The sequence below is a fragment of the Argopecten irradians genome, chromosome 3 (genome assembly GCF_041381155.1).
Source record: "Argopecten irradians isolate NY chromosome 3, Ai_NY, whole genome shotgun sequence".
NCBI classification, from domain to species: domain Eukaryota; kingdom Metazoa; phylum Mollusca; class Bivalvia; order Pectinida; family Pectinidae; genus Argopecten; species Argopecten irradians.
In genome coordinates, this window is record NC_091136.1 from 20728567 (window position 1) to 20854054 (window position 125488).

General features: G+C 35.0%; 5 protein-coding genes across 10 annotated transcripts; 3 read left to right on the forward strand and 2 right to left on the reverse strand.

The window, feature by feature from the left end:
- Positions 1-2628: 2628 nt before the first annotated feature.
- Positions 2629-27855, reverse strand: LOC138317807 (POU domain protein 2-like). Of its 4 annotated transcripts, XM_069259714.1 has the most exons (9): positions 27699-27819; positions 25453-25630; positions 12171-12268; positions 9902-10045; positions 8947-9300; positions 8291-8608; positions 7873-8058; positions 6944-7013; positions 2629-4147 (listed from the first exon to the last, which is right to left on the reverse strand). In XM_069259714.1, the coding sequence occupies exons 3-9, from the start codon at positions 12258-12260 to the stop codon at positions 3429-3431; spliced, it is 1881 nt and encodes a 626-aa protein (XP_069115815.1). In that variant the 5' UTR covers positions 12261-12268; positions 25453-25630; positions 27699-27819; the 3' UTR covers positions 2629-3428. The 4 variants fall into 4 exon arrangements, with proteins under 4 accessions (XP_069115815.1, XP_069115814.1, XP_069115812.1 ...); XM_069259713.1 differs by lacking the exon at positions 25453-25630 and having other exon boundaries at positions 27699-27855; XM_069259711.1 differs by lacking the exons at positions 25453-25630; positions 27699-27819 and adding an exon at positions 16948-17094.
- Positions 18502-19683, forward strand: LOC138319546 (S-antigen protein-like). Its single transcript, XM_069262698.1, has one exon. It carries the CDS (start codon positions 18502-18504, stop codon positions 19681-19683), a length of 1182 nt encoding a protein of 393 aa, XP_069118799.1.
- On the forward strand, positions 19834-21196 carry LOC138319547 (protein argonaute-2-like). Its single transcript, XM_069262699.1, has 2 exons — positions 19834-19961; positions 20215-21196. Exons 1-2 carry the CDS (start codon positions 19834-19836, stop codon positions 21194-21196), a joined length of 1110 nt encoding a protein of 369 aa, XP_069118800.1.
- A 9113-nt stretch (positions 27856-36968) lies between the features above and the next one.
- On the reverse strand, positions 36969-76516 carry LOC138317808 (protein Aster-B-like). Its single transcript, XM_069259716.1, has 16 exons — positions 76155-76516; positions 67207-67311; positions 65879-66431; positions 65518-65602; positions 54902-55005; positions 53520-53696; positions 48213-48344; positions 46910-47084; positions 46548-46694; positions 45817-46031; positions 45307-45409; positions 44318-44599; positions 41478-41550; positions 40879-40992; positions 40237-40354; positions 36969-39719 (listed from the first exon to the last, which is right to left on the reverse strand). The coding sequence occupies exons 1-16, from the start codon at positions 76403-76405 to the stop codon at positions 39636-39638; spliced, it is 2718 nt and encodes a 905-aa protein (XP_069115817.1). The 5' UTR covers positions 76406-76516; the 3' UTR covers positions 36969-39635.
- Positions 76517-101755: 25239 nt separating this feature from the next.
- Positions 101756-118364, forward strand: LOC138317809 (intraflagellar transport protein 46 homolog). Of its 3 annotated transcripts, XM_069259717.1 has the most exons (14): positions 101756-101842; positions 104340-104442; positions 105350-105388; positions 108325-108339; positions 111035-111216; positions 112092-112246; positions 112872-112946; positions 114287-114380; positions 114645-114779; positions 115264-115376; positions 115736-115802; positions 116146-116206; positions 116804-116907; positions 117723-118364. In XM_069259717.1, the coding sequence occupies exons 1-14, from the start codon at positions 101810-101812 to the stop codon at positions 117825-117827; spliced, it is 1281 nt and encodes a 426-aa protein (XP_069115818.1). In that variant the 5' UTR covers positions 101756-101809; the 3' UTR covers positions 117828-118364. The 3 variants fall into 3 exon arrangements, with proteins under 3 accessions (XP_069115818.1, XP_069115819.1, XP_069115820.1); XM_069259718.1 differs by lacking the exon at positions 108325-108339; XM_069259719.1 differs by lacking the exons at positions 105350-105388; positions 108325-108339.
- The last annotated feature ends 7124 nt before the right edge of the window (positions 118365-125488 follow it).

Consider the following 125488-nt stretch of genomic DNA (forward strand, 5'->3'; position numbering starts at 1 on the left):
AGGAAAGGATTTCATTTCAAGAAAAGTATAGTAGACCGTTTATATTAAGATCTGGGTATGATTTGGTTTTTCATTTACAAGTCTAACGAACACTGAAGGTATTAGAATGATGAGTTCTGTCTCTGTTTTATGTTATCTTTTCTCCTCTACCAAACTTACTTGGTCTCCCTCGACACCACCTCACTTTCGGTTTAGAGTTGAGCGATCGCCCCTGTGAGGAAGGCTCTGATTTGTGTCCCCTGGCCAAGTGGTAGTTTCTGCCCACTTGTTGGTGTCTTTGGCGGTATGCTTCAGCGACAACATTAAATATACGTAAGGGTTTTCATGACACTATTATTTGTTTCAATCTTTTCATTGTTTACGCACACACTTACTGCGGGAGAAATCCTGACAGAAGGAGTACACGGGATCTGTCGAAATGTGGCATATATATACATCTTTAGTCCTCGTTCTTCGCCCACCGTCCAAGATACCTATAATGGGTCTGTAGCATGATGGGATGAAGGGCTAAACGTTTGTTCAAATGAATGACATTGACCTTCCTTCAAGGCCACAGGGGTCCAAACGGCTAAAATCTTTAAACGCGACTATAATAGAGACCTTATGACTGAATGAGCTTCAACAAAGGTCACAAAGGTCAAATAGGTTAACATTTTAAACAACTTCTTTGCAATAACTAAGAGTCCTAGAAAGCTTATCTTGAACCTATCACCATGCTTGGATGAAGGGCTACGTGAATTTGACTTTCATTTGTGTGGTCACATATTTTGACTTTCATTTTTAGTCACAGGATTCAAATATGTGAAGACCTTCAAGTAATTTCTCAAATATTAAGGCCTAAATATTTCAGAGATTTCACTTATAGCATGTTGGATGAAGCACACTTTCAATTTCATATTGGTGTATCAACGATGTAATAGTTATATCCCCTTGCCTATAAATCTACTACGGCATTCTTGTTTAAAAATGACTCATCCTAATGACATTACTGTTAGAAGGAATATACATTTACCACGTGCTCGGTAAGGTTGTTTTTAGCACACATCAAATAATTGTCATGTGACTGTTAAGACCATTTGGGCCCCTTATTGTATCTGGATCTGTTAAAAGAGTGATTTTGAAGATTTTTTTTTTCTGATTCCACCACTGACTACCTGTGCCAGAATCGAAGGTGCAAGTACAGTTCTAATTATACGCTTTAAATGTTTTCTCCCTCGAATATATGTGTACAATACACTGTAATATACATTATTTAATGATGACACAATGCATGTGATAATGTTCATCATGACAAATTATTTGTTTCAGTGTATAAACATAGGTAAGACTTATGTTGTTGAAATAGAATGTTACACAACAAACTGAGTAAATGGGTATTTTACAAAGGGAATTACCAGTGGGACATGGTCATTCAACAATCAATATAAAACTATATCTTTAATAACCATATTTGTGTCAATAGCAATGGTTTGGTGAAAATTCAAGGCAACTGGATGAACATTAGATAAAATGAAGTGGAATCAAGAAATGATTCAAATGTCACAGGACAAAGTGAAAAAAGTTCAAGGTCACGGGACAAATGTGTATATCCATTCTACTTCTGCATATTTTTCTCAAAGTATGAAGCTACTATTCAGGAATGTAAAAAGTCAATTGACACTTACTTGAAAAATGTAGTCAATTGAATATTACCTGGTCAAAACTTAAGGTAAAGAACATTTTTTGTTGTAAAAACATGCTTCTCTTCTGGAAATTTTGTCATAACAAATGATGCAAATAGTTAGGGATAAGTTGTGTGAGGACTTTTTCTTATGTGACATTTCAATGCTGTACTTTATTAATGCATGACAATGTATACATCACCTTCAGTACACAAAGGTGTAAAACGTGTACAAGTTCTCTTCAAAATCTAAGTTGAAATTGATGGTCAGTATATCAATTTCAGAAATGACTTGATCTCACAACTCTATCCACAAATGGACTTATACTGAATCTGAACTTGTTCACTGATGAATAATGATGCATTTCATTAACCCTTCTATGAGGTGCCCATGTTAGGCAAAATCAAAGAAAAGTTTGCAAAGTCAATGGACAAAAAGATTACATTTTGTAAAAGGTAATATTGTTGGTGTTAAGTCCAAATCAATTTTCAATACATTTTCAAACAACATCATTTATTACGTTCAAAGAATCAATTCTGATTCAATGTAAATTATTAGCCAAATAGCGGAAGATCAAAGACAATTGGACATTACGTCGAACTAAATTTTTTCATCTTTTACAGAAAAGCGTTTTTGTGTGACATATAATAAGTCCGATGACAGGATCACTGGGTCAAAGGTCAAGTTTTGCAACTGCATCTTATTATTGTATATTATCAAAGGTAAATTTGCAGAACTAATATAAGGTAAGTTCAAAATAGACAAAGGTGGCTGTTAAAGTATTACAACTAATAAGAGTTCACTCCAATCTAAATCTATTTGATGAGTAACTATGGAGGTTTAAGGGCACACTGTGACATACCTTGGTGTAAAATCCAATGTGTTACTCCATTAATGACTGTCAGAGACATGATGACACTATTTATTGGTATCATTTATTGAAAATAAAACAATAGGTATGAGTTCCTTAGGATGTTCGTTTTCTGTTTTATTTACTTTGAATAAAATTCATCATCAACATGTACAGAAGTGGAACAATATTAATCTTGCTCTGTGTTTTCAGCCTTTAAAATTCATCAAATCCTTGATCTCGATAAAAACTGTTGAAAAATAATAAACACAATCTCTTTCTGACATATCGTATTCAATTTAATAAGCACCCTGACCACTTAAATGTTTCTTAAACCAGGGGGCACTTTATAGAACCAAATTTGGACTAGCCTTTCATCAAATTATTGCAATGACATTGAAGTAACTTACCAAACACAGAAGGCCTTGCTCATTGCATGACTGCTAGCCAGTTATTTTAATGTCATTATCATTATGATTTAACAGTTGTCGAGTCAGAGATCCTAGAAGTTGAATGTTAAAATGGCTGTCCTTCCTTGACGATAATGACATTCATAATAGGTTCAAAATCTTACAAGACTTAATTACAAAATCATTATCAAATGTAAATATAAGCACTGAACTGCAGTCAGTTGAAAATAATTATAAGACGAATGCCAACGGGACAATGTTAAGCTCAACATAAAGCACTAATGTGCTTCATTAAATTTGTCATTTTTCAGGTAGCATTCATCCTTCCATAACTGCCAACTGAAAGGCTGAATGCAGTTCAATGTTTAAATATACGAGGTAGTAGAACAAGAGTAGCCGACTCTGTTATGATACACCGCTGTGTGTATAAGGAAGAACACGTTACAGAAGACAGGAATGCACCGTACATTTAATGATCTATAGTTTAGTACCTCACACCACAGAAGATCACGTATCCAAGGAAACCACACCTGAACTGGAAATGTTTAGTGATGTTTGGTCCATGTTATTGACAGCACTTGATGGTATGACCATTTGTTGATTGGAAGCGTTTGCCTGTATTAACTTTGTCATGATAAGGTTTTGGTTGCCAAGGGAGATGCTCACAGGAATATTTCCTGTAACTGTTGATAAGGACACCTGAGCATTGTTAGATGGAGTAGAGGTTGGAGTAACGAGACTTGAGCCCGCCGTAGGGGACACAGACAAGCCCTTCACTAGCTGTACAGAGTTAGTGGAGGAGACATAGGATGATGGCGGATTAATACGTTTCTCCTTTTGTCTACGATTACAGAACCACACTCTCACAACCTCCTTCTCCATGTTGAGTCCATTAGCTAGCATGCTGATCTCCTCTGAGGAAGGTTTAGGTGTGTTCAGAAAACTTTTCTCTAGAGCAACTCGAATCGTTGTTTCAATACTGGTACGTTTTTTCCGTCGCCGTGACACTGACTCGGGGGTGATGACACCACTAGGACTTCCAGGACATGGTGCAGCATTGGCCGACATTGAGTCAGCATCCTTTAGCCAGGTTTGTAGAAGAGGCTTCAATTTACACATGTTCTTAAAACTCAGGTTTAATGCCTCAAATCTAGAGATGGTTGTCTGGCTGAAGTCGTTGCCATACAACTTGCCCATGGCGAGACCCACATCACCCTGTGTGAATCCTGAAAGTAAAAAGGAAACACACTACAAAGTCATGAAAAGTGAAACCCAAATTACAAAGTAATGAAAAGGGAACTCGCATTACAAAGTAATGAAATGGAAACTCGCATTACAAGGTGATGAAAAGGACACTCAAATTACAAAATAATGAAAAGGAAACTCGCATTACAATGTCATGAAAAGAGAAGCTCAAATCACAAAGTTATGAAAAGGAAACTTACAAAGTCATGAAATGGAAACTAAAATTACAAAATAATGAAAAGGTAACTCGCATTACAAAGTAATGAAAAGGAAACTCAAATTACAATGTAACAAGCAAATTCATGGAATATCCATCCCCCGCTTTCAGGCCATATTGTCTGTAAACATTATTGAGGTTAGGTTTAACCTTGGTTGAAACATGAACAAGAGGCCCAGAGGGCCTGTATCGCTCACCTGGTTTGTAATGCCAAGTAATGTTCTGAATACAGGTTCATTGTTTCTTTTCTAATTTTAATATTAACCTCTAAATCCCCTATTGGGCCCCACCCCTACTGCCCCCAGGGGGTCAGAGCCAAAATTTATACAAGTTCTGTTCCCCTTCCCCCAAGGATGTTTATGGCCAAATTTGGTCACAATCCAAGCAAAACTCTAGGACAAGTAGCGATTTATAGGATTTACCTCTATTCCCCCTATTGGGCCCCACCCGTCCTGCCCCCGGGGGGCAAGAGCCAAAATTTATACAAGTTCTGTTCCCCTTCCAAAAAGGATTTTTGTGGCCAAATTTGGTTACATTCCATGCAGAACTCTATGACTAGTAGCGATTTAAAGGATTTACCTCTATTTCCCCTATTGGGCCCCGCCCCTCCTGCCCCCGGGGGACCAGAGCCAAAATTTATACAAGGTCTGTTCCCCTTCTCCCAAGGATGTTTGTGGCCAAATTTGGTTATAATTCATGTAGAACTCTATGACTAGTAGCGATTTAAAGGATTTACCTCTATTTCCCCTATTGGGCCCCGCCCCTCCTGCCCCCGGGGGGTCAGAGCCAAAATTTATACAAGTTCTGTTCCCCTTCCCCCAAGGATGTTTGTGGCCAAATTTGGTTACATTCCATTCAGAACTCTATGACTAGTAGCGATTTAAAGGATTTACCTCTATTTCCCCTATTGGGCCCCGCCCCTCCTGCCCCCGGGGGACCAGAGCCAAAATTTATACAAGTTCTGTTCCCCTTCCCCCAAGGATGTTTGTGGCCAAATTTGGTTACAATTCATGTACAACTCTATGACTAGTAGCGATTTAAAGGATTTACCTCTATTTCCCCTATTGGGCCCCGCCCCTCCTGCCCCCGGGGAACCAGAGCCAAAATTTATACAAGTTCTGTTCCCCCTCCCCCAAGGATGTTTGTGGCTAATTTTGGTTACAATTCATGCAGAACTCTAGGACAAGTAGTGTTTTAAAGGATTTACCTCTATTTCCCCTATTGGGCCCCGCCCCTCCTGCCCCCGGGGGGTCAGAGCCAAAATTTATACAAGTTCTGTTCCCCCTCCCCCAAGGATGCTTGTGGCCAAATTTGGTTACAATCCATGCAGAACTCTATGACTAGTAGCGATTTAAAGGAAATGTTGACGGACAGACGGACGGACGGGACGGACGGACGACGGACGCCGCGCCATGACATAAGCTCACCGGCCCTTCGGGCCAGGTGAGCTAAAAAATAAACCGAAGTCTTATTCGGAAGTAATATGTGTAAAATAATGTCAGTTGAAAGTGACTATTAAACTTGGCTTAGCTCTTAAGGCATTTAACTTCAATACTTACTTTGTGAGAAAATCGGTTTACATTTGTTACAATTATGTCACAGGGAATGGCAGAAAATGACGTTTTTAATACATCAAAGGGCCATAACTCCACTACATAATGTCGGCCAAAAGTGGCAATCAAATTTGGCCAAGCCCTTAAGGCATTTGACCTTGTAACCAAGTTTGAAGAAAATTGGTTAATATTTATTACAGTTATTGTACGGAAGTGGCAGAAAATGACATTTTTTTTATTAAATCAAAGGGCCATAACTCTAATTAAGATCTGCCAAAAGTGGCGATCAAACTTGGCTGATCCCTTAAGGCATTTAACTTTGTTACCAAGTTTTAACAATATAAGTTTTAACATTTGTTAGTTATTACACAGAAACTGCAGAAAAATCATATTTGTAGTAAATTAAAGGGCCATAACTCTGATAAATAACATCCGCTGAAAGATTTGATCGAACCTGGCCAAGCACTAAAGGCATTCAACCTTGTTGCCAAGTTTGAAGAAAATGGGTTAATATCTATTACAGTTATTGTACGGAAGTGGCAGAAACTGACTTTTTTTTTTAAATTTAAGCAAAGGGCCATAAATAAGGTCTTTTGAAAGTCGCGATAAACCTTAGCCAAGTCCTTAAGGCATTTAACTTTGTTACTAAGTTTGAAGAAAATTGGTTTACATTTGTTACACTTATTGCGGAAATGGCAGAAAATGACGTTTTTAGTAATTCAAAGGGCCAAAACTCCGCTAAATAAGGTCCATCGACAGTCGCGATCGAACTTGGCCGAGCCCTTAAGGAATTTAAGTTTGAAGAAAATCGGTTTACATTTGTTACAGTTATTGCACGGAAACGAAGTGTTATAGACAGACGAACAGACAGACAGACAGACAGACTGACAAACTCAAATTAATATCCCCTGTTTCGGAGAAAGCGGGGGATAATGAAAAGGAAACTCACATTACAAAGTAATGAAAAGGAAACTCGCATTACAAACTAATGAAAAGGAATATCTTACCCAGTTCAATCCTTCGTCTTTTAAAGGTTTTTGCAAATTGTTCTAATTCTTCTAAATCAATGTTTTCCTCCTGTAGAAGAAAAAAATAACATACTAGACATGTTGCCAGAACAGGCAGCTGTACATGTGTATTGATACTAGAACATGATCACCAAGAACGAAAATGTAAAACATCATTGAAGGATAAGTCAGAGTTTGGTTCTCAGACACCTAAACTACTTTTAAAAGTAGTCATCATAATCCATAGTCTTATATTTTCAAACAAGAGTCACACAGATAGCGTCAAGTATTGGTCGGTTGGGTGGGGCTAGGGTAGACGGTCAGTGTCAGAGATGTTGGACTGAGTGGTGGTGAGACTGTCGGTTAGACTGGATGTTTACAAGGAGACAGTATCAGACTTGCCGTCTGTAGTGTGGGAGATGTCAGAATGAGTGGTGGTGATACTGTCATTCAGACTGGATGTGTACAAGGAGACAGTATCAGACTTACCGGCTGTAGTGTGAGAGATGTCAGACTGAGTGGTGGTGATATTGCCAGTCAGACTGGATGTTTACAAGGAGACATTATAAGACTTACCGGCTGTAGCATGAGAGATGTCGGACTGAGTGTTGGTGATATTGCCAGTCAAAGTGGATGTTTACAAGGAGACAGTGTAAGACTTACAGGCTGTAGCATGAGAGATGTCGGACTGAGTGTTGGTGATATTGCCAGTCAAAGTGGATGTTTACAAGGAGACAGTGTAAGACTTACAGGCTGTAGTGTGAGAGATGTCGGACTGAGAGTTGGTGATATTGCCAGTCAAAGTCAATGTTTACAAGGAGACAGTTTAAGACTTACAGGCTGTAGCGTGAGAGATGTTGGACAGAGTGGCGGTGATAATGCTGGGTCAGACTGGATGCTTACAAGGAGACAGTGTATGTAAGACTTACCGGCTGTAGTGTGAGAGATGTCGGACTGAGTGGCGGTGATATTGCCGGGTCAGACTTGACGTTAACACTGAGACTGACTGTTGGACTGACATGGTTACCAAGAGCTGTATTGTTATTGGGAAGTGTTTCTATTTTCTTTATCGTCTTCACAGAAGTAGGAGACAAGAACTGGCTCTGTGAGTTAATCTGCAATTAAATTCAAAGAAAATAGATTTTCTCAATTTAACTCTTATAATTTTGCATGGTCACATTGTATACACAGGAGTAGACCTCAGCAGGCAAGGGTACTACCTCTACAGGAGATAAAAATAAATCTTGAATCCTTCCATTTCTTAAAGTGACATGATAACATTTTCTAATATTTCTTACAAGTTCATTTTTTTCATAATTGATAGACGACAGAGTACTATCTATTCACCTGTTTCACAATCTGTAGAGACTGGGCGACATCTGAGGTCTGTATCACTGGCTGTTGTATCGCTGTGTTGATCTGTTGCTGAAGCGACGGCTGTATCTGACTGATGGCAGGCTGTTGTTGTTGTTGCTGCTGTTGTTGTGGCGGTGCCTGCTGCTGCTGTGGCTGCTGTTGGGAAATCTGCTGAGTCTGTTGTTGTTGTGGCTGTTGTAGCTGTTGAGGTTGTTGCTGTTGCTGTTGTTGTGGCTGTGTCTGTTGCTGTTGTTGCTGGGCGAGCGTTGCTAAGGTTGTTGCTGTCAGGCCTGGCAGTAAAGGAATGCCCTGGTACAAAGGAAACAAACACTCAGTAGTTTAAAATATATTTCAATGAATTCAGAAGGAAATGAAACAGACCAGGAGTATTACTTAATATTTTTACGTACAACCTTTTTACATAATTTGGTACTAAATTTGTACATGAACATATATTTTAGAAAGAAATTGGAGAAAATTTCAACTGGGAAGCAAAAAGAGAATCTGGCAAAAATGTTCAAGTAATTTAAAATTACAATTAAGGCTCATCACAAAAACCCTCCAAACAAGCCCCAATTTCGATAAAAATTTGTGATCATGTGACCAATACCACCTGATTCTGAATAACCACATAATCTATGACTCACCTGAGTCAAACCACCCACCTGGTTCTGAATAACCAATGGTTGTAACCCTGCTGCTAAGTGAGCAGGGTTCACAAAGACAATCTGTTGTGTGCCTGATAATCCCTGTATGGCTCCGGCGACACTAGCAGTGAGCATGGGTGTAGCTTGTATCTGTGGGGTGGCTGCGGCGATGGTTGTGGCTGGCTGCTGGGGCGGTGCGGCCTGGGCCTGGGTCACGACAGCAGATGCCTGACTTGTCTGTATCTGCTGTAACTGAAGCTGCTGCTGCTGTAACTGTTGCTGAAGCTGTTGAAGTTGCTGTAAGTCCTGGGTACCAAACTGTAGCCCAGGGTGCAGTGACGCCGACACAGGGATCTGTTACAGAGTTAAACCAAACCCATTTAATCCAAATAATTAGTCTTTTCCCTAAAATGGATTATTTTTTATTATAGGTTCTACCATGGTCCTGATTCTAGTTAACAAAGCTTGCTGTATATGTAACAGGAGAGGAGAAAATCTAGCGGCTAGACCGGGATTCGAACCCCGGGACTCTCTGAACACTATCCATGTGCTCTACTGACGCTACCTGGCCCCGATTTCTTGAAACAAAAGTGCAGACTTGAGTCAAAACTTAAGTTTTTCTCCTTATGTAACTTATATTGCAATTTATGACTTTAAGTCAGTTTTTGACTTAAGTTTGTTCCGAGAAATCAGGGCCTGGTCACCGATGATCGACCCAGTCCAATCCCGCTACACTATATATATATTATGCTTCATTTGAATTGAAGCATTGCAAGATTGAAAACAAATTCATTTTGATGAATTATGGGACATATAATTTGGCAAAAATCATTTTTCAAACAAATGTCTGACCGGAAATTGAAACAGAGACTCAGAAATCAATAAGGTATGGAGTCTGTCGAAAGGATAGTCAAATAAAACAGTCGCTGAAGCCCTTCACAGATTGGCTACATACCACAGCTGGCTGTCCGAACTGGTTCTGGATGAAGAATCCCTGGGGTGCCGCTGTGGCAAGCTGTGGTGTTGCTGTGGCAAACTGTGGCAGTTGTTGTAGCAACTGGAGCTGTTGGGCAATCGTGGTGGCTGCCGTTGTGGTGGCCTAATAACCAGGAAATATATCTCACTATGAGTACAATAGTTAATGTAGAATTTCACAGGCTCACTATACAGCATAGAAATGAAAACATCAATGCCCCATTTAGAGCTATGGAAATGATTACTGTCCAGCCCTCCTACAGAAAGTTTTCAATGTGTGACATAATTCTCCCAAAATAATATGAAATTTTATTATATAAATGATATACATGACAACATCAATTATTTATACAAATTTCCATAAGTGTTTCTAAAGGCATAAAGTATAAACAAAATTAATTTTGCAATTGCTTTTAAAGTGTAAAAAATTCTGTCCGATGGAAAATCATATTTCAATATGAGTGTCAATGTGTAAGAGTTCTGCATGCAGTACTAGTCATGATCGTTTATTTCATGGGATATATCAAAACCCTTTGTGGAAATCTTGTTTGGCTAGTATCAAACTCTTAGAATTGGATTAAAGATGTCATTGTGACAGGTAATTCTCTATCACTCCCCTCCTTGCATTGGTTCATCCTTCATTTTAGAGTTAAACGTCTGAATCTGATTAAACTTTCAAGTTAAGAGCTTTTATAAATATACACTCCTAACTGTCATGACAATGACTTCAATCCTTCCTTCAACAGTAAAATGCACATAATTTTTTGGACTTGTGAAACATGGAAATTAGTCTCCCAAAAGCGTTTGAATTTTTCCACCCATCTTTTTAATACCAATTACTGTATTTATGGCATAATGCATTATGCATGAACAATTGTAAAACTGTAGCAAATGATATCAAATTACCAGTATCACAAGCAAGTTAGGCCGAAACTTTGAATATGCCAAGTAACTAATTTTAATATTCATATATTGAACCGATGACATTGCTAGAGGTGAAATATTCTATCTGAATACATTTACATAAAACCACACTATATTTGCATTTAGAGTAGATTAATACGTAAATGTGATATTGCACATGACTAATTAGCATATACAGCTTCTAGGATGTTAGAACCTATGAATATTCATAAGGTATCAGTTTCAATATTCAGACAACATGCCACTGCAACGTGACAAAATTAATGGAAAAAAACAATTCTCTCACATTTTTGATGACAGAGTATTTGTTGTGATGGAAAAGAGCTTTGTACATTTCACCCAGTGTGTTTATATAAAAGCTTAAGACTACATGGTAAACGATGGTTAACACTTTTGTGGGATTTTCTATTAAGTCTAGCTAGAGATCTTAACCTAACAAGCTAGTGCTAAATGGAATTTCCTTTGAACCTATAGCTAGCTACATGTTGTTTATTATTTGGATAAAGGAAAATATATACCACATTACTAGTTTAGGTCCTTAAAACTTATAAGTTGGGTAAAAGTAGCCAAAGGTGTGACTAAATTACTACATATAGGACTAGAGGGGATTTCCCTTAATTAGCTATATATTGCTTTTGTAGTACATTGTAGTCTATTCTCCTTAATTAGCAATACATTGTATAGCTACAGTAGTATACATTGTAGTCTAAACTATAAGTGACTAAGGCTCATGATGATAAGAATATCTTCAACACGAGATGTTTAATTCGTCAGTAAAAAGAGGTTGCCAGTTTAACTGAGCCCTTTACATAAAGAAGTGACTGATTCTCTAGCTAGTCCTAAGACAGACTTCAACATTTTTAAAGCTTCACTAAAGCATCTATATCAGTTAGTATGTCTGACTCCAATGATGTCACTATATAACAGCCACATTATATAGGAGTACATCTGGATATTGTAGGGGTGGTGTGTTATATATATATACTGTAACAGGAGTCCAGGGCCGTTTTCGTTTATTCGGAACAACCGGTTCGACCATTTGTTAAAGTTGTGATTTCAAGTATAAATCCTGACGGACCTTTAGTTTTTGATACAGGCATGTGAGGGCTTTGTCAAGGCTCGTCTGAAAACAATATAAAATCACCAGGTCCGTCTTTCATTTATAAACGAACAACTTGGTCCAACCAGTCAAACCGTATAGTCGAAAATGGCCCTGGATGATGATGAGTTTTATCTGGTTACTGATGATGGATCATATCCAGCCTATATCAGTATTATTATTGACACAATGCTGTCAGTGTATATAGATGAGCCGGTATACTTACCAGATTAAGAGGTTTAGGATCGTTGTCCTCTCCATTAGTCTGAGCATTGTTGACCACAGACAGCTCACCAGAGGTGGCTTCCCCATTCATTCTCACGCCTGAAAAACAAAACCGTCGCTAATTAGTAATATCAGATATTAATCAATCAAGAACCAAATCAGACACTTATTAGTCAGGAAACAAAGTAAGACACTAATTAGTCAGGAACCAATTTCAGAAACTAATTAGTCAGGAACCAAAATCAGAAACTAATTAGTCTAGAACCAAAGTAAGACACTAATTAGTCTAGAACCAAAGTAAGACACTAATTAGTCTAGAACCAAAGTAAGACACTAATTAGTCTAGAACCAAAGTAAGACACTAATTAGTCTAGAACCAAAGTAAGACACTAATTAGTCTAGAACCAAAGTAAGACACTAATTAGTCTAGAACAAAGTAGACACTAATAGTCAGACACTATTAGTCTAGAACTAAATCAGACACTAATTAGTCTAGAACCAAAGTAAGACACTAATTAGTCTAGAACTAAATCAGACACTAATTAGTCTAGAACTAAATCAGACACTATTTAGTCTAGAACCAAAGTAAGACACTAATTAGTCTAGAACTAAATCAGACACTATTTAGTCTAGAACAAAATCAGACACTAATTAGTCTAGAACCAAAGTAAGACACTAATTAGTCTAGAACCAAATCAGACACTATTTAGTCTAGAACCAAAGTAAGACACTAATTAGTCTAGAACTAAATCAGACACTATTTAGTCTAGAACCAAATTAAGACACTAATTAGTCAGGAACCAAAGAAAGACACTAATTAGTCAGGAACCAAAGAAAGACACTAATTGGTCTGGAACTTAACTCAGGAACTTAAGTCAGAGGACCAAGTCAGAAACCATCAATTTAAACTTTTAAAGTAATTATTTGTTTTGTGTATACTGCACTGGTATTTCATTTCCCTCTAAAGTCTTCTTGAGATGCAATATGGGTACAATTATATAAATTAGAACTCCTTGATTTGGCAAATAAGATGACAAGAGTTAATGCTACTTTCCATTGATTGCAGCAAATTAGACATTTCTAAATGAGGATCTAGCTAATATAAGAATAATAATCAATGATGGCCTAATTAATTCCGGGTTGGTTATACATGTATACCTATACACTTAGGAGGGCTATAATAGTAGAATGGGACGACGGCTACACTTGCATTGGCTGACACAAACTTCTTTTAGAATATTATGCTATATAGAAGCTTCCAAAGAATGGTCACGATATATAGGTACATGTGACTGTCAATTTGTTAACATGACACATACATGAAATGTACCTCTCCCTTACATTACATCCAAACAAGCATTGGTTTAACATTCATAGAGATATTGCTATAACGCTTCTCAATTAGAAATTAGCATTTATGATGAAATATTTGAATGGCTTTACAACTACGTAATAAATCACCGATGGTCCATCAGGTCTAAATGCCTCACTGCGTCAATGCATTTTCCAAAGCTTAAGACGGTACCGATATAATTAATAGGTCTGATTTACATATACGGTTAAAGTATTGTATCTATTATCAAGTACCTAGATTCTAAAAAAAGAACAAAATTAATTTACTCCTCAAAATACTAGTACTAATACAAATTTGTCCTGAAATGTATTCATGTACTTTAAGTTCTGAAAAATGTTAAATTAACACAACTTCTATATATAGATTTCATCAATCAAGTGTCAAATGTACAGGTGCCGAGGGATACCTGATAATGGAAACTAAGAAATGTATAGGGAGGAAGGATGTGTGAAGGATGAAAAAGTAGTTAAGACTTTAGATATGCTTATTTTGGAGAACAGGTAAAATTATTGCAGCTGCAACCATGCAAAAATACAACGTTAACTGCAGTAATTACGTACTAGTTTATCATAGGTTCCATTGGATAACTATATCCATTATAATAGAAAGATGCTGATTTTATTGTGTCACTGTGGCACTAGAGTAAAATTTGATATACAAGATATATATTCATGATAAAGAATATCTTTGAATGCTTTATTTTCTAGTTATTTGTGCATGTTATATGTACATATTTAACCACATTACAGAATCCTTCGCAATCTTAGACTTAACTATACTACCAAGGCAGTATTTTTCGTAAAATCATCTGTCCATGATAATTGAAAGGCAAAACTGAAAAAAAGATGATTTTAGAAAAATTTGATTTCAGGGAAATGGATTCATGAGTACAAACGAATATCTGAGCCAGCTGACAATTTTAGCTCATGGAAATGTTGGAAAGGTATCCAAATCAAAGCTTAAAATAAGTTTTATCATTAAATATACAATCAAATATATATCAATTTAAACGTGATAACAATACATAATTACTGAGTTTTGTTGAGAATGGTTAAAAAGTTACAGACAAATGACATCACCCTGACCTAAACCTAATATGGTGAATTACACATGCTGACCTCATGACTTCAAGTTGGTCATATGCATCATGGTTAACGCAATAAAATGTTTATTAATTTACCAATTGCTAACAACATTTGAGAGAAATTTTTAATATTTTATTATTCAATACAGTTGACAACTGTTGGATCCAGCTGGTGAAACTTATTTAGTTAAATGTTCAGATTTATTAGTGAATAAGAAAAATTCAGATAAAGTTTTGTACTGTATCAAAGGCACAACACTAATACACATATACCAGTATATACATAACATTGATCATTTAATTGTATCCTAAGTGCTTCATCACAGCCAGTTGAACAAGATCATGATTAATTAAATTAAATAATTCAGTCTTCTTCAATTCCAATAAAATATTCAGTACATGTACACTAAAGATATTTGAGTTTTTTGTTCATTAAAATACACCAGTAGGAGGGTTCGTTGATGCTGGATTTTCCAAAAATGGAACTCAAGTCCTCCTCATGACAGATTATAAAATGGGGTCCCCTAATGTAATGGATTTTCTGAAAAAAATGTTGTCCTTTTTTTTTTTTTAATCTTTAATGATTAAAAAGGTATGCAAGCCATTCATGTCTAACTATAAAGCTAAAAGGATTACATAATTAAAAAGATAACACATTGTTTATTATGCATAATACATGACAGCCCCTAGCTTTAATTAGGTACACAAGCTCTTACAGTCATTTCACTCAAGATAGACATCAAGATGTCGTCCCTACCAAAGCCTACAGAAGTAAGTTCCACTATTTGAGCAATGGAACAAGATGTTATAGTCCTTTTATAAGACACAATTGAATTCTTAATTCTTTAATGTCGTATTTTGCTTTGTTACAAATTTTCAAAATTATATTATATAGCTATATCTCTACAAAGATTAGTTAAAATCATACCAATTAAACATAATTCATATGCCAAAATAAGATATATATACATGTATATGGATTTCTGTACTTGTATAATATTATTATTAAATATGTTTTACATATAAATCTATACTCTCTGTAGAATCAGAAATATCTATTAATTAATTTTTCTTCCATTTTGAATGGCAAGTTAAATGCTGACAAAATCCCTTAAAGTGGGTTGGGGATTCATTGAAAGAAGACAAAAGTAAGAAAAAAGTTGTTTGGAAGGAACAATAAGAACTAACTCCACTTGATGTCAATATGAAGAGTAGCGACTGTGACCTATACCTGTAGCGACTTACAAGTAAACAATGAACTCACCACATCAATTATACGGTGTTTACTGATAACTTGAGAGAGAAAAAACCCACCAAACTCATAATATATTGTAGAAATTACCTAGAGTTTCATTAATTATAAATATAACAATAATTTCCTAAATATTTTGTTCTTATTCTAGTCCTGTAATGTTTTAAGGTTAATCATGCATTATTTGTTGTAAGTCATGATCACTTACTTTTCTAGTTTTATTGCCAGCCATGAAATGTTATTCAAATGTATACATTAGTATAAATTTTATATGCCATTGGTTTTACCTCTACAAGAATTGTTGCCTGGTATTGCCTAGTGTCAGAATGGCAACAACACATCTGTGTAGCCATGGTTCAATTCCCCATTCAGACAATGTATGACCCCAATGATTTGTGTCCAGCTTCCCATATATGACAAAAATACAACCTCTCACACCAGTTTCATAAACTCATCTGATGGAAATTGTGTATCAATAAAATGGCAAATATTACATTATTATTTTATATCATATTGCCAAACATAACTATGAATTAAACTTGTTATTATATAATGCAGATGCAAAATGTTCATTGAAAACAAATTCTTTTAGCAATTAACGCTATGTATGCATGTATATGTAATTTAAATATACAAATTACAATTATAATAAAGACATATTATCACTTTAGTAATAAATTTGTATTTTTCCTTTTAAACAAGATGTTTTATAATATTTCACATTAATAAGTATGATATAAATATGCTGATGAAATTGGGGCCTAAAAAGTCACTTTTTTAAGCTATGAAAAGACTTGCATGTTATGAAAGAAGTTATTATTTCTTTCTCTTTTTCTTTTTACATTTTTCTGTACAAGTTTTTCTTATAAAAATATTACAATAAGTCGTAAATCTGTTTCCTAAAGTAAAATTGATATGACTTACAATTATTTCTGAACATAGAAATAAAAAAGTAAATATAATGTTTATCATATACAAATAAATATGAAAAAGTACACTTAAAAGTTAATTGTAAAATCACAGCAGTTATAAAACAATTTAAAGTTTCAAGAAAGCTTATAAAGTAAGTAAATAATAAATAAAATTACCGCAAAGTTTTCTTCTCATGATGTTCGCTGTCTCCGGAATTAACAGATAAAAGTGAAAGCATATTTAGGGCTGCTATATAAATATGTATGGATGAAAATATCCTCTTTATGCAAATAAGTTGTGTAGTCAATAGTTTCAGTTGTACTATTGTGGATCTTGACCTCCTTTCTTAATATGCAAGTGTACTTTTAAGAAGGTAAAATAAGTGTCACAATCTCACGCTTGACTATACTCCACTCTGACAAACTCACGGCATGCCAGGGGCTAATTTCGTATGCGCTCGGCAATAAATATTTAAATGAGGCCTTTTGTCAGGCTGTAAGAAGTCATATCGTAAATGTTAAAACAGCGCCCCGACAGAGGTGATTTGTATAGGAGGCCTCCCTATGAATAATGACTAGAAAACACAGCCATGTACTTTTCAGGTTACCTGTTACACATTTATATGCACATAAATTAATGCTATTTAGAAACTCAACAACGTATATCTTAAAACTTTTTAAAGTTTATCTTGAAGATCTTCAAGTTTAACATTAATGAATCAATTATGTACATACCTAAACACTGTATCAACTTTAGAAAAAAAGAGTTTGAAACCTAAAGTTTTACTTGTAAAAAAAGAGGCAACAATTTGAAACTCATTTATTTAGGGATACACTAGCAACAGATTTATCTTCCCCTGTTAATTTGTTTAATTAGTATTTGAAAAAAAACTTTATTCATTACACTTTTGTTTCTGAATCTTATAAAGTTAATAAAAATCAGACCAAACACAAACTTCAGTAGATTTTTTTCTTTTGATTATCTCCACAATCACCAGACAAACATGAAAACTGTTGAATATTTTCCGTTAATTCAAAGCGACAGATCCCCAATATGATAAAATTATTCTGAAGGCCTGAGGTACGGTGGGAGGCACTTAGGGGGTTTCCTCTATATATTTTTTTTTTCAAAATATCTTTAAAACAAAAGAAACAGTAAGAGAAAAAAAAACAACACCTGTGCACACATGAACAATCAATGAAATAAAAAAGCACATGCAGCTTTTGTTTTATATAGGAACAAAATGAATTTGTGGTCAACTGTGTATAATCAAATACTTAATATTCCCTTTAGATGCCACAATTCATTTTATTTATGCAAATTGAATAAATCTGAATTTCGACAGTCATATATACAATTATTCAGGATTTGCGCTGGGATGAACCTACTTTGTACTTTAACAGAATACAACAGATTTATAAATATTTATGAAGGTCTGCACAGGAATAAAGCGTGAAGGGGAGTGGTATTAGTAAAAGTATCATGTATATTATCAATCTGAAGATGTAAATGAAGGCCAGAAAGGAGAAAGTAAGTAGGGAAAAAAGCTCAGGATATAGTATGAAAGATTACCAGCTCAAGCTGAAGGGTTTACAATAGACAAAAGGGGGACAAGGAGGGTATACAGGAGGGTATACAGGAGGGTGACACAGAGGGTATACAGGAGGGTGACAGGGAGGGTGTGCAGGAGGGTGACAGGGAGGGTATGCAGGAGGGTGACAGGGAGGAGTATGCAGGAGGGTGATAGGGAGGGTATACAGGAGGGTATGCAGGAGGGTGACAGGGAGGGTATGCAGGAGGGTATGCAGGAGGGTGACAGGGAGGGTATGCAGGAGGGTAACAGGGAGGGTATGCAGGAGGGTGACACAGAGGGTATGCAGGAGGGTGACAGGGAGGGTATGCAGGAGGGTGACACAGAGGGTATACATGAGGGTGACAGGGAGGGTATGCAGGAGGGTAACAGGGAGGGTATGCAGGAGGGTATGCAGGAGGGTGACAGGGAGGGTATGCAGGAGGGTGACAGGGAGGGTATGCAGGAGGGTGACACAGAGGGTATGCAGGAGGGTGACAGGGAGGGTATGCAGGAGGGTGACACAGAGGGTATACATGAGGGTGACAGGGAGGGTATGCAGGAGGGTGACAGGGAGGGTATGCAGGAGGGTGACACAGAGGGTATACATGAGGGTGACAGGGAGGGTATGCAGGAGGGTGACACAGAGGGTATACATGAGGGTGACAGGGAGGGTATGCAGGAGGGTGACAGGGAGGGTATGCAGGAGGGTGACAGGGAGGGTATACATAGGGAGGGTGACAGGGAGGGTATGCAGGAGGGTGACACAGAGGGTATGCAGGAGGGTGACACAGAGGGTATACAGGAGGGTGACAGGGAGGGTATACATGAGGGTGACAGGGAGGGTATACAGGAGGGTGACATGGAGGGTATACAGGAGGGTGACAGGGAGGGTATGCAGGAGGGTGACAGGGAGGGTATGCAGGAGGGTGACAGGGAGGGTATACAGGAGGGTGACAGAGAGGATATACAGGAGGGTGACAGGGAGGATATACAGGAGGGTGATAGAGAGGATATACAGGAGGGTGACAGGGAGGGTATGCAGGAGGGTGACAGGGAGGGTATACAGGAGGGTGATAGGGAGGGTATACAGGAGGGTGATAGAGAGGATATACAGGAGGGTGATAGAGAGGGTAAACAGGAGGGTGATAGGGAGGGTATACAGGAGGGTGATAGAGAGGGTAAACAGGAGGGTGATAGGGAGGGTATACAGGAGGGTGATAGAGAGGGTAAACAGGAGGGTGATAGAGAGGATATACAGGAGGGTGATAGGGAGGGTAAACAGGAGGGTGATAGAGAGGGTAACCAGGAGGGTGATAGAGAGGGTAATACAGGAGGGTGACAGGGAGGGTATAAAGGAGGGTGATAGAGAGGGTAACCAGGAGGGTGATAGGAGGGGAGGAAAGTGATAGAGAGGGTAAACAGGAGGGTGATAGAGAGGATATACAGGAGGTGTGATAGAGAGGGTAAACAGGGGGGTGATAGGGAGGGTATGCAGGAGGGTGACACAGAGGGTATACAGGAGGGTGATAGGGAGGGTATACAGGAGGGTGACAGGGAGGGTAAACAGGAGGGTGATAGAGAGGGTAAACAGGAGGGTGAAGGAGGGTATACAGGAGGGTGAGGGGTGATAGGGAGGGTACAGGAGGGTGACAGGGAGGGTATACAGGAGGGTGATAGGGAGGGTATACAGGAGGGTGACAGGGAGGGTAACAGGAGGGTGATAGGAGGGTAACAGGGGGAAGGGAGGGTAAAAGGGAGGGTATACAGGAGGGTGACAGGGAGGTATACAGGAGGGTGACAGAGGGTATACAGGAGGGTGATAGGGAGGGTATACAGGAGGGTGAAGGGAGGGTATACAGGAGGGTGACAGGGAGGGTATACAGGAGGGTGATAGAGAGGGTAAACAGGAGGGTGATAGGGAGGGTATACAGGAGGGTGATAGGGAGGGTAAACAGGAGGGTGATAGGGAGGGTATACAGGAGGGTGATAGGGAGGGTATACAGGAGGGTGATAGGGAGGGTATACAGGAGGGTGATAGAGAGGGTATACAGGAGGGTGATAGGGAGGGTATACAGGAGGGTGATAGGGAGGGTATACAGGAGGGTGATAGGGAGGGTATACAGGAGGGTGATAGGGAGGGTATACAGGAGGGTGATAGAGAGGGTATACAGGAGGGTGATAGGGAGGGTATACAGGAGGGTGACACAGAGGGTATACAGGAGGGTGATAGGGAGGGTATACAGGAGGGTGATAGGGAGGGTATACAGGAGGGTGATAGGGAGGGTATACAGGAGGGTGATAGGGAGGGTATACAGGAGGGTGATAGAGAGGGTATACAGGAGGGTGATAGGGAGGGTATACAGGAGGGTGATAGGGAGGGTATACAGGAGGGTGATAGGGAGGGTATACAGGAGGGTGATAGGGAGGGTATACAGGAGGGTGATAGGGAGGGTATACAGGAGGGTGATAGGGAGGGTATACAGGAGGGTGATAGGGAGGGTATACAGGAGGGTGACAGGGAGGGTATACAGGAGGGTGATAGGGAGGGTATACAGGAGGGTGATAGGGAGGGTATACAGGAGGGTGACAGGGAGGGTATACAGGAGGGTGATAGGGAGGGTAACAGGAGGGTGATAGGAGAGGGTATACAGGAGGGTGACAGGGAGGGTATACAGGAGGGTGATAGGGAGGGTATACAGGAGGGTGATAGGGAGGGTATACAGGAGGGTGACAGGGAGGGTATACAGGAGGGTGATAGGGAGGGTATACAGGAGGGTGACAGGGAGGGTATACAGGAGGGTGACAGGGAGGGTATACAGGAGGGTGATAGGGAGGGTATAACAGGAGGGTGATAGGAGGGTATACAGGAGGGTGAAGGAGGGTATACAGAGGGTGAAGGAGGGTATACAGGAGGGTGATAGGGAGGGTATACAGGAGGGTGATAGGGAGGGTATACAGGAGGGTGATAGGAGGGTATACAGGAGGGTGATAGGGAGGGTATACAGGAGGGTGATAGGAGGGTATACAGGAGGGTGATAGGGAGGGTAAACAGGAGGGTGATAGAGAGGAGGGTGAAGGAGGGTAACAGGAGGGTGACAGGGAGGGTATACAGGAGGGTGATAGAGAGGGTATCAGGAGGGTGAGGGTACAGGAGGGTGAAGGAGGGTATACAGGAGGGTGATAGGAGGGTAACAGGAGGGTGATAGGGAGGGTATCAGGAGGGTGATAGGGAGGGTATACAGGAGGGTGATAGGGAGGGTATACAGGAGGGTGATAGGGAGGGTATACAGGAGGGTGATAGGAGGGTATACAGGAGGGTGATAGAGGGGTATACAGGAGGGTGACAGGGAGGGTATACAGGAGGGTGACAGGGAGGGTATACAGGAGGGTGATAGGGAGGGTATACAGGAGGGTGATAGGGAGGGTATACAGGAGGGTGACAGGGAGGGGTAAACAGGAGGGTGATAGAGAGGGTATACAGGAGGGTGACAGGGAGGGTAAACAGGAGGGATAAAAGGAGGGTGATAGGGAGGGTATACAGGAGGGTGACAGGGAGGGTATACAGGAGGGTGATAGGGAGGGTGACACAGAGGGTATGCAGGAGGGTGACACAGAGGGTATGCAGGAGGGTGATAGGGAGGGTATACAGGAGGGTGATAGGGAGGGTATACAGGAGGGTGATAGGGAGGGTATACAGGAGGGTGACAGGGAGGGTATACAGGAGGGTGATAGGGAGGGTATACAGGAGGGTGATAGGGAGGGTATACAGGAGGGTGATAGGGAGGGTATACAGGAGGGTGACAGGGAGGGTATACAGGAGGGTGATAGGGAGGGTATACAGGAGGGTGACAGGGAGGGTATACAGGAGGGTGATAAATAAAACATTTATTTTATAAAATTTAATTTTTGAAACAATGCTATGGAAATGTGTTATACTCCTATATAAAGTCCATATAGTTTGTGGATATTCTAACTTGAGGAAACCCACTGTAGATATTTTACACCAGTAGATGTGTAAGGGACATCCTTGATGTGTGTAGAACCTCCTCTAAGGTGACACATAACGATCCAAATTCATTAATATTCATGTCATCAGACTGTATTGCAGCAACTCCTCAAGCAGAAAGCATGCTGAATTGGTTTTCCTGCGGAATATTTTTGAGGCAAATCATTTCATGAATATTTATGATAAATTTTCTCGTGAATGGTCATAGAATACAAATATCAGACTTAGAACTAAGGTCAGAGAAAGTCTCACTCAAACCCAGTATCTTACGTTACCACAAACACACCCTGATGTCTTATACAACACCAGATGCACTTTCTTAATGTTGTTGAAAAAATGATGTTGAGAGTTAGCTCCTGTCATTCCATATTGTCTGATATTGTGTACATGTTATCATTATGGACTGTACATGATCAAGTGAAATACTATAGTCTTCAATACTTCATCAAAACTAACAAACTCTCCATAGATTACTCATCATTCCTAAATTATAAAAAATACAATCTAGGCTTGTTTTAAGTAATTATAACAGACTTACTAAATACAGCTGGTGGGATACAGACTTACTAAATACAGCTGGTGGGATATTGATGTGATGTGTTTGAGATATCCAAAATGACATTGCTGGTTGGTATTTCTAGGTAGTTTTTTTTATTTGGTGATGATTGATGAAGGGGGTATATATATTTGATATCTGACTAGATAGGACTGGTAGGACATATTGCTTCTACATGCATTGGTGATGGAAGGGTATATTTGATATCTAGCTAGATAGGGTTGGGGATATTGCTTGATGATAAAGGGATATATTTGATATCAATTCAAGCTAGATATGGTTGGTGGGATATTGCTTTGTGATAAAGGGATATATTTGATATCAATTCAAGCTAGATATGGTTGGTGGGATATTGCTTTGTGATTGAGGAATATATCTGATATCTAGCTAAATAGGGCTAATATCTTGGATATAAATTAAATTGCTTGGTGATGGAGGAATATATTTGATATCTAGCTAAATAGGACTGGTAGCTATATAGGATGTTGCTTGGTCAATGGTGACGGAGGAATATAATTGATATCTTCCTAAGAACGAGTAGGAAACTGCTTGGTGATCGATGGAGAAATATATTTGATATCAAGCTAAATAGGACTGGTAGCTTTAGCTATATAGGACATTGCTTGGTCAATGGTGACGGAAGAATAAAATTGATATCTTCCTATGGACGAGAAGAAAACTGCTTGGTGATGGAGAAATATATTTGATATCAAGTTAGATAGGTTTAACGTTGGTGGGATATTGCTTTGTGATTGAGGAATATATTTTATATGTACCTAAATACAAATTTATATGGTTTGATACATAGAGGATCTTGCATGAGTGACTGTGATATTGAATTTATCAAACGAGTTCAATAATTGATATACCATAATTATCACAATTATCTTGAATGAATAAGTATCAAATATATCAAACTTTTCTCAATACACAAATACCTCTAGCATGGGTATTAGTGGGTAGTACTAATGTAGGTAACGATAGTTTATGTTTTTGGTGGAATACACAACAAGAGACATCTTATGATGGTGGGCTAAAATTGTATAGAGGATACAAAAGTTTTGTCCTATAACTTACAATAATCATAAAATTTTGTTGATAGGGAAAATAATCAATTTTATAAAGGTGCCATTTAAATTGACATAAACAGAGACATTTTCAAATATCTTTTATTTATGAAAACCTTTCAATCTATGACATTGTAACAATTTGTTAATAAAATAAATACTAGGAACAGTACATATATCTATAGATAAGATGTAAGATGAAAACATCTTGACTGATAAAATCTTTTTTAATTTTTTTTATATATTTTATTATATTTCACTCCAAAAAGCAGTACAATAATGTGTTGATTATTTCTACACATGCTCAGGATTGCCTATATGCTTTGGGCATGAATATTAATATCAAATTTGTAAAGTAATTTACAAAACATGAACTAGTATTAAAGTTGATTATGCTGTCTTGTTTTTTCCAGATTTGATATACATGTACAAGAACCAGCTGCCTTACACGACATGAAAAGTCGACCACAAATTGCTGACAAATGATTATACATGTATTATATACACTTTTGTATACTTAATGCATAATGATATGCACATTCTAGCAACAGATCTCTAAGCATTTTGGTGTTGGCCGGATATCATTAGGACTCAAGAGTGATAAAATAATATATGAATTAAAATTCTCAAAATAAAGAATTTGCATTACTAATACTGAAGGATTGTTTGCTTTGAAAATGGTGGGTTGTTTTTTTCTTCGGGTACTCAGACTTTTCTCCAGCATCCCATCCACAAACCTGGAACTTTCTTATATGTTTTGGTTGCTATACTTATAATAGGATGTTACAACAATAGACCAAAAGGCCTTTACTAGTCACCTAATCATGACATAAGATACGTACAATGCTGACATCAGGATGTCTCATCAAACTTTTTGTAAGCTACTGACAATTTCCAATTTCAAACTCTTCCAAGACATATAGAATAGATTTTAAGACCAGGTCCCACTGAAGAGCAGATTTATTACGAATGAAATGATGAGTGTACAAATTTTAGCTGGTTATTGTCATCCACTACAAAATTGGCCAAAAATGACAATTTTTTCAGTATGAATTAATTACTGATATATAACTATCTAATGTAAAGCAAATTGGTGATGAAAAAAGGCGGATATTTCACGAATAAAAGTGAATGTGACAACTGATGCTCTCCCGTAAGGAGTACAACAGGTAAAACTATCCAAAATTGCAGATATGTAACAAACAATTACGAATGTATAACACATGTATTGAGGAACAGATTGGAAGCATTGTGAATGTTACGGATGTATTGAGGGTGCATTGTGCATGTGAAGTGGAACAACGGTTGTGTTGTGCATGTGGGGCATCTGCTTTGCTGGCATAAAATTAAGAAGTGCGTTCGAACCTTTTGGTATCTCTATATTAACACCACAAACATGCCAAAGATTAGCAGGGGAAAGAGGTAGCTGGGTAGAGGGTGCTGTTGATGCAAAAGAATGGGCTGCATCTCCCAGCCTACCTCCTCCAGATACAGGGGCCCAGTCTACTGCCAACTCAAATCAACAGCACCACACCTGATCCAGGTTTGTCATCTGATCACTCATTCCACCATCTAAAGATATTGCTGCCAATGAATGAGGAAATGGGGGTCACTTCTGGTCCTATTGATGCCCATGATGGACCGGATACACTTTCTGCTATTGGGAAAGGAAGAGGTGCAAGGAGAATGCAATGTACCAGCATTGTCATTTTCCTTCAGTCACTCAAAGCAGCGTTCTCCTTGTCTCCTAATACAAACGCTTTGCTCAGTGTGAATTTGCTCCAAATTACTATAATTCCTGATGTCGACCGTTAGACGTGAGCCATGGTATATATTCATTTTACACACTGTATCAGTTCGTTATCAAGCCGCAGTTCCCTGTCAGTTGTTGATATATATAAGATATACAATGCATATAATATGTCTTTACTGAGTATACAATTGCATATTACAAATAGCCTGTCTAAGGCTGATGTTTTCAGCAATCAAAATTTTGTGTTTTCCTGAGAACGGAAAAACATGCCTTTGTGGATAACTGTGGATGGATGTACATGTGGATACTGCTCATCCGATACAAGTACAAGTATTCATGAATATTGTTGATGTTAAGAGAATATCATCCAGTTTTGTGGGCAACACATTCACAAGCACGTACATGCACTGTCCCATTAATTAACTGAATTCAAGCATTAGTAAATATAAATAAATTTCTACTAGAGCTGTCATTGTTACAAACGATATTGATGAATTGACTATTCTCATCTTCCGATATATCAATTCCTTTTTTTACGAAATTGATACAATGACTGATATTGGTAGTGGTTAATATTAATTTAGCCATATGGTCTTGTAAATCTTTGAGGGCGAATTCGAAGACCTTAGAAAAGGAGGGAGGAATGCAGCCAGTGGGATTGGACTGGGTTCGATCATCAGCAGTAGAGCTTTTGGCTAGTGTGCGGAGGTCATGAGTTCGAATCCTGGCCCCAATTTTTCGAAAGTCAAAAACTGACTTAAGTCAATTTAATTGGCATGATTAACACCAGGAGAAAAACTTAAGTTAAGACTGTACTTTTGTTTCGAGAAATTGAAGCCCGGTCTCGTCACCACATTTTCTCCACAGGCCTCACAGTATCCGTCTTTGCATATTACAGAGTTAGCTCCCTTGCAGGTAGGTATTGATTGTTACGCGATTATTTTGTTAGCGCAATTCATGTCCTTTTCTCCGAAAAGTATGACGTTACGCTCGTAAAAACATGACCTCACAATCAGTACCTACCCGCAAGTGCAGATAACTCTGTAATATGCAAATCCGGAATTCTCTTCGGCCATTACTAATATTTGAACCGATCATTCTTGTTCACGAAGTTATATAGTAACACGTCTTTAATTCTAACCTAACGGTTCTAAAGCTACAAGGCCTATAGTTTATTGTCTACCGGTCTTTTGTAGACTATGAACTTTTTACTATTTTAGGGAATTATTATTGTGTAGCATTTTTCATTTCATTATTGTCTTCAGAAATTACCAAATTAGGTACAAGTCGACAAGGAGTTCCAATATTAATGCTAAATCTGGTCTAGTGTGTCCGATTTTTAAGTGCAGCTGTGTGTGGGTGTCTCGCGCCTTCTGTCGCTCTAGAACGGTCGCCTTATTTTTTGGCATAATGGCCGTCACGCGCTCGCCACGAGAAAGGAAAATCGGTCAATATTTCTGCCGGGCTAGTACTGTGTTAACAGTGTGTGTAACGCAAGACATTAAGATATCATGAAAACGTAGTTTTAACCAGTTTCCACGAAACCAAACCTATGTAAATACTGAACACGTGTTTGTAGACGAAATACATATTCGTATGTACATTATAAAGCTATGACCCTCATATTTGCATGAAGAGACGTCGCTTTCAAAACAAGCTTCCGTAATTAATATTTACCAGCGAAAAGAATGCCACAGTTTAGCATGACTTTAATGGGATATCGTTAGTTTAATCTCTTGATATATCACGAAAATGTCACAGGAAAAGATTTGTTACATATAAGACCGAATACATTATGCTAAAACTAGAATTATGAATATGTAAAAATGGTAATTATACACACTCTTTCATTAGGAGAAATCGTCGCCGCCATTTTGAATAATAATATCTTGCGATTATTTTTCGTAAGGTCACGCGCTAGAAGTCTACAAGTCATACAACATTAATTTTGAAATAATAACACAATACTTACAATTATCTATTTCAATAACCGCTGTCTGTGATACCGCAGGAACCACGACAAAACACTGGTGCAAACTGTAAGCGAACTGTCTCGCAATATACAACACAGTAAACAAACCGAATCTAGTACTTCACGAACAATGCCGAAGTCTCCGCCAAGTGCGAGCTCTCGCCTTTTGATTGGTCGACTGGCCTATCCGATATGCGTCGACACATTCTTCGTCAGTCGGGGTAATTTATATGTAAATAGACCTCTTGACATTGATATTCAATCAAGTAGCATGCTTGCACTTTTTACACTTGGACTGCATTAAACTGTAACAATCTGAATTTTAAATAGATTCGAGATTAGTATTCATATAATTTGCAATGCATTCACATTTGCTCACAAGATGAATACCAATAATGTGACAAGTTGGCGTTATACAAAGTGCAGACATACATGTATGCGTATAAAATAATATACACTGAAATATTCTGATCGTTTTTGTTTTTGCCTAGTTATATGAATAATATATCAAAAGATTTATATTTTGAAACAAGCTAAAATGTATTTTAAATTAATATGAGAGGTATAAGAATATTTGAAAAAGTAATGTAAGGTCTTCTTGTACTAACCATACACCAAACTGGTTAGCTTCCTTGTAAACTCACCATTTACATATTCATACATATTTAATACTTCGTTAGGTGACATGATGCTGATCTATTTCTGCATATATTATATATACATGTACATGAATGTATACCGTGATACTACATATTAATACGATTTTATGCATTGAATCACCTGAGCTGTATATTTGAAATTTACATCACTAAAACTGAAATCGGCAAGCATACTGCATATATTTTAAATGCAAACTACAGGCCTACCTCTCATTAAATGTACACAGCCAGCGAGTATAAAATTTATATGATGTACGTACAAATAAAGATACATATAGTAAGATAAAATAAATCTCACATGCGAATATATAAAATCAGAAATATGTGATAATATATTTTATTTCTGTTGAAATGAAATAATTTCTTATATTTTTAAATCCATAGTTCGTACAAGTATCGGGTGCTTGTAATTAGTTTTTTGGTAAATGTTAACCTTATTTGGATGATAATCGATCCTTCATATAGACAGACATCCTCGATACTCCAGGGGTTCCGATCACTTACGATCTCTACACCCCTGGACTATTTAAAAGTAAAACTGGAGACGACAGAACAAGCAATTTAGTCCTTTTGATGCACAACAAAAGAGCCGTATAACGATACACTGTGGTTGACTGTGTGGCCTTGAAGTTGGGCGTCGCTCTTTCTGAAGTCTTCAAAGGAAATTTTTGCTGGCCCGTGATTGGTTCAGATTTTTTTCTCTGAACTGCCTTCAGTTTTTCTATGAAATAATCCAGGGTTGTAGAGATCATAAGTGATCGGAACCCCTGGAGTATCGAGGATGATAGACAGAAAGATCATATTAGATATGAATATATGTGTCTGATTTGTAGGCCAATAAATGTTTTATCTGATAGAACACCGTAATGCTGTATAAATTACAATAATATACAAAAGAATGTGAATATGATGCACTACCAAACGCTTTAAAACAAACGACAAAATAGGAAAAAAATCACGACTTAAAATACGCCACAAAACAAGTTTCGTGTGTATTAAAATTAAACGTGCCGTAGTTTGCATACTCGTGAATCAAGAAGAGCTTTTCATATGTTACTGTATTCACCATCAAAGGAAACCTACTTTTTTGAGAATTACAATACTTACAATGCATAGATTTTAATTTTACATGTACACGACACTACAAATAAGAACTGAAAAAGATTTTTGGCAGTATTGCCTAAAATGATTATATTATATGTTTATTTAGGTCGAAGCAACCCACGCGCAATGGTCATGAAGGCCATTGCGCGTGGGTTGCTTCGACATCATTCCACGTGTCATTCCACGTGGGTTTCGAAGTCGTAACCGAATCCAAGAGATGTGGAGGGGATGGGGGCTGAGCTAGATATGGATCAAAGGCCATGGTCGGCACCTTAATCAACTAAACCTGCCTATATATTAGGTTCTATTAGTTTTTCTTTAAAATCAATCATTGGAAAATTGTAAATATCACTGGCGCGAAAAAAAGTCATATCCACCAGGTGCGTAGCTACAATGCATAGACTCTCGTGTTTCCGTTCATCAACACCATTTTATGTTAAAACTGAATCAGATAACGTTTATACATAAAATCTATGAGCAATAATCTTTTTAAATGCATCGAAAATATATTGCCGTTGCATTGAGAATTCTTTACATATAAAAGCAAATGCAGTTATAAAGAACAAATTGAATTCACCCGCTAAAAATTGTAAGTCGAACGCCAAATTGTCTCCAAAGGATGGGTACAGGATGCACACTTCCCCGCTGATTCATTTCTTGACTTCATTATAGAAATGTCAATATGCTATTGCATACCAATACCATACGTTAGCGTTATTGTGACATTATATTGTTGTAAACCCAACTGTAGTATATTGAAATAATACATGTTGAAATCAATAATATACAACTGTTTATGCAACATTCGAGAGTTATGGATTTTTCTACATTATTACATATATATAGACCTTATGTATAATAACCATGTTACAAGTGCTAATTAAAATGGTTAAGAAATGGAATTGTAATGATCCAACCTCATACGTATTACAGTTTAAATACGTAATTTGCTTGTGTGGGGAAGGGGGTACCTGGGTTGGACAGGGAATCGGCAAGGAAGACAATGTGGTACCGATTGCACATTTAATTAAATTTAATTGAAAAAAATATGGACGTTTGTTTGAGTTTTACGGCCCATCGACAACTATAAGGTCATTTGGGGCAAACATAGACGTAGGCTGACAGCCTGTATGACCATATCATAAGGCATATTACATATATTTCAGTCGTATGATGTGTAATTTATCTAGATTATTTTGAAAATTTATGTAAGGCACGCCGATTAAATCATATTCTGAATACACGTACAATACTAAAAGCGTCCAAGAATGCTGCAATCTGATTAAAATACAGATCCTTATTATCACTACGTTTAATAAGAGGATCTGAGAAAATCCCATTGGGGGTCATGTCCAGGTGACCTTGGAAAAGGCCAATCAAATTGCTACTTGCAAAATTTTGACAGAGAATTTCAGGGACGAAATACTTAAGTTTTGAAAAAACTGTCAGAATTATTTTGGTTTACGTAGTCATCTCGCCCAAAGAGCACAATAAAGCTAGTTGTATATGTATACTGGGACGAAATATCGTTTTCAATGGATGTGACAAGGTGTTGAAAATGTAACTTATATGAAGACCACGTGGTATAAAGGTCATCTGAACGTGACCCTCTATAGGGTATTGTCAGATCCTTTATATAACGGAGTGGTTATAAGGATCTGTATTTTAATCAGATTGAAAATGCAGGAACGGGAATCCTGATTTTCAGTTTTTATTTGGATTCTATACTGTCTCATTTATCAAAAGCTGAGTCGTAGAAATTTGATGCGGTTTCCTGGATTGTCTGAATTGTTCCAGGACAAGTTGCTTTGGGGATTCGGAAGTGAAAAAGGGATCCCGGTGACCACAGACCACTAAAATTCAGACACAATCTATTCAACGGATATACGTTAATTTATGGAGTAGATAATGAATATAGAATTTTGATTAAATTGATTCAGACAAAAGCAGGGAGGAAATAATATCCTACATGTATACGAACACCAATAACGTTTAAACCAGAAATGGAAAACTGGAACATCGACATCTACTCAGGGAAACACGTAGATCTATGGCATCTGAGCTCAGATATCCTATTTAATATCATTTGTATCAATAATGTAAAAGATAGATTTCTATAATAAGGAGCTACATCTGGTTCCGATTCCTCAAATCAAAAGTACAGACAGACTTTAAGTCAAATATATGAAAAACATTGACGTAAGACAACAAATCAGTCTTTTACTTAAAAGTTTGTTTCGAGCGAGAAATCGAGGCAAGAGCCCAAAAGTCAGAAGCGGAGTACCACAAGAGTGTGTGTTATGGCCATCTCTCTTTCTGAATTATGTTTACGATCAAAGTAAGACACAGTTGTATTCAAAAATAAATTCCAACGACGATAGATGGTATTGGGCAGGATGACATTGCATCACAAATATGGTAAGGATTCGTTTTGTCAACGCTTAGCATTGGAATATTTGAGTGGACGTCTACATCAAGTACAATGTGAAAGATATATGTTATTTATAAAATCACAAGAAATACTCTGTAAATTGAGAAGTGATCATGTTTTTACATCAATTAGTTCTACTGCCATCGAATTTTATCTAGCGTCGTTTGTATTCTGTCGTGTATCAAAACAAATTTTCATCTTCTCAGTAACAACATAACTCAGATATTTCACATATACTTTGGAGGTATCGTTGTACATATGAGCGAACTTGACTTTCGTCACCGGTGCCAAATATGCTTTAAATCCTTAAACATAATTACACCTTATACTAATCCGCTAAACCTGCATATATCATTAGGCTTTTTATTATCATTTTTTTGCGATATATATGAGACAAAAAAAAAAAAAAAAAAAAAAAAATAAATAAAAGGCCTAATAATATGGGCAAATTTAGCGGACTAACCTTATACATATAATGCCGCCAGGATTTAAATGATTATTTTAACAAGCGGTCGAGCCGGTTGTTCCGAATTTATGAGTCCCATAAACTGAAAAAAAACCCACCCGTTTTATTCCCCAAGAATAATTTTGATGACGTACTATTTTGTGTAATTTTGTCCGGTTGCAACTTTTCATATTATATTTTATTCAGAATTTTGTTGATTGCCAATTACTGCAACTGACTGATTATATACCCACGTGTGTTTTGAAATGATTTTTGTCGATATATATGGCTGTTTCATTGAATCCTGGCAAGTTTTTATTCTTTACATCTCAGTAAATTTGTTATACATAATACACGTATCTCAAAAAAAATACGGTAAATTAGAACCTATATGTTGCAGTCAGAAAAAAATATACAGAAAATCACAGTTTTTGTCCCAAAAATTCTTTGTGAAGAAATAATACATTTTAGGTTGCTTTGTTGATATCTGAAAAGGTGTGCTACAGGGTTCATTTGTCATTACACAGTAAATCCACGCCAATTTGGATAGTTCCAATACAGATAATTATTCTCAATAAATGATGATGGAACAAAGTGGTGATAGGATCTGGATTTTAATCATATTGGAATAGCTAACTTTTACCAGCGACAACTGTAACTCTGCTTTAAACTTAGATCAAGTCAGCTGCATAATTAAGGGATAAATGAATACCAAGTTTGATAAAATGAATGGCCTTGACATTCATTCAGGTCACAGAAGCCACACAAGTTAATGCCTCTAAATGACTGTCATTGAGTAAAAATCCCAATGACCAGATATTGGGTCTGCAGCGTGCCGGGGTGAAGAGTTACAAAGTTTGTTCATATGAATAACCTCAACCTTCACTTTAAGTTACTGGAGTCAAATAAAATAAAATAAACCTGGACAGAGAACTTCTATATCTCAAAAGTAGTCCCAAACTTAAGGCCTGTGTAGGATGGCCATGTTGGGATGAGGGGCTACAAATTTGTTCAAATGTCGAAGGCATTAAAGATTCTAAAACCTTTAAACAAGGCCTTCTCGACAATTAAGAAAACCTTTAATTTAGGTCTTCCCGACAATGAAGAGTCTACAATACATACATGTACAGTACCTGACATTTTGTCTGTAACTTGTCGCCATGAGGTCTATGATGTTGACAAAACTTATTGATTGATTTTTTTTATCAATTTAAGTAGTCTGTTATGCCAAATGACTACTTTGCAATTAACAATATACCCAGAGAACTTTGCAGTATGTACAAACATATGCTGGCTAATTCAGCTAAAACATATTGATGGATAGTAATGCGTTGACAAAAAAAGGACATTTTGTTTTTGATATTTCAGAGTAACTGTATAGTTGTTAAACATTGCGTGTGTAAAATGTCACCATTTACTGTTTTGATTCGCGGGAGTTTATATTTGCGGCTTTATCTGAGTAGTCTTTAAAAGTGTCATTTAGATGACAAGCTATAATATGTAAAACCATGATTTTGATAAATTCTGCAAGGTATTAAACTTGACAAATTTGGATGGATCCGCCAATTTAGCGAAATTAAAACCCCTGCAAACTATACAGTAAGCTGACCATGAAAGCCCACAGCCTTCTTTTTTTAACAACTTCTGTAAATGGTACATAATATTTTCTATCTACTAATTCATTAGGGAATGTAATGCATCAATAATGATTCAACAATTGTTTTAATTTATTTTTTTCTTTTAATTTAAAATCTGATGCTACAGCACATTATAACAAATAATTTAACAAAGAAATCTGCAATGGATGACAAAGGATGATTCACAAATGAGTCCATGGCTACCCACCTTATTTTACAAACATCTGGCAAATGCTCAAACATAAGATCTCAAATTTATCTGTGAATCTATCATATGAATAATATATCCTCCAGTCAGACAAAGTTTTAAAAATATAGAATGTCATTTAAATGATGTGAATATCTAATCTGATTAACAAGGATAAATTAATTATAAAGACAAAGAAAATCTCCAGTAAATCCTTCTGGTCCTTATGAACTGGTACAATGACCGACTGAAATATATACAAACAGCAACACAAAGCTAGTGAGGTACTTGTACGAGATATTGTCCTGATACAATCTCAGAATAAAAGTTTCCTTTCCCAAGTATTAATGCCCTATCTCTTCATAATGCAATCTGTGGATGAATTAAACATGGACACCTTTTTGACTAATGACTGTTTCACAATTCTAAGCTAAGTTTATTCCACCTTTATGGAGTAAAAAACCTATTTGTAATATCATCAACAAAGACAATACCAGTGAAATTACAGGTTTAAGAGATTCTAAAAATATTTGTCCAACACTTGTAAAGAGGAAACTTGAAGGCTATAAACAATGTAAATAATAGCAAACGAATATAGCCTTTCAAAATTTTCACAAAAAATATCTGAAAATCAAACCCTGGTAAAATAAAGTTTAAACCCTGGTAAAATAAAGTTTAAGTCAGTCTTTGAGTAATAATATCCACTGTCAGGTTATAACAGTTATCATTCTGATATATCGGAGTTACTTCCCTTTTTTTATAGTACTGACTGTACTGAAACAAAGGGAAATAACTCAGAGGAATTATCAGCAGAGATGGCTTTGGTATCACACATGGTACATCTGAGCACTCAAAGGTACAAGTCAATAAACATGGTGGAGTATTACAGCCGCCTACCAACAGTTAAATTACAGAAACATAACAAATCGGTCACTATGAACATGGATACCTTTACATGCATGTGAATATTTTCGCTGAAGAGGGCTTTTAGAGTGTTGGCAGTGTGACAATTTCCGTGTTTTACATCTATTCTGCCACTGTAGGCTAAATATTTACATATCAAGGTCTGATCAATACAAATCTGTGGAGACTTAAAAATGACAGGGAATTAAAATTTACAAATTTCTACACCACAAACAATTACCCCAATACAGTATCTATCAAGATGTTTTTGCTGTTGACAATACTGTCAGTTCTAAGCTATGTGTGATGTCATGCCATCAGATCTTCTGACAACTGATACACTTTGCATTTAAAGAATGAAATGAAGGGAAGTAACTCCGATCAGAATGATAATAGGCAAACACTGATTAATTGTTGACACTACAGAAACCTTACGGTATCAATTAATGATGAAAACCATTAAATTACCTAGAAATCTATATGACAATTTCCAGCTCAATAAAACCCATCAGAAGCCATTTTACTTATATAATAATGGTACTATGTAGAAGTGTTTTGAATATTACATTTGATTTCATAAAATACCACATGAATGGTAGCATTTGCAACAAAATTTGAAATAATTTTCACACTCAAATTACATTAAAAAAGTGTGTAACACAGATATGGCTAATGGTTTAGTTTAATATAATTGGTTCTTTAGGACATTCATTGAAGAGATGTAGTTAGATTTTCCTGGAGGTGTATTAATGTATACCTGGTCCAGTACATACATGTAACATATGTAAGACAAAGTTAACGATATTGTGCACTTGTTAGTAGCGTAATTATTTCATATTAAACAACAATATTATAGCACATTTTACATAGGACAACTACAAATATAGCAATGCAAACATATTCACTCAATAATATATGTATACAACTCTACCACATATGGAGATGCACATTTGGTTTTGGCAAATAAAACACAGTAATACAAAGTTAACTATCCAGTCGAATTTTACCTTTCATTTTACCCAAGAGGTATGAATTACTAAAATAAACACCTGCCCTATAAGCATTTGTTCCCTTTCTGGAGGCATACAATTCTATATGGTTAATGGACACAACATTTCTTGTTTAGAAAATGTCGAATTTTACCTTTCATTTTACCCAAGAGGTATGAATTACTAAAATAAACACCTGCCCTATAAGCATTTGTTCCCTTTCTGGAGGCATACAATTCTATATGGTTAATGGACACAACATTTCTTGTTTAGAAAATCACAAGCTGTACAGTTGTACTAATAGGAAAGATATGAAAGACATCATAAAACTGATTTCTGTGTGCAATGTGTGCTTTCAAATCTACAAAAAGTACAGTTATATAAACTGACTAATCAGGGATACTTTACAGTAAGAAGGCATAATTACATAATTTTGTATTTCCGTAAACAGATTACAAATGATTTCTGTAAAGGTGAAATGAATACCGATCTCTTTTCAACAAATAATCAAAAAAGAAATTTGAGCTGCATTCTAAAGCCTGGCCAAAACACGCACCATACCTGATATCTGACCATGGAAACCAGATTTCATCAATAGTATTGAAAAATCGGCTAAAATGCTGATTTTGGTAACATATTCTCAAGTTGACTCTATTACTAAATATAGCTTGATAGATAAAAATATTGCACCCCTTCTAATTAATACAGAATATCTACTAAAGGCAGACAGCATGTCAGTCTTATAAACTGCATACCATAGTACCCTTTTGGACCCAATCAAAGAACATGCATTAAAAAAACCACAATAAAAAAAATGAAGATTTATAGTATTAAGTACCAGTTTCTTTTCTCTTTTATTGCCTTTACAATAAAAAAATGGTTTTAGTATTAAGTACCAGTTGCTTTTAGTAAGTATTGTATCACAAAGAGGTTGATTCTTATGTGATGGAAAGTAAAAAATGAAGAATGGCCATACCATTGCTTTAGTTCTGAAAATATAATTCTAATATCATAACTATTCTTTAATTTGTGACAAAAACTCGGTGTATGTAAATTAATTGGTCAATGAGAGTACATCCGGTAATTAGTCGCCTTAAGGATTTAAAACTCAACAAGTATTCATATCTCTATGATCCCTACAAATTCCTCACATTTTACCATTTCCGATTTAATCAATTTATAAACACTCCAAGTCTACTACTTCTTATTTGTGTAGATCATTAATGGGCAAGTATATGGTCAAATAGATTCAGTGGACTTCTGTAATATATATATTACAGAAGACATATAAGTTTTAACATCAAATTAAGTAGGATCCATGAGCATCACAGTTTGTCTGTATATTAAAGTAATGGCCTAATGGAACACTATAATAATGTATACATTGTCATAGCAAAATAGCTTCCTACTTTATTGTCAATTCCAAATTTATCCAAGTTTATATTGCTCAACATCAAAGGTAAAATCATAGTCAAGTATGCAACAAATATATAATATGCTTACTGTTGAGAAGGCAAATTATTCTCTTTTAACATTAAGTAAAGCACCAACACAAATTAAAATTACTTTTTGAGGTATTAGTACTGGTAATGAACAGTCCTTTGACATTGATACAATGTTTCATGACCTTGACACAAGATAATATGACCTTGACATTAGGTGTTATGATCCACATGATGTATAAAACAAGAGATTGAGATTTTTACTTGGTTTTGTGTGCATGTTTAGAAATGCTGAGAGTATGTAGTTTGAGTTTTATTCTAAGTGGTATGATCTTGAAACAGTGTGATGTTATCATATAATTTGTCTTGTAATGACAATAATTTTGTATATAAATGCATTTTCACATCATCATAAAGGTTTGTTAGGATTTCACTTGTCTGGTAAAAAAATAATCACAACAGTTAAACTCATCAACCAATTCAAAATTGTAAGTACATATAACGCTAAGGTACAGCAGCCAAGTGTTGGGCTGCTAGTTTTGTGATCAGTCTATGGTAGTGCTTGAAATAGCTTGGTTTGTGGCATTTAATATTAAGTATTGCTTACAAAAATGTTGCAATGTTGTTAAATTTGGAAAAATAAGATACAAATATATAATATAATGTTTCATGGTATTAGAGTTAAAACTGCTTTGAATTTATGAGCTTCAAAAAAAACTTAAAATCATCTATAAGTAGAATTACCTGGGGGTATATACACACAAAAGTCAAAAGTGAAATTATTACCAAATTACTGTCATCAAGAGCACATAGAATGCTGGAAGGAATGAAATCCAAGAGATATATGTATAATGTAAGGTCATGAAAGGCATCTTATTAAAAAATTCACAAGTTTTATTATGTATTTTATAAATACCTTGATAAATGGACCGGCAAATAATAAATACATGTAGTTAATATTTTTTTGAAAGCTTGATTCCAGAGTTGTGAAGCTCACAACATAAAAACATACAATTATCAGTTGAAACAGTTTCTGACACCACAATCTACCCAGCTTGATAGTTTAGCGATACCATATAGCCAGACATGTTTGGGGGAATATAGTTTTTCACGGGTCATTTACTTAAACACGAAAATTTGATCCATGAAACAAATGTGCGATGAAAACTGACATTCTATTGTAATATCATTTACTGACTCGCTGCTCATCCAAGGTAATTTTGTAAACTGTTCTGAACAGTTTGTCTGATATGTGTACAGAATCTTTTTTACAATATTGGATTGATTCTAACAGAATACTTACATTCGAAATGATAGCGAAAATACACAACATCTTCCAGATTGATCCAAAATAAGAATTCTTTCATGCTACTTAAGAATCGCAAAATATTCAACCTCCAATGATGCATGACTATATGGCATTTTGTTTTTATGAAGAGTCCAGATACATGTGTTTGTATCCTTTTTAATTTTGCAGTATAAGTTCTATTGCACAGAAAGACATGATATGCTAGTTTGTGGTGAACTTAATCTGATATCATCTTCATCACAGTATAACAGTTATCAACAGAACTGGAATGGTTACTACATATACATGAAAATAACATTGGGTTTGAAAACATATCCAGATAATACAAGTTAATAATCATGTCGTCAGGTGATCACATGACTGTAATCACATGACCACAATCACCTGTATGTTTGATGAGGTTGGAAGAATTAACTTTAAACCTGCCACAATTAAGCTAGGGGTTAAATCTGCTTAAAATTAATACATTTCCGTAACCAATAATATGGCACAACACAGATGTTGACTTCGATGTCCTATTTCCATTGGCAAGTTCATGCTATATCAGAGCAGGGTATTCAATCACACATCACAGTCATCCTACAAACCCCGACAATGGACTCAACTCCAATCTAGTCTAGAGACAATCCACAAGGTAGAGACCAGTCCATCAGTATTGCAGGGGTAGACAATCTACATGAGATATGAAGTGGGCAGTTGTTTAACTTAGGAACACAGATTTGTACAAGCAGCCCTCCCTATAAAACAGTCTATTTCTGTTGGTTGAGGTTCATTGCACATTTATCCTTCCCTATATAATGGTAATAACTGGTTTTAGAGATATTGATGAAATCACCCGTCATGCATCTGATATATGTCCTTTGTAGAAAGTCGGTTTTCTAGGCTGTTCCTTAATTCAACTAAAGTCATCTTCATCTGTGAAAGAAAAAACATTCATGTCAACGCAAAAATTGTCATTTTAAAAACCTTGTGTGAACTATTGGTTCTAATGTTGAGTCTGTGTAAGACTGCAGACTCCTACATCAGAAATCTGAGGTCAATGAGGTGTATAGAAGCAAAAGTAATAACTACTTAGTCTTATAGATTATAGATCACATATGCCAAGGAGGAAAACTAAGGGGGATGGGTTTTATTGGTTTAATGTCCTATCAAAATTCAGGGTCATGTCAGAATGTGCACGGTTTGTTGGTGGAGGAAAGCCGGAGTTACCGCAGCAAAACTACTGAACAGCAGTCAAAATTCAAACCCTCACGTTCTTATCGTGTGCAATTTTGAAACAATAGGCCTACTGGTTTTTGAGGAAATCTCTGTAAAACTAATTGTGAACAGATGGACAGACAGATGGACAAGGTGATTACTATAGGACTCTATAACTACCTCTTAGAATTAGATAAGAAATCTAATATTATTTCAAGCATTAAAATTCTTTTACCTGATCAATGAGAGTGATGGAAGAAGAAAGGATTTCCTTCCATTTGTCTATCTCTCTCTCGTATAAATACTGTTGTTGTTTCAGTACATTGGCCCACTCCTCCTGTGACTTTGGACTTCTGTAATTATAAAACCTTTTTTTAGACAGGGTTGTATCTAATTACTTGATGTGATTTTGAAGTATGATAAAAATCTTCAGAACCTCACTACATCTAACTCATGAGACTTTTAGACTTTTGAAAACATAAACTTAAAGGTTCTTTTAACATGATTTTAACTCAATCATGTGACATTTGGCTCATGAAAATATGGTGGTTTTTCAACCCATCAGTATATTTTGGAAATAACTTCAGTGAGTAAGACCTCATGTGAAGCTGTAAACCATACAACTGTGAAGATGTAAATAGTAAAGTCAATGTGTAATTATACAGAGACATATCATCGGAGGTGTTAATGGAAACAGATAAAAGTGACTCTCTTCAGTGTCTTTGCCTTGAGAGTACTGTTAAACAACCAAGTATATCACTTTTCTGGTTGGTTACATTTCTCTTTGGTATCATCAACAACAAGATTTTAGTTTGACAGCCATTAATTATAACTGTGTGACTGGGTGATTTAGTCTCATTACAGAGTACAGACTTACGTGGCATCATCGATGTGGGCTTGAGAATGAGGCGAGTACAACATGGATGCGAATCCTTCCAGGGACCAGAGTTTGTAGAACAGTATAGCATTAAATATCACTAGTAAAACCAGCCTGGAATTAGAGAAATAGACATTTACAGAACTCTGCATAGCAAATTCTGAGAATAAGGATTTGGTTACATGTATAAAATTTAAAATACACTGTACATACCGTAATAAAGGTTTTTATGTAGATAATAAGCCCCTCACAGCCTTTATTAATTTGGTGGTTAAAGATCTGGTGTTGAAAATTTTAAGATATTATGATTGTCAGAACTTTGTAAATACAAACCTGTCTACAAAGACCACTTAAGGGACAGGAAAATTGGTCTTTATATTCAGATGGAATTATGCATAGGTTAAATTATGTTGAAATTTGTCATTGGGGACCCTTGAAAAGTTATCTTATTGAACAGGTAGCCTTTATACAGAGGTCGTCACAATGGCAGGTTTTACTGCACTTAAAAATCAAATAGCCTATCTGATGGTATAAAGTTACAGGAGATTGAGATGGGGAGGTTTATCACAGTTTGTGTATGATTATGTCAATTTACTTACACAACAAGTATAACTCGGACTAAAGTGTCTGCGTTTAATTTTGTCAATTTCTCTTCCCTATGAGATGAAACCGCTGTAAAACAGAAAGGCATACATCAAAAGAGGCTCATCATAAGTGTATTACTCTCCATTCTCTAAAAACATTCTAGTAACTGGAAAAACAAGAGCTGTTGGAGAACAGCAAAGCTCGCCTATTCAGAAGAAGTTGATGTTCAAGTATTTACAATTTAAAAATATCAAGCAGTGCCCTCAGTCAAAAAACCCCTAAAGGGCCCCAAATTGGTTGTATTATCACGTTCAGCATCCATACACATTAGCAAAATAAAATCATAAACATTTATGATGACTTAAGCTTAAACAATAGACAAAATAGAAACTTGCTCAAAAACTTGAACATGGAAATATGACAAATTCACAGACGCAAAAAACCCCTAAAGGGCCCCAATTTGGTTGTATTATCACGTTCAGCATCCACAGCTCATCCATACACATTAGCAAAATAAAATCATAAACATTTATCATAAACATTTATGATGATTTAAGCTTAAACAATAGACAAAATAGAAACTTGCTCAAAAACTTGAACATGGAAATATGACAAATTCACAGACGCAAAAAACCCCTAAAGGGCCCCAAATTGGTTGTATTATCACGTTCAGCATCCATACACATTAGGGAAATAAAATCATAAACATTTATGATGACTTAAGCTTAAACAATAGACAAAATAGAAACTTGCTCAAAAACTTTAACATATGGAAATATGACAAATTCACAGACTCAACAAGAGGCCCATGGGCCTTAACGGTCACCTGATTTCAGATACAGAATGAAACAAAGACATGCATATAAACACTATATATTGGCCCATCAGGTCCTTGAAGTCAGTCAGTGATTTTATAAATTTGACTTTTTAATCTATGAAGATTATGTGAATTCAGAAGAAAGATTTTTGAAATGTTATCCATTTTGACCCCTTTTGGCCCCGCCCCTCTGGTCCCTGGGGGTCGGCCAAGACCAATATGGATATGATGTTAAAATGCTATCTCAGGCTAATAATTCTAACCCAGATTGACTAATTTCCTATGAAAAATAGGCAAATAATGTTCATAAAAGTGTTTTTCCTTTAAAAACTATAGTAAATTTGACCCCCTCCCCAGGGGAAAATTCTGAGACCCCAGGGTCATATAATTCACAATTTTTGTAAAGGACTTTAAGACCTTTCCATCTATGCATTTGATTCATGAGTATTTGATTCAACCAGTTCCAGTATTTCAGAAGAAGATTTTTAAAGTTTTAGCCTATTTGACCCGTTTTGGCCCCATCCCTAAGGCCCCTGGGGATCAGTCATGGAAAATTTATTGATAAGATTCAATGGCCATCACATAGGGATAATTCTGACAACAATTGACTAATTTCCTATTTAAATGACTAAATAATGTTCATAAATGTGTTTTTCCTATATAAACTAAAGTAAACTTAACCCCATCCCCAGGGGGAAACATGAGACCCAAGGGTCATATAATTCACAATTTTCATAAAACACCTTAAGACCTGTCCATCTATGAAGAGTATTAGATTCTACCATTTCCAGTATTTAAGAAGAAGATTTTTAAAGTTTGAGCCTATTTGCCCCTTTTGGCCCCACCCCTCTGCCCCGAGGGGGTGGACAGGACCAATATAGATATATGATAATAAAATGTTATCTCAGGCTAATAATTCTAAACAAGTTTCACACATTTTCTAAGAAAATTGAGCAAAATATGCTCATAAATGTGTTTTCCCTATATAAACTATAGTAAACTTGACCCCCTCCCCAGGGGGAAACATGAGACCCCAGGGGCATATAATTCACAATTTTCATAAAACACCTTAAGACCTGTCCATCTATGAAGAGTATGTGATTCTACCATTTCCAGTATTTAAGAAGAAGATTTTTAAAGTTTGAGCCTATTTGACCCCTTTTGACCCCGCCCCTAAGGCCCCTGGGGGTCAGTCATGGAAAACTGGTTAATAGGATTCAATAGCCATCTCATACTGATAATTCCTTATGCCTTAGAAGGTTTGTGCAAAATTTCATTGAAATTGCTTCAGCAGTTTGAGAAGAAGTTGAAAATGTAAATTGTTTACGGACATACGACGGACGACGGACGACGACGGACAAAAGGCGATTAGAATAGGTCACCTGAGACTTCGTCTCAGGTGACCTAAAAAACCCCTAAAGGGCCCCAAATTGGTTGTATTATCACGTTCAGCATCCATACACATTAGGAAAATAAAATCATAAACATTTATGATGACTTAAGCTTAAACAATTGACGAAACAGAAACTTGCTCAAAAACTTTAACGTGAAATGGGACGCCAACGCGGACGCCGACGCCGGGGTGACAACATTAGCTCCCCCTATTCTTCGAATAGGCGAGCTTATAAGATATACATATTTAGGCACTTATGAACATGAATAATGATCATGGTGAATCTTTAGAGAAACCTGACATTACTATATATACTACAGAATACTACAACTACAATATAAAATACCTCTACATGTTGGTTATCAATTCAAAATACATCATAAAATCTATACCATTTAAATATTAAAGGAATGAAATATCCTGCAGCCAACCATTTTTCTTGGGTTGACACTTTCACAAGGTCGCAAAAAATAATCTGTGATATAATAATGTTGCTTGAAAAATATAGTCCTGTAGCAAATCTTGAAATATTAATTCATTAAAATTTTATTTTACTCATTTATCACAATAATTTTGACCTGCGGCAATAACTTTCTATTATAATAGGATATAGTTCAGGTCAATAATTACTTTACAGGACTTACAGCGTATAGGAGAGGGCGGAGCTGCCTGTGGTGTATGTCGGGATTGTTTGTTCTCCATTAGAGACATATGTCGCGACATTCCGGGTTTTGTCTGTTTCATATTGACATTCTCCATGTTCGTCGTGTTGGTTCGTGTTCGTCGTTTGCGGAGCTTGCGCTTCAGTGACTGTGTCTGAGATCCTTTCGTAGACTCTTGTAACTTTTCAACCTCTCGTTTCAAGTGTGCGTCTAGAGTTTTGAAGAAGTCCTCTGATCCCTGATAGCCATTCTTCTCTATCATACCTACAATAATATTACAATTATCAAATTATTTTCTTCCTTTTATCCATTACCATGACAACTATAACAATCCTAAAACCCAACATTATGCTTGGGACACATGAAAGTTGTAATGATACAGTTCTATTGTGTCTGCAAAACATAAATGTTAGCATTTCCATATGAAATAGGGCTGCAACAGGAATGCCATTTGCCAAAGATAACTAAGAGTTTATGCCCCTTTCCCATTTCATAGCCAGGGTACAAAAAGGGATAGATACTAGCAACCATGTATACCCTAAGTTGTTGATAAAAAAATTCTCTGCAGCTGAATTTTACCTCTGCAGCTGAATTTTACTACTAGGTTTTCTGCCCCTAGTTTGAAATTTACAATCAGACACATCTTGAAACAAAAATAATAACGCAAAATTTAAGTGACAATTTTAATATTCGTCTAGAGACTGATGGCCAGTCAAACAAAATTATTTAAAGAGTCTATATCTAGCTCTATACCCGAGAAACATCCTTTTGGAACTACTTTTTCTCTGTTAACAATATAGAACGTTTCTATTTGAGTAGAACACCTGTTTAAGATTCAGCCACTAGTAAAGTCTCCTAACACAGTACCTGGATGGTAAGGGACAGATATGGGGTAAAACTATTTGCCCCTCCTTCAATTTCAAGGCCAGGGTATTTATATGATAACATAAAAAGATAAACCAATTACTCACTTTTGGCGAGTCCCCACACAGACTTTTTGTATCGCATCTCTGTTGTGATTCTCAGACGAGATTTCTGATGAGTGACACGCGATATACAGAATCTGTTGACGACCTGGAAATTATATCACATGGAACGACAATGTGAGAAAAAATCATTCTACCATACACCTTTATGTTCAAAATCTGTCTGACTACATTCCTTTTTTGACACAGTTCTAAAGAATTCTACAATAATCTTAGCCACTAAAAATTCTTAATATGATCCTACAAAAAGCTTTGATGGTACTTGTACTAGGTGATTTGGAAGAAGCTAATAATGGAATTATGTCAAATCATATGGTCTTAATAGCCAGTCAAATTGTGTTAAAACCAGTCATTTAGGACCCCGATAAAGTGGTCTTATTAAGCAGATGGTCTTTATACAGAGGTAGCCACAAAGGCAGTTTTATCTTAATGCCATTTTCTAATACTTTGAGTTCTGATAACTGTAAAAATAACCTCCCATTCTGAGACTCTTACCAGGAAGGCATCAGCATAAGGAATACCAGCCATGGAGCACTCTGTATCTACCACATACAGGGAGCCAGGCTTGGACAACTTGTACAGAGTCTGCTTCTCAAATGTGTGCGATGATTTTGGTCCAATGGAATAATTAAGTGCCACTGTATAACTAAGTGTTCGATGCCTGTTTCCTGAGCCGTTTGTGTCATCTTGCCACGGAGATACAGTTAGATCTGAAATAAATGTTCTTATTAACAACAGCTGCCATGGGAAATCCTGTTGATACTTCTTTGACCCTTATAGCATTTACATAGATGTACACAGTACTTACTTGAACTGAGTTTAGACAGATGCACACGGGTAGTGAGGTAGTATTTAGATAGATGTACACGACTTACTTGTATAGGATAGATGTACACAGTACTTACTTGTATAGTATTTAGATAGATGTACACAATACTTACTTGTATAGTATTTAGATAGATGTACACAGTACTTACTTGTATAGTATTTAGATAGATGACACAGTACTTACTTGTATAGTATTTATGATAGATGTACACAATACTTACTTGTATAGTATTTAGATAGATGTACACAGTACTTACTATTTTATAGTATTTAGATAGATTGTACTTTTATAGTATTTAGATAGATGTTAGATAGATGTACACAGTACTCACTTGATGATTTGAAATTTACATAGTAGATGTTACTTGATAGTTTAGATAGATGTACACAGTACTTACTTGTATTGCGTTTAGACAGATGTACACTTTGTATAAAGGCTGTGTCATTGTATAAGAGATCAAACAGTTTCTCCACAGGGATATAGTAGACAGCAAACAGCATCTGTTTACTCAAATGGTCATGGTCCGTCGCACAAACTACCTCACCTACAACACAAAGTGATGGGTTCATACTGAGCATCTATAAAAACATCACAATAAACATTGAGGTTTTTTAACCTGGTACAAACATCACAATAAACATTGAGGTTTTTTAACCTGGTACATCTGTAACAAAAACATCATAGTATCAAATATACAGGGGTGCTTTATACAATTTATGATTGATACGAGTTTCGTATAGAATATGAGAGATACTGTACCTTCACTGTCATCTGTGGTATCACTCTGGTCTGTAGGCAGCTCAATAGAATTAGCCATTTTAGGAGATTTGTCCATAGGTGTAAAGTCGAGTACCTCTGGGGACCCCTCCTCCTCAATTTCTCCGTCTACTATGTCTCCGATAGGTACGGCTTCTGACGAGTCAGTGTTGTCACACTGTAATGTACAGCGCAGTATATGTAGGACTAAACATAGGTCCCTTATCACAGTGAACTGTATAAGGCAGATAATCATGGTTAACACTGAATGGGAATAACTCCATGAAATATTAGCATTAACATATTGATAATGTTGGAAGATGTTCCAACGGCGACAGAGCATAAACGATACCCATCATTTGAACAATAATTGATGTTTAATCTCATATGTGTCTAATTCATACAACAATACATATACATTAATTTATTTTGCTTTTGGTACATGCACATGCAGTACTTCATTCCATAAAGGGTACCTAGTGCCGTAGATTTTTTTCCAGGATGCAATTAATTATTCTTAATATTTTTATCTTGAAGTAAATAAGAAGCTTAAACTTTTCAGTTATGGTAATTGTGTAAAGTAAGTAATTTTTATAACTCAAGAAAAATTCTAGTTGGTCTGCTCTTGTTTTTGATAGAGAACAAATACCCTTTGTCAGCGGTGGATCAACTTTAAACATTTACAAAATCATGTTTTTTTCCAATTCAGTTACAGCTGAACTCAGTTAATGCGAACTCGAAAGTACCAAGATAAAACTTCGAGTTATCCGAGTGTTAGAATTAGGTAGTTCTCATGTCTATTGACTATCTCTTTACTTAGTATATATAGACTAGTTCCATGTCGTAAAACGATGTGAACAAGAGAGATGTCAAATTTGCCGATGGTAGTTGCAAAATTATAACAAGAAAACCTAGATATATATTTTGAAATGCCATTCTACGGCAGATTTATGAAAAAGATATCAGCATTTTTAGCGATCTCGTTGTCCACAAAATCTCATTTCGAGTTAAAAGAACATTTGATGTATGATTTTTGTAATTCGGACCCAAAATTTACTTCGTATTATCCAAGTTCTTCTAGTTTTTTCGAATTCGATTTATCCGAGTTCTTTAAACAAAGATAAAGGGGGAATTTGGTCAGGACCGTCAAAGTACTTCGTATTAAGCCGGGTTGTCGAATTATCCGAGTTCGTATCAACCAAGTTCCACTGTATCTTGTATTTTTGATAACATGTTTAATCTGATGAGTATACACAGATACTAACTGTAAAGTTATGTAAATCCCTATGAGGATTTGATCACTGACCTTACTATTTTCCTCCACAGCCTCTTCAACCCCTGACGGTGGCGCCACGTAGTCGTCATCGCTGGACGTCAGACCAAGCTCCTCCCCATAGCTGTAGTGGACCCACTGCCATAGCTCCTTAGGGGACATAGGCTGTAACACCAGGACAAACAATTACAACATCCCTGTCGTAATGTCATTGTTGTCGGGGAGTAAGTTATGTCAATTATAAACAAAACAGCAACTAACACCTGGTATAACATCTAGGAGTTTACAGTGTAATGAACAGGTTCCATTACATCATTTAAAGGATGCATTTTAATGACAAACATCATTACAGAGATTATAATTAATAAATCTCATTAACTCTTTCCATACCTTGTGTTCATCCCGGATTTCATACCGGAAGTAGTCTTGCCCTCGGTTTTTTGAGAAAATGCTGGACAAAATGTCCAGTTGTGCTAATTCAGTTAATTCAAACATTCTTTAGTGGAATCATTTAAACTTACTTGGAAATTGTCTTATGAATTATCTAAAACCTGCATCAAGATTTTGATACTGCAATCTGGAGAGAAGGTGCAACAAACCACCATTTTGTGTATGATGATAACTTCTGTTAGATTTATCTCGTTCCTCTGCCATTAAAACGATATACATGGTCAAAATAAATAATTCTTTAGCATTCAGAAGGTTAATTTGGAATTTAAAATACTTTTCACTGTATGAACATTTTAATATAACAGGAAATTTATTGTTAAGAATGAATATCAATATTAAGTGTTGACTATAGCCTATGTCAACAACCGGGAAGAGGGAGGGTAAAATACTGCCGACTACAGTCGACAATGAAAAGGTATGGAAAGAGTTAAGAAGAAATTTTTATGTACATGTATAGTAAAAAAGTTGACAGAACCATTGTAGCACTTATCAGAGTATATAAACATGGTTTTCGATTCAAGTTCCATTTAATGAGGTATGACTGTAGAACAGATTTATTTGATATTTGTGATACATATGTGTAACTATTTGTATTACAAATTTAATGTAAAAATGTAGATAAACTAAATACGCCTTCCGCGATCACAACTAATTATAGCGACTGACCGAAGGGATCATTCAGACAATACGCATAGATATTGTCCCTTTAGTTTATCTGTATATTCTATATGTGTCCATTATTTATGTTTTTGTGTACGTCTGTGACCGTCCTTAACATGTAATTTTATTTGTTCTTCTTGTGTCTTGACAAAGGGGCAGATCGCCTCGAAAATTTGACAATCTTTTGTCCACACTTTTAGAATTACCCTATATGACAAATTTAATACGTACTTTATATAAACTATTTTTGTTGGTATATAACAAACACATTCTTGCCTCTTCTGATGTTCACTTTTGAGTGATAAACAAATCATACCAAAACATTGTACATGTAACATACTTGTCGATAGCAAGAAACACTTATCTTGTTTAACTGAGGGCTCTTAGTACAATTCTGTCAGCTCCTCAATAAGTGACCTAAAGCGCCCGTATCTGTCATATGGATATTTCATTGACAATAACATTACTATAATTATACTATGAAATCTTTTGTTGACTTGTAATTCAATCAATTCTGTTCATGCAAATTAAAGGTATAGCTTTCTATTCCATGAGAAGATAAAAGGAAAATGAGGTCAGATATTAAATCCACTGCTCATAGAAGCCTTTCTGAGCAATGTATACAACTGATCGGAAAGAAATAGGAAGGCAGTTATTGTTTAAATGATCTGATAGACCTGAACAATGTGTGACTGTTCAGTGAAAATACAAGGCTGTGTAAGGGGACTTTGTCGTTAGTACACTGTACCAATAGCTAGCCAGGACACGTACTGAACCTGTGTTGACTCCCACTACACACATAAACCAGGTCAATTATTAGGCCTCCATATCACTGACAGTATACATGTTAAATACTTACGAACTTCTCCATTTACTCCAATATCAAATGACAACTTTTGAACAATGTCTCTCAATAGTTAATGTTTTTAAATGATGATTTATTTGTATAAAACATTTGAGTTGTTTGATAATTACTCAGCATGTTAAATAACGGCAATTCTTCCCGAACTTCTCACTTTACACGGATTTTCAGACAATTTATCTCTGGATAAAGAATAAGCGACCAGTATGTATATATTACATACATGTTTGATTCACTATAATTCAATATTAAACATTTCTGAACTAAACACTAATTTTGAATGGAGCTGTGAGTATAAACAGTTTAACCTTCATACTGACACAGTACTCACACAGAAATTACACCTATAGAAACAGGACAGTGTAATTAATACCCAAAACAATACAATGATATCACCATGGTAATTACTTACCTACACAGCCATGGTTTGATACTTATGCCTTTACCAAACCTGTTGGTGCCACCACTACCACTACTACGGCCTTATAATGTTATATTCAGGTTAACGACAGGCAGACAATGGCCAATATACAGTACACATGGAATCAATTGATCTGTTCCCACTATAGATTTTACATTAAATTTTGAAGAACTCTGGCTAAGCATACAACTTAAGTGCTAAAGCATTGGCAGCTTACCATAACAAGATTATATCATAAACATTTAAATACCACGGTACACATAATTCTTTTTTATCTCTGCTGGAACAACAATAAGTCATATGTATAGTCAAGTCAATGCTGGATTTTTATCCTTTTACTGGATATTCCAAATGGAAATTTCTAATAACTAATTTTAAGGCTGACAATGCAAAATGTAGTTCAGCACACAATTAAACTTGTCAAGCATGGATAGCTTAGTAATTGACCACACTTTTTTTGATAAACATATTTCTAAACCTTACATCTCATGCTCAATCATTTTGTGTATTCTGCAATATATCTAGCTAGACTAAAATCTCATTGTTTTGTGTAAATTTCACAGCTGAATTAAGTTTCAAGTGTTAGATATTAAGCTGACCATTCCCAGCACTATACGCCATGTTTGTAAAATACACATGGACTGAGGTGGTCAAGGTTTGCTGGCTTCTTGAAAATTAATATAAACGATAAAAAATTTAAACATTTTAATTCTGATGTTTAAGTTTTTAAAGGTTTGCTTATAGTTGTTACACATCAGCAGGTTTTTTTTATTCGATAGGAGAAAAGACACACAGTCATAAACATGTAATTATACACCTTGCTTGTTCCAATTTGTCAGTACATTAATATGTGTTGCCTGTTTTTCTTTGTCTGTGACTTTGAAATTAGACACAATACACAGGATAAAAGTGTTGTTCCATTGGAATGGTGTGACAATTCATAACATGTACAATATAATATGTAATATGAGATCATGAAATTTGTAAAAGTAAATAGCACACATAAGAAATTTAATTTACAGTATCTAGTGTACCAGGTATATACAAGTGTAATTGTTCATGTCTACAAATATGATTTTTTTTTACACTGTATGTATCACTCGCCTGGTTTATTTACCGTATTTTCCGGAGTATAAGCCACGACTTTTTTCCCCTGAATACCCCACAATTCGTACATTTTTGAATCCCTACCCCATACGGATGCTACCAATGCAATATGAGTGTCATCAAATGCAAAGTTTCAAAGTCGTTTATATGGAAATAGCCAAATTGACCCTTTAGGCCCCATTTCTCAGGTCTCTAGGGGTCAGCCCCACCATATGTACAATTTTGAATCCTTAGCCCATAAGGTATAGTAATACCAGTTAATATTTTGAATTGCTCTAACCTTTGTACTTAGTCAGAATCTGACCTGTATGCAAAACCTTAAAATTGAGATTTTCATTTATGCAAAACTTTAAATGTTTCTTTGCTGAAAAATACACAAAACCTTATAAGTACGTAACTGTTTTTATTCATGAAAGATTTTATGTAATACTTATGTTAAAGGTGATTTTCCACAAATTAAAATGTCAGCACAAAATGAAACAATGAAATGACATGTTGTAACAATGACTTTATCTGCTAATGCATGGAAACATCTCCCCACAATTGTAAAACTCTCCTCATTGTTACGAATCTTGGATGCCCGAATTTACAACATAATCACATGATTAGCTGACAGGAAATGAATAAATGTTATGCTGGAGAAGATCGTAGATAATTAACTGACATTTCCATGACAAAGATGATCGCCATATTGACGAGTCTCACGTCTAGTTTACACAGGCATAAAATGACTCGGGATTTTAAAATGACATGTAAAAATGGTTAACCGGGAATATTAACGTTATGAATAGTTACCGGAGTCTTGAAACTTCATATAAATTAAATGAATAAAGTCGTATTTCGTCAATAAACGGCCAGTTTAGCCGAATAACTTTTGAAACGGCCATGCCGCCCAACGCTGATGCTTTGGAACTCTTTAGCGTCGGAGGAGGGAAGTGTATTGCAATGTGTAGACCCGGTAACGGATACGGACCAATCACAAATCAGGATTTGAGAAATTGGTTGGAGTTGTCGCGTGCAACTACTCCAAAAGGGTATAAAAGGGGAGTTCGCCGCTCATTTGTGGTCATCGTCTGCTTACCTCCAGCCTCCGAAACCAGCGTTGACCCTCGTCCGAAAATGGACATGGAATTGGTAAGTTTTGGGTACATTTTTCTAAATGTATAAGTTTTACCCAAAACAGGATATTTTACCCAAAAACTGGAAATTTTACCCAAAACTGGATTGTAAGCTACTTATTAATATTTTACCGGGATATTCTGACATTGTGTTTACCCAATGTCTGGTAAAATGACAGTAGCAGGAAATATTAGAGATTTCTTGGTTAAATGTAAATTTGTAAAGTAATACCCAATAATTATTTCTGGGTACATTTTCATATCTGAATTATTTTATCAAATAATGAACAAAGTTTCTCAATCAAATATTGATAAAAGTTCCGTACCCAAATATGGGTAAATATATACAATGTTGTACATAGCATAGCATTCTCTATCTCTGGATCCATACGGACTGTGAGCTGGAACCAATAAGGATTGTGAATTTCGTAAATGTTGTTTTTATAATAAATTGTAAACTGTATTTTCTGTCTCTGGTTTTCTTTTGGTCACAGTGCTAGGCTGGGAACAAACCTTTACTTTATGTTAACGGTCCTCACCCGAAACTCGGACACGATTATTATACCGGGTAGAGGAAACGTTACATCATGTTAGATTATACAGTATATTGATGGATATACTATTGATGCATTCAAGGATACTTGATGTAGATTCTGATGGGGTTGAATACAGATACATCACAGGATACATCAGGATAATTATGGTAACTGAGCTTCACTCACCTGCTCTAGAAGTGCGTTTTGCCAGACACGGAACAGCATCATGTAGGTTTTGTCTCGAGCACCAAACGAGGTGAAGAAATGTTTCTCTTTGTCTGTAGCTATCTGTATGGCATTGGGTATCACTCGTGCTGTCTTTTCCTTCGTCACAGCCGTGATTTCTTTACACGGAACAGTCAGCTGTAAAATTGAAGTTTTATTCCTAGAGAATAGTCAGCAATAATATATACGGTAAATGTTAGTCCTAGTAGCAAGTCATTAAGTGTGTAGGAGTTACCTCCCCTACTCCACTAGCCAGCTTTATATTTACATTTTTGTCAGTAATACATTTCTACAATAATTTGTCAAGCAGACTGCCTTTCCTTAAATCTGTAACAGTGCTCATGTTTAATATTACTATATAGCCCAAACACACATGAATAACTATGATATGTTTTAAAACACATACCGTTATGTTCTTTTAGTAATATTTGGTTTGGTTTGTTATAGCTCTAACATCCTATTGTAAGGGCTAAGTTCACTACTATAAGGGCTAAGTTCACTATTGTAAGAGCTAAGTTAACTATTGTAAGAGCTAAGTTAACTATTGTAAGAGCTAAGTTCACTAGTGTAAGAGCTAAGTTCACAATTGTAAGAGCTAAGTTCACAATTGTGAGAGCTAAGTTCACAATTGTAAGAGCTAAGTTCACTATTGTGAGAGCTAAGTTCACTATTGTAAGATCTAAGTTCACTATTGTGAGAGCTAAGTTCACAATTGTAAGAGCTAAGTTCACTATTGTAAGAGCTAAGTTAACTATTGTAAGAGCTAAGTTCACTATTGTAAGAGCTAAGTTCACAATTGTAAGAGCTAAGTTCACAATTGTGAGAGCTAAGTTCACTATTGTAAGAGCTAAGTTCAGAATTGTAAGAGCTAAGTTCAGAATTGTAAGAGCTAAGTTCACTATTGTAAGAGCTAAGTTCACCTAAGGACGCCCTCCCCTGTGTGCAATGTGTAGCATATGTCAATATCTGTATGTTTTGGGAGGCTCCAGTATATTCGTTTAGTGTAATTTGTATACAATTGTGTATCTGCAATATAGTATTGCAAATCTTGTAATAAGACCTAATGATTTACCTCCTTTACATTTTGTCTACATTATTTTGTGACCTTAGTTTTTGACATATTCACAAATATATAATTCATGCATGTCTTTCAGGAAGTAATGATGCATTTAGAATCCTCAAGGATACTTATTCAATGCTCCTATATTTCTAGAATTTGAAGTTTCAAATGATTGTCCTCACAACATACCTAGAGAAAATCTAACCTTTATACATATACTTGTTACGAGACAGATTTCATTATTAATGCGTGGAGTAATATGGATAATGGCTTTGTTACGTACCACAGTCTCCCAGCGGAATATGTTGGCATAGAAACAAACCCAGTTCTGTGTTAAAAACATTCGGCCATGGACCAGGATATCTTTCTGAAGTGCACAGGAATAATCTGAAATGACAAGGGAATTAAAGCAAATATAGTGATAATAGTGATGGTAGATCCGAATGGATATCTCTGTAAACAAAGAAGAAAGTCCACACTCACAGGCTTGACAGCCTAAGGACAGAGATATCCACACTCTCAGCCTCAGGACAGATATTCATATTCTCAGCCTCAGGACAGAGACATCCACACTCTCAGTCTCAGGACAGAGATATCCACACTCTCAGCCTCAGGACAGAGATATCCACACTCTTAGCCTAAGGACAGAGATATCCACACTCTCAGCCTCAGGACAGAGATATCCACACTCTCAGTCTCAGGACAGAGATATCCACACTCTCAGTCTCAGGACAGAAATATCCACACTCTCAGTCTCAGAACAGAGATATCCACACTTTCAGTCCCAGGACAGATATTCATATTCTCAGCCTCAGGACAGAGATATTCATACTCTCAGTCTCAGGACAGAGATATCCACACTCTCAGTCTCAGGACAGATATTCATACTCTCAGCCTCAGGACAGAGATATTCATACTCTCAGTCTCAGGACAGAGATATCCACACTCTCAGTCTCAGGACAGATATTCATACTCTCAGCCTCTGGACAGATATTCATATTCTCAGCCTCAGGACAGAGATATCCACACTCTCAGCCTCAGGACAGATATTCATATTCTCAGCCTCAGGACAGAGATATCCACACTCTCAGTCTCAGGACAGAGATATCCACACTCTCAGCCTCAGGACAGATATTCATATTCTCAGCCTCAGGACAGAGATATCCACACTCTCAGTCTCAGGACAGATATTCATACTCTCAGCCTCAGGACAGAGATATTCATACTCTCAGTCTCAGGACAGAGATATCCACACTCTCAGTCTCAGGACAGATATTCATACTCTCAGCCTCTGGACAGATATTCATATTCTCAGCCTCAGGACAGAGATATCCACACTCTCAGCCTCAGGACAGATATTCATATTCTCAGCCTCAGGTTAAAGATATTCATACTCTCAGTCTCAGGACAGATATCCACATTCTCAGCCTCAGGACAGAGATATCCACACTCTCAGCCTCAGGACAGATATTCATATTCTCAGCCTCAGGACAGATATTCATATTCTCAGCCTCAGGACAGAGATATCCACACTCTCAGCCTCAGGACAGAAATATCCACACTCTCAGCCTCAGGACAGATATTCATATTCTCAGCCTCAGGACAGAGATATCCACACTCTCAGTCTCAGGACAGAGATATCCACACTCTCAGTCTCAGGACAGATATTCATATTCTCAGCCTCAGAACAGTGATATCCACACTCTCAGCCTCAGGACAGAGATATCCATACTCTCAGCCTCATGACAGCGATATCCATATTCTCAGCCTCAGGACAGATATCCATACTCTCAGCCTCAGGGCAGAGATATCCACACTCTCAGCCTCATGGCAGATATCCATACTCTCAGTCTCAGGACAGAGATATCCACACTCCCAGCCTCAGGACAGAGATATCCATAATCTCAGCCGCAGGACAGAGATATCCATATTCTCAGCCTCAGGACAGATATCCATACTCTCAGCCTCATGGCAGAGATATCCACACTCTCAGCCTCAGGGCAGATATCCATACTCTCAGTCTCAGGACAGTGATATCCACACTCTCAGCCTCAGGACAGATATCCACACTCTCAGCCTCAGGAAAGAAATCCATACTCTCAGCCTCAGAGCAGAGATATCCACACTCTCAGCCTCAGGACAGAAATCCACACTCTCAGCCTCAGGACAGATATCCATACTCTCAGCCTCAGGGCAGAGATATCCACACTCTCAGCCTCAGGACAGATATCCACACTCTCAGCCTAAGGACAGATATCCACACTCTCAGCCACAGGACAGAAATATCCACATTCTCAGCCTCAGGACAGAGATATCCACACTCTCAGTCTCCGGACAGATATCCATACTCTCAGCCTCAGGACAAAGATATCCACACTCTCAGTCTCAGGACAGATATCCATACTCTTAGCCTCAGGACAGAGATATCCACACTCTCAGCCTTAGGAAAGAGATATCCACACTCTCAGCCTCAGGACAGAGATATCCATACTCTCAGCCTCAGGACAGAGATATCCATACTCTTAGCTGCAATAATGTAGCTCAAAAGACTTTAAGACAGAAAATGGTGTGGTCTTTAGAGCTACAATTGGTGCCTATTACTGCTAACGGAGCAAAGTAATGATTATGCAAACCATTATAAAACGTTTGTTTGCATTTTTATCGTACTTGTTTGATATCGCTTACCTACTAGGCAATAAAACTGAACCACATAAAATATCAAATTCTCATCGAGGCATTATCTTTTTACATAATACATATGAACGTCTTTCTGAAGGGAATTTATACAGCAAGTCCACAAATTGTGAATTTGACGTCTTGTGAGCGGTACGGTAGATATTAAGAATGGTAGTTATATATGTTTGTTTTGGACAAAAATAATATGTAAAAGCATGTATATGCAAAAAATAATTGGAAACCTACAAAAAAGTATAGAAAACTATGCCCGAGTGATTTTCGGAGGCAGTGCTCCACTACAACACATAGGGACCGATTCATAGGCCGGGTACGTATATTCGTTCTATCCATACTCTCAGCCTCAGGACAGAGATATCCACACTCTCAGCCCTAAGACAGAGATATCCACACTCTCAGTCTCAGGACAGAGATATCCATACTCTCAGCCTCATGACAGAGATATCTACACTCTCAGCCTCAGGACACAGATATCCACAATCTCAGCCTCAGGACACAGATATCTACAATCTCAGACTTAACAGAGGTATTCACACTGATCAGTCTGGAATGAGCTATTCATGCTTGTCTTTCTCCACTTGTTCACCGATTTGTGTCTGGTTTTAGCATCAGGTTAGACATTTCCCTATGAACTATAATTTTGTTGCACTCAACTCAAATCTGTGACAAATAAATTTAAATTTGAGGTTGAAATACTTGGCTATGTCACTAGTACAATGATGTGAGGATACACACAGACAAAAGGGAGATGTGGTATAATGGCACAACAAAATAGTTGGAACACATAAGTACATTTATGTAGGATAAATAGAATATATATCTCAATACATTGTAATTATATTGATATGGATTGGCAAAGGTCTCTGATTATAATTATTCTATAAGAAATTGAATCTAATTCCTTACTTGTCAGGATTGTGAATGACAGATTTTCTAACCCATAAATTACTGTACTTTTAAGTAAACGATGATTTCTGTAGTTATTTGTTTTTAACGTCCTACTAGCAACCAGGATCATATTTATGGCTAGAGGAGGTAATTACAGCTGACAATTTCCTATTATATATACATGCAATGTGGTAAGCTATATATATATATATATATATATATATGTTGTGTAAGTCTGTGTACATATGCTGTGATGTAAACACCCAGTAATCCTACCTTCTGTCATACTGTTACATGTAATCAGAATTTCTGTAATGTGCACTTACAACATATTTCTCCACTACCCGACTCTCTTACACACGTGGTAGATCTGTCTCTCATTACGATGGTATGCTGTTTCGGTACGGTAAATATCACCTAACCATGCTAACTTGACAACATCAATCACTAACGTCAGTTTTTAAACAGGAACAGCTGGTAGTATCTAATGACACGTTTGAATGTTGATGCTATGATTTCTTCTACATCAGTCTTGAAATGGAATCTTCAGACCAATAACATTCTATATAATGTAAATCCTCCAACCAGAGTAAGAGAATAGTCAAATACAAAGCAGAAATGTGTGCCACTAAGGCATGGCGTTATAGCCATGGACACAGTATTCATTTATTAAACCAAGCCATGAAGACAGTATGTCCCAGTTGTAATGTCCAAGCCCCTGTGTAACAAACATGAAGACAGTGTGTCCCAGTTGTAGTGACCTAGCCACTATGTCACCGCCATGAAGACAGTGTGTACCAGTTGTAGTGACCTAGCCACTATGTCACCGCCATGAAGACAGTGTGTCCCAGTTGTAGTGACCTAGCCCTTATGTCACCGCCATGAAGACAGTGTGTCCCAGTTGTAGTGACCTAGCCCATATGTCACCGCCATGAAGACAGTGTGTCCCAGTTGTAGTCACAAAGCCCCTATGTCACCGCCATGAAGACAGTGTGTCCCAGTTGTAGTGACCTAGCCCCTATGTCACCGCCATGAAGACAGTGTGTCCAAGTTGTAGTCACCAAGTCCCTATGTCACCGCCATGAAGACAGTGTGTCCCAGTTGTAGTGACCAAGCCACTATGTCCCGGCCATGAAGACAGTGTGTCCCAGTTGTAGTGACCTAGTCCCTATGTCACTGCCTTGAAGACAGTGTGTCCCAGTTGTAGTGACCTAGCCCCTATGTCACCGCCATGAAGACAGTGTGTCCCAGTTGTAGTGACCAAGCCCCTATGTCACCGCCATGAAGACAGTGTGTCCCAGTTGTAGTGACCTAGTCCCTATGTCATCGCCATGAAGACAGTGTGTCCCAGTTGTAGTGACCTAGCCCCTATGTTACAGCCATGAAGACAGTGTGTCCCAGTTGTAGTGACCTAGCCCCTGTGTTACAGCCATGAAGACACCAGTGTGTCCCAGTTGTAGTCACCAAGCCCCTATGTCACCATCATGAAGACAGTGTGTACCAGTTTTAGTGACCTAGCCCCTGTGTTACAGCCATGAAGACATTATGTCCCAGTTGTAATGATCTAGCCCCTGTGTTCCAGCCATGAAGACAGTATGTGTCCTAGTTACAGTTGTATTTTTGGCTCCCTTCACTCACTGAAAATGTTACAGACAGACCACATGTTGGACCCAATAGTTAAATTCCCTGTCAATCGACCATTACAGAATGGAAGTCACCACAGCAAATTGATTTGTCTGTATGAAGATGTTTAGTTGGCATGGAGACATGATACAATACTTCTGATAATGCTATTCTGGCATTTCTTTTGGTCTTCTGGGTATATCCTTTAAATCAGGTTAGGCAATGATAAACTTGTGACCTTCAATGTTTTGGATTGAGCTTATTTCTTTGAAAGGTCTATATCAAAAATGCATAAGATAACAGCACATCTTTATCTCATCCAAAAACAAATGGATGATGAACACAAAGGAACTGTCACTATTGTCATTACTCTTATCATTGCAAATATTGCCATTTGCGGCATAGAAGGATATTCATGTATATGAACCTCCAGAATCCCCTAACCCTTAGTTCACATCTGACAGCAGACATTTTTTTTTTTTTTTTTTTCTTTTCTTTTTTTTTTTTAATATTTCCATATTCAAATAGCTTATTCTTATCTTGAACACAAACTTTCACCCTTTTCACATTATTTACCGATACATTCATCATTTATTCATCATTACCTCTCAATAATTCATATCCATTCAAAATAAATTGATATTTGTAATTGCAGCAGACGCTTAGTTTAGGCTATCATAGCTGTGTTAGGTTAAATGTTACTGTATACTAACATGTACAAGATACAAGAAGCTTTCTTTAATGTCGAATATTATAAACATATCATTAGTGCAGTAGTGCTATTTCTGCAACATTCCCAGACATATGACTAGGAATACAGATGTATGTATTATATATACAGAAATCATCATTAACATAAATTTACTGAGTTCAATGTCATAAATAATTCATTTTAGTTTGTAGGTAACTGATTGAGGTTCTAATCAAACAACTTTAATACTTAACCTCGGTACCTCCATGCTTTTATCTTGATTCTAGAGATATCAAGCTGACACATTGATAAACAGTCACACATGAGTTTATAACCCAGAGAATTGATTACGTGGTTCAATCCAACATTTTCATCCCTGTATTACTTGAAACTTTCGTATTATTACGCGAAACTTTTGGTTTTATTACACGAAACTTTTAGTGATATTATCCGTAACTTATAAACAATTAATATTTTGTTTTATGTTATACCACCCAAATTTACATAATCGGAAGTCTTTATTTAATATTTTACCAGGGCAGTATAACACCTATAGACCTGTATATATTATCGCGAAATTTTTTTTTTTTCTTCAACCAAAACGAGCCCAATCGGCTTACGTAGTTATGAGTTAAAAAAGATTTTATTATATAATATTTTACAGTAAGAATTGGCTTGATCAATACCAGAATTGCCTGCCTTTGTCTGTATGTGCTAACCTTTCCTAGTTGGACCTGTAAACAGCTGTACTGTATGTAAGTTGGGGTAATCCATGTTAAGCTGATGGAGACAGATGCTGTTTTAATTGTATAAACTTGTACCACTCTCCCCAGTACCTACCCCACACCAGCTGTATACACACGTCTGCAAACATAACCTCCAACCAAAAGTTGATTAAACATGAGTTCTCCTTTTCTTCTTTTTAATATGCCAAACAATTCACATATTCATGTCAAAAATATCAATAAAAATGGCCTCAACCGTTACCTCTACTTACTAAAATATTTCTATCAAATTCACTCATTTTATCTTCAGCCAATAGAGGCTTGATTAAATATTGATAATTCTGACATAGAATCTACAAACTTTGTTTTTTATTATGATATTAACACAATTTAGTATCAAAATAAAGTCTCTACATTTGCTTCAGTAATATCAACTTCTCCAGACAGAAACAAGACTTCAGGGTCATGACGTTTATATATTTTAGACTCCTATTACTTTACCTATAAGAATACAATTTTTATGATAACTTGACTTATACTTATATTACCAGTAATTATCTTCAAGCAGAAAGATGCCTCTGTCTCCCAAAATCCTCTTAACATAGGTTTAATATAAGACTTCAAGAAATGAATGCATGAATGCTTGATGAAATTTTATCCTTGTGATCCAGAAATCAAATATCCATGAGTGTTCTTGAACATTTTTTTTCAGGTTAGAAAAGTATTGATTATGTAAGGATTTTTATTACACAACCAGGGAATGTTATGTGTGACATTTCGAATGCTAGTATGTGTACATGTGTATACCACAGGCGGTTGACTCTATAGACATTTTTCTCACTATAATTTAGATGAAATACTGTGTCAAGGTCTATAACTCGGCCGGCCATATAACACCACCAAATTTCAGAAAATGTATGATTTTTAGCAAACAATATAAGATGTGGCAATGGGAATACTCTCAATCGACAGCTAGATATTTTTTTCTTTAATTTGGTATATGATACAATATATATCATGCTGTATAAATGTCACTAGCTAGGTGTCAAGAAACATCAGAAAACAGCCAGGTTTCAACTGGTCAGACACGGTACATGTGGTGTCCTCCGATAGACAATAAACTTGACATGTCAGAACATTACAATTGCCATGTACTCTGCATATCATATCTCAAATACAGAACGGTAAACTCAATCATACAACAGCCCACAATCTAGGTTTATATGCATAACAAAATGATGAAGCAATGCGTCAAGTGAGGAAAACACAATTGTAATCAATTATTTCTGAAATATCCTTGATGTTTTCTGTTAAAACAGGAAATAACATAAAAATCTAATTAAGCTAGAGAAAAAAAATTCCTTTAAAATTGAAGAATGGCAAATTAATTCTAAGAACCAGCAAAATGCTTTTGGCATTAACTGATGTAGGTGATACTAAAATAGACACATTATAATAGGAATCTCACAGATTAAATATATATCCTAGGGTGCAATACATTAGGATGGGCCCATCACAGCCAAGATAAGATTGAATTAAATAGAACACTTTTGTGGTTTATGACAGAGCTGATGTCAAACCATATTACATTTATAGATCTGTATTAAGCAAGTGATTAGAGCGTTATTTATATTTTGTTTGAAATAATAAAACATTGTCTGTGTTAAGAATGGAGAATATTTGTATTAACACACACAATTTTCTCTCTTTCATTATTATCCAAATTATCTGTTACTGTAGATAAGAAGTTGCAGACTAGTGACAGAAAGTTGAACCTCTAAAACAACCCACGCACTATAACTCAGGACTAGAGGTCAGGAATATATGGAATATCAGATACCTTAATTACCACTCAGTCACTGTGACCCAGAGATGGAGGACTTTTGGTAGAATATCAGACACCTTAACCACTCGGCCACTGTAACCCAGAGATGGAGGACTTTTGGTAGAATATCAGAATCAGACACCTTAACCATTCGGCCACTGTAACCCAGAGGTTGAGGCTAGTGGTAGAATGTTGGACACCTTAACCACTCAGTCACTGTGACCCAGAGATGGAGGACTTGTGGTAGAATATCAGACACCCTAACCACTCAGTCACTGTAACCAAGCTAAGAGGTGGAGAGCCAATTGTAAAATGTCAGACAAATTTAAAACCACTCAACCACTGTGACCCAGAGGTAGAGAGCTAGTGGTAGAATATCAGACACATTTAAAACCACTCAACCGAAAGGGCTGCGGTGGCCGAGTGGTTAAGATGTACCGACATATAACCACATGCCCTCCACCTCTGGGTCGCGAGTTTGAATCCTTTGTGGGGCAGTTGTCAGGTTCTGACCGCTGGTCGGTGGTTTTTCTACGGGTACTCCAGCTTTCCTCCACCAACAAACCTGACATGTCCTTAAATGACCCTAGCTGTTAATAGGACGTTAAACTAATCAAACCAAAGTGACCCAGATGTGGAGAGCTAGTGGTAGAATATCAGACACCTTAACCACGTGCACTCGGCCACTGTAACGCAGAGGTGGAGAGTTAGTGGTAAAATGGCACACACATTTAAAGCTACTCAACCACTGTGACCCAGAGGTGGAGGGCTAGTGGTAGAATATCAGACACCTTAACCACTCAACCACTGTGACCCAGAGGTGGAGGGCTAGTGTTAGAATGTCACACACATTTAAAACCACTCAATCACAGTGACCCAGGGGTGGAGAGCTAGTGGTAAAATGTCAGACACAATTTAAAACAACTTACTGTATTCGATCCAATAAGCGCCCAGGACGGTTAAATATTTGAAGAAAAAAAATGAAAAGACGCTGATCAGACAAAATTATTGCAAATCTGTACAGTTTTGTGTAGTTTTGGTCTTTATTTAAGACTGGGCAATTGAAATTGAGGCCTCAAAAAGGGTGAGGGCGCTTACAGGGACATGGGCGCTTATTGGGTCGAATACAGTAACAATGTTAACTGTGACCCAGAGGTGGGGGGCTTATGGTAGAATATGTCATCTGGCAGACATTCAGAAAAAGTTTCCCTCCGGTCTCAATAAACTTTGGTGCTCACAGTATTACTGACAAGCTTCTGACTCCTTGTTAATATTTTATTGATAATTAACTTACCAACAATAAGCCTCTCATCAACTGTGACTCCTTGTTAATATTTTATTGATAAATAACTTACTAACAATAAGCCTCTCATCAACTGTGACTCCTTGTTAATATTTTATTGATAAATAACTTACTAACAATAAGCCTCTCATCAACTGTGACTCCTTGTTAATATTTTATTGATAAACAACTTACCATTAATAAGTCTCTCATCAACTCTGACTCCTTGTAAATATTTTATTGATAAATAACTTACTAACAATAAGCCTCTCATCAACTGTGACTCCTTGTTAATATTTTATTGATAAACAACTTACCATTAATAAGTCTCTCATCAACTCTGACTCCTTGTAAATATTTTATTGATAAATAACTTACTAACAATAAGCCTCTCATCAACTGTGACTCCTTGTTAATATTTTATTGATAAATAACTTACTAACAATAAGCCTCTCATCAACTGTGACTCCTTGGTAATATTTTATTGATAAATAACTTACCAACAATAAGTCTCTCATCAACTGTGACTCCTTGGTAATATTTTATTGATAGATAACTTACCAACAATAAGTCTCTCATCAACTGTGACTCCTTGGTAATATTTTATTGATAAATAACTTACCAACAATAAGCCACTCATCAACTGTGACTCCTTGTTAATATTTTATTGATAAATAACTTACCAACAATAAGCCTCTCATCAACTGTGACTCCTTGTTAATATTTTATTGATAAATAAATTACCAACAATAAGCCTCTCATCAACTGTGACTCCTTGTTAATATTTTATTGATAATTAACTTACCAACAATAAGCCACTCATCAACTGTGACTCCTTGTTAATATTTTATTGATAAATAACTTACTAACAATAAGCCTCTCATCAAATGTGACTCCTTGTTAATATTTTATTGATAAATAAATTACCAACAATAAGCCTCTCATCAACTGTGACTCCTTGTTAATATTTTATTGATAAATAACTTACCAACAATAAGCCACTCATCAACTGTGACTCCTTGTTAATATTTTATTGATAAATCACTTACCAACAATAAGCCACTCATCAACTGTGACTCCTTGTTAATATTTTATTGATAAATAACTAACCAACAATAAATCTCTCATCAACTGTGACTCCTCGTTAATATTTTATTTTTAAATAACTTACCAACAATAAGCCTCTCATCACTAGGAACATCTTTAAAGAACTTCTTAAAATCATCTGTTCTAGATTTGTAAGATGGGCTCCACATCTACAAATAGAAAAAATATCAACAAATAAAAAAACCCACAAATTCAAAATGATCATTTTCCAATTTTGCTTTTATTTTGCTTTTGTTTTGTTATCCAATGACAGGTATTAATACGTACTCATTAGAAGTAATTGGTAAGGTTTTAAACTACTAAACTCAAATTAAGGTACTAGTATTTTAATTTCTTAATTCCTTCTGTTTTCTTTTTTTAATTTCTCAAATTGACATTACAAAAACACTTAATTTTTGAGTATAGATTAAAATGACAAGACTTACCGTGTACCAAGGAGCGGTTTTCTTTTTCTTGTCGCTTTTCTTGCTGACAGTAGATTCATCCACAGATGTTTTGTCACTGAGAGTTCCATTTTTACATTCTACACTCAAATTAAGATCCAAAGACTTTTCTGAACACTTATCCATAATGTTATCTAGAGATTTTTCAAATGACCGTTCCCGTGAATGAGCACGTGTAAATTCTGCACTGCTGCGACTTCCCGAATCGGAGGCTCTCTCTAACCCTTTAAATGATGAGGACCTTTCAATGTCAGACTTAGCGACTGTCAGCTTATCATTGCCCATGTTTGGGGAACTTGCTGACGACACTGTTACCTTTGGGTTGGACTTTGAGGGAAGCAAGATATCTGAGGGTGTATCAGCATAAGATTTTTTTGAGTCTGAACTTTTGGAGGCATTATCTGATGGCACATTATTGTCGAATGAATTAGCTGTTCTGTTGTAGTCAGTTATGTCCACATCCATCTGACTGGTGTAGTCCACATCCTTGACCAGAGGGGAACCACCTCTTCTGTATACTGGACTACAATTTCTCCTGCAAGACAACAATGATATCTTACAAAATCTTTGTGGCATATCTTGGATTTTGTTTGATTCTTTCAGAAAATTGTGAATAAAAGCAATACTTAAAATTGTGAAAACTTTAACCAATTTACATACACAGTAAAACACATTTTAATATAACAAACAATCTTACAGCAAATTCATACTTATAACATTATATTTACATTTGCTTGTCACTTCTACTATATAAACTAACCAAGGCAAAGTGAAGTATATGACGGTATAACTAACACCCAAAACGTGACCATTATGATGTCACTAATGTTGATGTGGTGACGTCAACTGATCACCGTCAAAATGGCTATTCCATCTTGTGGATAAAATCATCGTTGATAAACGGTTTTCCTGGTCTAGTTTAAAAAATGTTAATGCAGATACCCTAAAGTGAGCTGATAATGTAAATATAAGCATTAAACTATCTTCCTATGGCATCTATGGTCTATACAGATGCCAGAGCTTTGCAGACAATCATCTCATAATGCACTGGCACGCATTATATATGAAGAATGCTTAAGTAATTTCAATTCACCGTCAAGGTTCCTATAAGATGTCTGTAATGTGTGTAACGAACTTTGGTAATACCAAAGTGATTTCGTTGGTCCCCAGAGGTTCGTTATAACTATATTTTACTGTATATGCACTCATTGATTAAAGGAAAAATTACGGGCACATAATGCTGGAGTTTTATAAGCCTGAAAAAGACTTATGAACACCTATTTGTGCATGTAGTTCATGTATGGACTTACCCGGGAGAATCACAATTCATATCAATATTGGTGAACTGCTCGGACCCTGTAGAAGACTCCTGGCTGGAGGCGACGTTGACCGGGGATATATCTCCCGCCTTCCGTCTGTAACACACACATTATATATATGTATTACCTTCAATTCCTTCTCTTTAGAATAAGTGGAGAAAGGGTCAGGAGATTGTTCTGTTCATTTACGACACTGTATTACCTTGACATTCTGAGTTGTATTTATAGCTATCCATATGTCAATAGTTATATGAAACTACCATTAGATATGTATCTATAGTCTGTCATTAAAATAGAAGTTACTGCATTCAACCAAGTATTGTATTATAATTAAGTTCAACATCTGTTTTTTTTTCTAATTAAATATATATATAAAATTTATAATCTCATTTCATAAAGATTGTGACTTTGTAACCTAAAACCAAACATGTGAATACAGAAAATCACAAATAGGATAAATTTCCAAAAATGATCAGTTCAATAGTTATAGTACAGACATATTATCTAACGCTAGTTTAACAACAAGGAATCATTCTGTAGTCCCTGAAATAAGCCACCATCTATATAGCTATTCATTTATTGATTACAATTTTATAAGCTTCATTCCATTCCTTTATCTTTAGCACCCAAAGTTTTTAGTGAATAAGTACCCATTCACATCTTAAGTTTTTAGTACCTCAAGATTTCAGTGGTCTGAATAAACATCCATTCATTTCTTTATTTTCAGTATCCTAAGCTTCATAATTAGTTATATTAGTAGTCTTAATAAGCACACATTCATTCCTTTATAATCAGCAGCCAGAGATTTTAATTAGTGGTTTGAATAAGAACCCATCTATTCCTTTATTTTTACCTCATTCAAACCTTCTGGATCTATATAAATTGATAAAGAGAGCATTTTAGAGTGATAATGTGAAATCTAAACTCTAATGTGTGTAAATATAGCCTCAAAAGATAATATCCAAGGCCTGTACTAATAAAGTCGTTTAAATTATTTTTACCAATCATTGTAAAAATGATTAAAATAATAATAATAAAAAAAAAATCATGCTTTAGAATCAAATGTAAAAGTTGATGGAAATCTGATATTCTTTATAGGTTTATAAAGTATATCCTAAGTAGGATAGGCTTTAGGATACATGTTAAACAAGAAATGGAGACTAAAGCAGCTGGAGAGTGTGCGACAGAGATAACAATAAGTAGCTTAAACTGTACGTTTTATAGCTAATAACAATTCAAGAGGCACATAGGCCTGCAGTGCTCATCCCAAAGTTCTAAAATATCCCTTGACCATTTATGTGCTGTCTGTTAGCCCTAGCAAAATTTTAAGGATTTTCCTCCCTAAAACACTGACCGAATACTTTAGTAAACATATTTATATTGACTTCTTCCTAACGTCTCCCATTACATCGTCTCACTTTTGACCTTTGTCTCACTTTGGACCTTCGGTTGAGCACTCATCCCTGTGAGGTAGGTTCTGGGTTTTATCCCTGGCCAAGATGCACAGGCATTAAGGAAGTAGGATGACTGGTTCGCCCCTGGTCAGTTTAATGTGATCATGACCAGGTGGGGTGCGTTGCTTGTTGTCTTTGGTGGTATATTTCAGTGATATAGCACTATAAAAAGGGCAAGAATTCCACTATACAAGAAGACACAACACAAACATACACACAGCCTCCCAAAAGACACAGTCACCACATACATGGGAGGTCATCCTTAAATGACCAGGATTTTAATTGAACGTAAATATAATAAACAAACCAAATTAATTATAAAGAAAAGTTGGCATCTATTCATCCAAGCAATATTTGTCATACTTCATACTTCTGTGACCTTGATTAAAAGCCATGGTCAATTATTTGTAAAAACTTGGTAGACATAAAACTATCAGTATCCAGCAAATCACAAATCTCTTTGCCTCTTTAACACTTTAATTATTCTTGTAATTAGCTGCTCCTACCCAGAAATAGCCTGACCACTCCTCCTACACTAACTTACTACCCCCCACTCACCTCAAGAAATAGAAATAGATGACTACTCGAGACTCACCTGAGATTCTTGAAGACATTTGCCGGTAAAGACAGCATGACACATGTGATATCTAGTAAATAATGTCTAAATACTGAGTCTGTACATGAACTTGAAACAACAGGATATATATATACAGCTAAGGAAGGTCTGATGCCTAATCCCTATTGTTTTAAACCATTGTAATCTGCAATACATGTAAGTGAACTCTTAATCCTGTAATAATAATATATCATAAAAACTTGTCTTATATTGATCTGTTTTTACTGGAAAACCCTGCTACATTCTCAAATCATTAAGACCTGTACATTTAATTTGAAATATTTACTTAACATTTCTATAAAAGAGGCGTATCATATTGAGCTGTTTTAAGACCACTCAGTGATTAGCAAAATATGTATATTTTGCATGAAGATATATAAATTAGGGTCATTGCATGCGATTCAGAACAAATGATATTTCTGGGCTCATGGTAATTTCAGATGAAATAAAGGTGAAAATTGATGTTTTCATTGTTTAAGTAATAATCAATTATGTTATAGTAGAAATAATATTTTTTGCAGTTTTTACCTACAAATCATGGGTTTGTGAATTTCAGTTCAGAAAACAGATGAACAATTGAAGAAGTATGTACCCAGGTAGGTCACAGTGACCTAGTTAGACATTTTTTTTTCCATTTAAGCATTAAGAAATTTCATGAATTTGCATAGAGCTTTCATTTTACAAAGATTTTATAGCTTGAGATTAAGGTTTATAGTACTGCATGTGGAACTTGACATGACCTGGATTAGGCCGCTTACGGTTAATACATCAAAGGGTCACACCGGGCTGGGAGACAGAGATAAATAAGATCATACCATATTCAATGCTATGAAACTAAGCATCCTCTGGATTTTCCAAGCATAAAGCGGGATTTTAAGTTATTTGAGTTTGTCTTGCATGGCTATTTTTCACTACTTTGGGAATAGGGCCTGTGGCTTTGAATTTAAGAAAATGTAGGATTTTAATTTTCAACTTTTGTGAAAAAAAATAAAATGTGAAATAAGCATACATATAATGAATAGGATTATTTATTTCCATTGCAATTCATGTACTTCTATGAAACAAATACACAAGTCCAACCAAATAAGTTACCATATTCACCATAATTAGCACCTAGGGCGCTTAAATAATTGTAACAAAGGAGGCGCGTATCTATGGACCAAAATGTAATTAACTTGTGAACAAAAATTTTTTTTTTAAATATTTCTGTACGCATACTCCTGGTACATTAATCTGTTACAGTAAACATGCATATGTCTTTTATCCTTTGAGGTGCATTATCAATATGTTGTGATTCACGCAAAAGACTCGCAAGTTCATGAAATACGGGATACAATGCTGATGTTAGAGGCATTGTATGGTGTTAAACATTGTTAAATCCATGGAAAGGGGACATTAAGTTCAACTCCAGAAAAGAGGAGGGGCGCTTATAGATAGAGGGGCGCTAATTACGGCGAATACGTTTATCCAATTTTTTTAAAATAATTTTCAAGTAACTTTAATTTTGGGAAATTTAAAGCTTGAATTGGGAAAAGATTAGAGGCCTTAAAATTGGGAATGGGGCCTAAATTCGGCCCCAAAACATGCTATATAAAGCCCTGCTTACGATATAATCTCAAGCAGCACTCAGTGAAGGTAGGATGTTAGAATTGTACCTTATGCCCAATTGTATGATCGTAAAAGGCACCTAACTTTGTGATTTTAATCTTGTAGCTACCTGGATCAAAATACTAAAATTTTTCAACCATTTGATAGCTTATGATTGATGTTTAGTACTTTACCTGGATCTTAGCATGTACATTGTACTATAATGTGGTGAAAATCATTAAAACTAAATTACTGGTATACAGTGTACTTTAACTAAAAGGGATTACGGACATATTACATATTATTCATCGGTACAACATTATATTGTGTTTGTCACTTAGTGATGCAGTTTTCTCATAAACTATTGTAATAGAAGTTAAGTTCATGGTTTAAATCAGAGTGAACTGCCAGCAGTGCATGATAAATATGAACGTACTCACCCCAACCTAGGAATCAGTGAAGTGACACTAACTTCAATAAACTTCATTTTCTACAGATGTGACATTGAGAGATTTCACCAAGACATACTTGCTATAATGACTAATATCTTCCAAGCCTGTCCTACACTTCACCAACTATGATAATATAATTATAAACCTACAACTTCTGAGCTACTCTATATTGTGCAGAGTTTTAGTAGATGAGGAATTTGAAATGTAAACAAAGATAGATTGTGTAGGATCATACGACAGTGGTATGATAATAACCAGTGGGCCTATGTATTCTACCTAGGTGTTGATATGTACTTGTCAATACTTCACGCTATGCACAAATCGTTACCACTGCATTGATTTTATGCCTTTTATCTCAGCAAATATACTGTCAATTATTTTATGCATGGTCATTATAGAAAGTCGATACAAACAATAAACTAAGGTCCTCTCAATGACTGATGTGAAGGTGGAGGTTATTAAGCCATCGGTTCATACTAGACTAGAGGGAGTACTATTGTAGTCTGGTGGCAAACATCTATAATATATATAGCACTCAGGCGAGTGAGAGTTTATCTTTAGCCCAGTTACTATATAAACTAGAGACAGCATAAGTAGCTCTAAAAGATCCCTTTTCCTGTGACCTTGTGTAAAAGTGGAAACAAAACATCACCTGGTGATTAAGTTTATATATAATTCAATCCAGGGACATGAAAATAAACCTACGATAGGGATCTGACTCCATGTCGATGATGACATAGTATATCTATTATTAATTAAGTGTAACTTTGCATTATATACTTGTGAATATTTTATACCTATTCAGATAAACATAAGCACTCCTTCCCACTTTTGGAGAAGGAAACAAAGTTATGAAATCCTCCATCCCATGCATGGATTAAACAATTGATGTTCCACGACTGTCTGATATTTATAACATTGGCATTGTATCCCTTATTACATGAAATTCATGTTATTGCATGTGTATTCACATATGAATTACAACATAATAACATCTCAAAGGAAAACATTCATATATCTACATTTAACCCATCAATATCATGCAGACAAAAAATGGACGTGGGAGCTACATGTAGCTCATGACCTTGATCCATCCAGTCCTATAATATAATCAATCTATAAGGATGAATTTTGAAAGTGACAAGATAGGTGATGTATATAGCAGAGATCATTTTGGCTGAAAAAATGCATGGGTCATTTTTCATAATTTGACAATTCTTAATTAGTAAGGGGCCATTACAAAGAAATATCTCCAAACATATATATCTAGGGGTTATTTTCAAAACTCAACGGCCAATGATCATGACCAAAAAGCCCACTCTAAAATGATCCATGTATATAGATAAGGATTAATTTGAATAAATTTTTATGTTATGGAGATATAACACAAAAATCTGAGTGTACTCTAAATAAACCGCGAAGCGGTTTATGATGAGAGTACACTCAGATTTTTGTGTTATATCTCCATAACATAAAAAATTTATTCAAATTAATCCTTATAATTCAATTAACTAAAGATAATCTCTTCAATACTCAAAATTCATTTTTGGACTATTTTGTCTATGAAATCATTACGCCGTCATCTCAGCCAATCAGAAGCGACGTTACAAATGGTGACGCCATTTTTTCCTTTATGGGCTGATAAAGTAAATTTTTAAGCCAATGAAAATGCTGGTAATAAGCAAAATTGAATTATAAAGTAATAATAAGTTTTAATATCAGGACAACTATTAGAGGTGCAACAATTCATTTTGATACAAAACGTGATATTTTAATTTCATAATACAATATGTTAAACAATTTGTAACAGGCCGAGTGTAGTGCATGAAGCTAGGAGGCAACTGTATCACTAAGTACACTATTGTAGCAGGTTTTAATTGTAGATTGTGCAAGAGGAAATTCCCCTTTAGCTCAGTCAGTAGAGCGGCGTACCAGTAAGTCCGGAGTCATGGGTTCGAGCCCGGCTGGCAGCAAACTACTCTGCTCTATATTACATTTGGTGCCGTAGACCACTCCAAGCTAAAGCTATAATACAAGATTGAGAGGCTTCTTCGGAGAAAGAACCTGGGTTTGTCTGTGTTTGGGTTGAAACACATTTGAAGGAGGGAGTAGTGTAGCAGGTTTTAATTGTGAATAGTGATACGGTTGCCTTCTAGCTTCCCGCTAGGGGGGAATTCCCTTTAGCTCAGTCTGTAGAATGGCGGACCGGTACTTCCAGTATCGCGGGTTCGAGTCCGGCTGGTGGCACACTACTCTCGCCCTGTTACACAATATATACAACCAAGAATGTAGATGAGAAGGATAAAGTCACACCGAGTTTTGGACGAACACACCAGGAGCGCTTTTGTGTTTATGCACTGACCATGACATTTGGCTACGACTGATTTTCTTTTGATATTTGCCGGCGAAACCTTTTATGTAACTTACGGGTGCAAAGGTTTCCGTATTACTTTCTGAAAACAGGCTGATTTTTTTAATGAAAATTTATGACATTTCTTCTAAATCTTCATTCCTAAAGCAGTTAAGGAATAGACTTCATGACATTATTTAGCTTTACATTGGTGTTAAATTTGACTCAATAAGACAAGTATTTGTTAAGAAATTTATTAATTTTTATTCTCGATTAATAGACACCTCGCGTGGTGTATAGTAATGTAAAGAAACAGTGACAACTTCTTCTTACTCACTTATAAATCCTTGATACAACTAAAACCTGCAACAAATTTGATTCCAATGTAATCAATTTATGATGCATACAAAACGTAACTACTGTATTTGGTAAGTTACTTTATGTTAAAAAAATTGGCTTTTAGATGGAATGTCAAAATTTTATATCAATCACAAATTTGCTGTTGTGTCTTTAAAGTTGTATGGTCTATAACTTTCGCTCTTTTGGTCATAGTGAAAACTGTTTAAGTGTTATACATATTTTTCTCCGTCTGCCTGAAGTTTTAACTTTCTAATTTTACCACTTTTTATAAAGTTGCAGCACTGGAAGTATCTTGAATTATAAAAGTAAAAAATCTTTTTAACGTGTACACGTGAAAAATAGGCTCGAAAGATGCCGAATCATTCCGAACTCTTCCGAACTTCGTGGCGACAATCTCGAAGTAAAACGAGAGTTGTGAAACCAAGAGAAAATATCAACAATTTTTCATAAACAAAATATGTGGTTGACCTCATCAGACTCTATCTACAAAGAAAATAATGCTCGCACATTACAATATTTGATACACACAACATTTTACGGTAATGTGTAAATTGGATGTTTCAAATACTTAATCTGTGGACATATACTAGCATGATTTGCTCATATAGGCCAGAAGGAAAATGTAAACAAACACATGTGTGCTTACGCTAGTTACCTGGCTCACCACGTGCAGGTCGTGTCAAACGTCAGTCACGTGATACGATTAGGAATCCGACAAAACCCGAAGTCACTGAACATGGTGGTGATTGAAGGCGCTTTATTCAAAACCAGGAATATATGATTCCTAGATTTCGGCTCTCTTATAGGCCGACATATGCTTTTTAGGGCTGTAACGAGTATCCGAGTACTCGAGTATTCACGAATTATTGAGAAAGATCGGATACGAGTATTCGTTACTCCTGATATTTGTGGATCGCGATCTTTCAAAAGCAAAAAATAATACCTTCTTTAATGCTGTCATAGCTCAAAAATGTGAAGGAATGTACACTAAAATCTGAATATCATCAATGTTTTCACTTTGAAGTAGACCGGAAGTACACAAGAGCTGCGTGAAGTAAAGCTAGCAACATGTTATTTTCGTATCCACGCTTCGATGCAGTGTTGTGAATTCTTCATAAAATGATAATGATAAAACATAATTATTGAATTCTAGAGATGTAAAAGATGATAATTGATTTCGTTTTCATTACGGGTCGGAAATATGTTAAAATACGAATATATTACATTAGGCTACTGAGTATGTAGATGTGAATCCCATGTCAAAAACGAAAGGTAGGCTAATTATGAGTCAAAATCATAAATCACTTGATTAAAAATAAAAACTATAGGTCTAGAACCAAATTAAATTATAACTGCTCTTACAGATTTAAACATTTTTTCTTAATCTCAATGTTTATTCTGTATTTGATCAAAATAAAAGTAACAGTGAAAATATTTTCATATGGTTATTTATGCCTTACCATGATGATTTCATGCCGTAATTGATGTGCAGTAGTATTTTTGAGATGACGTCATTTCAAAATTCAAATAATTTGATTTTTTTTATAGTTACAGTGACTGAATCCTGCTGTACTTCACCTGTAACTCTATTGCTTAGTGATAAGGAATATAAAATTGCTAAAAATGGTTTTATTATCAATCAAACATTTATCAATATATAAGAGCATTATTGATTTATCAATAAAAACAGTTTTGACTTCAATTGAATCTTTTGCTTGTATCTAACTGGTGATTCGTGGTCCGATCTGTGAATCGTCAACCTCGAATCGTGGATCGGATCGCCACATGTTAGACAATCCACAGCCCTAATGCTTTTGGGGAGCTAAATCATCAAGTTACATGTCAATGTTTAAATATCAAATGTTTAAGTTACATATCGTTACAGTGAAATTAGCAGCAATACAACTTCAACTGTTTAGAAAAAAGCAAAACCAAAAAGTACTTACATGTATTTTTTAGAAACAAAACGTATTGTTGCAGCCAAATTAGTTATTATAAAATGTATTTATAATAAAAACTAAGAATGTAAACGTCACATGCTTTCCATGAAGATTATACGAAAACAAACAAATAAAACAGATGACAGTGATCAGAATATTCAATCTAAATATGGTTCTTACTTTAATGTTGGCTGTGGTGACCGACGAAGAATCGTATTTAGCGCACCGGTCACGGATAAAGTCGGTGCTACATCTTCATCATTGTTGTTGTTTGGTCCATTGATTAGATTGTGTTTGATTTCACGATTCACATTACTGTCACAACCAGAAATCAGGTTATGTTGATTATTTCCGCTTACAGGTTCAGTGTTATCGTCATGGTTTTTCGATGGATCGTCTCTGCCGTCAATACTTTCAAGTAACCTGTGCATACTATCCGTAAATGTTTTGATATCGATGACGGAGTGTTTTTGTATACACCGACCGGACACTTTGCGTTGGCGAATTCATTGATTTTCCATTCATCTTTCATTGTCGCCGCTGTTTCTGGACGTAATTTTAGTTTCGGAGAAATTTTTAATCTGCATATTGATAGCTTTCAGTATTATTATGTTAAAAACGACATTTAAGTATAAAAGCAAGTACAAATTTGCTAACCATTGATATTTCACTCAACGAATTGTTGTAAATTCGAAAATAATTATTTTTTGCTTATCTAGCTTTGCTTTCAGATTAAAGAATGACATTGTGTACGCAGACCTTTGATCATGATCGGACCCATTTTCTGATTTATCAACTTTACGCCCCTTTGTTTCCAAAGGAAAGTAAAACTCTGAAAAAGTAGTTTACAGTTAATTTTTTTTGAATTTTGAATAATGTAATTATTGGTATGCACTTGTATCAGAAAGAAATGAAGTAATATATCACGGCCTTTATTTTTTTTGTCGACTCTGTATATAAATTCATAACGTAGAAACCTGTTTCAAACCCAAAGCGTTTTCAATAAAAATTAGACTTGTAATTTCGCTCCGCTCCAAAGATCAGGTAAATAGAATGATGCTCTACGATATGAACCAATACATTTATTTTAATTCGATTGGAAGCTAATAATTATCATAATCTTAAGCTTATGATTGAATATTAGAATCTACATGTTTACAAATGAACATTTGTATGGCTGCAATATTATGTACATATGTATATATATGTTTTAATAAAGTCACACTATATGTAACTAGCACCAAAAAGTCAAGTTAGATTCGACTACTATATATATCATTATTACATTGTATTTGTAGATGTAGATGAAATTAAATTATATCAAAGACTCTTCATACTGCTAACTTCGGTACAGCAGTTGTTGAAAGTCGATACTTGTAAACACATATACCTTCATTTTTAACTGGTCGCCATAGAAGTCGGAAAGTTCATGATCCGTACTCGGAAGAGTCCGAAATGACGTTACGCAGTTACGGCAATCACATGGTGTTCTCTGCAACGACGTTACAATGTCGGCTAACTTCGGTTTGTTCGAAAAAAAATGGGATTAATTTTTCATCAAAAGTTTCCAAATCATTATCGCTCATATTGACTTCGTCATGTCTCTGCATGATTTACAAAAGGATTTTTTTTTCAATTTCTTCTAAATCAAGAAAAAAATCAGACAGATACGGATATTGGGACTTTAACAATGGGGACAACCTACGTCATCGGAAGTGATATCGGGCACACAAAAACAATGAAAAAACGCCCGCTTCAAGATGAAAATCGGCTGAAATTATGACATAAAAGCAATGCATCTTCTAAACCTATCGCGCGTCAAAGACAGTGTATTGTTAGAGACTCTGTGAAACTATAAGATATCGTCAAACTAGCTCAGATAATGTAAACACCTCGACACAATATTTTTTGACAGCAGGGATATCGGTCACATTTTATTCAATAAAACGTAACAAGTTGTAAAAAAATAAATTTTGCTGCCACAAAACCGTCCCGTTTACTAATATGTAATATATGACTATAGAAAGAAAATATTTCATTCATTATATCTTCTAGTGGAGAAACATAGACGGTGCTTAATTAGAAATTATGAAAGTGATATCGGTCACACTTAGAATTTTAGGGGTAACGGTCACATCCAAAATTACGAAAACTGAATAATACAGCATTGTACATGTAGTCGTTATTTACGCATTCATGCAACTCCAGTGGAAAAGTGCCAATACACTTTTATTGAATTTATCTGATCTTGAAAGACAGTGTGTTGTTAGAGACTCTGTGAAACTATTAGAAATCGTCAAACTAGCTCAAATAATGCAAACACCTCGACACAATATTTTTCGACAGCAGGGATATCGGTCACATTTTTTCACAAACACGTTATAAGTTGTAAATAAACAAATTTTGCTGTCACAAAACTGTCCCGTTTACTAAAGTGTAATATATGAATGTTGAAAGAAAATATTTCAATCGTTATATCTGCTAGTGGAGAAACATAGACGGTGCTTTATTAGAAATTATAAAAGGGATATTGGTCACACTTAGAACTTTAGGGGTAACGGTCGCATCCAAAGTAACTAAAACTGAATATAACAGCATTGTACATGTAGTCGTTATTTAAGCAGCATGCGACTCCAGTGGATACGCCGCAAAAAATACCTTTATTGAATTTATCTGATCTTGAAAGACGACTTTTAACCCACTATCAGCAAATGGTTGGCGAGCAATTGAAATCGCCTTTCGTCCATTGCTCGTCATCCGTTCGTTTTTTGTTTCGACAGCGTGGCTATCGGTCACAATTTATTCACTCAAAATATGTCAGGTGTAAATTTCGTAACTTTATTGTTATTTACTGATATCAATTACCTTATATTTCAAGTAGTAACTATAGTTCATTTTATCCGCTTCAAAAGTGACATACCTGTATAATTGGCGTTTTGTTGTTTTTGAAAAGAATGTCGTTCACATGGTAACGGTCAAATCCAAAGTTTTTGAAATGGTTTGTCGCTTCGTAAAGATTGCTGAAATATTGCAGTTTTGTTTTCCTTATCTAATCATTCAAGAGGAAATACTACCGAGATACATGAAACATCATTAACTATTATCGTAACTATTTTTTGCTGAATACTTTGGTTATTCGTACACTGTATATTGTTTTGTTTCTGTCTATACATGTATTTGTACATACCCATTTGTTCTTGCATTGCCTTTGCGTGGAATGCTTGCTGAAGCAAAGTGGAACTGTGGGCAACCCTTACCAAGACAAATTACATCTCCATGTAGTACCATTGTACTATTTTGAAGTACGTTTCTGTGTTAAAGTAATTATAATTTAAAAACTTCGCAGTGACAATATATAATAAACTACATAAAATTTAAAGATGTAAAGGCATCCGATGTAAACAAAAGGAAAACTACACTGATCTATAAGCAACAGAGATACGTGAATACATGATAGACAGGATCACTGAGGGTTTTTAGCTGATAGCGTTTGTACAGTTCTTCATGACAGTTCACTGATAGTTTCTCCAAAGATTTTCAACTCAATAATTTGCTTTTATACAAATAAACACACAATAACGATTGAAAAGGTAAATAGAATATATGTTAACAACAATATCACAAATGATCATACGCAAACAAATTATAAAAGCAAATCAGTCGATAACAAGAGGCCCAGGAAATATCGTGACGTCTACCATTGGATTTGCAAATTAGTCAATTTGATATGTGGGTCCAATATCTTTAGCGCTTCATGTTGAATTAGCCGATGTCCAGTTGGCATTCATGCTCCCCTAATTTTCAACTGGACGCATTTTCATTTGATAACAATTGTATGATAACATTTAAAGATATTTGCATATCTAAGGAAAAAAGCAATATCGTCAAGGACGAAACAACTATAGTTTATGTGATCGATGGCACACAAATTATGACGTTACATGAAATAGGCGGATAGCAGATCATGCACCCCTGAATGTCAAATGCACTTGGTAAGTATAAATAGTGGGGTTGTAGTGAAAAAGTAAATATATCTACATGTATATGAATGCTATTAAGCACTGTGGTAGTCAAAAATTTCCAAGATAGCCAAATATTCATTATTTTGTAATATTATCTGTCCCAAAAATGAGCATTAATAAATACAACCCTATGACATAAATGAATATCAAAATATCTATATCAAACAAGATATTTGATAATTGTATGTCTACATGGCAACGAACTTCAAGTTGTCGACTACCGCGCTTTAATTGGTGCATTATGCACAACTATGGTAAAGAGAGAGATAGTACTTAAAAAATTCCAGAAAGGTCCATTAAGTACATAAATATGGGTAATAACTCCTATATGAAAACCAAAGATGACTACCAGTTGGCCATTGTGTCAATGGATCGGTCCCAAAATGAAATATGCATAACTATGCTCACATGTGGAATTTGAACCATAGCAGCAAGTTCCATTATTAGAATCAAGAAATATGACTTTCTAAACATGGAATTTAAAATAGATCCTTAATACTCTCTGGCAAATACATGTATTTGTATCGAAATAAATATTGTTTTCTTGTTTCCCATCTCGATTTCTGATTGATCCCGAAATATTTTATACATGACTTTCAGAGAAATAACAGAAACAAAAGACGGATGGATGACAATGGGGGAAAGGTTTTTTATAGCTCGCCAACCATTTGCTGATAATCGGTTAAAAAGTCATCTTTCAAGATCAGATAAATTCAATAAAAGTGTATTGGCGCTTTTCCACTGGAGTTGCATGAATGCGTAAATAACGACTACATGTACAATGCTGTATTATTCAGTTTTCGTAATTTTGGATGTGACCGTTACCCCTAAAATTCTAAGTGTGACCGATATCACTTTCATAATTTCTAATTAAGCACCGTCTATGTTTCTCCACTAGAAGATATAATGAATGAAATATTTTCTTTCTATAGTCATATATTACATATTAGTAAACGGGACGGTTTTGTGGCAGCAAAATTTATTTTTTTACAACTTGTTACGTTTTATTGAATAAAATGTGACCGATATCCCTGCTCTCAAAAAATATTGTGTCGAGGTGTTTGCATTATCTGAGCTAGTTTGACGATATCTTATAGTTTCTAACAGAGTCTCTAACAATACACTGTCTTTGACGCGCGATAGGTTTAGAAGATGCATTGCTTTTATGTCATAATTTCAGCCGATTTTCATCTTGAAGCGGGCGTTTTTTCATTGTTTTTGTGTGCCCGATATCACTTCCGATGACGTAGGTTGTCCCCATTGTTTTAATTTCCATACTCTCAAAATAGCTTGTATTTCTTATCTTGAAACACAAACTTTCACCCTTTTCCACATTATATACCGATACATCATCATTTATTCATCATTACCTCTCAATAATTCCATATCCATTCAAAATAAATTGATATTTGTAGAATTGCAGCAGAAACGCTTAGTTTAGGCTATCATAGCTGTGTTAGGTTAAATGTTTACTGTATACTAACATGTACAAGATACACAGAAGCTTTCTTTAATGTCGAATATTATAAACATATCATTAGTGCAGTAGTGCTATTTCTGCAACATTCCCAGACATATGACTAGGAATACAGATGTATGTATTATATATACAGAAATCATCATTAACCACATAAATTTACTGAGTTCAATGTCATAAATAATTCATTTTAGTTTGTAGGTAACTGATTGAGGTTCTAATCAAACAACTTTAATACTTAACCTCGGTACCTCCATGCTTTTATCTTGATTCTAGAGATATCAAGCTGACACATTGATAAACAGTCACACATGAGTTTATAACCCAGAGAATTGATTACGTGGTTCAATCCAACATTTTCATCCCTGTATTACTTGAAACTTTCGTATTATTACGCGAAACTTTTGGTTTTATTACACGAAACTTTTAGTGATATTATCCGTAACTTATAAACAATTAATATTTTGTTTTATGTTATACCACCCAAATTTACATAATCGGAAGTCTTTATTTAATATTTTACCAGGGCAGTATAACACCTATAGACCTGTATATATTATCGCGAAATTTTTTTTTTTTCTTCAACCAAAACGAGCCCAATCGGCTTACGTAGTTATGAGTTAAAAAAGATTTTATTATATAATATTTTACAGTAAGAATTGGCTTGATCAATACCAGAATTGCCTGCCTTTGTCTGTATGTGCTAACCTTTCCTAGTTGGACCTGTAAACAGCTGTACTGTATGTAAGTTGGGGTAATCCATGTTAAGCTGATGGAGACAGATGCTGTTTTAATTGTATAAACTTGTACCACTCTCCCCAGTACCTACCCCACACCAGCTGTATACACACGTCTGCAAACATAACCTCCAACCAAAAGTTGATTAAACATGAGTTCTCCTTTTCTTCTTTTTAATATGCCAAACAATTCACATATTCATGTCAAAAATATCAATAAAAATGGCCTCAACCGTTACCTCTACTTACTAAAATATTTCTATCAAATTCACTCATTTTATCTTCAGCCAATAGAGGCTTGATTAAATATTGATAATTCTGACATAGAATCTACAAACTTTGTTTTTTTATTATGATATTAACACAATTTAGTATCAAAATAAAGTCTCTACATTTGCTTCAGTAATATCAACTTCTCCAGACAGAAACAAGACTTCAGGGTCATGACGTTTATATATTTTAGACTCCTATTACTTTACCTATAAGAATACAATTTTTATGATAACTTGACTTATACTTATATTACCAGTAATTATCTTCAAGCAGAAAGATGCCTCTGTCTCCCAAAATCCTCTTAACATAGGTTTAATATAAGACTTCAAGAAATGAATGCATGAATGCTTGATGAAATTTTATCCTTGTGATCCAGAAATCAAATATCCATGAGTGTTCTTGAACATTTTTTTTCAGGTTAGAAAAGTATTGATTTTGTAAAAGGATTTTTATTACACAACCAGGGAATGTTGATGTGTGACATTTCGAATGCTAGTATGGTGTAAATGTGTTATACCAGGGGGTTGCCTCTATAGAATTTTTCTATATAATGTAGATGAAATTCTGTGTCATGGGCTATAACTCGGTCCGGCATATAACACCACCAATTTACAGAAATGTATGATTTTTAGCAAACAATATATGATGTGGCTATGGGTTACTTCAATGCTGCTAGATATTTTTTTTCTTTAATTTGGTATAGATACAATATATTTAATGTGTATAATGTCACTAGCTAGGTGTCATAGGAACATCAGAAAAAAGCCAGGTTTTCAATGGTCAGAAACGTGGTTCTTGTGGTGTCTACGTGAAATAAAAACTGACATGTAGAACATTACAATTGCCAAGTACTCGTGCAGTATCACTGATATTTCAAAATACAGTACGGTAAACTCAATCATACAAAAAGCCACAATCTAGTTATATATGCATAACAAAATGTTGAAAAGCACAATGCTGTTCAAGGTGGTGAAAAAACAATGTTAATCATTTATTTCTGAAATATCCTTGATGTTGTTCTTGTTTTTAAACAGGAAAATAACATAATAAATTTACTTTACGCTAGAGTAAATAAAATTCGCTTTATAAATGGAAGATTGGCAACGTAAATTCTAAGGAACCAGCAAAATAGCTGTTTGCATGTAACTGATGCTAGGTGATACTTAAAAATAGACCACATTATAATATAGGAGTTTAACAGAATTTTAAATATATATCTAGGGTGCCAAATACATTAGGAAGGGCCCCCACCATCCCATCATTCAAGCCAATGTAAGATTTTGGATTTTGATTGAATTAAATAGAACACTTTTGTTGGGTTTTATGCAGGTGCTGCTAAGAGCTGGGCGACCAGAGCTGAATTGTCAAACAATATTACATTTATAGATTGTTATCTGTTTATGAATTATTAAGAAAGGTGGAATATTTAGATGTGAAGGAGAGTGATTTTTATGAGGGTGTTATTTATATTTTGTGTTTGAATTAATTAAACTTTGTCTGTTGTTGAAAGAATGGGAGGAGCGAGGGAATAGAAGGGAATGAATATTTGTAGGTTAAATTAACACACAAATTTTTCTCTTTCCATTATTATCCTCACAAAAATTATCTGTTTATGTTAAGATAAGTATGTTGCAGGGATTGTTTTTTTTTTTGCAGGCAATCATTGTGCCATGCAGTAATCCACAAAGATGCAAACAAACAGACAGACAGACGAACGAGTGATGAGGAGGTGAAGAGTAGACAGGAAAGAGGAAAGTTGAAAGAGAAATAGTAAGTGGGACGAAAGAATAGTTGTTCTTTGATGGTTTGTGTGGATTGAGTTGAAACTCTAACCCTTAAAACAACCAAAGCACGATAAACTAGAGGATAAGAGGTCTAGAGCTAAATGGAATATCATATTACCTCCATCATTAACAACTCTCAGTTCATGTTGTGACCCAGTGATGGGAGGACTTCTTTTGGTTAGTAATATAGCGGCACCTCTACCACTCGGGCACTGTAACAGGATGGAGTGATGACTTTTGGGTTTAGAATTATCAGAAATCAGACACCTTAACCATTCGGCCACTGTAACCCAGAAGGTTGTGGCTACTAGTGGTTAGAATGTTGGAATCCCTTAAACCACTCAGTCTCAACTGTAGACCCCCTGAGAATGGTGGACTTTGTGTGGTAGTAGATATCGACACCCTAACATCAGTTTCAGTTCACTGTGGTAACCAAGCCTTAGAGGTGGAAGAGCAAAAAATGTTTAAAGAATGTCAGGGACCACAAATTTTAAAACACCTCAAAATTTGAACCCAACGAGAGCAGAGTAGAGGAGTGAGAGAGCTAGTGGGTTTAGAATATCAGAACAACATTTATAAAACCACTCAACGACGAAAAAGTTGCTGCGGGTGGCCGAAGTAGTGGTTTAAGACCTGCTTACGACATATAACACATTGCCCTCACCTCTGGGTCAGCGAGTTTGAATTCTTTGTGGGGCAGTTGTCAGGTTCTGACGACTGTCGGTGTTTTTCTGACGTGGTACTCAGATTTCTCCAACCAACAACCTGACATGTCCTTAAATGACCCTAGCTGTTATAGGTAGTTTAACTAATCAAACCAAAGTGACCCAGTTTGTGGAGAGCTAGTGCGTAGAATATCAGACCACCTTTAACACGTGCACTCTGGCATGTAACGCAGAGGTGGAGAGTTAGTGGTTTTAAAATGGCACACACTTTTTAAAAGTACTCACACCTACTGTGACAGGAGGTGGAGGGCTCTTGTGGTAGAATATCAGTAACCTTATGCCACTCAAACCACTGATGACCAGAGGTGGAGGGCTTAAGTGTTTATAGAACTGTCACACACATTTTAAAAACCATCAATCACATGTGACCCCTGGGGTGGTGAGCTCAGCTGTGTATAATTGGTACAGGACTCATATTCTATAAAACTTACTGTTTTCGATCCTATAAGGCGCCAGGACTAAACAGGTTTAAATATGTGATGAAAAAAATGAAAATAAAGCGTGTTCAGACAAAATTATTGCAAAATTGTTTACAGGTTTGTGTAGTTTTGGTCTTTATTTAAGAACTGGGGCTAATTGATATTGAGGCCATCAAAGGTGTTGGGGGCAGCTTTACTGGGACATGGAGCGCTTATTGGGTCGAATACGAGTTAAACATGTTAACTGTGACCCATGAGGCTGGGGGGCTTAGTTGGTTAGGAACTATGTCATCTGGCTGACATTTCAGAAAAAGATTTCCTCCGGTCTCAATAATACTTGAGGGATGCGCAAAGTATACTTGACAAGCTTCCTGACTCCTTGTTAACTATTTTATGATAATTAACTTTACAACAATAAGCCTTCTCATCAACTGTGACTTCTTGGTATTATTCTATGATAATAAATTTACCTAACAATAGCCTTCTCATCAACTGGGACTCCTGGTTGGAATATTTTATTGATAAATAACTTACTTACTAATAAGGCTCTCATCAACCGTGACCCTTTGTTGATTATTTTATGAATAAATAACTTACACTAATCATTACAGCTCCTCTCATCAACTGTGTATCCGTTGTTAATTTTTTATTGATAAATAACTTACTAACAATACAAGCCTCTCTTCAACTCGTGACTCCTTGTTATTAGTTTATTGAATAAACAACTTACCATTTTTATGACTCTCATCAACTCTGACTCTTGTAAAGATTTTATTGATAAAATAACTTACTAACAATAAGACTCTCATTCAACTGTGACTCTCTTGTTAATTTGTTATTGGTTAAACAAAACTTTCTAACAATAAGTCTCTCATCAACACTCTGACTACGGTGTAAATATTTTATTGATAAATAACTTACTAACAATAAGTGACTCTCATCAACTGTGACTTCCTTTGTTAATTCTTTTCTTTGATATTGACTTACTATCCCACAATAAAGCCTTCTCATCAACTTTGACTCCTTGGTATGTTTTTGAGTGATATATATTCTCTACCAACAATACGTCTCTCAATCAACTGTGACTCATTGGCTAATTTTTTATAGATAGATAACTTAACATACAATAAGAACTCTCATCAACTGTGACTCCTTGGTTATATTTTATTTTATAAATAATCTTTCAACAATAAGCCACTCATCAAATCTGTGACATCCTTGTTATTAGTTTATGATAATGAATTACCAACAATAAGCCTCTCATCAACTGTGACTCCTTGTTTAATATTTTATTGATAATTAACTTACCAACAATAAGCCTCTCATCAACTGTGACTCCTTGTTAATATTTTATTGATAAAATAACTCTTACTGTGAACAATAAGCTCTCATCACTAGGAACATCTTTAAAGAACTTCTTAAAATCATCTGTTCTTAGATTTGTAAGATGGGCTCCACATCTACAAATAGAAAAAATATCAACAAATAAAAAAAAACCCACAAATTCAAAATGATCATTTTCCAATTTTGCTTTTATTTTGCTTTTGTTTTGTTATCCAATGACAGGTATTAATACGTACTCATTAGAAGTAATTGGTAAGGTTTTAAACTACTAAACTCAAATTAAGGTACTAGTATTTTTAATTTCTTAATTCCTTCTGTTTTCTTTTTTTTAATTTCTCAAATTGACATTACAAAAACACTTAATTTTTGAGTATAGATTAAAATGACAAGACTTACCGTGTACCAAGGAGCGGTTTTCTTTTTCTTGTCGCTTTTCTTGCTGACAGTAGATTCATCCACAGATGTTTTGTCACTGAGAGTTCCATTTTTACATTCTACACTCAAATTAAGATCCAAAGACTTTTCTGAAACACTTATCCATAATGTTATCTAGAGATTTTTCTAAATGACCGTTCCCGTGAATGAGCACGTGTAAATTCTGCACTGCTGCGACTTCCCGAATCGGAGGCTCTCTCTAACCCTTTAAATGATGAGGACCTTTCAATGTCAGACTTAGCGACTGTCAGCTTATCATTGCCCATGTTTGGGGAACTTGCTGACGACACTGTTACCTTTGGGTTGGACTTTGAGGGAAGCAAGATATCTGAGGGTGTATCAGCATAAGATTTTTTTGAGTCTGAACTTTTGGAGGCATTATCTGATGGCACATTATATGTCGAATGAATTAGCTGTTCTGTTGTAGTCAGTTATGTCCACATCCATCTGACTGTGTAGTCCACATCCTTGACCAGAGGGGAAACCACCTCTTCTGTATACTGGACTACAATTTCTCCTGCAAGACAACAATGAATATCTTACAAAATCTTTGTGGCATATCTTGGATTTTGTTTGATTCTTTCAGAAAATTGTGAATAAAAGCAATACTTAAATTGTGAAAACTTTTAACCAATTTACATACACAGTAAAAACACATTTTAATATAACAAAACAATCTTACAGCAAAATTCATACTATATAACATTATATTTACATTTGCTTGTCACTTCTACTATATAAACTAACCAAGGCAAAGTGAAGTATATGACGGTATAACTAACACCCAAAACGTGACCATTATGATGTCACTAATGTTGATGTGGTGACGTCAAATGATCACCGTCAAAATGGCTATTCCATCTTGTGGATAAAATCATCGTTGATAAACGGTTTTCCTGGTCTAGTTTAAAAAATGTTTATGCAGATACCCTAAAATGAGCTGATAATGTAAATATAAGCATTAAACATATCTTCCTATGGCATCTATGGTCTATACAGATGCCAGAGCTTTGCAGACAATCATCTCATAATGCACTGGCACGCATTATATATGAAGAATGCTTAAGTAATTTCAATTCACCGTCAAGGTTCCTATAAGATGTCTGTAATGTGTGTAACGAACTTTGGTAATACCAAAGTGATTTCGTTGGTCCCCAGAGGTTCGTTATAACTATATTTTACTGTATATGCACTCATTGATTAAAGGAAAAATTACGGGGCACATTATGCTGGAGTTTTATAAGCCTGAAAAAGACTTATGAACAACCTATTTGTGCATGTAGTTCATGTATGGACTTACCCGGGAGAATCACAATTCATATCAATATTGGTGAACTGCTCGGACCCTGTAGAAGACTCCTGGCTGGAGGCGACGTTGACCGGGGATATATCTCCGCCTTCCAGTCTGTAACACACACATTATATATATGTATTACCTTCAATTCCTTCTCTTTAGAATACGTGGAGTAAGGAGTCAGGAGGATTGTTTTTTTTTTTTTTCTTGGTTTTCCAAAAATTTTTTTTACGCCACTGTATTACCGTGTCATTCTGTGGTGTATTTATAGCTATCATATGTCTATAGTTATATTGAAATATTCAATTAGATATGTATCTATAGTCTGTCATTAAAATAGGAAGTTACGGCATTCAACCAAGTTATGTATATATTATTAAGTTAAACAATTTGGTCTTTTTTCTTCTAATTCAATTATCATATATAATACATTTATAACTTGCATTTCATAAAAGATTGTGACACTTTGCTAACCCTAAAACCAAAACATGTGAATACAGAAAATCACCAAATAGGTTTAAATTTACAAAAAATGGATCAGTTTCAATAGTTATAGTGACCAGACAATCTTATCTAACGCTAGCTTTATACTACAAGGGAATCATTCGTGTCTTTGGTTAGTTGGTGATGTATGTAGTCAATGAAATAAGCCATCCATCTATATAGCTATTCATTTATTGATTACAATTTTATAAGCTTCATTCCATTCCTTTATCTTTAGCACCCAAAGTTTTTAGTGAATAAGTACCCATTCACATCTTAAGTTTTTAGTACCTCAAGATATTCAGTGGTCTGAATAAACATCCATTCATTTCTTTATTTTCAGTATCCTAAGCTTCATAATTAGTTATATTAGTAGTCTTAATAAGCACACATTCATTCCTTTATAATCAGCAGCCAGAGATTTTTAATTAGTGGTTTGAATAAGAATCCCATCTATTCCTTTATTTTTACTCATTCAAACCTTCTGGATCTATATAAATTGATAAAGAGAGCATTTTTAGAGTGATAATGTGAAATCCCCCATCCAAAATCAAAATCTAAAAAGTTTTGTCAACTCTAATGTGTGTAAATATAGCCTCAAAAGATAATATCCAAGGCCTGTACTAATAAAGTCGTTTAATTATTTTTTTTTACCAATCATTGTAAAAATGATTAAAATAATAATAAAAAAAAAAAATCATGCTTTAGAATCAAAAAAAACAAATGTAAAGTTGATGGAAATCTGATATTCTTTATAGGTTTATAAAGTATATCCTAAGTAGGATAGGCTTTAGGATACATGTTAAACAAGAAATGGAGGACTAAAGCAGCTGGAGAGTGTGCGACAGTAGAAGATAACAATAAGTAGCTTAAACTGTACGTTTTATAGCTTATAACAATTCAAGAGGCACATAGGCCTGCAGTGCTCAATCCCAAAGTTCTAAAATATCCCTTGACCATTTATGCGCTGTTCTGTTAGCCTAGCATAAATTTTAGGGATTTTCCGCTCCCTTAAAACATGGACCCGAATACTTTAGTAAACATATTTATATTGACTTTCTACCTAACGTCTCCCATTACATCGTCTCCACTTTTTGACCTTTGTTTCTCCTTTGGACCTTACGGTTGCAGCACTCAATCCCTGATGAGGTAGGTTCTGGGGTCTTTATCCCTGGCCGAAGATGCACAGGCAGTATTAATCGAAGTAGGATGACTGGTTTGCCCCTGGTCAGTTTATTGTGAATCATGACCAGGTTGGGGTAAAATGTGTTGCTTGTTTGTCTTTGGGGGGGTTCAATATTTCAGTGATATAGCACTATTAAAAGGGCAATTAATTCACTATACAAGGAAGACACAACACAAACCTACCACAGCCTCCCAAAAGACACAGTCACCAACTATACATTGGGAGGTCATCCTTAATTGACCAGGATTTTAATAGGACAATAACATATAGTAAATCCAAACCAATTTGTCCCGTATATATTAATTATAAACAATGTCCACGTATATATTAATTATAAACAATGTCCACGTATATATTAATTATAAACAATATGTCCACGTATATATTAATTATTGTCACGTATAACAATGTAAAACCACGTATATATTAATTATAAACAATGTACACGTATATATTTATTATAAACAATGTACACGTATATATAAATTATAAACAATGTCCACGTATATATTAACATAAACAATGTCCACGTATATATTAATTATAAACAATGTCCACGTATATATTAATTATATAACAATGTCCACTGTATATATTAATTTATAAACAATGTCCATGTATATATTAATTATAAACAATGTCCTTGTATATATTAATTATAAACAATGTCCATATATATTAATTATAAAACTGTAATGTAAAACATGTCCATATTTTTAATTATAAACAATGTCCACGTATATATTAATTATAAACAATGTCCACGTATATATTAATTATAAACAATGTCCATGTATATTTAATTAGAAACAATGTCCACGTATATATTAATTATAATCAATGACCACGTATATATTAATCATAAACAATGTCCACATATATATTAATTATAAACAATGTCCATGTATATATCAATTATAAACAATGTCCAGTATATATTAATTATAAACAATGTCCACGTATATATTAATTATAAACAAAGTTGGCATCTATTCATCCAAGCAATATTTGTCATACTTCATATTTCTGTGACCTTGATTAAAAGCCATGGTCAATTATTTGTAAAAACTGGGTAGACGTAAAATATACTATCAGTATCCAGCAAATACTCAAATCTTCTTTGACCTCTTTAACCAATTTAATTTATTTTGTGTTATTAGCTGATCCTGCCCTGAAATAGCTGACCACTCCGTCTGACACCAACTTACTACCCCCCATCTCACCTCAAAGAAACTACAGAAATAGTATGGAGCTACTCGAGGAATCACCTGAGATTCTTGAAGGTCAATTTTGCGGTTATAGACCAGTATGTACACATGAGATTTCTAGATATATTCTTGTTAAAATACTTGAGTTCTGTTACGTGAACTTGAAACAACAGGCTCATAAATTTTTACAGCATCAAGGAAGCGTCTGATTGCCTGTAATGCATATTGTTTTTTTTTTTTTTCTTGTTAAAAAATTGTTAATCCTGCCATTACATGTAGGGTGAACTCTTAATCCTGTAATATTTAGTATTTTCTGTAAAAACTTTGTCTCATATATTGATCATGTTTTTACAATGGAAAACACTGTTTCCATTTTCTAAGTCACTATAGACTGTACGATTTAATTTGAGAATTATTGCTATAACAATTTCTATTAAAGAGGCGTTATCATATTGAGCTGATTTTAATGACCACTCAGCTGATAAGCAACAATATGGTATATTTTGCAATGAAGATACCTAAACTTTAGGGTAATTGCCGATCGCGATTTCCAGAACAATATGATATTTCTGGCGCTCATTGGTTATTTCAGCAGGAAATAAAAGGTGAAGAATTGAGGGTTTTCATTGTTTAAAGTAATAATCAACTAATGCTATAGTAGAAAGCATAATTATTTTTTTTGCAGCTTTGTTACCCCCCCCCCCCCCCCCCCATACAAATCATGGGTTTGTGAATTTCAGTTCAGAAAACAGATGAACAATTGAAGAAGTATGTACCCAGGTAGGTCACAGTGACCTAGTTAAACATTTTTTTTCCATTTAAGCATTAAGAAATTTCATGAATTTGCATAGAGCTTTCATTTTACAAAGATTTTATAGCTTGAGATTAAGGTTTATAGTACTGCATGTGGAACTTGACATGACCTGGATTAGGCCGCTTACGGTTAATACATCAAAGGGTCACACCGGGCTGGAAGACAGAGATAAATAAGATCATACCATATTCAATGCTATGAAACTAACGCATCCTCTGGATTTTCCAAGCATAAAGCGGGATTTTTAAGTTATTTGAGTTTGTCTTGCATGGCTATTTTTTCACTACTTTGGGAATAGGGCCTGTGGCTTTGAATTTAAGAAAATGTAGGATTTTAATTTTCAACTTTTTGGGAAAAAAAATAAAATGTGAAATAAGCATACATATAATGAATAGGATTATTTATTTCCATTGCAATTCATGTACTTCTATGAAACAAATACACAAGCCCAACCAAATAAGTTACCATATTCACCGTAATTAGCACCCAGGGCGCTTAAATAATTGTAACAAAGGGGGTGCCTATCTATGAACCAAAATGTAATTAAGTTGTGAACATTTTTTTTTTTTTTTTTAAATCTTTATGTACGCATACTCCTGGTACATTAATCAGTTACAGTAAACATGCATATGTCTTTTATCCTTTGAGATGCATTATAAATATGTTGTGATTCACGCAAAAGACTCGCAAGTTCATGAAATACGGGATACAATGCTGATGTTAGAGGCATTGTATGGTGTTAAACATTGTTAAATCCATGGAAAGGGGACATTAAGTTCAACTCCAGAAAAGAGGAGGGGCGCTTATAGATAGAGGGGCGCTAATTACGGCGAATACGTTTATCCAATTTTTAAAAAATAATTTTCAAGTAACTTTAATTTTGGGAAATTTAAAGCTTGAATTGGGAAAAGATTAGAGGCCTTAAAAATTGGGAATGGGGCCTAAATTCGGTCCCAAATCATGCTGTATAAAGCCCTGCTTTACGATATAATCTCAAGCAGTACTCAGTGAAGGTAGGATGTTAGAATTGTACCTTATGCCCAATTGCATGATCGTAAAAGGCACCTAACTTTGTGATTTTAATCTTGTAGCTACCTGGATCAAAATACTTAAATTTTTCAACCATTTGATAGCTTGTGATTGATGTTTAGTACGGTATACTTTACCTGAATCTTAGCATGTACATTGTACTATAATGTGGTGAAAATCATTAAAACTAAATTACTGGTATACAGTGTACTATAACTCAAAGGAATTACGGACATATATAATTCATTGGTACAACATTATATTGTGTTTGTCACTTAGTGATGCAGTTGTCTCATAAACTATTGTGATAGAAGTTAAGTTCATGGTTAAAATCAGAGTGAACTGCTAGCAGTGCATGATAAATATGAACGTACTCACCCCAACCTAGGAATCAGTGAAGTGACACTAACTTCAATAAACTTCATTTTCTACAGAGACATACTTGCTAAAATGACTAATATCTTCCAAGCCTGTCCTACACTTCACCAACTATGATAATATAATTATAAAACCTACAACTTCTGAGCTACTCTATATTGTGCAGAGTTTTAGTAGATGAGGAATTTGAAATGTAAACAAAGATAGATTGTGTAGGATCATACGACAGTGGTATGATAATAACCAGTGGGCCTATGTATTCTACCTAGGTGTTGATATGTACATGTCAATACTTCACGCTATGCACAAATCGTTACCACTGCATTGATTTTATGCCTTTTATCTCAGCAAATATACTGTCAATTATTTTATGCATGGTCATTATAGAAAGTCGATACAAACAATAAACTAAGGTCCTCTCAATGACTGATGTGAAGGTGGAGGTTATTAAGCCATCGGTTCATACTAGACTAGAGGGAGTACTATTGTAGTCTGGTGGCAAACATCTATAATATATATAGCACTCAGGCGCGAGTGAGAGTTTATCTTTAGCCCAGTTACTATATAAACTAGAGACAGTATAAGTAGCTCTAAAAGATCCCTTTTCCTGTGACCTTGTGTAAAAGTGGAAACAAAACATCACCTGGTGATTAAGTTTATATATAATTCAATCCAGGGACATGAAAATAAACCTACGATAGGGATCTGACTCCATGTCGATGATGACATAGTATATCTATTATTAATTAAGTGTAATTTTGCATTATATACTTGTGAATATTTTATACCTATTCAGATAAACATAAGCACTCCTTCCCACTTTTAGAGAAGGAAACGAAGTTATGAAATCCTCCATCCTATGGATTAAACAATTGATGTTCCACGACTGTCTGATATTTATAACATTGGCATTGTATCCCTTATTACATAAAATTCATGTTATTGCATGTGTGTATCCACATATGAATTACAACATAATAACGTCTCAAAGGAAAACATTCATATATCTACATTTAACCCATCAATATCATGCAGACAAAAAATGGACGTGCGAGCTACATGTAGCTCATGACCTTGATCCATCCAGTCCTATAATATAATCAATCTATAAGGATGAATTTTGAAAGTGACAAGATAGGTGATGTATATAGCAGAGATCATTTTGGCTGAAAAAATGCATGGGTCATTTTTCATAATTTGACAATTCTTGATTAGTAAGGGGCCATTACAAAGAAATATCTCCAAACATATATATCTAGGGGTTATTTTCAAAACTCAAGGGCCAATGATCATGACCAAAAAGCCCACTCTAAAATGATCCATGTATATAGATAAGGATTAACTTGAATAAATTTTTATGTTATGGAGATATATAACACAAAAATCTGAGTGTACTCTTAATAAACCGCGAAGCGGTTTATGATGAGAGTACACTCAGATTTTTGTGTTATATCTCCATAACATAAAAAATTTATTCAAATTAATCCTTATAATTCAATTAACTAAAGATAATCTCTTCAATACTCAAAATTCATTTTTGGACTATTTTGTCTATGAAATCATTACGCCGTCATCTCAGCCAATCAGAAGCGACGTTACAAATGGTGACGCCATTTTTTTCCTTTATGGGCTGATAAAGTAAATTTTTAAGCCAATGAAAATGCTGGTAATAAGCAAAATTGAATTATAAAGTAATAATAATAATAAGTTTTAATATCAGGACAACTATTAGAGGTGCAACAATTCATTTTGATACAAAACGTGATATTTTAATTTCATAATACAATATGTTAAACAATTTGTAACAGGCCGAGTGTAGTGCATGAAGCTAGGAGGCAACTGTATCACTAAGTACACTATTGTAGCAAGTTTTAATTGTAGATAGTGATATGGTCGCATTCTAGCTTTGTGCAAGAGGAAATTCCCCTTTAGCTCAGTCAGTAGAGCGGCGTACCAGAAAGTCCGGAGTAATGGGTTCGAGCCCGGCTGGCAGCAAACTACTCTGCTCTATATTACATTTGGTGCCGTAGACCACTCCAAGCTAAAGCTATACAAGATTGAGAGGCTTCTTCGGAGAAAGAACCTGGGTTTGTCTGAGTTTGGGTCGAAACACATTTGAAGGAGGGAGTAGTGTAGCAGGTTTTAATTGTGAATAGTGATACGGTCGCCTTCTAGCTTCCCGCTAGGGGGGAATTCCCTTTAGCTCAGTCTGTAGAATGGCGGACCGGTACTTCCAGTATCGCGGGTTCGAGTCCGGCTGGTGGCACACTACTCTCGCCCTGTTACACAATATATACAACCAAGAATGTAGATGAGAAGGATAAAGTCACACCGAGTTTTGGACGAACACACCAGGAGCGCTTTTGTGTTTATGCACTGACCATGACATTTGGCTACGACTGATTTTCTTTTGATATTTGCCGGCGAAACCTTTTATGTAACTTACGGGTGCAAAGGTTTCCGTATTACTTTCTGAAAACAGGCTGATTTTTTTAATGAAAATTTATGACATTTCTTCTAAATCTTCATTCCTAAAGCAATTAAGGAATAGACTTTATGACATTATTTAGCTTTACATTGGTGTTTAATTTGACTCAATAAGACAAGTATTTGTTAAGAAATTTTATTAATTTTTATTCTCGATTAATAGACACCTCGCGTGGTGTATAGCAATGTAAAGAAACAGTGACAACTCCCTCTTACTCACTTATAAATCCTTTATACAACTAAAACCTGCTACAAATTTGATTCCAATGTAATCAATTTATGATGCATACAAAACGTAACTACTGTATTTGGTAAGTTACTTTATGTTAAAAAAAATTGGCTTTTAGTTGGAATGTAAAATTTTATATCAATCACAAATTTGCTGTTGTGTCTTTAAAGTTGTATGGTCTATAACTTTCGCTCTTTTGGTCATAGTGAAAACTGTTTAAGTGTTATACATATTTTTCTCCGTCTGCCTGAAGTTTAAACTTTCTAATTTTACCACTTTTTATAAAGTTGCAGCACTGGAAGTATCTTTAATTATAAAAGTAAAAAATCTTTTTAACGTGTACACGTGAAAAATAGGCTCGAAAGATGCCGAATCATTCCGAACTCTTCCGAACATCGTCGCGACAATCTCGAAGTAAAACGAGAGTTGTGAAACCAAGAGAAAATATCAACAATTTTTCATAAACAAAATATGTGGTCGACCTCATCAGACTCTATCTACAAAGAAAATAATGCTCGCACATTACAATATTTGATACACACAACATTTTACGGTAATGTGTAAATTGGATGTTTCAAAAACTCAATCTGTGGACATATACTAGCATGATTTGCTCATATAGGCCAGAAGGAAAACGTAAAACAAACACATGTGTGCTTACGCTTATAGTTACCTGGCTCACCACGTGCAGGTCGTGTCGAACGTCAGTCACGTGATACGATTAGGAATCCGACAAAACCCGAAGTCACTGAACATAGCGGTGATTGAAGGCGCTTTATTCAAAACCAGGAATATATGATTCCTAGATTTCGGCTCTCTTATAGGCCGACATATGCTTTTGGGGAGCTAAATCATCAAGTTTTTATTCAAAACCAGGAATATATGATTCCTAGATTTCGGCTCTCTTATAGGCCGACATATGCTTTTGGGGAGCTAAATCATCAAGTTTTTATTCAAAACCAGGAATATATGATTCCTAGATTTCGGCTCTCTTATAGGCCGACATATGCTTTTGGGGATAAATCATCAAGTTACATGTCAATGTTTAAATATCAAATGTTTAAGTTACATATTGTTACAGTGAAATTAGCAGCAATACAACTTTAACTGTTTAGAAAAAAGCAAAACCAAAAAGAACTTACATGTATTTTCTAGAAACAAAACGTATTGTTGCAGCCAAATTAGTTATTATAAAATGTATTTATAATAAAAACTAAGAATGTAAACGTCACATGCTTTCCATGAAGATTATACGAAAAAAACAAATAAAACAGATGACAGTGATCAGAATATTCAATCTAAATATGGTTCTTACTTTAATGTTGGCTGTGGTGACCGACGAAGAATCGTATTTAGCGCACCGGTCACGGATAAAGTCGGTGCTACATCTTCATCATTGTTGTTGTTTGGTCCATTGATTAGATTGTGTTTGATTTCACGATTCACATTACTGTCACAACCAGAAATCAGGTTATGTTGATTATTTCCGCTTACAGGTTCAGTGTTATCGTCATGGTTTTTCGATGGATCGTCTCTGCCGTCAATACTTTCAAGTAACCTGTGCATACTATCCGTAAATGTTTTGATATCGATGACGGAGTGTTTTTGTATACACCGACCGGACACTTTGCGTTGGCGAATTCATTGATTTTCCATTCATCTTTCATTGTCGCCGCTTTTTCTGGACGTAATTTTAGTTTCGGAGAAATTTTTAATCTGCATATTTGATAGCTTTCAGTATTATTATGTTAAAAACGACATTTAAGTATAAAAGCAAGTACAAATTTGCTAACCATTGATATTTCACTTAACGAATTGTTGTAAATTCGAAAATAATTATTTTTTGCTTATCTAGCTTTGCTTTCAGATTAAAGAATGACTTTGTGTACGCAGACCTTTGATCATGATCGGACCCATTTTCTGATTTATCAACTTTACGCCCCTTTGTTTCCAGAGGGAAGTAAAACTCTGAAAAAGTAGTTTACAGTTATTTTTTTTAAATTTTGAATTATGTAATTATTGGTATGCACTTGTATCAGAAAGAAATGAAGTAATATATCACGGCTTTTATTTTTTTTGTCGACTCTGTATATAAATTCATAACGTAGAAACCTGTTTCAAACCCAAAGCGTTTTTAATAAAGATTAGACTTGTAATTTCGCTCCACTCCAAAGATCAGGTAAATCAGGTAAATAGAATGATGCTCTACGATATGAACCAATACATTTATTTTAATTCGATTGGAAGCTAATAATTATCATAATCTTAAGCTTATGATTGAATATTAGAATCTACATGTATACAAATGAACATTTGTATGGCTGCAATATTATGTATATACAGTATATGTTTTAATAAAGTCACACTATATGTAACTAGCACCAAAAAGTCAAGTTAGATTCGACTACTATATATATCTTTATTACATTGTATTTGTAGATGTAGATGAAATTAAATTATATCAAAGACTATTCATACTGCTAATTATAACTTCGGTACAGCAGTTGTTGAAAGTCGATACTTGTAAACATAACTTCATTTTAAACTGGTCGCCATAGAAGTCGGAAAGTTCATGACCCGTACTCGGAAGAGTCCGAAATGACGTTACGCAGTTACGGCAATCACATGGTGTTCTCTGCAACGACGTTACAATGTCGGCTAACTTCGATTTGTTCGAAAAAAAATGGGATTAATTTTTCATCAAAAGTTTCCAAATCATTATCGCTCATATTGACTTCGTCAAGTCTCTGCATGATTTACAACAGGATTTTTTTTTTTCAATTTCTTCTAAATCAAGAAAAAAAAAAATCAGACAGATACGGATATTGGGACTTTAAGCAGAGATTAAATTTCTAGTTTAAATATCGCCGAACAAGGACGATGATGATTTATAAATCCTTGCCAAAATTGGAAGTACATGTACATAATTTTTTTAAAGGCCCGCTGCCTTTCCGGGGCAAAATTTATAGCTTTCTTAAAACAGTGATCAGGACTAATCAAATCTAAATATGTTATTTCTTTAATGGTGGCTGTGGTGACCGACGTAGAATCGTATCTTAGCCGCACCGGTCAAGGAATAAAGTCGGTGCTACATCTTCATCATTGTTGTTGTTTGGTCCATTGATTAGATTGTGTTTGATTTCACGATTCACATTACTGTCACAACCAGAAATCAGGTTATGTTGATTATTTCCGCTTACAGGTTCAGTGTTATCGTCATGGTTTTTCGATGGATCGTCTCTGCCGTCAATACTTTCAAGTAACCTGTGCATACTATCCGTAAATGTTTTGATATCGATGACGGAGTGTTTTTGTATACACCGACCGGACACTTTGCGTTGGCGAATTCATTGATTTTCCATTCATCTTTCATTGTCGCCGCTGTTTCTGGACGTAATTTTAGTTTCGGAGAAATTTTTAATCTGCATATTTGATAGCTTTCAGTATTATTATGTTAAAAACGAAACGAAGTATAAAAATGTAAAAAGCAAGTACAAATTTGCTAACCATTGATATTTCACTCAACGAATTGTTGTAAATTCGAAAATAATTATTTTTTGCTTATCTAGCTTTGCTTTCAGATTAAAGAATGACATTGTGTACGCAGACCTTTGATCATGATCGGACCCATTTTCTGATTTATCAACTTTACGCCCCTTTGTTTCCAAAGGAAAGTAAAACTCTGAAAAAGTAGTTTACAGTTAATTTTTTTTGAATTTTGAATAATGTAATTATTGGTATGCACTTGTATCAGAAAGAAATGAAGTAATATATCACGGCGCTTTATTTTTTTTGATCGACATCTTAAATTCATAACGTAGAAGACCTGTTTCAAACCCAAAGCGTTTTTAATAAAGATTAGACTTGTAATTTCGCTCCACTCCAAAGATCCAGGTAAATCAGGTAAATAGAATGATGCTCTACGATATGAAACCAATACTTGGCATTTATTTTAATTCGATTGGAAGCTAATTATTATCATAATCTTAAGCTTATGATTGAATATTAGAATCTACATGTATACAAATGAATTAACATTTGTATGGCTGCAATATTATGTATATATATGTTTTAATAAAGTCACACTATATGTAACTAGCACCAAAAAAGTCAAGTTAGATTCGACTACTTATATATATCATTATTACATTCGTATTTGTAGATGTAGAGATGAAATTAAATTATATCAAAGACTATTCATACTGCTAACTTCGGTACATCCTCGATACTCCAGGGGTTCCGATCACTTACTCGATCTCTACACATCCCCTGGACTAGATCTCATAGTAAAACTTGGATGGCAACAGTAAATAGAAAGGTAAATTTTAGTCATGTTGATGTACATCAAAAGAACCGCATAACGGTACACTGTGGTTGACTGTGTGGCTTTGATGTTAGGCGTCGCTCTCTCTGTAGTCTTCAAAGGAAATCTTTGCCTGGCCTGTGATTGGTCAAATGTTTTCAAGCTGAGCTGCCTCAATTTCACTATGAGATAGTCAAGGGTGTAGAGAATCGTAAGTAATCGGAAACCCCTGGAATATCGAGGATTATGACTTCTTTTATTTTAGGGTACAGCAAGTTGTTGAAAGTCGATTCCGTACTCGGAAGAGTCCGAAATGACGTTACGCAGTTACGGCAATCACATGTGTTCTCTGCAACGACGTTACAATGTCGGCTAACTTCGGTTTGTTCGAAAAAAATGGGAATTAAATTTTTTAAGCAGAGATTAAATTTCTTGGTTTAAATATCGCCGAACAAGGACGAGGATGATTTATAAATCCTTGCCAAAATTGGAAGTACATGTACATAATTTTTTTAAAGGCCCGCTACCTTTCCGGGGCAAAATTTATAGCTTTCTTAAAAACATTAATAACAAAAAGAAAATATATATCGATGGCCTAAGATGAGATTACAACTCCAAAAATGTGCAAGATTTCCTGTTTAATATACGATAAAGATGGAGATTTATTTCGCTGTTTTGCCCTCTGGCGCCGTAATATTTAACTACCGCGAAGTATTACCGGGAAACATAACACGACCCGCGTTTGGAAAATTAATATTCTATTTATTTTAATCGAATTTTTCAGAAGGTGACCATATGTGTAGTATTAACGGCAAGTTAATAAATTTTGCGACTCAACAAATTTATCATCTCGTTTGACATTCCCATTAAAAAAATAGAAGCCGTTTCGGAAAGGTAGTGTGCCTTTAAAGCATTTAAAGCAGTGGTCAACAAATAGATATTTATAGATAAAAAAATTATGCCAATTAACGTTCATTTGTCTATTCATATACCTGTAACTTAGCATAACGATTGGTGTAGATACGTGTACGAGTTACTTCTATATGTAATATCGTCCCAGTATTAATATACTAATTTAATATTAGAACAATTTTGAAAGTGTGTGAAAATGGGACTATTGACGACCAGTGCGGAAAAGGTAACGGCGTATGATTTTAGACCACGGATTACCCAGAATACACTTCGCACTAACAACATTCCAAGGCCCGATGGCGGACGATTCAGACGAGGAACGAGCAAACGTATACATTTTGTCACATTTCTATTTCATATTTTCGTCAGTGATTAACTATTTTGATATTTATGGATATGACATAGCACACTCGATAGTTATTGAGCATTCAAGTTAAATGATACCTCCCACATATTGTTGGTTACTAATGTCAACAAACTGAATTTCATTTTATCGATAATTTGCATGATGGTTGTAACCACAGTCGACCTACTGACTCTACAGTAGTATGTAAGCTTACTGTCATAGACATACTTAATCAAACAGATTGGATCGTAGACAAGCGCAGGCTAATTAGAAATACGTAACAAACGAGACCGTACAGTACAGAACAGAATCTCTTTAACAGGTTGGGGACACTCCTGCATATGCAGGATAGTCCTGCATTTGAGTAATAGTCCTGTATTTGAGGGATAATTTTGTTACTCAAATGCAGGATTCTGTGAAATGCAAATGGATAAAAATGTTTTTAAAAATTTATAACAAAAAAGGGCGTCATAGTTTTCAGATAGCCATATAACTAATTGAAGACTTAATGTTTTTGTGTATGAACTATTGAATTCTATTATCTCACTTTGTAATAAATTGACAGTTTAGGTGCTCTCCATAAACAACAGTGTATAGCCATCAGGAAAATTTAGTGCCAATGTCATGGTTGAATGACTTTTACCCTGTGTTCTATTTTTAGCCCCATAGTAAGCAATAGAGGTGATTTTGTCTGTGACTTCTACAAACATTTAGATAATGAAATTTGTTTTCATTTGAGTAATAATGTGGAAAGTTGTATTAGTGATAATGCCATATAAAAAGTATGATGCCCTTTTTTGATGACAATGTTTAAAACAACTTTATCACTTTTCATTTCACAGAATCCTGCATTTGCGTAACAAAATTATCCCTCAAATACAGGACTATTACTCAAATGCAGGACTATCCTGCATATACGGGGGTGTCCCCAACCTGTTTTAACAGATTGGGCACACTCCCATGGCATGGGGAATAGTCCTGTATTTGAGTAAAAGTCCTGCATTTAATTATGGAAGGTACCCAATCGCATGATTCTGTGAAATTAAAATGCTTAAAGTTATATTAAACATTTTTGTCAAAAAGGGTGTCATAAATTTTACATAGCTACTAATACCAGCTAATTTTCTACATCATTAAAAATATCGGACAACAGAATTTAAAAGTTCTTGTACAAAAAGCATACAGGCAGGCGACCAGTTCTCGCTGAGTACCAATTCTCGCCATCACATCTGTATCTGTACGATTTCCATGCAAATTTAGTCAATAAAGCCCTCTTCTGATAAAAGACACTACCATGCTGATTTCCACTAAAAAATGTCTCAAAATTTGTCTGTGATCATACAGATACATATGCGATGGCGCGAATTGATACTCGGCGAGAACTGTTCGCTTGCCAGTAGAGTCTTAAATCAGTTATATGGCAATCTGAACATTATGACGTTCTCTTTTGATTATAAATATCAAAATGATTTTATCCGTTTTTATTTCACAGAATCCTGCTTTTGAGTAACTAAATGATTGCTCATATGCAGGACTAATTCCCATATGTGGGAGTGTGTTCAACCAGTTTGATACATTATGTACATGACTGGTACTCTAAATGTAATGCACTAGGCCCTACTAGTTTACATTGTAAATGTAGTGCACTCCTAATGCAATAGGGTGTAAAAGAGTCTTGAAGGAACAGTAGTCATGTTTTGGGGAAAAATGTAATTGTATGTTTGCATCTCATGCATGAAACACATTGTTTCCACATAAACAAAACAACACCATCATGAAGTTTTCATTAACAGCTCCAGACATTCGGAAATCTGGACACATTATTGACATAGTAGAATATGCACACAATCACAAGTACTGTTCCATCACAACTACTGGTTGGGTCCCAGTAGAGTTGGTTAGTGCCACAAGTTAAAGCGTCTGCAGATTGTTTTTACTAAATTACTAAATTTAAAGATGCTCCACTGCTGACAGAGCATAAATAATAATTATCATTTGGACAATAACTGTTAGTTTAATTATGTATTTATACATGTCTAATTAACACAAAAATACATTTAGAATAATCCTTTTATATTGAATTAAAATAAAAAGATGTTGAATTAAAATAAGGATCAAGCTCAAACTTTTCAATGATGTTAAGTAAATAATGTAAAGTAATAACCTTGGTTACTGAAGAAAAATACTAATTGATATGATCTATATTATTGATAGATAATAAATACCATTCATCAGCGGTGTAACATCTTTAAGAGGTAGGATGGCAGATTGAAATTATGTAAGGATGTCTGTGTACATTTTATTTCACTTACAGAAGTTTTTAGAATTCATTGGATGGTCAAATATATGTAAATAATAATGAAATGTGAATAGTTCTAACTATAAGTCCTGTATTTTCAGAGTATAGCAGGCTGGCTGAATGCTCTACCGTTTTCAAAAGTCAATCAAAGTTTACTTATATCTAATATGATTTGTTATAGGCCAGAGTAGTACAAAATCAACCTTACGACGAAGCTCTAGAAATTCCTGACGGAGAGGAAGTTGCAAGCACATATTCTCCAACTCCAAGAGTGAACCCTGCAGGTATAACCAATCTCTTATGTTTTAGCCCTATTTTACAGATACATTTAAAAGTACTGTTATAAAATGTATTTGAATAATTTCTTTTCATAAAACACATTATGACCTATCTGACAACTCAAGCTAGTGTCATATTGATTTTTGTGTCCATCAATAAAAATTGATGTTCTAAAACATGCTACGGGGAATTTGTTTTTACTGACATTCTTCCTGATTATTTTTGAAACAGCCTGTAATATTGCATTGGTTATATGATGCTTTGAAAGTTGATGAAGGGAAAAGGGAAATAAATTGATTAAATTCAAACTCTGTTCTTTAGCAGAAGTGCTTCTATAAATTTAAAGACAATACATGTATTTGAACCTACATATTAATGAATTATGTATGCATAAAAAACACTGGGTTAACTGATATTTTTATATAAACAGATCTCATATATTGCATGAAAATTCAGTGCATCAAATTGGGATTAAGACCTTTTTTTGTCATATATTTTTCTGAAAAGTAAAAAACATTTTTAACAATAACTATTCTGATACCACTTTATGAGATTGTACATCAAGTCAATAGAGAAATAAAGATGCACCTACCAAAATAGATAAACATGGAGATGACAAATGTATACCAGACTTTAATTAATAATTGGACCCAAATAAACCAAGCCTCAATAATTGGATGAAATGCAAATAGGTGTCCTTCTACTTTAAACTATGTTCTTTCTGTTGATACATTATATATGTATAAAATTTGTCATTTGTCTTGCAATAATGACTGTATTTTAGATAATTGTTATACATTTTGAGTGATAGGTGCACGAGTGTAATTTAAATGCAATTTGTATTCCAAACAGAATATTTATTCAGCAGAGAATTACTTGATGTGTTCCTATTTTTATTTAATGTCTGATCAGGAGCCGGCAAACTGGCACTAACACGCCCTCGAGGACCAGGTAGGCAGACACAGTTATCTCCCTTACCCGAGCAAAAATCCCCCATATTGTTGACCAATTGGACGTCCTTGGCCTTTCCGGTAAGCCCGGAAAAACAAGAATGTCTGAGGAGGTCATATTGATTGTTGACAAGGCTGGGTAAAGGGATATAACTCTATTGTCTATAGTATACCAAGAGTTGTCTTTCCTTATCTACCATTTACTCATTTGTCAAATGCCAAGAAGTTTGTCAGTGTAAAAGATAATTTATGTTAAAAGATATCGTGGCATGGCATGGTAGTTTTATAAGTATGGTGCACTATTTAAATTTTTTAACTCTATGGAAATACATGTATGTTCTTCTAAGGTTCTTAGGTTATCTTGGCATTTAGCTATTGAAATCAAATGGGTAAATGAATGTAAGGAACAAACAACCCCTTGGTTATAAAAGATATGGGCATGCATAGGTACTTTCTTTTGATCAGTAGATGCTTGGTAAAGGGAGATAACTAATATAGCCCATAACATAACAACTTAATTATCTTACACCTCTTAATTAATTTCAATGAGGGTATTTATGGAGGTTTACAAAATATGTAACTTAATTAGTACGGTACTGCATAAAATAACAAAATTGTACTCGTATATGTTGGAGGGGAAAATGTTCTTCTGAAGATCTATTTTAGCAACTTTATTTGTTAATAGGAGGGAGAACAGATGTTTAAAAAATCAATTGTTATCTGTAGGAAACAAAAGAAATCTAATTAAATTGTAAGTTAATATACCCTTTACTGTAGTAGAACAATGAAAATTGTTTTTTTTTTGAAAATGGAAAGAGAAAGAATAAAATTTATCTAAATCATTGCCGCAAATTTGGCGTAAAGACTTGTACTCAGTTTGATTAAACAAGTTTGCTACCAGAATTAAATTTTTGCAAACAGATCTTAATTGAACTGAAATATTTTAGCATTTCACCCTTTCTATACAGAAAGTGCATGCTGCCCCAGGGATCAAGTAGAGGGTTATATATCATACTTGCATGATTGAATATATACTCATTAATTACAGTGTACAACAGTGATGCTAGTTCCTATGTTACCAGGATAGGATCCATGGTACTTTATCATATGCTATATAGAGCCATACATACACCAGTTCCTTTGTGTTATATTCCACATGTTGTAATGTATAAGGATCCCCACGAGAACCAGAGTATTTGAACTATTAATTCCTTATTTCTTTTATGTATAGGGCAATTAATAAAATAAGCTTGTGCCTTTTATAATTATTTACACCGAAACTACGCTAGGTCAGGTGACAGAGTAATAGAGGGGTGGTTTCACTGGTTTGGAGGCTTCTATAATAACTGCATACTATCTAATGCTTATATTGGTAGAGTTCACTCACTACAAATGTACATAGCTACATGTATGAATCAAGGGCAAAATATTTAAAGGAGTTTTGGTGGTTATAATGTAATTTTTCAATACCTCAGTAAAGAATGAAAATAAAATGCAAACCAACAGCGTCTTATATGAGTAGATATAAGGGATTAAAAATTATCAAAGCAAATACTCTTATTTCTATTCACATTTGACATGGAATAATTTTTGCACACCTTACAGTATGTCAAACTCATTAGTGAAATGATGGTGGTTTAATTTTTTTTCTATTCTTAATTTGTTGTGTATTTTAAAAAAGAGAAAGTTTTCATAGAACCTAGTATGATATGTATAAATATATACCTATTAAAGGTTCTTGGCATATCAAATTATTGAACTTGGATGTGTGACCTCTTGATCTTAACACATAGATTGTGACCACTGATTTTGTAGAATTTTGAATGAGAGATAACATGACTTGCGTTTATACTAGAGCTTTAGCATTGCTTATATAGTTAATTTACACATTCATAGAGATACACGTTTTAATACTAAAGAAGGGCCATACAGCTTTTACTGATAGAAATTACTGAATCTTAATCAATGTTTTAAATATGCTTGTTTTTGTTATCAATAAACATTTTGTATTTGTTAAGTCTTAAGATTTCTTTTGCACAAATTAAGGTCATAAAGCAAAGAAAACCTAGAAAACAATCAGATTTATCTACGGGCACTAGAAAAAGTAACTATGACGTTATATGTATCAGTAGAGTTCACTCATTACAAATGTACATAGCTACATGTATGAATCAAGGGCAAAATATTTAAAAAGGAGTTTTGGTGGTTATAATGTAATTTTTCAATACCTCAGTAAAGAATGAAAATAAAATGCAAACCAACAGCGTCTTATATGAGTAGATATAAGGGATTAAAAAATTATCAAAGCCAAATACTCTTATTTCTATTCACATTTGACATGGAATAATTTTTGCACACCTTACAGTATGTCAAACTCATTAGTGAAATGATGGTGGTTTAATTTTTTTTCTATTCTTAATTTGTTGTGTATTTTAAAAAAGAGAAAGTTTTCATAGAACCTAGTATGATATGTATAAATATATACCTATTAAAGGTTCTTGGCATATCAAATTATTGAACTTGGATGTGACCTCTTGATCTTAACACATAGATTGTGACCACTGATTTTGTAGAATTTTGAATGAGAGATAACATGACTTGCGTTATACTAGAGCTTTAGCATTGCTTATATAGTTAATTTACACATTCATAGAGATACACGTTTTAATACTAAAGAAGGGCCATACAGCTTTTACTGATAGAAATTACTGAATCTTAATCAATGTTTTAAATATGCTTGTTTTGTTATCAATAAACATTTTGTATTTGTTAAGTCTTAAGATTTCTTTTGCACAAATTAAGGTCATAAAGCAAAGAAAACCTAGAAAACAATCAGATTTATCTACGGGCACTAGAAAAAGTAACTATGACGTTATATGTACATTGATTTTGTGGTTTACTGGTTTTACTATCTTGCTTTCACTGGGATTAAAAAAGTTCAACCAGTTAAAGGTAACTGTGTAGATATTGGTATTAATATTTTCCATACATTTTTTGCATGCTTACCTTGTCACTAGAGTAGAAAATGATAGTCTATCTATAAAGCTATAGTAATACTTTAATTCTGATGGTGAAATGCTAAATACTTGGCTTAGTAAGTAACATTTATTGACTTAAGAAGCGCAGTAAAGTGTTAATTATCCAATAAACTTTTTATTTGTGGACTGAATTTCACAGTAGGATCTTGGTTAGCTATGACATGGATATTTAATTCAAAAGAGTTGAACAAATACTTTTTTTTTTTAATTCTTGATTTATTAAAGAGGGTTACATACAACCTACAGGCTACTACTTAAGTATACTTACCATATTCGACCCAATATGCGCTCATGTCCCTATAATATAAGCACCTCTCCCCTTTTTGAGACCTCATTTTAAGATCAAAACTGTATTAAGCTTGCAACAATTTTGTCTTATAAATCACCTTTCTATACCGAAAATACAAAATGTAGCGTTGTACATATATCAGTATTTCAAAGACAGTATGAAAAGTGCTAAAATAAGCATGTTTGAAGTAGATCATAATGGGTACTAAGCAGGTACTAGTGGCCATCAGCACAAGTAGATACAACTCCTGTGATAAACACACAATAGGATTTCTATCTTTACACCTTTTTTACTGTGATGTACATGTGTTGTAAACTTTATTATTGTTGTTACATTTCTTTTTTTTCATTTTGATTCTATGAATTTAGAAAGAAATCAAAGCACTGTAGATCAAAATACATCATGTTGTTATATTTTTCTTCAATGTGAAATGTAATTGTCCTTTCTGTGTTATCCGTACTATTGGTAGATAGTATCTCGAATCATATATTCAGGGTATCGTTTTACTTTTGTATAAGTACATAATAGGAATCCAGATTGGGTATGGGTATAGTGTACACGTTGTACATGCATGGTGGTATAGCTGTACAATTAGAAATTTCAATGATATCAATAACAATACCATATGTTGCATCGTGATTATGAGGCAGAATTAACATCACTGACTTGTCATTTTAAACATTTTTTACTTTGTGATATATAGATCAATATCTGAAGTAACACAGACACATCCAAGATAGGTTAGATAGATATCTGTAGTAACATAGACACATCAAAGATAGGTTAGATAGATATCTGTAGTAACATAGACACATCAAAGATAGGTTAGATAGATATCTGTAGTAACACAGACACATCAAAGATAGGTTAGATAGATATCTGTAGTAACACAGACACATCAAAGATAGGTTAGATAGATATCTGTAGTAACACAGACACATCAAAGATAGGTTAGATAGATATCTGTAGTAACACAGACACATCAAAGATAGGTTAGATAGATATCTGTAGTAACACAGACACATCCAAGATAGGTTAAATAGATATCTGTAGTAACAAAGACACATCAAAGATAGGTTAGATAGATATCTGTAGTAACATCAGACACATCAAAGATAGGTTAAATAGATATCTGTAGTAACACAGACACATCAAAGATAGGTTAATAGATATCTGTAGTAACACAGACACATCAAAGATAGGTTAGATAGATATCTGTAGTAACACAGACACATCAAAGATAGGTTAAATAGATATCTGTAGTAACACAGACACATCAAAGATAGGTTAGATAGATATCTGTAGTAACAACACAGACACATCAAGATAGGTTAGATAGATATCTGTAGTAACACAGACACATCAAAGATAGGTTAGATATAGATATCTGTAGTAACACAGACACATCAAAGATAGGTTAATAGATATCTGTAGTAACACAGACACATCAAAGATAGGTTAAATAGATATCTGTAGTAACAAGACACATCAAAGATAGGTTAGATAGATATCTGTAGTAACACAGACACATCCAAGATAGGTTAAATAGATATCTGTAGTAACACAGACACATCAAAGATAGGTTAGATAGATATCTGTAGTAACATAGACACATCAAAGATAGGTTAGATAGATATCTGTAGTAACACAGACACATCAAAGATAGGTTAAATAGATATCTGTAGTAACACAGACACATCAAAGATAGGTTAAATAGATATCTGTAGTAACACAGACACATCAAAGATAGGTTAGATAGATATCTGTAGTAACACAGACACATCAAAGATAGGTAAGATAGATTTTCAATTTCAGTTTACTTGTAATAGTACACTGTTTTTAATGGACACCATTAGAATTTCTAGGTGACTGATTATGATATTCTGTTGACAATATAATCTACCATGTTATTATATATACTACTCCAGAAATAGTGGAATGTAAGAAATAACTTCATATTGTTATTCTGTAACTTTCAAAACTCAACTTGATGGTAAAATCTCAATGATGATCTGTCAGGTACCTTTCCATTTTGTTGTGCCCTCTCGGATCCGTTCTTTTGAGGTATATTGGGGATAACATGTGCATATTAAATGAAATTTAACTTTCACCTCTAAAATCATTATACATGTTTTTTATTACTGAAACTGTTAGAATTAATGTAAAAAATACAAAATCAAACATGTAGAAAATATGTACCTGATTTTCTTAGTAAGAAGGGATTAAACAATTCTTTTGAGTGTATTCTTTACTAGATCTAAGACAACTTTAATGTATAGCTTTTTGTAACTTTAAGTATTGCTGAATTATTTTTTAACAGAGCGAGGGAAAAGTGTTGGATCCATGGAGTCCAACTTATCAGCGAATAACTCGGAGGAGGAAGAAGATGACGATGAATTTCCCGACGACATGGATCAGATGGGAGGACAAATGGGAGGACAAATGGATCCTATGGGAGGACAGATGGATCCAATGGGAGGACAGATGGGACAAGGACAACGAGTCAGTTTACTATCAATATTATAGGGGTACCTCAACCGTCGGTCAAAACTATTTACCTTAAACCTTAGATTTACCTGAATGGAGACATTGTGTACAGGAAAAGCCTTAATTTAGAATACTTGTCCAAGACTTTTGGTGTTATATGGTTTTTCCTCAGCAAAAATATGTATTTTAATTGTTATTTTTGCCCATATGTTTTAATTCCCTTTCGTCATTTCTCCATCATTCTTAACAAAAAATTTTTGATGTAAGTGTTTTTCAGAAAGTACTAAATTCAAAGCGAACTTCAATAGACATTAGTGTCACCATGATCCCAAGTTCAAGGCTAGTTTGCATGGAAGCAATAGTGAAAAACAAAGTGCTAAATATATGAAACTTTCTTTAATTTCACATTGTGTTGGTAACCATTATATAGGCCTTGTGCAGTTTTGTTATCCTGTGTTTGCATATTGCATTACCAGTCCTTCTAGGTAGATATTGTAAGTCCATATTTTTAAACTCTTTGGAACATATGACGCAGTACTCGTAAACACCATGACATCACAATCAATACCTACCTACAAGGGCAGACAACTCTGCAATATGTCAATATGTAATAGATCATTCATTGGAGCCAAGATTCCTTGGGTATCTTGTTATTTGATTTTGTTATCTTTTTTTTTGTCCAGAGGTTCGCTATATTTCTTTACTGGTTGGATAAAATAATAACCAATGTTACTCATCATATGTAATATATAATATAGTTTCAGAAATAGGAAACTCTGGCCCAATTTTTATGTTTGAAATACAAATTGATCATTGATAAACATAGACTCATATCCAGAAGGGGAATGGGATTCTTTAAGATTAAAGCTAAACTGTTTTTGTGCATGTAGGGTCAACAACAGCCTGGAGGCCAGCAAGCCCCTGGGGCGGGGCAACAACAGCAACAGTTTAATTCAGAAGATGAGGAAACAGATTCATCAGATGAAGATGATGATGATGACGATGACGATGATGATGACGATGAAGATCATGCTCCTTTAGAAGGGTATCTGAATCTTTTCCTATCATATGGAATTTTTTTGGGTCAACAAAATACTCTCAAATTTCATTGTGTCTATTTTTTTTTAACTTTAAGATGCATTTGTTCAAAAGTATTTTTATTGATAAAGGCAAACTTCAAATTTTAACCAGAATACTATGATGAATATTCTAACATACCATTATCTATCTGAGATAAACAAAAAATCACCTGAGTAATGATACATGGTGTGTTTTTGGGTTTAAATTTCTTAAAAATTCAGTCTGTCAATTAACAATGATAGGAAATATAACCTAATTGACTTAGAAAAAAATATTTAAATTTATTTCATTTATTGAGTTAATGACTCAATCTTAACAAAAGCTTTGTTATTTAGAGAAATTCAAGAAAAAAATCGAGGTAACAGTAAATGTGTAGTAAAATAAAGATACACCTTTCCTGATTAAGATGAATGTATGCAGGGTGAAAGACTTATGGACTGTATGCCTTTTAACAAAATACTAACAAACATTAACATATTCAATTAATGATGGAATGTTTACCTGTTCCTAAAGGATAAAAAGGTAAGGGAAGCATTCCAAGGCTTATAATGTTTGAGTGTTAAACACTGCTGTTTGATTCTCCTGAACAGAGCGTATGATCCTGCTGACTATGAAAACCTGCCCGTCTCCCCAGAAATCAAGGAGTTATTCCAGTACATTACCAGGTAAATTATACACCGTCATACTGTTATGTAGTTTTATTTCATAATCATGACATCAATTCCATAAACACCTGCAGCACCTCACATTTGTCATCTCACACCTCTCTTGATTCTTATTGGTTGCTTATGGTTTTCGTCTTTGAACTACTTTTCATAGCACAATTTCTTTTTAATTGTACTGATAACAGGTTGTTGTTTTTCTAAAGTATAAGCATAAGAATATTGGGTCTCTACATAGGGTCAATATTTATGGTAGAAAGATATACATGCTGCAATAAATGGTGGTTGGCTTCCATGAATGTAGTTAAGAAACAACTGATCACCATTTTAAAAGATAGAGTTATGGAATAAACATGTTCCACAATAAATGACTTATTTGTCATGTTACACTAAACTCTGGTTAGTTAAATTTTAAAAGACAATTACTATAAGCTTGTGTCTTTTCAAAATGGGAAAATTAACTAAATCAAGTTTGATAAACATGATAAACAACAGTCACTTGTTTGGGAACATCTATATATACACTTAAATCTGAAGTTAAAGCATTTTGTTAGTGAACGATTTCATTCATGGCATTTTTACAATGCTTCTTTAGCATGCATTTTATTTTTAGCTGCAAATATATTTGATATCATTAGCAAGATGAAATTGATATATTTTCAAATAAGAAATTCTCATCTGGTTTAAGATATCATCTATAAAATACTAAAATAGCTTGATCTATAAAATACTAGAAATCGATCATAAAGCTTGATGTCAAGGTGACAAATTGACCAACTACTGAGAATATAATAAAACACTGATCATCAATTGACAGAATCAAGCCAAATACAAAGTGTAATTGCAGAACATTTGGTGTTTATTTATTCAATTTTATGGTTTATTTCCATAAAGAATAAAAGAAAAATAAACATGTTTTTAAAATACTATGATAACCCTTCAGGGTAAGGTGGCATCATGTTGATGATGGCGTGTGATGTCTAATGGGTTTTATGGTTTCCCCACAAATGCTATTGGTCTTTTTCCAAACATCTGGTCCTAGTTGTTCAATAGGTGTTTAACAACAACTTTCAAATCAAAATAAATCAATTTCTTTTGAAGTTAATGTAACTTGACAAAATATTACTAATTTCTATAGTACTCCATTATTGATCTATTCACATAGTTTAAAGAAAATATAATCACATGTTTTGCAGCAAACCAGAAATGAAAATTTTGCTAACCATGTGATTAAGCTACAGGGTGTAAACACCGTTTGAAAAACGGGGCCCAGGTCTTTCCTGTATAATTATCATAATTATCACCTTTATGTTGGATAAAAATAACTCAGTTTTGTTTGTTAGGTACACCCCCCAGTCTATTGAGCTGGAGCACAAGTTAAAGCCATTCATACCAGACTTCATCCCAGCCGTTGGTGATATTGATGCCTTTATCAAGGTGAGTCATGTGTTCCTCACACCGTCCATATAAACCTTGTTTTACAGGTGTCTAAAGAAATTATTTATATGTAGTCTGGAGTAAATAATAGTGCTCCCTATAACTTATTACATGGTATATATTGCTCATATTGTTATTTGTTTACTTATAGATATTATTTGTTAGAGGGATTTATGTGAGTTTTCTTTATGCCAAAATTTGATATTACATATTAATTATGTTGTTTAATATGATTTTGTAAAGTCAATATCAATGTTTTTATAGATCATACGCCCTGATAGCAAGCCGGACACCCTTGGTTTGAATGTACTAGACGAGCCGTGTGCCAAACAGTCAGACCCCACCGTTCTTGATCTTCAGCTCCGTGCCATCTCCAAACAAACGACAGACAAAAAAGTGGTATGTTGAAGGGTCTTAGTATTAACATGATCAAACTATTACGTATTTATATATTACGGAGTTATTTGCCCTTACAGGTAGATATTGATTGTTAGGTCTTGTATTTGTAAGCATAACATCAAACTTTTCAAAGAAAATGACATCAATGGCGTTCATTAGGACGTCACAATGGATACCTACCCAAAAGGGAGCTAACTCTGTAATATATAAAGAAGATATAGGAGAAATAGGGGGGAAGTGGTGAAGGTGTCTGACATTCCTACCTCTAGCCACTACCATTTTGTTTGTGGTGGTCCAGTGGTTGCTGTTCATTCAAAACAATTATTTTGAGATCTATTTTTGTATTATATTAATCTATTGTCCTCTGACATCGACCAATTTGTCTGAGATTTTACTGATCTGATCTCAAGTTTCAAAGGCTTTGTTTTAGCAATGAGAAATTGATGAGGATTTTGACTAGAATAAATATCATATCTGTGAACAGGTTGTGAAGAGTTTGGAGTCAGCAGAAAAGAATCCCAAACACATTGACAGTTGGATAGAGAGTATCCGTGAACTGAGACGCATACAACCGCCACCAAATGTACATTATTCCAAGTAAGTATCATACAACAGTCACCAAACCTATATTATTCCAAGTAAGTATCATACAACCGTCACCAAACGTACATTATTCAAAGTAAGCATTATAAGCCTTTCTAAGGTGCTACTAACACCAAATACTTCTTTTTCACAAGATGTACAGTATGTACAGTATAACCAAGAGATGTAGTCTTTGTACAGTAAAACATTTGTTTACAATAGTTAGGAAACATATTATTACAACTTTCTTAAAAAAACTTTCCGGAATCAGAATCTTGGGTAAATCATTTTAGTGCATTGACATAAATATGATATGATTTGAGTATATCAAAAACAAGAACAGATTTTAACAACCATTGTTTTTATGTTTACAGAAACATGCCAGATATAGACACACTAATGCAAGAATGGCCACCAGAATTTGAAGAATTACTTAAAGAGGTAATTTTCCTGTTATTGTGTAAGGTTGTTTAGCTAAGTGTAAAAACAATATTGACCTAAGATACTTTTTTCGTTCAATTGTCTTTTAGTGTTTTCTTCAGTTTCAAGCTTTTAATAATATTTATCACTGATCACTTCTAATGAATAGTACTGTAATTAATGTGCTTGATTACCACAATTAAGGAAATTGCTCACTTTAATTAACACATAATTCAGTTTAATATACTGGACAGTGCTAATCAGTATGGCTAAATTTTAGCAGCCAATTGACCATATTGTGTCAGTGAATGTTTGCAGTATTTCACTGGGGTCTCATACTGTTACTGTACATGTTACCGTATAGGTTGGCCTGCCCACAGCAGAGCTGGACTGTGACCTCGCAGAATATGTTGACTTAGTGTGTTGTAAGTATAAAGTATCATTTGTCAAATAATATTAGTATAATTTCTACTGGTATTTTGTTAATCTATGTGGAAAACTTTAATTTATCTTATCTGAAATTGGAAACTATTATCAATGAATTACAAAATGGGTATACATACATTAATAGTATGCCTCAAAATGTGGCAATGATTTCAAAGTAAATAACCCATGAAAAAATAAGAGCTTTGAACAAAGAATTAGGTAAGTGCTATTCAGAACCCCATAATGAATACTTTATGTTCAATTCAAGGTTTTGTTCAGGATATTTATGGTTGGGTGTCTTCTCTGTTGCTATACTTCTGTGTAAACATGATTACAAGTCCTATTTCTCATTCATAAATAAAGCCATCACTCCAGATTAGTTTAACGTTTTAGTTAAAAACATGAACACCCAATTCAATGTCCTTTCAGTAAGATACTAAAAACCATTGTTATATAATGGTTATACAATCCATGTTAGAATTGCAGAACATCGTCAACAGAAAGACATGTTGATAAAGTTTAAAACTGACTGATATGGCTCGACTATAAATAGTTCGGCGATGAATGTTCTCAGAGTTATCTTCCCTTGATTTCAGCTATACTTGATGTGCCAATATATAAGGGATCCCCACATCGAAATGAGAGGGTGCTGGCACTGCACGTCATCTTTACACTTTTCTCAGAATTTAAAAACTCACAGGTAAGATGGCTATTACATCCAGAGACTACATGTTACCTTATTAGGGCCCGCATCAAAGATGTAATCACAGGGTATGTCTGTCTGTCTGTCAGTCCGTTTATAATTGGTTTCCGGACCGGAGATTTCTTCAAAAAAAGGATTGGTCTATTGTTTTGAAATTGCACATGATAATAGCTTACAGTATGCAGAGGTGCGATAGGGGTTTGAATTTTTCCTGGGAAATCAGATTGGGTCAATGTGACCCCAAAATTTAAATATTGACTGATATCAACGACAATTGATTTACAGGGGTCACAACATGTGATGGAAATGGTTTTGTTTGTGTGAGAACCAAAAATGGCTAATGTTGCCTGCTATCTTAGTGGAATTTCAAAATATTTTGATTTTCAAATTTCAGCAAAAAATTGTTTATAGGGGTTTTGGAAAATGCTGAATGCTATTGTACCATATTGTTGAAAACTTCAGTGATCAGGATCACAAATTTCTTTAACAGAAAACCAAGAACTTGAACCAGTATGCCACATTTACTGCTGTTAAAGGCCAATGTAGTGGGGATGTCATTTTCTAGTTCTGATACATTTATGTGGTTACTTTGGCAATTGTGGCTCCATGATGGATACAGCTGTTCTTAGTGCTAGAAACCAGACCTGCTGGTGGCATTGTAATATAGAAATATTTTATAAAATGGTGTGATATTGAAGAGTTTTAAAAATATTTTCAAGAAATTTCAATAAAGAATAGCACACCAGGGTTAGAAATTTTATCATTGTTACTGTAAAACAGTTTTATTGACCAAGTTTGTTGTTATGTTTCAGCATTTCCGGACATTGGCAGAGGAAAACAAATTAGACAATAACTTAAAGGAATCTAATAGTTTTGGAGGCGGAGGTGGAATGGACGAAAATAGACTAACGTTTTAGTTGTATCATCATAAGTGAATACTCTGAACATTACATTATTATGAAAAGTTACGAAAAGGTGATGTGAATTCCATTTAATGTTATTATGGGATAGTGAAGAAAAGCTGTCACTGAATCCTCTAATTTGTAAATATATGTCTTGAGAACTTAATAAAAATTGTTTCCTCTCCTTCCAAGATAAGTTGTGATAGATTTTGATGAATTGTTTAAAAAACAACTTTTGAGCTTAATGATCTATTCTGAGGATGATTTATATAATTCCATATCAATTGAATCCGTCCAGGTATATCTGTGTTATTGTTCAAATAAGAAGAATTCACAATTCAGATATATGTGTCTTTGATTTTAAATAAAACCAAACTTCACTTATCTAGAGATCTGAGGTAGCAGAATATCCCATATTGTGTGTAAATGAAACTTTATTGTATAATTCACTGTAAAAATTAACTTATTGTTACAGTTCTTGAATGAAAGAAATATGTATTTTGTTAAGATCTTCATTGAAGAAATGCAAAATAAAATTTTGTACAAGAATAAGCATTGTATGCGTTGTTTGATACATAAACATTGAAGAAGCAAACATTCTTACACTGTCAGCAAACATTACTTCTTAGCTTGCTTGCCTGTTGCTATAATGTTGTATCTATTATTTGTGTGTCTCAACCAGTCATCCACTGTTTGGCCTATTGCATACTTAATGACCCAATGACCTTGGCAACATGCATTGAAGGTAATAGGAGTCTTGTGGTCTTGTAGTAGTTACCTGATAGTGAGTATATTGCATCCTTATGTGGGTATATACATAGTACATTCAAATCAGTGTCCTTATAATCAAGTCTTCAAGACAAAAACTTCTTCTCAATAACCAAAAGACCTAGAGGCTTATCATCAGACTGGTAGGACTAGTACTGGTGTAAAGGACTATAGGCTGTGATCAAAGTGGTATGATTTGACCTTTATATATATATATACACGTATACGTAGTCAATGTTGCGAGGGTCGGATATGCTGAATACATCTCAATAGACAGAAGCATTATACTTCTAAAAAGGTACGTCAGCTTTGTTGACTACTTGGTTTCTGTTTTAACTGAAAATCTACCTATCAGTTTAAAATCTTCAGTTGAGAATTAAACACATTTAGATATTGTGGGCTTGAGCACATTATGTCCATTACAACGTGACTCTTTGTCTTGAGTCTTTTAGAGGAAACAGCATGTACGTGTAAAAGGTCATGGCCCAGATTGACCCATCCTCGATACTCCAGGGGTTGCGATGACTTTCGATCTCTACACCCCTGGACTATCTCATAACAAAACTAGAGGCATCAGAACAGAACAGGTAATTAATTTCTATGATGTACATCAAAAGAGCCGTATAACAATACACTTGGTTGACTATGTGGCTTTGAAGTTGGGCGTCGCTCTTTCTGTAGTCTTCATAAGAAATTTTTGCTGACCTGTGATTGGTTCAGATTTTTTCCTCTGAACTACCTTTAAGTTTACTATGAGACAGTCCAGGGGTGTAACGTAAGTAATCGGAACCACTGGAGTATGGAAGTTGAGATTGACCATCCTAGTTGATATCGTATTGGATAGGAAGACTTCAAACTTTAGACCTACATGACCTTATAAAGTCAAAAAAAAAAAAAAAAAAAAAATGGATCATTGGAACCGGTCTGTAATTTGAGCAAGATTTGGTGGAAAAGAACTGTGTCCTAAAATTGTTATAGGCCCACCAAGGTAGAAGAGGGGAAAGAGGGAGTTTACTGCCGTGGGTCATCTTCACCAGGTATTGTGTGTTCATGTATGTTTAGATTTGGAGCTTTTTACACGTTGTTATTCACAACACAAGGCAATTAAACAAAAGACACCAGATGAACCGTCCTGTTTTGTATATTTGGTGAGATCATCAGGGGTTGATATTATACAGCCCACCAAGCTGAGGTAAAAATTCCCCTGGAGGGAGACATCGGCTTAAAGGGAACGGCCACGTGGTTACATTTGTTCTAATCATTGCCTGTACATGTGTCATTGTATCAGAAACATACACAATGTACATAGAGATTGGAAACTCCCTTGTTAACGACAAATGGATCTCTTGTTTATAGGCAATTTTTCTTAGCTAACTAATTTCTTAGTTAGTTTATTAATTTAATCATGTTATTTTTGTATGCATATATAGTTTGAACATTACATTACGATCTGCTATGACCAGTTTTGCTGAATAAGATATTAATATATATATTTTTCAAGCATGAAAATAAACAATTTGCCTGTTTCTTTTTTAAAAATCATTTATTAAAAACTGACAGTTGTCTTGTTTTCTTTTATTAAGATATCAGTGAAACATTATTTTTCTTCTAAAATTGTAGCAACACCATGGATAAGAAAAAAGTACCTCCAATGTATATAAAAGATATATATATGACAATATTTTTATTTTTGTCTGTGGAATTATTTAAAAAAACCCAGTTTACAATTATAAAACACATCGGTGTATAAAATGTCATTCATTGATATTCCGATTTTTATCTACTGAACATTCGACCACAATGTGTAATGGCGGACAGCGAGTGAGTTTGAACATTTCACACGCATTTCACCACCATGGAATTTTCTGACATATCACAGTAAAACCGACTGATCTAATTTCCATTAGAACTGGGGTTTTTCCGATATATATACAAATTTTATGTTCTCGTAGAATTAATTGTCCCTTTAAAGTAGTTGGACAAGAAAAAGGTACCTCCATATAAAAGACTATATATAGATTTGTCTGTGGAATTATTTACAGTTTACAATTATATAACACATCAATGTATGATATTCCGATTTTTATTTACTGAACATTTTAAATAAAGAAAATATATAAAATGTGCTTTTAACTTTGACGCTATTGTGTGTAAATTTAGTAGTTATAAATATTCCTAATGACAATATTTTTTATTTTATTTTACTTTATATTCTGTCATGATTAGTTGAAAATGATAAAAAAAACATCTAGTTTCACTCTTTTGAGGCAAAAAGAATAAAACAGAAATCAACAATCGTGCTGTCCTTCCAATAAACGAATTCTTGATTCTCATGTTCCAATGATTCTTTAACAAGATTCTTGTACACTGTACAAATGTAATATTTGATTATCTCTACATGTTTAATACAATTAATTGTTGTATTAATGTTTGTGTTATCGTTGTGAGAAACCAAAGCAGGGTACATAGGCTATAGTAAACTACATATGTAGTTATGCAAATGATTGTCCAGTATAGACAACACAGTATAAAATAATCAGTAACACTGTATTATAATATAGCGTGTTTTGTATAATATAGCGACCTGCAGTATTTTGTTTAACAATATAAGTGACCACATTCTTTACAAAGGAGAAGAACTGTTTCCGTTCTGTGTAAGAAGTGCTTCTAATCAGCATAAATTTGCCTTTCGGCGTGACATAAAAAACAAACCGTCCCTATCTCTTACAGTCGCGTGGTAATGCGGTATGTCAGATGATACATTTAATCAGAAATTTGTTTTTTAATGTATGTTATGTTTCCAACTATTGAAAACGATTTAGTTGGTGTTCATTGAGAAGAAGAAGATGTCGATTTTTGTATTTTCGTTGGCTATTAGTTTCCTCCTCGTGTGTGAGCCGTCGGCAGCCCAGTCTCAGTGAGTACCATTATTTTGTTCATATTTCAGCGGCAATGATATTTTTGAATAACATACTTACAAATAATTCTATTTTGATTTACATACCGTGGGATTGGGAAGGTTTTTTTCCCAAACTTATATAAAGCCCTCTAATAATTTTTAACACACATAATATATGTATAAAGATGATGTTTTAGTGTTAAAAAAAAAAAAAAAAAAAAAAATGAGTGTGTGACGTAAATCAATAAAGTAAATAGTGCTTAATAGTTATTTGTATTTTTGTTCCGACCCAACAACACCAGTATCATTCTACCATCTTTCTAGAACCGTCACAAATACAATGTTCGTTCCTTCTGGTAGTTCTCACTACTGGTGCTGTTAGGGAGAGATCCTATATTAATACAATAGATACTTTTAAATACCATTCGATGGCCATACCACAACTTTCATCTGTGTTCACCATTAACAAAACGAGTGATGAAAGTGAACGATGAACGCAAAAACGTTTAAAACTATTTTATTCACTGGTTTGATGCCAGACACACCGTTTAAGTCTTGCGGATGTCATGTCCTCACATGAAGTTAAAAAATCATTGGCAATATTGATTTAATGTTGTAAATAAAGTAAGTTGAATTTACAAAGTAACTCGAAGCGCAAGTTATTAAAAGATGATTTTCTCTTTCTTCAAATATTTCAAAATCATGTTAAATACAAAGTATCAATCAATAATTACTTACACTGTCGTGAAACTAAATTGCGGCGAACGATAATTGAGCGCTGAACTTATCTTTAAAGAACCCATGAAGATAAATTTACTAGTATTTCTAATGTAGTTGCGTTACATACATTAATTAAGGTTTTACTACTTTTAATCAGAGGCACAGTCTGTCAGACAGCAGAGGTGACAAGAAGCTATGGAGCCATCAAATGTGTGTTAACAAGGTTATTCAGGCGAGACAAATCCTGCAAAGAGTAAGTATTGGTATATTCTAAATATTAAAAAAAAAAACCACTTATATAGGTGATTTGTTGAATAACACACATTTTGGGAATTAAATGGGGAATTTTTACGTTTACGGAGGGATAGCTCTGGTTTGAGATAAAGGGGTCATATTCAATAAACAATGATCCAGTTTTGGATAGAATTATCGGTGCGGGATGACAGAATTTCACATGTTAATAGTAAACGGATGTATGTGACCAATGACATTTGTATCTATCACAAGGTGTCAGAGAGGCATGTAGGTTGGGAAAAATGGCTAGAATTTCAACAAATTCATCTCAAATTTAAAAACAATTGTATGGTAAAATCATATGGAAATTGCCAGATCATAGCGGCAGCCGAAATCGCTTAATCGTCATATACTTAATAAGTAGTAAGAACAACCGTAAAAGCATACATTTTTATGACATTTCTTTTCATTTATATTTTCAGTAAAACAACGAAACTGGTGTGTAGTAAGTATGAAGTTTATTTTGAAGTTTATTTACACAATTGAATAATTCATATTTCTGACATAGTTATCACACATTATACATGTATTGGCCTTCGACTAATTAAATCGACGAGGGACAATTTGCGCATTCGCAGTGATTACTTTATTATACAAATGCGTTAACATCGTACAGAAAATTGACATACAAATAACTATGCAGGGAGACGTATAGATATCTTTATGATGAGACAAAAGACGGATAATGTATCATTATGTTATTTCCAGTAACCCTACCCACCACGGTTACGATGCCACCACCGACCACCACAGATCCTGTAGCTGCCATGGACTGTTCTGTGGACACCTTCTTCGCCGATAGTAACGATCCGACCCAGTACTATCAGTGCCAGGGAAGTACTCCGACACTCTTCAAGTGTCCCGTCCTATCTAACTCTGACACGGGAGCCACGGCCGTGCAGGTGTGGGACCAGTACACGCGCTCATGTATGATCACACCCGAAGGTGAGTAAAGTATTAACTAAGTTATCCCAGAACCACTCCTGTATGATCACACCCGAAGGTGAGTACAGTATTAACTAAGGTATCACAGAACCGTTCATGTATGATCACACCCGAAGGTGAGTAGAGTATTGCTAAGATATCCCAGAACCACTTCTGTATGATCACACCCGAAGGTGAGTAGAGTATCAACTAAATATCCAGATCACCAGAACACTCGAAGTGAGTAAGTATCACTAGATCCAGACCACTGTATGATCACACCCGAAGTTGAGTAGAGTATCAACTCAGGTATTCCAGAACCACTTCTGTATGATCGCACCTTAAGGTGAGAGAAGTATCAACTAAAACATCTCAGAATCACTCCTGTTTAATCACACCCAATAGATCCCTATTTTTAGGAAAACAGATGTAACTGTTACAGACGGCCAGGCGATGGGCCTCGGCCATTCATTGATGATATTAAGTATTTCTTCTCGTGTTTTAATATCTTGGTAATCGGACGATAACTTGTTCTGTGTGGCCAGACTGGTTGTGATGATGTCCTGTTAAATGTTTTCGATGTTTCGATGAGATAGCGCTGTAAGGTAGACAATCGTGTGTGTGTGCTGCAGCCTCTCCGAACGATCACATTTACCCATTTATTCAGGTCGTATCGATCTCTGTTCAGTACCACATCTGTTGGTGTGACGTCATACGAATCTACATCTATTACAGCTGACGTCACATGTGTACAGCCGGATGGGAGGCAGAAACACCCGTTCTACTGTAATATGTACATAGAATGTAAAAATAACGTTCCTTCCAAGATACGTTGTCATGCGAATTTCGGATACAACGATACCCGTAAAGACTGCGTTATAAATAACTGCGATACCCTCTAAACACAAGGTAATTCACTTGTTTTGCTATAATGTTTTAACAATATTTTATTGTTTTCCATGGAAAGCACGACCAATTAAGTCGAATAGCTGAAAAAAGTTGAGTTATGAAGCTTTTAGCTTGGTAATGAAGTGTGTTACCGTTTGGAAGGTTTGACCAAGAGTAACCGGTTCATACTTTGTATTTATAATAATTTTCAAGCATATTTATCATTACTAGTTCTCTATTTGTATACTTTCATTTTTGTGCTACAATAAACGTAAAAATTGTGCGTTTGCCTCACTAAGATACACATGTATATTAAATACTCAAACATAGTCATGGTAACAATGTCATTTCTTCAATTATTATTTCAGGTTAAAATGTTGATCACTGAAGATGAAATGAGTATGACGACCAGGGCTTGTTCTAGACAGTAACCTATATTTATATATAGATCTGATGACCTATATCTATATATAGATATGATGACCTTTATGTATATATAGATCTGATGACCTATTTCATGAGATACTATATCTATAAATATATTACATCTTTTTCGTATCCTATACCTATATATAGATGTAATGTCATACTCTAGAGAATTTCCTTTATCTTTATATAGGCTTTATGTTCTAAAGGCTATTTTCTATCTATATATAGATATTCCATCCTTTTTAGATGGCCAGGTCTGATAGCTGTAGTAGCTAACTGATGACTCCTCAGAGATATTGAGCCTGTGTTTAATGTTTTATGATATAATATTCATGAACCTGATAGATTTATCGTAACATCATCATTGCCATATTCTAAGCCAGTTTGTAAGATATGACGTTGATTTATTGGAGAAATTCCATTAAACACATTATTTTTTAAGTAAATTATCATATTTTCATTATGAATGAAAAGATATTCAGTAAAATTTGCAGCAAGAAAAGGACCAAAATTAGGATCGCAAATTCACTCGGCAATTTTACTTTGACAAGGTAATTTACTTCGAAAAAATAATGTGTTATTAGCATGTATTCATTGCGGGTTAAAACCAACCAACATTTTATTCGGATAACTTTCATTTCCCTTTTAGTTGATCGAGTAGATCCATAACTTTGTGGATGAAGTTTTAATATTGATAACCAATGTTTGCCTTGTGTCACGTACTGAATATCTACATTCATGATAAATAAAGATA

Bases quoted from the DNA above. Each gene is read 5' to 3' on its own strand.
- LOC138317807 (XM_069259711.1), bottom strand. The intron at 8,609-8,946 runs GTGAGTCATAGA...CCTTTGTACCAG, and splicing joins AGGTGGGTGGTTTGACTCAG to GGCATTCCTTTACTGCCAGG. The intron at 7,014-7,872 runs GTAAGTCTTACA...TTTCTTCTACAG, and splicing joins CATCTCTCACACTACAGCCG to GAGGAAAACATTGATTTAGA.
- LOC138317808 (XM_069259716.1), bottom strand. From the start codon at position 76,405: ATGCACAGGTTACTTGAAAGTATTGACGGCAGAGACGATCCATCGAAA. The intron at 47,085-48,212 runs GTCAGTGATCAA...TGTACATTACAG, and splicing joins CTGTGGAGGAAAATAGTAAG to TGTGACAACACTGACTCGTC. The intron at 40,355-40,878 runs GTAAGTCTGTAC...TTATAATTACAG, and splicing joins GCCCACATCGATGATGCCAC to AAGTCCAAAGTCACAGGAGG.
- LOC138319547 (XM_069262699.1), top strand. From the start codon at position 19,834: ATGCAGGAGGGTGACACAGAGGGTATACAGGAGGGTGATAGGGAGGGT. The intron at 19,962-20,214 runs GTGAGGGGTGAT...GGAGGGTGACAG, and splicing joins GAAGGAGGGTATACAGGAGG to GGAGGGTATACAGGAGGGTG.
- LOC138317809 (XM_069259717.1), top strand. From the start codon at position 101,810: ATGGCGGACGATTCAGACGAGGAACGAGCAAAC. The intron at 101,843-104,339 runs GTATACATTTTG...GATTTGTTATAG, and splicing joins CAGACGAGGAACGAGCAAAC to GCCAGAGTAGTACAAAATCA. The intron at 115,803-116,145 runs GTAATTTTCCTG...GTTACCGTATAG, and splicing joins TTGAAGAATTACTTAAAGAG to GTTGGCCTGCCCACAGCAGA.
- LOC138319546 (XM_069262698.1), top strand. From the start codon at position 18,502: ATGCAGGAGGGTGATAGGGAGGGTATACAGGAGGGTATGCAGGAGGGT.